The sequence below is a fragment of the Staurois parvus genome, unplaced genomic scaffold, assembly GCF_062004578.1.
Source record: "Staurois parvus isolate SC_StPar_1 unplaced genomic scaffold, SC_StPar_1.0 ptg000143l, whole genome shotgun sequence".
In the NCBI taxonomy this organism is placed as follows: domain Eukaryota; kingdom Metazoa; phylum Chordata; class Amphibia; order Anura; family Ranidae; genus Staurois; species Staurois parvus.
In genome coordinates, this window is record NW_028317939.1 from 1859146 (window position 1) to 2003324 (window position 144179).

Here is a 144179-nt window from a genome sequence, read left to right on the forward strand (position 1 = left end):
GATCACTTACCTGTGTGTACTGATAAACAGTAAGTACCTGGGCCAATGCTTGACTTGTAAAGAACCTGGAGTCACCAATAAAAGCAGCCACTTCCCCATATCTCCAGGAATAATTAGGAGCCTCCATGTGTTCTCCAGGCAGGGCATATCCCAAGGACCTCTTTGGATGTCCACAAGTAATCAATATATGAGAACCCAAAATAATATTTACCAGAAGATCAGGGTCCTTATTAATTTCACTGAGAGCACAGATCAGCGCCAAGATACTTCTATATTCATCAATAATAATACTGCAAATATATATAAAAATAATCACTTCATTACTAAAACTGCATCGTAGATATAACCCGCAGCTTACCCACCGCTAATTCGGGTTTTTTTTCACAGACCTTTTGTTTTAGGACTGACTTGCCATGAGATTGGAATGTCAGCTCTCTTGAAAGCCCCCCCAACTCCCCCCACAAAGTCAGTTCACATACTAATAAAAATTAAAAACCTGTTGCTTAAAAAAAAAAACACCTTTTCTCTTAGCAATATAAATCAACTATTGAACTAAGAACTAAATGTAAATCATCATCTATGGCAAATAACAAATCTATGCCGGACGAGGTGTGTGTCCCTACGCACCATCTGGCCAATCGATGAATCTAAATCGCACCATCTGGCCAATCGATGAATCTAAATCACACCATCTGGCCAATCGATGAATCTAAATCGCACCATCTGGCCAATCGATGAATCTAAATCGCACCATCTGGCCAATCGATGAATCTAAATCGCACCATCTGGCCAATCGATGAATCTAAATCGCACCATCTGGCCAATCGATGAATCTAAATCGCACCATCTGGCCAATCGATGAATCTAAATCGCACCATCTGGCCAATCGATGAATCTAAATATAACCTTTACTCGGATAGATATGTAGGATATAGTAATTGTATTGTAATATATATATAAATATACATCGATATATATTGTGACAGTGTGGCGATCTGTCACAGTGTAGAAAGGATATTTCCCCCGGGATTCTCAACAAGGCAGGTCGAGGGGCTCCAGGGTACGTGTTTAATACAAAGGAAACTGGCTTTTCACTTTCCTCATTTGTTTGTAAAGTCCATTTTGGGACCTGGAGCCGGGAGATTTCAAAGTGATTTGTGAAGGATGAAATCTCCAATCCTCAGACCAGGTTTTGGGAATGGCCAGGAGACTGATTAGTCAGGTGTGTGTGGGCTTCTTCTAGAGTCAGGACCGGGGTTCTGGGCTCCATCCTCCCGAGGAGTCCATGTGGGTGCAAGAGAGCAGCCACAAGTGTGCATGGTGGCCCAGAGAAGTCTGACAGAGCAGACCGAGGGCCCAAGCCTGTGGGCTGGAGAAGCAGGAGTGCTGGGAAAGGGCGCTAAACCAAGTGCAGTGTGTTGCATGTAAATGGTCAAGAGGACTGAGGCATGAAGCCTGAGCAGCGGTGCTGCTAAAGAGAGCCAGGAGGCTGAATCTTTGTTTTCAGTTGCATTGATGGTGGATACCCTTCTGTGGGAAACCAATGTTGTATGGAACTTTCTTTTAAATAAAATTGGGCGAAAACGGCCTTTAAAAAGAAGGAAGTGAGTGACTGTGTGCTGCAAAGGCTCTACCCTTCTCTCACAAAAAAAATAATAATAATATATATATATAGGATAAGTTCACCTTTGGGAACATGTTACAGGTTCTACTTGTTATTTAGGGTGGAACATGTAAAAAAATTCCCGATCCTGCAGCCGCCGCCCGATCCCCCCTCCTAGTGACAGCAGTATGGGGAGAAGTTCTCCATACTAGCTTTCAATTTTTAAAAACAGCACGGCTGTGCGCAGCTCTGCTCACATGGCCGCGTCATTTGTTCACAGAGAATTCTGTGAACGAATGGACTACAAGTGCCTACAGCCTTAGTGGCTGTCAGCTTGTAGTTCTCAATGAACTAGCACAGCACTGCAAGCACCATGGTAGTTCATTGAGTCTTCTTGTCAGAAGTATTGGCTTGCCCGTATGGGATGTATGAGGAAGTAGTCTGACAGTCTGCAGGAGACCTACATGGCATCAGTGATCTGCTGATTGCTGATGCAATGCTTTACAGGCTCCTACTGCAAAAAATAATATATGCACATTTTTTTACCTGCAAAAAAATGTGCATTTAATAATTTTGGTAGAAAGGCGAACGTATCCTTTAAACCAAACTAAATATTGAAGTTAACCTCCCTGGCGGTCTGATTATTTCAGATTTTTGGTGCTGAAAGCGGTACCATTTTTTTTCATGGAAATATGTAGTTTTTTTATTGTAGGCTGTCATTTTTAGGAATAACTCACTGAAATCTGTCCGAACAAGAGTCTAGTAAACATCCCGGGATGATAAAACTTGAAACACGAAATCATAAATTATAATTTAATAAATAATCATAAAAAATAATAATATAATAATAATAAATGTAATTCAATAATATAATCAAACCAAAAACACTGAAATGTGAAATATAGCGCCAAGTTCGCACATCTCTGAGCTCAGTCGCAGAATCGTTTTCAGTGTCTGATGAGGAATTTCCCCCACCAATCATTATCACTCAATTCTGCAAGTGGTTCTGATTTACTATCGCTGTTCTCTAGCCGGTCTAAAACCGCGTCTGACCTAACGGGATGCTTTTTGGACGCCATGGACATTTCTCAGTTTCTAGGCAGAAAGAACAGTAAAAATGCAGGCAGGGCGCCGGACAAAGCACTCGGGACACAATGTATGTGAAATGGGTTGAAACAGGAATGTTTTACTATGTAATAATCATTTTAAAAAAAATAACATTTTTTAAAAACTTCAAATTTGCCACTGTTCTGGCGCCCGTACGTCCCGACGTCACGGGGACCGGAACACAGAAGCCGGATGCTGGCATCCGCCAGAGGAGATGGCCGGGGACGCTGCAGGGGACACATCACGGGAGCGAAGGACAAGGTAAGCACTGCGGTGGATCCCTGAGCAACGCCTCATGGTAAGCCCGAGTGTAGCTCGGGGGGATTACCGCTTTCGGTACTGACAATTTACTCCGAGCTACACTCGGGAATACCGCCAGGGGGGTTAAAGAAAACAATTGCACATAAATTGTAAGTGTTGGCAACATACGGGCTGGCGGATGCTGTCTGTGAAAATTGTACTGTTCTGTAACACCACATACAGACTAAAGGCTTCTTCCAAGCATGTGGGTTTTTTCCTATGTTGCCCTCAAAGTTGCATTAATTTCCTTTTTTTTAACCTTGGTATATAATTCCCCTTTATTTGACAATATTTTGACTATTAGCCCTGTAAATGACCAAATGACCAAATGAAAGTGTCATGAATAGAACTTGGGCACATTCATTCATCCCTAGTCATGAAAGGGTCAGCATTTATTGTAAAAATAATAATAAATATTGTCAGAATTGCAAATGATTTCAGATAAAACCTTCATAAGGTCAAACAAATCTTGCCCGTAAGTGAAAGTGAAGGTAGATGGGTTCCAGCCAGGGGTGTCAAACTAGCGGCCCTCCAGCTGTTGCGAAACTACAAGTCCCATCATGCCTCTGTCTTTCGGAGTCACACTTGTAACTGTTAATATTGCAATGACTCATGGGACTTGTAGTTTGGCAACAGCTGAAGGGCCGCCGGTTTGACACTCGTGGTCTAAACAATAAAATACCAAAAACACAGAAAACTGATTTAATGGATATCTAAAAAAACATTGTTCGATGTTTTATATGGTGTAGGGAAGGCTTAAAACACCGCCAGTTTTATGGCTGTTTGCGCCATCATATGGAACATTTCCCTTCACTTCATCTCAGAGACACAACAGGAAGAGAGAGGAAATCCCTCCAAAGTGGGGCAAAATACCATCTTAGGCAGTACCCAACAGGTGCCCCCATTGCTAGATGTCCTCTTTGTACTTGATCTGCTGTAATGTGTTCCACCTCTCTGACACCCCAAAGGCAGGACAGCACCAAGCTCCAAAGGCGGGGGTGGGGTAACATTTCACCCCAGGGCTGAGTCCATAGCTAAAATAGGGGGGCGGAGAAAGGATATTGAGCGATAGTCACTTTTGTCTTTTTAAAGTTTTATCAAGCAGAATGGGTAAGAAGGTGAGGGTTAATGTTTAGGGGTCCCAGCCACCATAGCAGATCACTTACAGACTCTAGGTCCAGACCAATGTCCAGCTTCACAGTGACAGAACCTTTAAGACGACCTGGTGACACTGAAAGCTCAGATTTCATTGCGTCCTCCAAGTGAGTCACCAGGCCATGCAAGAGACCTCCCCCGGGCCTCCTCCCTGGCCAAGTAGGACAGCTTCAGAATCACTTCAGCACACGTTAGGTCCCAAAACAGGCTATTGGGCCTACCATCCAGGAGCCCTCCCTAGGCCTTAGCACAGAGAAAGGGAGTAAGCACACAAAGTGGGCAAGATGTTTATATCCACCCCCAGCATGCACCAGTGACATAAACCCCTTACTGGATTGGCTGAAGAACATATAAGTATTCATAACTTAGTCTTGTGAAATCTCATAATGTGACTAGTGATACCAGTAACATCTGCTGGCCACAATGGGGAATCACAAGACAACTTAGGCTTAGGGGAAAAAAACAGGTGAAAAACTAGACATTTAGAGCTAATTACAGCCCAGCCAAAAACTAAACTGACATAATAGCCCCTGCTTAGGACAAATGGTTTGGATTGACCATCACTTTCTACTCCAATGACAAAGATAGTCTCCACAGGGTGAAGGGTTAATCTCTAGCAGAGTCACAGACAGCAAAACAAAATCCTTACAGGGGTTCTGATCCTTCCATACTTTATATAAAAATACAAGTTGTTGGCTGTAGATACACTTTTTAGGTGGATTCCAGGTAAGAAGTGAAATACTAGATACAATCAAAAGGCATTTTGAATGTCAAAATATTTGAACAGTTGCTATTCTATTCAAGGCACCAGGGATGACTAAATGCTTGCAAACTGCTATGTGAATTTTGCTCGGAGTCCATGAACCGTGTGGCCCATTGAAATCTGTAGAGGGCACATCTTAATATTGAATCCTGGTCATTGATAAGGATGGAAAAGCAAGTTATCTCCAAACAAAAGGCATGGGAAGCTGGGAACTGCCGTGAGGAACATACACACCATGGGAAAAACACCAACCCTCTAAATGACATGGCTTGGATATGCCTTTGAAGTGGTTGTAAAGATTGCATTCTAAGCATGAAGGTAAAAAACCTTCTGTGTGCAGTGGCCCCCTCTGCCCCTCCACCACCACCACCACCAATACACACCTGAGTCCCCCCTCGATCCAGCGATGTGCATGAGAACACTCAATCACAGCCAGTGAGCCAATGAGAAGAGAGAAGGGGGTGGATGTGAGCCATGCTCTGTGTGTGAATGGCCACACAGAGCAGTGGCTCAGGAGCAAGCCTGCTCAAGTGCCCCCATAGCAAGCTGCTTGCTCTGGGGGTAGGAGGGAGGAGCCAGGAGTGCCGGTGGGGGACCTGAGAAGAGGAGGATTGGGGCAGCTCTGTTCAATACCATTGCACAAAGCAGGTAAGAATAACAAGTTTGTTCTTTTAAAGAAAAAAAAAATAACTGCCTTTCATATCACTTAAAGCTCAACATGGTGTTATGGGACAGTTTGGTTTTGAAGTGACTATATATTCTGGTAGTGCATTTGGCTGTGTATTTTGGCAGGGCATTTTTACAATTAGGAGTCGCTGAGTATTGGGTCCCCCTAAAGCTCTGCACAGCCAGGCAACACGCAATTTGTTCCACACTTTGCTTTCAGAGTCAGTAAACAGACCTTGAGCTTGGTTTTGTGATTTTATTAAGGAATTAATACCCTGGATGGGGTCTAGGGGTATACAGCATGCCCAAAGGAACTTTAAACTTTCGGACGACATTTCTGCCAACTATGTACAAAATGTGGATGGAATCTCTTTAGTGTACCTTCTCAGACCACATATGAATCCTCCTCTTCACCAAGCTGAGGGCAAGTGGGGCCAGAAGCGGACAATTTAGAACAAGCAGTCCCTGATGATAAGCTAGTTGGGTTTTCCACCCGACCGCCCTCTCCCCTTATCCAGCCCAGGTGGTGTAAGAGCACTCATACTGTCCTTCCTGTCAGCTTGGTGGGATCGTAGCTGCCTTCAGGCCTTCCTTGCTGTTCTCCTCCCCAGTACACGGTGACACAGTGGAGGTTCTCTTTTCCAACAACATGCCTGTAGGTAGTCCCCCTCCCTGGGGCCTCTTCCCAGACTCCAAACTCCAGCTCCTTACACCACCTTCCACCTGACACTCACTGACTCTGTTCCCAGTCTCTGTGATTAAGGGTTGCCTTGATCACCATGCCCAGCCTCCTGCCAGGGTATTGGACAAAGTCTCTCAAGCACATCTGAGCCTCCTCCTCTCCTCTGCCCCTCTTCTAAATAGTTCCTCAAGTTTTTGGAATTGTGGAAGGGCTTCAGAAGTTCTGACCTATAGAGCCTCCCTAGCCTGCCTTGAGGTGAACTCCTGCCTCACTTACAGGCTGACCCATCCCAGGCTCTTACCCAGCCTCTGTCTAAAAAAAAAAAAAAAATCAACAAACATCCTAACTAAATCTAGAGGGTGTTACACAATTATCTTGGCTTATATAGCACTATCCCTGCAAGAGCCGCTTATATGTGTCCCAGGGTCCTCACCCACTGTGCAGCAGCAGCCAGGCAAACAGCAACTTTCACTCATCTGGCTCAGAAACTAGGGATTTCCCTTTTGAACATTTTATTTGAAGATCAATTTAATAGGGTTAGGGAACTGTGGGATACTCCAAAACTATAACTGGAAAAAATGAGGACACTCTCCCCCTTTGCAACAGCTTCTCAGCGCAGTCCCTTGAGGGGTCACAGGACATAAAGTGAACAGCACTGGAGCTCTTTCAACAATGTCCTAGGCCAGGCAAGCCTTAGGCTGGCCATACATTATACAATTTTCTTGTACAACTTATTTATTTATTTCAGGTACTTATATAGCGCTGTCAATTTACACAGCACTTTTACATATATATATTGTACATTCACATCAGTCCCTAACCCTCAAGGGGTATACAATCTAAGGTCCCTAACTCACATTCATACATACATGGGCCAATTTAGACAGGATCCAATTAACCTACCAGCATGTCTTTGGAGTGTGGGAGGAAACCAGAGTACCCAGAGGAAACCCACGCAGGCACAGGGATAACATGAAACTCCAAGCAGGTGGTGCCATTGTTGGGATTCAAACCAGTGACCCTAGTACTGCCAGGCAGTAACCATTTAGCCACTGTGCCACCCAAACTTTCCTTTAGATTGACCAAAAACCATATAATATGAGGTCAAACCTAAACATTTTCATTTTGTATGCAACCAGGCAGGCCCTTGCACTACATTGTTGGAGGTAAATCTAAAGGAAATTGAATAGGAAAATTGTATAATGTATGGTCAGATTTAGTTTTGGTGCAGCAGGGGTTAACTACAGCAATAATGACTGAGATCCTTCTCCCTTAGTCCTGTATTCACAGAGTCCACAAGGCTTGGATGTCTCCCTCAGACTTCCTCAGAGTGAGGACCACAGTATACAGAGGAGCCTTGACGTTGGCACTGCGGCCTACTCATATAATGTGTGCAAATAAAACCCTTTGTTGTTACAGTGTGTTGTTAGCCAGGGTCACTTTGGTTGTTTTGCAGACTGGATGGTAAGTTTTCAGGGAAATCTTTTGTTTGTAATATTGGCCTATCCCTTCTTTTTTTGAGGGCTACTTTGCTGGAAGTTACAGGAAGCTAAACTCAAGACCACTTCAAATACATTCCAATTTTTATTTAATAAATCCATAACAATATTCATTTTGAATCTGCCTGGAGTGCAGCCAGTGTTGCCAACTGTCAATATTTTTTTCCAGTGACAGGAAAAGGTTGCCAGTTACAAATATGGCTGTGATGCTCGGCTCAGAACTGCGCAAGTGCAGTCCTTGGTCCAGAGCCAGCCAAACCATCCAAGCCCTTCCAAATCCACACAAAAAGAAAAAAGTGTGAAATACACTCCAACAATCCACCACAGTGCATGCAGATTCCCCCTTACCAAATAGTATGACCACCGGTTAAGGAATGGTCATAAAAGCTTCCAAAGTATCCATGCTGGGATATGTCTGTCTTGAACGGCAGAGCTCCCCTGTACATTACATCTCAGGGACATCCACAAAAATAGATAAAAGGATAAATTGTGTAGATTGGCCAGGAGAGTGCGGGGAGAGACTGAAAAGGAAGGCGTTGTGGTGACAGCTGAAGTGCTGGAGCCAAGTAGGCCATGAAGCCAAGGTTGGAGAGAGAGGAAGAGCGGAAAGAGCCTACTGACCACCAGGTCTGCGATGCTGCCCAGCAGGCTAATATGACAGCAGACCAGACAGGATGCCCGAGAGTCCGTGGACTGACCACGTTTGCAGAGAAAGACAGACAGCTACAATATGCTGGACTACTTAATCGAGTGAGAGAGACCCATGCACCCATATTAACCAAGTGAATACTGACAATTTAACACCTCAGCTATCTACCTACACATAGTTGTGAACATTACATATAGTTGCCTCAGCGTGCAGCCTAGTTCTTGCAGCTGCCATCATTGAGATACAGGAAAAGGAGAAGGAGACCAAGGGAAAGAGATCCCTTGAGCCAAGGGGTCCCAATGAGGACAAACTGCGGCTTGCATGAAAAAACAACAATTCGACCATTTATTGCAGAATGAAAATAGCAGACATATAAAAACCATATGAAATTGAAGTGATCATCCAAAGTGACACCACACGCTGAGAAGTCTTGGCACCTCAGTTAGAATACTATGCCATAGGGGATCATGCACTATGAGGTGCTGGGACTTCTCAGAGTGTGGTGTCACTTTGGATGATCACTTCATCTCCATTCATTTCTCTCTGTTGGTGGTGGTGAGGTTCAATTTTGTATGGTTTTTATATGTCTGCTATTTTCATTCTGCAATAAATGGTCGGATTTTTGTTTTTTTCATGCAAGCCACAGTTTGTCCTCATTGGGACCCCTTGGCTCAAGGGATCTCTTTCCCTTGGTCTCCTTCTCTTTTTCCTATGTCCTAGTTGGTTCCGAGGACACCACAGTGTGATTCACATGTGAGTCGGCAATCAGTATTTTGTAGTATTAGGGGTTATTCTGATGGTATCCCCTTGATAACAATTCACCAAATATACGGGTAAGGGCATCCTGGTTTTTTATTTTTTGTTATTAGCATCATTGAGATACATCTACAAAGGGGAGCCAGTTTCTTGTACAAGCTGACCATAGGACATACAGTTGCCGGCCAGGATACAGCAGTGCCAGCTTAAACAACAAGTTTCCCTCCCTCAACAAAGCAGGATTACTGTTAACTTTTGCCTTTGATGTACAAAGAGAGCTGTCTTTGTCTATAGACATGTATGCCAATTGCTGCTATTCATTACTTCAAGCCTGTACTATGTTTAGTGCTTTAAATGGGACCCTGCCTTAATTCGCTATCATCAAAGGAAAAGTGTTAATTCTCCCTTTGCTACTTCACTATCTCTGTGTCCCCATCACAAGGAACTATATTCCCCACCTCAACTCAACTTCATACCAACTGGGCCCTAACAAGTGCGCAGAAGACATAGTAGTGTTCTTAAAGGTACATTGTTCCATTTCATATGCAAATTATCTCTCCTTCGCATCTAATCCTTGTCATCTAGTTCTGAGGACCCACAGTGACCTTACTTGTTTCTTGATAGCTGTTTTCTACTCACTGGGGATTCAGCAATCCTCTCAGATTGGAGGCAGTGGATTATTTATGAAAGCAGGCTTGCTAACGGTTATTGTTGCTTTATGGTGAATGTTGTTACTTTTGCTCACAATTCCCCTGAGTGGTTATATTTGCTGCATGTATCAATATCATTTTGTTCTTTTTGACCAAGTTACCTTTGATTCCAATATAAACTTCATATTGGTCTATACTATCTTGTGTGTGAGTCCATTTTACAGTTGTGATCAGGGGCGGACTGACAACTCATGGGGCCCCCGGGCAATAGGGGATCATGGGGCCCCTGTGTCCTTGCCCAAACTCATGAAAAAGGTACCAGGGGCATCTCATGGGGCCCCCTACTGACCCCGGGCCCTCGGGCAGTGCCAGAGTTTCCAAATGGTCAGTCCGCCCCTGGTTGTGATCTACTTTGGTCATGAGAGCACGGTGGTGTCAGCAGAGGTTGGGTTTGCCACAAGAGGTTCAGATTGACAGGAAGCCCAAAACAAATTACTGAGCAACCGTTAAGGGGGTAGTGCTACATTAGTCTTTTTTTTTTGATCGAAAAAATAACCTGATTCCCCAATCTATAGACTCAATAGTGGATTTGGAAATCATGAGATATTGCATTCTGACATTGGGAAGACTTCCCCACTGTCAGAATACATCTAATGGTGCTGCCAGCTATAGCTGGAGGCAATGATTGATTGAGAAAAACCTGGTGGTTGTACAGAAGTCCATCTGAATTTCAACTTCTGTACAACCAGCCTGCCCATACATGGACCAAAATTTGTCCGGTCCCCGCTGAACCAGCTGAATATCAATCCATGTATGGCCAGCTTAAATCTAAATAAGATCATAAAATCAGATTAAAAAGTGCTGTCAGCATTACCCGGACAAATGATGAAGACTTACTAGGCACATAAATTAGGTAACAAGTCATCCTCGTTGGCCGATACGATGACATTATGAGCTGAGATGAATCCTCCAATAGTAATATCCCCTTTTTGGTAATATTCATACTCGGACATAAGCTTTAGAGTCTCAAGGCTGCAATGAGAATCTGAGATCCGGCTTACTAGCGTTCCATAAAGAATTATAAGAAGGATTGTCAGCAGGTATAAGGCAGAGTGCAGAGGAGACCAAATCATGTCATACAGCAGATCTTCTCCCACGGTGAGGGCAGCTCCGCTCATCACCAGCTCTTTATAAACATGATCTGAGACTGATCTACATCTACAGACTCAGCTACAGAACAAAGGAATGATGAAATCATTGTAACATCAATCGAAAAATAAAAATCTATATTGGACAACAGGAATAATCTCATCCAGTCAGTTTATTCTTGAATTTTAAAGCACTTCAACTTTAGTTGTCCTTTAGGGGCCTCTTGACTTCCAATAATGAGACCCTTTCCTGCAGTCCTACTCTTCAATGTGTGGCCTTGAGTTGCCCCGAATAGACTTTTTTTTTTTCAGCCACTTCAGTATCAGACATGTTCTTACCCAGGCCAATTTCCAGCTCTCACACTTATAAAGGGGATAATATAAAGGACCATATAAAGGGGGAGCCACAAGTGTGCACCCCCATCTGCCTGAACCTTGCCAGCCCACAAGCCCTCAACATGGGGAGGGTACCTTGCCAAGCGCCTTGTTGATGAGGACAAAGGCCTCTTTCTCACAATCGTGACTTGGTGGTTGTGGGGTCAGTAGAATGGGAATTATCAGAATCTGGAAGCATTCTCTAAAATAAGAGAGCCCCCAAATATTGCCCCTATGTGTATGAGTAAGTTTACATAGTACCTCTGGTTACTCATTCACAAAAAAAAGTGTAAATAGAGGTGTAGCACTACCCCCTCAGGGGCCACTGGATGTGAATTGGGTCCCCTTTAGGTACAGCATGCACAGCCAAGCAACACATTTTTCCACATTTGCACTCTTAAGCAGTAAACAGTCCTTGAGTTTGGTTTTATGGTTTTTATTAGGGGTCAAGAACTTGGACGGGGTCGAGAGGGTATATGGGATGCCAAAGGAACTGTAGAACTTAAGGGAAACTTCAAAATGTGAATCAGCAACAGTCTCTACTAGGAATCACTAATGCCCCTTCGGTGTACCTTCTCAGACCCTGGATGATTCCTCCTCTTCACCCAACTGCATTGATGATATCCCTGGCCAAGGGGGCCCAAGAGCTGTCAATTTGGAATAGTCCTGGATGAGAAGATAGTTGGGTCTTGCACCTGGACACCCTCTCCTCTTATCTTGTAGAAGTACTCACAGTCTTCTCCTGTTAGCTTAGTGCAGGCGTCTCCAAACTTTCTAAGCAAAGGGTCAGTGTACTGTCCTTCAGAGTTTAGGGGGGCCGGAATGTGGCCAGTGGGAGTAGAATATTTCCTTGCATCAATGGGGAGTAAAAAATCCCATCTTTGGAATTAGGGGGAGGAATATTGCCCCATTGTTGGTGTCTGTGAAGTGAATAGTGCCATATCGTTGGTGTCAGTGGCAGGAATAGTGTTCCGAGGGTCAGATAAAGACAAAAAAAGGGCCACATAGAGCCCTGAGCTACAGTTTAGAGACCACTGGCTTAGTGGGTTGGTGGTTGCCTTCAGGCCTTAAGCTGGGCTGGCTCCTTCCCTGCTGTACAAGCTGTCCTTTCTAGGAGATGGGCAGTGGAGATCCTCTTCTCCAGCATCCTGGCTGTCAGTAGGCTCCCCTCCCTGGGGCCCCCTCCCAGGTTCCACACTCCAGTCTTCCTCTGTCCATCTTCCACCTGACACTACACTCTGCTCCCCAGACTCTGTAATATTTGAGGGTTGCCTTGATCACCATACCCGGCCTCCTGCCAGTGGATTGGCCATAGTACCTGAAATATGCAGATCTGGGCCTTCTCCCCTCCTCTTCCCCTGTTGCAGAAAGTTCTCAAGTTTCTGGAAAGGTGGGAGGGCTCCAGAAACCCTGACCTGTAGAACCTCCCAAGCCTGTCCTGAGGTGAACTCCTGCCTCACTCCCAGGCTGACTCAACCCCAGGCTGCTACTCAGCCTCTATCTAACATAAACTCATATCTAACTAACCTGGAGGGCATTACAGAGGCATGGTTTGGCCTCACAGAGAAATGCCTGCTTAGCCTGCTTGCTCTGCTCCTCTATGGGACACAGAAGCAACTCCCAGCACTGATCCCCACTGCTCACCCCTCTGACTCTAGTTACTGCCCCGCTATGTCCCTTAAGAGATCTAAGCTACAGGGACCATGCCGGCTCACAGATTTTTACATGAGACCAGCACACCACAGCACTGAAGATGGCGCTGATCAGGAGAGACACTCGCAGACCCTGCCAGCTGCACAGCCTGATCCTGAACCAGACTGCTCTTCTGACATGGAGGATACTTCCTCACAAGATATAGGAACCGTGTCTCCACAAGGGGATAGAGGTAAGAGGGCAGCAATGTTCTCAGACTACTCTACAAAGCTGCCTCTCACTAAAAAATACAGCATGGGGTTGAATCATGTAGTCCCCCATCTGATGCTATGTTCACTCTGTGGCAGCATTTCTAGCTTTAGATAGCCCAGCATCTGAAAACTCCCTAAAATCAATGCTGCTCTCACTGTAGCTGAATTTCAATGAGAACACTTGGAGGAATGCGCTGACCATATTAGACAATTGAGTGAGGTAGCTAAGGCACACAATGCAGTTGCAGATACACAAGGTGAGCATGCGGAAGCACTCTATCAGATACTCCTTAAAATTTCTGACCTGGAGAATCGCTCCAGATGGAAATTCTGGGGCATCCCTGAATCAGTTACACCCACTGAATTGGTGCCATATCTCCAAAAATTGTTCCATAAATTACTCCCTACTCTATCTACACAAAATGTGATCATTGATCGAGCTCACAGGTTACAAAAACCTAAACACCTACCAGCATCTGTCCCTAGAGACAAACTCGATCAGATACATTTTTTCATGTCACAGAACAATAAATAAGTGCAACGAGATCTATGTGCACACTGCCGGATCCCTATGCTCACATCTCCCTCTATATTGACCTCTTGGTGGCTACCACACAGGCCCCCAAGCAATTTGCACCAGTAACCACAGTACTCAGGAAATGCAAGATACCTTTTAAATGGTTCCCAATGAAACTTCTAGTCACTCACCAGAACCAACTGATTCCGGTCTTGTCCCCCAAATACAGATTTAGGCAGCTCCACAACTGGGGTCTCAATCACTTTACAAGTACTCCAAGACCTAAACCTCCAGCAAAGATCTCTGATTCCTGGTGTAGTGCCCACTAGGTGAGGCTAGTGTAAGGTAAATTTATTTTTTACTCATGGTAGTGAGTGAGCCTGAATTTCTGTGGGTTCAATGTGAGGTCAGGCTGGGTGACTCAGCAGGTTGGGACTCTGTAATGGGAGTGACTTTGGGTGGGGGGGCCCGTGGAACACAACTCACTTTGAAGGGGTGGGGAGACCCCTGTCTCAGCTCCCCATATCCCTCTTATGTGTAAGTCACCCTGTGCCTGTTAGGGGTGCAGGGTGAAATGTCCTGATATTTTGTAGACATGTATAGGTGGGGGTTGTTCATTGTTTAATGCCATGTGGTTGTATCCTATTGTTCTATTCTGTGTCTTGATTGGGAGCAAACTATTATGGGATGTATGTGTTTGTGTATTGGCTTGGTGGTGGGTGTTTCCGGCGGCCCTTCCCCCTGATGGGACTGCCTGCTGATGTGTTTCTTGTTACTGGGTGTGTATTGCCCCGCCCTGTGTATATATCTTGTCTTTGTGTTAAAATAAAGGAGTCTATTTCCTGATTTATTTCAAGACTGGTCTCGTCTAGTCTTGTATGGTCAGCGGTGGGGTCCATGGACGGTGTTCGGACAGGGAAGCGGGAGTCTAGTGCAGTCGGGGTCCGGTTCCATTACAGACTCTATCACCTCCACCTGGTTCTGAAGGTCTATGGAAGCCTCCAGAAGCCAGTGGGTGGAAGGGCGGAGACCTCAGTCTGCATATTCTTTGGAGTCTGACCAATCCCAGACTAAAAGGCCCTGGTATTGTGGTAGATTATCCCATACATATCAGACAGTCATGCTAGCAGGAGAGTTGGGTGGAAGATGGATTGCTGAGAGAAGTTTCAGTATAGCACCAGAGGAGGGGGCTCTGCTTCCAGGGTGGAAGCTGAAGAGAAGTTGAAGCAGGGAGCTCCACTGCCCTACAGTCCATTGGGGAGGGAAGAAGAGAGCTTTGAGAGGAACCATTCCAGCTAGAAGGCCTGAAGGGACAAGGACAGTAACTCTACACCCCCAGGGCCTAGAAGGTAGAAGTCTGCTGGATGCAACTTCTGGCAAGTCTTCAGGGGACAATTCATAGCTTGTGCAATCCCTTGTCCTGGGATCAGATACTGTAGCCAGGTGGGCTGGTATTCTGTGCACTAAGGGGACCAAAACCTCCTACACATTGTCACATTGCTAAAAAAAAAAATCCACTCAGGGTACACCAAGCTTCTAGATGGGGATTTTTCTACTAAGGACTGTGATGGTTCCGGCTGGAACAGTCAAATAATTGTCATTGTTTTCCCTCTAAGTGTGCTAGAGCAGGAAAAGTCCTCATTCTGTTGTTTCTTGAATCAAATTGGGCATCCCCTAACCCCTTAGCTCTATCCAAGTTGTTAACTCCTAATAAAACAACAAAAACCAAGTTCATGGACTGTTTACTGATTGTGACTGTGGATAAATGTGTGGAAACTGTGTTGCTTGGCTGTGAAGAGCTTAGGGGCTGGGATTTGTCGCTCATGTATCCGTATGTTTCTTTTTCTTGCTTTTATGTCCATTCCTGTCTCTTGTATTGTTTCCTCCCCTTCAATTTCACATAGTAATTATACTACTTTATTATGAAGATTATGCATTTCTTTTATGTGTCTCTTGTCCATTACACACATGGTACCATGCATGAGTACGCATAGATGTCTGCATAAAAGGAGGGCTCTACAGCATGGCATGGATCCCAAATGTAGTGGGTGCAATCCATTGTATGCATGTCCCCCTATGCATTTCTTAATGCACACCCCTTTTGATAACGTGCCATTGCACGAAACGCATTAAGGAGGAGCCCATAACGTTGTGACGTCACGACGCAGGAGCAGTACAGAGGGCCGATGGCCATCTTGGATATTGGCTGATACAGCCACATTGATTTTATACTGTTGCACGTGCTTTTATATAATAATTTATTGCTTATACTTCCATGTTTTTGGAGGTACTGTTTTTTTGAACTCCTTGTTAATAAATTCAACTTTTTGAAAAGTACTACACAATACAAATTTTTTATATATGACCTGGCTTTGAGCCAATTACTCTTGGAGACCCCCAGAGGAGGGAGATCTGCATGGGAGATTGGTGTCCGTACCTGAGATCCGTGCTCCTGGTTAGCTGTCTGTATCCATTTAAAGGGGACCTGACGGAGATGTGATGGTGTAATGCACATATTCAGTGTGCTTCTGGTGAGTGCGTATTTCATAACTAGATGCACGGAGTCACATCACAAGGATCATTTATATCCACGCTATTGAAAGTCACCTTTTGAGACTGCTGACCTTCCTAAGTCAGGCCTGCACGTTCCCTCACGAATATTTAGACTGTTCTATTTGGTGCAATACATTAGCACCGTGTACATTTTACTGTTTTACTCATTTATTGATTTATGGATGTCATTTATTTAGCATTGCACTTTTTATATTTATTTTATTCTGACTGGGTCTTAGGATATCCTATGTTGGTGAATTGCTGCTATATTTATAGTTTTTTTTAGTCGGATTGCTTTATTCCTGAACATTCGCTTTATGCTCTTTTATTACCATTTCTTTTATGTGCCTCTTGTCCATTACGTGCATGGTACCATGCATGAGTACACATAGATGTCTGCATTGTATGGAAGCATTCGTATTTGTTATAACGTCCCACCGCATTCTTGACTATGCCATGACAAAGTCCTTTTTTAAACAATCACAACGGTCCATGATGTAAATCCTTTGTCAATTATGCCATCCAGCAATGTACTGTAGATCCACTTTATTCATGATAAACAACCCGCTGAAAATGAACCACGTTGATGTGTTTGTTCCCATAGTCAAAGAATAAGAAAAACAAGGCAGACTTTTGAGGTGCCAATTGCCTGTGGAGTCATGGGTGGCACTATACATACATGGTGGTTTAGGCGGAGTGGCATATGTAACTCCATTGGTTAGTGTGGGTCATCTTCAATCACAATGTCCTTAGCTCAGCTCAGCCTTATTTCCATCATTTGTTGCTAATAAATTCTTGGCTATTGAGAGAACTTTTTAGCTTTTCTACATTGGAACTTGTGGCCATACAAAATACTATGAAGATTGTCAGGTAGCAGCATTGCTAACTATCACCCACGAATGGGAATGTTTTGTCCACCAGCAATATAATTGCTGACCACCCTATACAGTTCTGACTGCCACACCTGCCCCAGGGACAGATAGCAAACACTTTTGACCATACAATTGTGCTCTCCCTTGTTTGGTGCCAGACTTTCCTGCCTTGCTCCCCTCACCCCCTGAAGAAGTGTGGTGCTCCTGTAAAACACGTGAGATAGAGAGAGATTGCCTGTCCATGGAAGACACCTTATTTATTCCATTAATCTAAGACAGCCTTTTTCAACCACGGTGCCTTGAAATTTTTTCAGGGGTGCCTTGGCCCAAAATTGCTTAAAAATTGTATACAAGCCAGCAGGTGGATCGAGCTTGCCTTTTAGTTACACAAAGCCATAGGTTTTCATTGCGACTCCCACACCTGCCCCAGGGACAGATAGCAAACACTTTTGACCATACAATTATGCCCTCACTTGTTTGGTGCCAGACTTTCCTGCCTTGCTCCCCTCACCCCCTGAAGAAGTTGGGTGCTCCTGTGAAACACGCGAGATAGAGAGAGATTGCCTATCTATGGAAGACACCTTATTTATTCCAGTAATCTAAGACAGCCTTTTTCAACCACGGTGCCCAGGCATCTTGGGGTGCCTTGAAGTTTCTTTAGGGGTGCCTTGGCCCAAAATTTCCCAAAATTGTATACAAGCCAGCAGGTGGATCAAGCCTGCCTTTTAGCTACACAAAGCCGTAGGTTTTCATTGTGCACCATTAAAACCTTCTAGCCACCAGCGTCCTAACAACCAATGACGACATCAGTTGATATGGAGGATGTCAGTCACCTACGCGGCATCCTTGTTTGACCCTCCTCTGCCACTCTTTGTCAGTATTGGGGTCAAATTAGCTGAGTGATAGAGAAAAACTGAGATGAAAGAGAAGCATTGGAATACTATTCAGTATGTTTGCTTTGGAAGAATAAATCCCTTGTAACATTGGGTGCCCTACATGTGTGGATGTTGCTGCATTAGGTAAAACTATTAGAATAGTTATTTATATTTTAGAATGGGGTGACTTGAGACTGTCCATAATTGTAAAGGGTGCCTCAAGATTGTTCATTACTTTAAAGGGTGTCTTGACTGTAAAAAGGTTGAGAAACATTGGTCCAAGAGTTGAACCCATCATTGCAATGTTGCTTTAAGAGTTGAATGTATCATTCTTGTGACATGTTTGGTGTCTATAACTCTATGGGGAGTATCTGAGGGAGACCTTCTATATATTTGCTTATGTCTTTTATCCATGTGATCTTGTGCATGTTGAAATAAAACAATTTTAATGATTTTATATTGATTGTGTTTTGTTGGCACCTCAAAAGTCCGCCTTGTTTTTCTTATTCTTTGACCATGTGAACAGGATGTTGGTGCCCTTGGCAAATCTTTGCCTCTGTTAATCCCATGAAGTGTTTGTTCCCAACAATTGCTCATTGAGGATGAAAATTTCCAGGCCCACAGTTGGATGTAAACAAAGAAGTGCATATCCTGGGTGACGTCACTGACTAAATATGGAAATTATCATATTTGGTCAGTGACATCATAGTGTGTTCTGGGTGACATCATTGACCAATTACATTCAGCTAAGGGGCTGTGAGCTTTCATTTGTAACGAGCAGTAATTTGGAATGGACTTGTTGAGCTTGTTTCTTTTTTTCCAGCAGGTTGGTGGCCATCGTTCACCATGACTGACATGGCTCTACATCACTGGACAACATTTTTTGGAAAACAATGAATTTATAATTTGCTTTTTATTGCTTTTTTGCTGCTATGCCTTTTGTTACAACACTGCTACAGGTCCTCTACATTCAGAAAATATATAATGTACAGGGGTTAAAAGTATTCTTCAGGCCAAAATTTCTAGTTTTATCAAGTGTGTAGAGCTACCCTCATGAGGACCGCTGAGTAGTAGTAGTAGGTATCCCTAAGCCTCTCTCCACACAGCCAGGCAACAGGTATTTCTCACACAGACTTGCATCCAAAGACAATGACCAGTCCATCGGTTTGCTTTTATTGTTTTATTAGGGGAAATCAACTTGGATAGGGAAATAGGGATTATGGGATGCCCAATTTGGCTTGAATCAATGGAACTTCCTTCCTATGTACAAAGGCAAATCCTGGAGTATTCTTTTGCTGAAAGCCATCAGTCGTTGCAGATCAGTAGTAGCTGTCCTTTATGGGCGAGGCACAGCTGCTCAAAATCAGCTTTATGTCTTGGAGCTACATGCAATGATGTCTCCTCTCCCCTTGTAGAACTGCTTCCGGCTCCACAGCTTGCTGACACTACCAGCCCTCCTGTCTTCTTGAAAGATCTCCTAGGACAAGGATAAAGGATTGAGCGCTGTCCTTGAAAAGCTCACTACGTATGGCAGTCTTCCCCTTGTCGATCCCAAAGTATGCAGCTGTACTTATACTGTCCTCCTTGCTACCTGCTGCTCCAGGCCTTGATCCCATTCACACCTCATTGCTGAATGTATCCTCCTGAGCCAGCCCGAGTCCAGCCTGGAGGCCACCCCCTCTAGACATAGGGGACCCCTCCCAGGCACTGAGAGTCTCCTCAGCGCTCCATCTTCCACCCGACTCCCATATTTATAGGCCAGTCCACCATTCTACCAGGGCCTTCAAACCTGGGATTGGACGGACTCCCATGAACATGCAGATCAGGTCTCCACCCCTTCCTGCTTACTGACTTCTGGAAGCTTCTATGGTCCTTTAGAGTCAGGAGGAGGTGATAGAGCCACAACCTGTTGAGTCATCCATCTGACCTGCAATAACCCAACCTCAATCACAGACTCACACAGTTAACAGGAGTCATACACAATGATTTTACCTGCGATACACTACACTGTTCTAGTAGCACACTAGAGGGTGCTACATGTGTATGGTTTAAACAAAAACAGGGATAAAATGCAGCAGGGAATTGTGAATGTGTCTCCTCCATGTTCCTTATGACATCACTGCTAAAATTGGTTCAGAGCTCCCCTTTTAGTAAAAGAAATGCAAAGATTTAACAACTCAACCTGACCATTTTTATTTTCAGACTGGCTGGTGAAATGGCAGGTGAAAGTGAAGGGAAGTTAACATTCATCCTTTGGGGTGAATGTTACCACCATAAGGATCTTCTACTAAAGACGAGATGTTACCATGATCATGTACCACCATTACTACCATGTCGGGGAGTGCAAGTCTCACTAGGCCAGGGGTAGGCAACCTGTGGCTCTCCAGCTGTTGCAGGACTACAAGTTCCATCAGGCCTATGCAAGTCAATTTTGCTGTCTGTAACTGTCAATTTTGCAATGTCTCATGGGAAATGTAGTTCCACAAAAGCCAGAGAGCCACTGGTTGCCTACCCCTGCACTAAGCGAATGTTGGTTGGATGTTCATGACTTCTGATTAAAAGGATGGAAGTTATTCAAAAGTATTGGACAAATGTTGGGCTAATGTCAAATCCATTGGCTATCAGATTGCTTGAGGACTCAATATTGTAATTGTAATTGTTTCATTCTAACTGGTCAAACTAGAGAAAAAAACATATATACATGCACATTGTTTGCTTCTTTTGAATTTTAAATATACAGAATTAGATCACTCTTGCAAGACAATATCACCAAGCTAAAGCATTGCCCCCCCCCCCCCCCCCCATAACTAAATGTCTCACTTCTCTATCATAACCAATCAATTTTTTTGTTGGACTGATGGACCCAAAGCTGAAATGTGAAATGGATCTGGAGCATAACTGGTTAATAGTATCAGATTGATCAGAAATGTCATTTTCTGTAGACTTTTTTTATACTCTCATAGGGATGTCAATGGTGTGCCATCTGTATAATCAGATCAGAGACAAGAATTGTATGAGCAGCTGCCAGACTGCGCTCCCCCTCCCGTCATCCTCCCCCTCCCTCCATCCTCACCTGGCTCTGTCTATCAGTATACAGTAGTTGTATCCATACACAGAGGGTGTTGTCACCTGGAGACATAATTACAGAGGGGGACACATTCATAGAAAGACAGATCACAGCTGCTGAACCTCCTCACACCCCTCCCTGCCGAGACGCCCCTACCAGCTAAGTGATGATTATTGATTACAGTGATGGCAATGTGATGGTTTTCATAGCTATACTGAGCTGCAGAAGATTTTATTATAACTTTATCTGTACCTTCCCGGGGGACACCGACACCGAACAGACTCACAACACATGAGAGACACAAGAAAAGTATCTGAAACAAGGGAAACGTTTTACACAAGTTATGTCTGATCAAATCATTCACTAAAATACCGTATTTGGCGGCGTATAAGACGACCCCCTACTTTTCCTGTTAAAATATAGGGTTTGAGCTGTACTCGCCGTATAAGACTACCCCTCTTCCAACGCACACCAAATAAAAATGAAAAAACATCAGATTTGATTTCAATATGGTATGGTATTTCAGTATGGTATTCCAATGATGGGGTGCTATTCCTCCCACTGACACCAATGATGGGGCACTATTCCTCCCACTGACACCAATGATGGGGCACTATTCCTCCCACTGATACCAATGATGGGGCACTATTCCTCCCACTGACACCAATGATGGGGCACTATTCCTCCCACTGACACCAATGATGGGGCACTATTCCTCCCACTGATACCAATGATGGGGCGCTATTCCTCCCACTGACACCAATGATGGGGCACTATTCCTCCCACTGACACCAATGAGGGGGCACTATTCCTCCCACTGACACCAATGATGGGACACTATTCCCCCCACTGATACCAATGATGAGGCACTATTCCTCCCACTGATACCAATGATGGGGCACTATTCCTCCCACTGACACCAATGATGGGGCACTATTCCTCCCACTGATACCAACGATGGGGCACTATTCCTCCCACTGACACCAATGATGGGGCACTATTCCTCCCACTGACACCAATGATGGGGCACTATTCCTCCCACTGATACCAATGATGGGGCGCTATTCCTCCCACTGACACCAATGATGGGGCACTATTCCTCCCACTGATACCAATGATGGGGCACTATTCCTCCCACTGACACCAATGATGGGGCACTATTCCTCCCACTGACACCAATGATGGGGCACTATTCCTCCCACTGATACCAATGATGGGGCGCTATTCCTCCCACTGACACCAATGATGGGGCACTATTCCTCCCACTGACACCAATGATGGGGCACTATTCCTCCCACTGACACCAATGAGGGGGCACTATTCCTCCCACTGACACCAATGATGGGACACTATTCCCCCCACTGATACCAATGATGAGGCACTATTCCTCCCACTGATACCAATGATGGGGCACTATTCCTCCCACTGATACCAATGATGGGGCACTATTCCTCCCACTGACACCAATGATGGGGCACTATTCCTCCCACTGATACCAATGATGGGGCACTATTCCTCCCACTGATACCAATGATGAGGCACTACTCCTCAACTGACACCAATGATGGGGCACTATTCCTCCCACTGACACCAATGATGGGGCACTACTCCTCCCACTGACACCAATGATGGGGCACTATTCCTCCCACTGACACCAATGATGGGGCACTACTCCTCCCACCTACACCGATGATGGGGCACTATTCCTCCCACTGATACCAATGATGGGGCACTACTCCTCCCACTGACACCGATGATGGGGCACTATTCCTCCCACTGACACCAATGATGGGGCACTATTCCTCCCACTGACACCAATGATGGGGCACTATTCCTCCCACTGATACCAATGATGGGGCACTATTCCTCCCACTGACACCAATGATGGGGCACTATTCCTCCCACTGATACCAATGATGGGGCACTATTCCTCCCACTGACACCAATGATGGGACACTATTCCTCCCACTGACACCAATGATGGGGCACTATTCCTCCCACTGATACCAATGATGGGGCACTATTCCTCCCACTGACACCAATGATGGGGCGCTATTCCTCCCACTGATACCAATGATGGGACACTATTCCTCCCACTGATACCAATGATGGGGCGCTATTCCTCCCACTGATACCAATGATGGGGCACTATTCCTCCCACTGACACCAATGATGGGGCACTATTCCTCCCACTGATACCAATGATGGGGCACTATTCCTCCCACTGATACCAATGATGAGGCACTACTCCTCAACTGACACCAATGATGGGGCACTATTCCTCCCACTGACACCAATGATGGGGCACTACTCCTCCCACTGACACCAATGATGGGGCACTATTCCTCCCACTGACACCAATGATGGGGCACTACTCCTCCCACTGACACCGATGATGGGGCACTATTCCTCCCACTGACACCAATGATGGGGCACTACTCCTCCCACTGACACCAATGATGGGGCACTACTCCTCCCACCTACACCGATGATGGGGCACTATTCCTCCCACTGATACCAATGATGGGGCACTACTCCTCCCACTGACACCGATGATGGGGCACTATTCCTCCCACTGACACCAATGATGGGGCACTATTCCTCCCACTGACACCAATGATGGGGCACTATTCCTCCCACTGATACCAATGATGGGGCACTATTCCTCCCACTGACACCAATGATGGGGCACTATTCCTCCCACTGATACCAATGATGGGGCACTATTCCTCCCACTGACACCAATGATGGGACACTATTCCTCCCACTGACACCAATGATGGGGCACTATTCCTCCCACTGATACCAATGATGGGGCACTATTCCTCCCACTGACACCAATGATGGGGCACTATTCCTCCCACTGATACCAATGATGGGACACTATTCCTCCCACTGATACCAATGATGGGGCGCTATTCCTCCCACTGATACCAATGATGGGGCACTATTCCTCCCACTGACACCAATGATGGGGCACTATTCCTCCCACTGATACCAATGATGGGGCACTATTCCTCCCACTGATACCAATGATGAGGCACTACTCCTCAACTGACACCAATGATGGGGCACTATTCCTCCCACTGACACCAATGATGGGGCACTACTCCTCCCACTGACACCAATGATGGGGCACTATTCCTCCCACTGACACCAATGATGGGGCACTACTCCTCCCACTGACACCGATGATGGGGCACTATTCCTCCCACTGACACCAATGATGGGGCACTACTCCTCCCACTGACACCGATGATGGGGCACTATTCCTCCCACTGACACCAATGATGGGGCACTATTCCTCCCACTGACACCAATGATGGGGCACTATTCCTCCCACTGATACCAATGATGGGGCACTATTCCTCCCACTGACACCAATGATGGGGCACTATTCCTCCCACTGATACCAATGATGGGGCACTATTCCTCCCACTGACACCAATGATGGAACACTATTCCTCCCACTGACACCAATGATGGGGCACTATTCCTCCCACTGATACCAATGATGGGGCACTATTCCTCCCACTGACACCAATGATGGGGCACTATTCCTCCCACTGATACCAATGATGGGGCACTATTCCTCCCACTGATACCAATGATGGGGCACTATTCCTCCCACTGATACCAATGATGGGGCACTATTCCTCCCACTGATACCAATGATGGGGCACTATTCCTCCCACTGACACCAATGATGGGGCACTATTCCTCCCACTGATACCAATGATGGGGCACTATTCCTCCCACTGATACCAATGATGGGGCACTATTCCTCCCACTGACACCAATGATGGGGCACTATTCCTCCCACTGACACCAATGATGGGGCACTATTCCTCCCACTGATACCAATGATGGGGCACTATTCCTCCCACTGATACCAATGATGGGGCACTATTCCTCCCACTGACACCAATGATGGTGCCCCATCTTAACTTCCTTCTGCCTTTCCAGACTTTTCATTTCGGCTTCCATTTTATGACGCTGAGCATCCATTTTATGACGCTGAGCTTCCATTTCCTGGCGCTGAGCCTCTATTTCGGCTATCTGTAGACGCTGAGCCTCAATGGCAGATTCCATCTCTACTTCTGCTCTTTTGGCAGCGAGTTGTTCAGCTAATTCCTTTCTTTTGGCTGACGTACTTGAGAAAGTCTGTTATGTGGCTGGCACTTCTGCTAGTGATGGAAGTCACACTTGAGATTGTGGTTCCTCCTAAGGACCTAGCATAGTCTTTCATGAAGAGCTCATTCATTCCCTTTACTTGACTTCATCATACTTTGCTGCAGATGATAGTTCTCTCATAAGCTTCACTAAATCCCTAGTGACTGCTGTACATGTATCCATGTTCCTTACAATATCCTGGGAGGGTGTCAAGGACGACCGCAAGTTGACATATGCTGTCATAAACTCTGACTCAGAATCTTCTACTGTCTCTATCATTTCACTCAAATTCTCCTTTATGCTTTCTTGTTTTAGCTTTCTGCGAATGTCTATGGTGTATACTTTCCATCTCTCATACATTCGGGCAAACATTTTTCCTTTTAGTGCTGCCTCTTGCTCCAAATTTTCTAGCACCTTTTGGGTCGGTTTTCTGTCCCGTGATGAACGTCTTAGTTCACCTGTTTCAGCTATATTTGTTTGGGGCGAGACTACCGTTACATTGCACCTTTCAGATTCAGACAGGTTCTCTTGCTCTTCACCTTCTACCATATCTATCATTGCATCCGCTAACAGTGGGGTGGCAATGCTAGGCTCAGCCATTTCTGAATGCTATAACAATTAATATGAATAATAAGGACCTGTCACTTTAAATGCAATACTAACAAATGCAAGAATAAATGACTTTCACTTTACATGTAATAGCACCAAAACACAGGCAATAAATGACTTTCACTTTACATGTAATAGCACCAAAACGCAGGCATTAAATGACTTTCACTTTAAATACATCAGAGTCATATACTATAACTATCTCTCTTTTATTAAAAGTCTGTATTCTCTTGAGCACAAAAATGTCTCTTGCAGAAACCTATGTGCATAAGTGAGTAATAAAGGAAAGCTCTGACCTTAATTGGAAAGCAGGATACCGTGATCTGAGGGTTGCAGAAACAAACGTCAGTCTTAAAGGAGACTTTTCTTGATGCGATGACTTGCGATGCTCTGCGGTGACTTGTGATGCTCTGCGGTGACTTTGCGATGCTCTGCGGTGACCTTGCGATGCTCTGTGGTGACCTTGCGATACTCTGTGGTGACCTTGCGATACTCTGTGGTGACCTTGCGATGCTCTGCGGTGACTTGCGATGCTCTGCGGTGACTTGCGATGCTCTGCGGTGACTATACGATGCTCTGCGTGAACTCTCTGGATGCAACACGTGGTCTCTTGATGGATAGCGGTGCGGGCACTCTAGCTCTGGACTCTGGCCCTCCCCCCATGCATCTCTTTCTCTCTCTAGGGGTGCAGGAGGTTTGGCGCTCTTTCTCTGACTGTCTTGCCTTTGCAGTTATGCCACTTTAAGAGTCGTCTGCAGTCTGACTAATGCGCACGTGCTATGGCCTGTACTGTTCCGCTGAGGTGTCTCCGCGTGGCGGTATATGCTGGCGCTCTGTTCCTCTAGTGTACTCTTTACTGTGCAAGTTGAGGAGCGCTGTTGCTTGACCTCTGAGGGTAATAGTTCCACTGTGGCAGGCGCAGCACCCTTTGGTGCCTAGTGCGCTGTGGCATTAGAAAAATGATGCAATTGTTGTTTCTTTGTTTGATTAGACTGACTTTACTCTGTAATTCCTCCAATGCCGCTCTATGGATGCAGTAGGTTTATAGAGCACACCGAATACTTTAGTTAACTTCTTTAATAACTTCAATCTTCTTCATATAACTGCTTACAATGGATTGTTTCATTTATCATACAGTAGCTTATTTCTTTCATATTACAGTGGTTTGATTTGATAGCTTATCTCGATAGATTCAATAGATTCAATAAATTTGTTCTGTATATTTCGATAGATTGATAAATTCGTTTGGATTCATAAGTTTGTTAATTACTCTACAGTGACTTGATTCGTAAGTTCGGTGGAACTACAAGTAAACACATACAACAGTTTTACATACAGATCTACCTGCCTTACTAAACAACAGAGGAACACACATGTGCATTAAATACCTATTTGGCCTTCTCTGCTTCCATAAAGCTTTTCTGATTGGAACTGTCTGTTTCCTCCTCTGTCTGGTGAGCATGTGTCTCTAGAAAATCCTAGCAGGGAGTATTACACAGGCACAAATGTGAAACTGGCTGGGATTGGTTAAGGCCCTGTACAGTGTGAGGCTGTCTGTGATTGGCTCACCTTTAACTAACTCTTAAAGGCATATTTTCCTTTTCTGCTTCTGCTAACACAATGAATATATAAATGTCATATAACAATCAAAGACATAAATCACAGCAATGATTCTGCTTTTGGCTTTAACATATACCCATATATACTGTACTGAGGTGATTGGCAGGTTTGGTATACACATATATGTGACCATATTAACAACCGAGGACTGGTCTTAGCTGGCCAGCTACAATTAGAGCCCCCCCTCTACTCTCCCCTAGATGACGTTCCTTGTAGCCATCACCTCTGCCAGGCAAGGATCAGTATTTTTTTGCTGCAGTGATTCCTTTTTCTGGCTCTTGTTTCAGGATGGGGGGGGGGGGATTTTGGTGTTTGCTTTTCTTTTTGGGTACATTGATTATTATTTTGTGCTGATAGGACATCTCTTTTATGCTGGACTGATGTTTTTGCAGCGGGGCTTCTCTATTGAAAAGTGTTTCCTGTGTGGCTGATTTCATTTGTCTCTGTGGATCCGAGTTACCCGGCTGATGTTTTACGTACAACAAGCGCTCTATGACCGACTTATTCATTGAAGAGGTCAGACTTATAAGGTGAGTGGATGATGGATTGGGGGGGGGGTTTGTGGAGAGATTGTTTGAAGAACTCAAAGTAGGGAGCTTCTTCCATGTCACTGAGGAGGGGGATTTATTGCACTTGGCATTGTGGGGGACTTTCATCATTTTGCACATTCTTTATTCATACATTTTTATTGTGGGATGAGTTTTTGTATGTTAAATCCTTGGAGATCTACGTATTCATCATACATTGTTTGGCACTTTTTTTTTTTGCACATTTATTATGTTTTGTTTAAGAGTGATTATATTTATTTGAGGGATATTACTGAATAATAGCTAATATCTGGGGGGGTTATTTATTTTTTTTAATTATTTTTATGCAGCATTGTTCTTAGTGCGTATGATTTGAATACTTATAGGAAGGGACCGGGGGGAGGGGTGGGGGGGGGGGTCTACTTCTTAATCTTTTTAAGTTTTTCTTTGACATGTCTGAATAGAAGATCTTGGAGATGCAGACATCCCTCTTATGGGGTCTTTATGAATGAGAAAAGCTGATGCAAAATACATGAAGCTCCTTGGTTGTTGTAATTCTGATGTTTGATGTCTTCTTCAGAATCAAACCTCTGATTGATCGATGAGCTCCTGGAATAAGTTTTTAGCTTTAGAAGTTTTCCTATCAGGATCTGGGGAGGTCTGGGGTAGGAGTGTTGTCTCTGCAGCATTGTATGGGGAAGCCCAATCCTCCCTTGTGGCCGAAGTTTTCAGAGACATTTATACAAAGAGAAGGATTTTGTATTAGACCCGATAAAAGAAAACATCCTGAAATTATTATCAGCTTATAACTTAAAGTCTGAACTGGGAACGGGATCTCATCAACTTTATCTAACATTAAAAATGATTTTTGAAAATGCCAACAAAATGTATTTATTAATATAGCCGGATACATCTACATACAATATAATTAATGTGATTGTGACGCTAAAACAATGACATCACAGTCAGCATATAAAAGAACATGTTTAATATTCTTTTCACCGGCCTACCCCAGTGCAGGGTCTCCCCACTTCAGACCATCCTGAACTAAGCGGCTAGACTCATCCACCTCACCAACCGCTCCACCTCTGCCACCCCCCTCTGCCTCTCCCTCCACTGGCTCCCGGTTACCCAACGCATCAAATTTAAACTTCTAACCCTGACCTACAAAGCCGTTCACAACACTGCCCCTAACTACCTCTCCAACCTGATTCCCAAATACCACCCTACCCGTACCTTTCGCTCCTCACAGGACCTCCTTCTATCCTGCTCCCTGGTCTCCTCCTCCCACGCACGACTGCAAGACTTCTCCAGGTCCTCCCCCATCCTCTGGAACTCACTGCCCCAATCCATCAGACTGTCGCCTTCCCTCCTCACATTCAGGCGCTCATTCAAAACCCATCTCTTCAGGGAAGCCTACCCCACCCTCACCTAACGGCCATTCTCCCTCACTCCTCCTACCACTTCATTCCCCACAGCCACTTCCTGCTGTACCCCACCCCGGCTGCTGTGATTTCTCTAAATGTAAGATTTTATATCTAACAGTGTTCATTCTCAATTCACTACTAAAATACTAAAATCACCAATAATAGAGATAATTATATAACTACAGGTAGCCCAGTGTTGCTCCATACATATCAGCGGATAACTGTCTTTGTATTCAGGTCAGGTCTGAACAGAATTATGTAACATTTTGGGAAGAATATACAGCCAAGAAGTCCAGAACTTGATGCTATTATAGCAAAGACCTCCACAGCCACCATGTATTTCCCTCTGGTGCTCAGATAGGCCGGGATCATGGCAATCCAGACACTGCAGAACACCAGCATGCTGAAGGTGATGTACTTGGCCTCATTAAAACTGTCCGGTAATGTCCTGGCCATAAAAGCGATAATGAAGCTCACAGCTACCAGAAGCCCCATATATCCCAGGACAGAGTAGAAGCCGATAACTGAACCCTCATTACACTGAATGATGATCTTCCCCTGATAAGAGTGAGTGTCTCGATCCTGGAAGGGGGGAGAAATAGACAACCAAGTGACACAGATTATGACTTGGACCAGTGAGAAGACACAAATGATACAATTGGGCAGTTTGGTTCCCATCCATTTCCTCCAGGAGCTCCCAGGTTTGGTGGCCTTAAAGGCAATACACACCATGATACTTTTGGCAAGTAGAGAAGAGACGGCAACTGAGAAGATGACACCAAAAGAGGTGACACGCAGCATGCAGGTCACATCTACTGGATGGCCGAGGAACAAGAAGACACAGAGGAAGCTCAGCATGATGGAGACCAGGAGAAGGTAGCTCAGGTTCCGGTTATTGGCTTTAACAATGGGGGTGTCCCGGTAATATATAAATATCCCCAATATTAAACCAGTCAGAATGCAACAGAGGATGGAGATGGATGAAAATACGGCAACAATGGTGTCATCAGTGTAGGAGAGAAATTCCACCACTCTTGGAACACACCGATCCTTCTTCTTATTTGGCCATTCTTCATCAGCACATTTTATGCAGTTTTCACTGTCTGCAGGAAGAACAATACAAACACAATGAGCATCGGGGTCAGGGCATTATTATTGGTTTTATAACAAGCTAAAAGCATACTGACAAACATAGTAGTATATGGCGCGTGAAATCAACACTTGTGGCACTGAGGATGTGAAGACCCAAGTGGACCCAACGCCAGAAGATGCGCTGTCCAGGATCCACAACATCTTACGCATTTCGAGAGTACCCCTCTTCATCAGAGATCTTTATACAACCAATAAACCCACAGGAATAATGCACTCGGCTGAGGCGCACTTTCTCTTATATTTGGTTTAGATACTTATTAAGATCAAGCATGTGATCAGTAATGGGCCAGTATAACATTTTCAGGTACTGATTCCATTTCAGTCTTTGCAGATGACACCAAGCTGTGCCGGGGAATAACGTCCTTACAGGATGTCTCCAACTTACAAGCCGACCTCAATGCTCTGTGTAATTGGGGGACTATGGGGCCAATGAGGTTTAATGTTGATAAATGTAAAGATTTCCACTTGGGGGCTAAGAATATGCATCATACTGGGGGGGTACAACTAGGGGGGGGGGGGTCAATGGTGGAGAAGAATCTGGGGGGGGGTCAATGTTGGAGAAGGATCTGGGGGGGGTCAATGTTGGAGAAGGATCTGGGGGTTCTCGTAGATCACAAGTTTAATAATGTCATGCAATGCCAACCTGCGTTTTCTAAAATGAGCAAAATCCTCTCTTGTATTAGGAGAGGTATAGACTCCAGAGAGAGATATCACCCCCCCCCCCCTCCAGGTACAAATCATTAGTAAGACCTCATCGGGAATATGCAATTCAGTTTTGGGCTCCAATTCACAAAAAGAACATTGGGGAACTGGAGAAAATACAGAGAAGGGCAACTAAACTGATACGAGGCATGGAGGAGCTCAGCTATGAGGAGAGATTAGAGGAACTGAATGTATTCTCTACTGAGAAGAGGAGATTAAGGGGGGATATGATCTCCATGTATAATACATAAGGGGGGATATGATCTCCATGTATAATACATAAGGGGGGATATGATCTCCATGTATAATACATAAGAGGGATATGATCTCCATGTATAATACATAAGGGGGGATATGATCTCCATGTATAATACATAAGGGGGGATATGATCTCCGTGTATAATACATAAGGGGGGATATGATCTCCATGTATAATACATAAGGGGGATATGATCTCCATGTATAATACATAAGGGGGGGATATGATCTCCATGTATAATACATAAGGGGGGATATGATCTCCATGTATAATACATAAGGGGGGATATGATGTCCATGTATAATACATAAGGGGGGATATGATCTCCATGTATAATACATAAGGGGGGATATGATCTTCATGTATAATACATAAGGGGGATATGATCTCCATGTATAATACATAAGGGGGATATGATCTCCATGTATAATACATAAGGGGGGATATGATCTCCATGTATAATACATAAGGGGGGATATGATCTCCATGTATAATACATAAGGGGGGGATATGATCTCCATGTATAATACATAAGGGGGGATATGATCTCCATGTATAATACATAAGGGGGGATATGATCTCCATGTATAATACATAAGGGGGGATATGATCTCCATGTATAATACATAAGGGGGATATGATCTCCATGTATAATACATAAGGGGGTATGATCTCCATGTATAATACATAAGGGGGTATGATCTCCATGTATAATACATAAGGGGGGATATGATCTCCATGTATAATACATAAGGGGGGGGAAATGATCTCCATGTATAATACATAAGGAGGGATATGATCTCCATGTATAATACATAAGGGGGGTATGATCTCCATGTATAATACATAAGGGGGGATATGATCTCCATGTATAATACATAAGGGGGGATATGATCTCCATGTATAATACATAAGGGGGTATGATCTCCATGTATAATACATAAGGGGGGATATGATCTCCATGTATAATACATAAGGGGGGATATGATCTCCATGTATAATACATAAGGGGGGGATATGATCTCCATGTATAATACATAAGAGGGGATATGATCTCCATGTATAATACATAAGGGGGGGATATGATCTCCATGTATAATACATAAGGGGGGATATGATCTCCATGTATAATACATAAGTGGGGATATGATCTCCAGAATTGATTCTTGCAGACTTGTGGGAATTTGACAGATTCACTTTACATATACCATGCAAACAAATACTTTTTGATTCTCTCAGAAAAAATGAGAGGGGAGCGATTCAGTAGTTTGGTAGTAGCGGTAGTAGTAGTAGCAAAACACAGTTGGGCAGGGCTGACACCATTTCTTTTGATTTCAGTCAACAAACTCCTGAGTGTTGTCAGCCCACAGCAGGACTTAGACGCTGGCTCCATTTCTGGCAGGATCAACAGGTATCATTCTGTACTGTCAGGGTCTTTAAAGGGATAAAACACGAGGAAACTTGCACACGTTGCAGAGATGGACTTCATGCGTTTTTTTTCCCTGACATACACTTTAATTACAGCGGTAACTTCTGCCGAGTCCAACAATCCCTTACTAACAAAAACAAACTGTACCGGAAATGTTGGATATCTCTCCTTCTGGACACGGGACGCACTCATAGCAGCATTTATGTATGGAAGATCCAATTTTTTTTCTGCTGCCGGGCAAACAGGGATCTGAGCATCGAGATACCGGAACCTGAAATCAGACATTATTATTATTATTATAATTTTGTAAAAGTCCATCTTATCTCATGAGGCGATACAAACTAAATGTTACAAATAGGACTGAGGTTGGGGTTTGTCTCTACCATGGGTTCAAGGTGAATTCTGCAGGTTTGGGCTCCATTCTTTGAAGCCTCTACCTATGCTCTTTGTCTCTAGTAAATTTGCTCCCAGCCTTACAATTGAAAAAGATCCTTTTTATGAAAAAGCGTTGCCCCTCCTCTATTCTATTCTATTTGCTATGGTAACGGAACAATTAGCGTAAGCAATCACAGCTCTATTGATTCTATTGGACATAGAAATAGGGAACATAAAGTACGCTTGTTGGCTGAGGATGTGACCTTCATGCCATCTAAGCAGCTTGGCACCAGAGCAGGAGATGGTAGCAGAGCCAGTATGCAGGCAATGACCAGCGGCAGCCAGGGAACAAGGAACCGAGTCAGCAGGCAGAGCGAGTCCAGGAGGCAGGCCAAGGTCGGTATCAGCTGAGCAGCGCAGCACACAATCAGCGGGCAAAGACAAGTCCAGTAAACAGGCCGAGGTCAGAAGGAGGAGAGGAACAAAGTTAATACAGGAGCAACAGCAAAGTCTAGGAGATAGCCGGGCCATACACAGGTAAGCAGGATCAATGGATCAAGTCTCAGGAATACAGGCACAAGCTGAAGACCATTCAGCAACTGCTGACCACAATGAACTGGAATAGTACATCTAGGATTTAGTGATTGTCTGCTTGGTTGCAGTTGTGACCTGCAGGAGAAGCTTGAATTGTTGGAAGGTGAGGTCAGGGTTTTTTATATTGAGTAGAGTTATTGCTGGATTGACTATTGAGTATCAAAAAGCATGGATAGTGTATGAAAAATTTCAGTACAGAAAGAATGGACTATCGGGCATTATCACCAGATATGATGGTGGCTACCTGGTATGGTGTGGCCATTGAAAAAAGAACTGGCAGGCACTAGGTACCATCTAAAGCGGACTTTACAGTTGATTTCCATGGCGATCTTGATTTGAGATGAGGATTTAGTGGCAGACCAAATTGTGGGCAGGTCTTCTGGCTCCAACTGAAGTCCAAAATCTCTCTTCCATTTGGTGATATATAAAAGGTGTTGGACAAACAACACAGTAGTCAGGCATAAAGGGCAGAGATGAGGCCTCGGGCATGGGGGTCTCGCCTACAGGTATGTTCAAAGCTGGTTAAGTGGGGGGAAGGATGGGTCAGATTGTTAAGAGGGATGAAAAAGTATTAAATCTGGAGGTATCTAAAGATGTCAGTAGTGGGAAGATCAGAAGTTTCGCACAAGGCAGGAAAGGATTTAAAGGAAGTAGGGGTCATGAGGTTGTGGGCATGAATGAAAACAGGCCTCAAAAGAGGTCACGGACCAGGAAGAGGCAGGCAGAGGAACAGACCTGAAAAGAGGTGGGTGAGGTCCAGGCTGGCTAGATGGCAGCGTTGCATAGAAAGGATAGCAATGAATTGTGAGGTGATTGGAGGTTATATTTGAACTTCAATCTATCCCAGAGGGTCATAAAGTGCCGCATAACTTGGTTAGAGAGGTTTCTGTGATCAGAATGGTGGAGCCAGTGTAGGTTGGCAACCGAGAGTGGGTCCCAACCTACAGATTGCCAAACTACCCAGAGTAGAGTTTCAACAGTGGTAGGCATTTGGGCAGTAGGACTAGATGTGCTGCCTGATAGTACTTAGTGAAATAAAAAAGGCCAAGGCCATCCTTAAGTTTAGGAGTGAAAATAATAGTTTTAGGTACATGGGGTCTAGTCTTATTCCACACAAAGATCAGGATTCAACATTGCAGGATCCTGAGGAAATGTGTTGGAACGGGAATAGGAAGAACTTGAAAGAGGTATAAAATCTTTGGAAGAATGGTCATTTTGACAATGATAATACAATCTAGCCATGCTAGAGGAACCGTAGACCAGGAGTTCATGAGGGTTGTGAGGTGAGATAACATAGGAGGATAGTTCAAGGAGTACAGGTCATCTGAGTTAGCAGGAAGCTGTATGCCAAGATAAGGGATAGATTTTGTCAACCAAGTAAATGGCAAGACTTCCTGCATTTGTTGTAAGAGAGAAGGCGGTAGGGTTAGGTTAAGAGCATGAGGATTACGTTTCAGGCCAGAGATTGCTGCAAAATGGTCCAAGAGTTTAAGAAGGTTGGAAGTGGAGATTAAGGGTGAGGTCATAAAGAGAAGGACATCATTAGCAAATAAACACAGTTTGTGATGATGGCCTCCCAATTCCAGACCCTTGATATTAGGATTTTTCGTGAATTAGCTGAGTCAAGGCTCAACAGCCAAAGTGAAATAAGGAGAGGAGATAGTGGACAGCCCTGTCTGGTTCCTCTACAGATATTAAAGATGTCTGACTTACAACCTTCAAATTTTATTAATTATTTAGGGTGCATGTAGAGAGAAAAGGTCCAATTAAGGAAATGGGGACCAAAACACCAATGTTTAAGGACATAGGGCATGGAGGTAAGGCCATGAGACAATATCAAAAGTTTTTTTTTTTACGAAAGTTGTCTCCAGCTTAATGGAGTGGTATAAAATCCATCTGGTCTTTATGGACTATGTGGCTAGCATCTTAGCTAGGAGCTTAACATCAAGATTGAGGAGAGAGAGAGGTCTGAAACTGGCACATGAGGTATCATCAGAATGTGGTTTAGGGATCATGGAAATTAGTGCAGTAAGCGTTTCTGGGCGGAAGGAGTGAGCATCTAAAGGGAAATTAAAAGCCTTCATCAGTAGAGAGCTAATAAGTCAGACATTTTTTATAATGGGTAACTGAGAAGCCATCTGGCCCAGGCATTTGTTAGATTTACAAATTTTAATGGCCTCTAGGAACCTTTAAATCTGTGATTGGTTTCTCCAGTTTCTCACGTTGGGAGAGAAAGAGGGTCGGAAGAGTAATCAAAGGTACCGTTGGAGGCATAGAGAGTGGCTAGTTGGCTATGAAATTCATGCAGAACCTTTGAGGGGTTGCTAGAATAGGAATTTTTAGAGATTTTCTGTATAATAGGTTTAGGCGGGCAGTTAGATTTAAGGAGGGTCAGTGCTAGGAAAGTATCTGGCTTGTTGGCTTGTGGCAAGATCTGTGTAGTGCCTTCTCTGCGGACTCAGTCAAGAAAATATCTAGTTCAAGTCTGGTTTTGTCTAAGGTCTGCCAGTTGAAAGAAGTGTGGTTAAAATGAAAAGCTTCATGGGATTGGGTTGTCAATGTGTAAGGGAGGATCACGGAGGAAAGTGTGATGGGTAGGTTCTGACAGATAATAAGATGTGGTCAATTCAGGAGAATGTTTCGTGTGAGTGAGAGTAATACTGTAGATATATTGGTATCTGGAAGGATTAAACTCATGCCAGGAATCTAGAAGTGAGTGCTGGTTGAGAAGTTGTCAGAATGACAATCTGTTGGAACTATCTGAGACAGGAACCGGGATTTTTTCCAGGAAAGGATAAGGGACCAGATTGGAATCTCAGCATACTAATAGGGTATCTTTCTCATGTGGTTCCACTAGTTGCAGGAGGTGGGAGAGGAAAGAGATCAGACTTTTATTTGGAGCATATTATGAGATTCACAGTAATTTTAGTGTCAAAGAGATGTCCTGGTGAAATAATAAATGATCCTTCAGGGTCTGCAATCTCTGTCGAGGGGGTAAGAGGGGTAATACAATGAAATGCTATTAGGACACCTCTACGCTTGGAGTCAGCAGAGGCAGTAAAAATGTAAGTAGGTAGGAGCTCCTGTAGAGTTTTGAGGTGTGACGTTTTGTGAAACGCATCTCCTGTACGCAGACAACGTAAGGTTTAGATGAAAGATTTGAAGGCCTTTACACATTTACTGGGAGAGTTTAGTCTCTGTGCATTGAGAGTAATCACATTTAATGTGGCCATGGAAAATAGTGAACAGTATGCTCAACTGGGATGGTGCACTCAACCATTGACCTCTCCCCAGGAGGAAAAAAGTGAGAAAAAAGGAGAAAGAGGAAGTGTCATGGGTCCCCCACACGCCACGCCCACAGCGACTAGCTAACCGAGGTGCGCACGTGCGTCCGTGACTTGCGGTAAGAGGGAATAAAGTGGACTTAACTTTGAATATATAAAACCTTTCATAAGATCAGCTGTGATATACTTACACAGCCCGCTCTACCATTTGGCCACCACCAGAGGGAGACTCCACTCCAATCCAGCTGGTCAACCACACACTGGCAGATACAAATCTTACATACAATCTGGTGCACTGATTAGAGTTGAGGACCAGTTTAGCAATTACACACCCTTCTAGAGTCCCTCCAGCTATCCTACAGCTGGGCCTCGTTAGGAGGAAGTAGGTGTGGCTGCTGCACAGACTGCTGGAGGTGCAGAGTTTGTGTCTCTGCAGGCAATTTAGGCCAAACTTGAAGCCTGGGCTTTTATTTTACTGTAAGGCCCAAGGCTGGATGGCCGAGCCCGGCCATGATCTGGGCGGGGGACCTCCCTCAGGGTGAGCCTAGTACCGGTCCCATGGAAGTGGAGGACCTGGGAAGTGCCCCTAAAGAGGGGGAAAGCTACGCTACATATCGTGGGCGAGTGACGGCTCATGTGGCCAGAATCAAGAAGGAAGAGGAGAGGCTGAATAAGATGCGGCTGGATCTGAAAAAGAAAAGATCCGGGTATGAGCGGGTGTGGAGCACCAAGAGGCAGCTGATGAGGCCCAAGATGGACGCCATGGAGCAGGCTGTCCGTCGGCAGGCCAACCTCGTGTCATCCCTGAAGCAAGCCAGCGGGATCCTGATGGAGAAATTCTCCAATGAGGAGCACTTCAGACAAGCCAGGAAACGATCGATGGCAGAGGTGAGACCTATGGAGGAAGTCTCGTCTGCGGACCTATCAGAGCCGGCCAGAGCACCAGTGACGTCGGATGGGCTTTCCCCAGCCAATGGTGGTGGAGGTGGTTCTGGAGGCCGGAGTGGAGCAGATGCCAGGAACTAACCCTGCCCATCAGCAGGCGCAACTGGAGTGGAGGTCACAGGAGACTCCCGGTGATGGTGCGGCGGGGCTAGGCTTCATAACGGAGTTGGAGTCTCCGCTACATGGCCGGCAATTTGCCTTCACATCCGAGGAGTCAGGTGATGAGGGGTGTAGTCAGCAGAAGCCGGTGAAGCAGCGGGGGAGGGAGAAGGCTGTGTATGTGCGGCTGGAACGAATCTCCAGTGAGCTGCTGCCAAAGGGGCGGGGGGATGAAGTGGCAGGGAAGACAGCAGGAAACCTGCAGAGTGGGAGGGTGAGTAATTTTGCAGGGGAGCAGGTTGCTGTGCAGAGTATTGCTTCTGAGGGGGAGGTGTCAGCTGCTGACCAGAGTATTGCTCCAGTGGGGGAGGTGTCAGCTGCTGTGCAGAGTATTGCTCCAGTGGGGGAGGTGTCAGCTGCTGTGCAGAGTATTGCTCCAGTGGGGGAGGTGTCAGCTGCTGTGCAGAGTATTGCTCCCACAGGTAATGTGTCAGCTGCTGTGCAGAGTATTGCTCCCACGGGTAATGTATCAGCTGCTGTGCAGAGTATTGCTCCCACGGGTAATGTGTTATCTTATGTGCAGAGTATTGCTCCAGTGGGGGAGGTGTCAGTTGCTGTGCAGAACATTGCTCCAGTGACGGAGGTGTCAGCTGTTGTGCAGAGTATTGCTCCCATGGGTAATGTATCAGCTGCTGTGCAGAGTATTGCTCCAGTGGGGGAGGTATCTGCTGCTGTGCAGAGTATTGCTCCAGTGGGGGAGGTATCTGCTGCTGTGCAGAGTATTGCTCCCACGGGTAATGTGTCAAGTGCTGTGCAGAGTATTGCTCCCATGGGTAATGCTCCTTCTATGTCAAGTGTTGTGAAGGGGGTGTCTGCCTCCTCTCCCCCCCCTGTACTGGATTATTCTGCTGCCCTAAGAAGGGGGCAGGCTGCGGTGTATCCGCCTGTAGTAAGCATGGGGGGGCCTGCGGCACAAAGAAGGAACGTTGTGCAGATAAGATGGGAAGGGAAAGCCCCGCCCCCAATCAGAAGGGAAGTGGTGGATCGCATCATTGAGATGGGCTTTAGGGCTCATGACATATTTGCCTTCATAGCCCCATTGGGGTCCGGCGAATATGACATTTCTTTTCAGAGGCCGGAAGGTCTAGAAACATTCTGGATAAAGTTTGAGAACCAGTGTAAAGGGACCCCAAGGTGGGAGGGGCTAGTACCTAAAGTGGTGTCGCGTCAGTCGTTAACCAAGAATATAACCATCTTGGTGAGGAATGAAACCATCCCGGCAGCTGACATTACTATCTGGTTGGGGAAATATGGGGATGTTTTGTCCCCCATAAGGAAGATTACAGATGATGGGGGGATATGGACAGGTGGGGGGATATGGACAGGTGGGGGGACATGGACAGGTGGGTGGGCAGCAACAGTTAGACTACATACGGAGGATAATAAGATCAAGCATGTGCCCACTTCAGCATTCCTGGGAAGACAGGCTGACCATTTTTTACGCCGGCCAGCCTAAAGTCTGCCACCGGTGTGGAAACAAGGGGCATTTTGCAGCGACATGTGAAATCCTGAAATGTTCTCTGTGTCAGGGGGTGGGGCATACAGCCAGAGAGTGTCATTTAATAAGGTGTAATCTTTGCCAACAGCTGGGGCACTCATACAGTAAGTGCCCAGAGGCACTCCACAATTTGTCCGGGCTCATGGGGGAGCTGGACCGGATGGATGCTGAGGAGAGGGGTGAGGAGCCACCCCCCCTCCCCCCTTCCTCAGACAAATCTGACACCGAGGGTTCTTTGGTGCTGTCGATGCCTGTTGTGGCCCCTAATGTGTCTGTACTCTCTCCCTCTGGAGAGTCTCCCACTGTCTCTGTGTCCCCCCAAATATCTTTCCCAGTGTTGTCTACCCCTGCCCCCAGTGTTCCTATCCCCCCTGTTAGGAAAAACCGAGGCGTTGGAGCCAAGAAGGCATCTGGAGCGCCTTCGGTGATGCTTCCCCCCGTACTTCTCCCACGGCGCCGCCGAAAATCTGGTGGGGATGTGGTGGCATCTGAGGTGGTTGGCAAGGAGGCAGGATTGGTATCTGTCCCTAAGGAAGGTGGGTTAAGTAAAGTGACCAAGGGAGAGGGGTGGTCTGTGGTTGGGAAGGGATGGAGCAGGGTAGGGTTGTCCCCTGCATCGTCTGTTTCCTCTTTGGAAGTAGAGATTGTATCTGGCAACAAGTTTGAGGTCCTCTCCGGGGAGGAAGGGGATTCTGGAGGTACCCTCTCCCCTATGGATGATGGGGTTGGAAAGGGAACCCAAAAGAAAGTCAGGTCCTCTGCAAAGCAGAGGAAGACAAAGGCTAAGAAACGACCATCTCAATTACCTTGATGGCAGTTCCCGCTCCGATAAATGTGGCAACCATTAATGTTGCCAGCATAAAGTCTGTAGGTGCTAGAAGTGCGGCCTTATTTTTGCTCAGCAGTATTTGTGCTGATGTTTTGTTTTTGCAAGAGACCAGGCTCAGCAGTCTGGCTGATGTCCATCTGGCGAAGAGGGAGTGGAGGTGTGGTCCTTCCTTCTGGTCTCTTGCGGCCGAACCTTACAGCGGAGTTGCAGTACTTTTTTCCGGCATGGTAATGTGTCGGCGGGTCATTGAGGTGGAGATTGGAAGATGTATGGTCTTGGACATCCTTGTGAAGGGGCAAGAGCTAAGGCTCATTAACATCTACGGTCCCCAGTCTACGTGGGGTAGGAAATGCCTCTTTACAAGGCTTAAGCCTTTCCTTTTTACATCCCGGCAAGTTGTCTTTGGAGGAGACTTTAATACTGTCACTAGGCTTAAGGACAGGAAGGGCTCCAATGACAGGCTGGAGTATGACAGCGTTTTTTTAAATGCAATAGTTAGGGAAGCAGGTCTGGAGGATGCCTTAATTAAGCGCAGCCCGGAAAGCACGGGATTCACTTTTAGGCGAGGTAGAAGTGAGAGTAGAATAGATAGTTTTTTTTTAAAGGGGGACTCCGCCTTCTCGGCACCTGTGTGTCAGGTGGTGGAGTTTTCCGACCACCTTTTGCTGACTGTGTCTTTGAATGTTTCAGATACGCCACCAAAGGGGAGGAATTTCTGGAGATTGAATTCAACTCTGCTGGACGATGAGGAGGTGAGACAATCCTTTGAGGATTTTTTTCAAGCTCAGGAGACCATCCTGGATTTCTGCAGCAGTAAGTCGGAGTGGTGGGAGCTTACCAAAGTGTGGATTGGCAGGTTTTTCAAGGCCCTAGGTAAAAAAAAACAATTTGATAAGTATGTTGCCTACCAACAGCTGCGGAGGAGGCTTGATCGCCTTGTCTCTGAGGGTGGAGATTCGGGGGCAATCTCAGAGATTAAGCTTCTCCTGAAGAAGTATCTGTATGACCGGCATGCCTCTTTGGTTCTGGAGAGGGATTATGGGAAATACCATTCGCCTGACCCTTACCAGAACTGCAAGCAAGGTATAGCGATTAAAACGGTCACCGGTCTGAGAGATAGTATGGGATCTCTAACAAAATCCAGGGCAGGGATCTTGGAGGTCTCAAGGGCATTCTTTGAAGATCTCTTGGGGGAGAAGCACCTCAACCAGGCAAGGATGTCAAGCTTTTTGGAGTCTACGCCAGGTCTGGAAAACAACATTCCGCCCACAAGTTTGACAGGTGAGATCACAGTTGAAGAGGTAGTCAAAGCCATAGATAGTCTGGCCATCAAGAAGACGCCTGGGCCAGACGGCTTGACAGCAGAATTCTTTCAGATTTTTAAGTCCAGATTGGCACCTCGCCTTGCGGAGGTCTTTAATAGCTGTCTGGATGAGGGTTCACTCCCTCCCTCCATGAGGAAATCGGCTGTGATATTGCTGTCAAAGGGTAAGGACCCCTCGATAATTGAGAATTGGCGCCCCATCATCCTTCTCAATGTCGATAGGAAGATTCTGGCCAAGATCCTTTTCTGGCACTTGTCGTCAGTGGCAGACGGGTTACTTTTGCAGCGTCAGCACTGCTCGGTTCAGGGCAGAAGTACGTTCACAGCGGTGTTACCTGTCCGGGAGGTTCTGGAGCGATGCAGGGCTGATGGCAGTGGGAAGTATTTGCTGGCACTGGATCAGGCCAAGGCCTTTGATCGAGTAGATCATAAGTACCTCTGGCATCTCCTTGACCGGTATGGCCTGGAAGGGAGGTTTATTGGCTGGTTGAAAACATTGTACAGAGGGGCGGAGAGCTTCAATGCTTGGGCGACCCTTGGAGGTTGGCTCTAGGGTGCGCCAGGGGTGTCCGCTGAGTCCCTTGCTCTATGACTTTGCCATTGACCCCTTCATCAGGAGGCTAGATGGTGGGGCTTTGGGTGGGGTGCCAGTGGGTGCTACTGGTGAGCCGCCTTTGAGAGTCGTGGCCTATGCCGATGATGTGTCTGTTTTCATCTCTGGGACTGAAGAGGCGCAGGAGGTGGTCTCAGAGATGGAAAAGTATGCGGAGGCATCAGGCTTCAAGATCAATCATGAGAAAAGTTTTCTGGATGGGTAGGGAAGGTGAGAACTTCTCGCTTCCGGATACCTTCCCGGAGCCCCAGCGAAAGATCAAAGTGTTAGGCATCACATTTGGCCCTGATGATTATGGTAAATCGAATTGGGAATCCAGGTTGTCTGATGCTGAGGTTAAAGTGAGATGCTGGAAGGGGTGGCGACTCTCCTTAAGGGAAAGGGTCGATCTGATCAGGACTTACCTGATTCCAGTCTTTTTGTACGTCAGTTACGTTTGTCTCTTGTCAGAGTCTCTCTATACTAGGGTCTACAGCTGTTTCTTCCAGCTATTATGGGGAAGCAGACTGAACCTAGTGAAGCGGAATGTGACCTACCGGTTCAGGAGGGAGGGTGGCCTAGGGATGGTAAACCCGATCGTTTTCTTCTCTGTTATGTTTGTAAAACATAATTTTGGTAATATGCTGAAAGAGAAGCCGCCTGCATGGGTAGGTTTGTTTTGGGCTTGGTTTAAACCCTTTCTGAGCTGTTGGGAGAGTGGCGGGCCAGTGAGAAGCCTGAGAGTCAAGCACGGTAAGCTCCCGGCTTATGTTGCCCTGAGCTTGAAAATACTTAGGCGGTGGTGAGTGATGGCGGAGAAGGTCAGATCTGGTCGTGGCCACTGCTTTTCATGCACCGCTGGCCTTGAAGGATTGCCCAGGCCATAGTCTGTGGGAGGGCTTAAGATTGATAAATACGGAAAGGATTCCCTTACAATTTAGGGACCAGGCCTGGCTCGCGTTCCATGGCAGGCTATATGTGAGGGGAAATTGAAGTGCCGTTCTCTGGACAACCGTGGTTGTCCGAGGACGGAGTGTGGGGGTGAAGTGGAGACTATGGACCACTTCTTGCTTCAGTGCCCTTTCAATATAGAGGTGTACAAAGAGGTGGGGAGGGCTCTAGACATCCCCTTCCTGCACTGCATGTCTTATGCAGAGTGGGTATATGGGACATTTGAAAGACACGTGGATTTTAATTTTGACACTCTTTTTCTAGTTTGTCTAGTGGTTCGATATTTCACTTGGAATGCACGGTGTCAGGTTTCCATTCGGCAGAAAATCCTTCCTGTCTCGGTGGTTGTATATGACATTCTTGGTGAGGTTGGGAAAATTCGGGGTCTTGAGAAAGATAGACTGTGGCGAAGGGCCTGGATAGAGTCGTGGAGGAATATCAGGTCTGTAGCCGTGGTCTGTTGATCTCTGGGTGAGGATGCTGTTCTTTTTTTTTTCTCTGAGTGTTCCACTCCCTTAGATTTTGGATGAAGAATTTTTGAAGAGAGGCTACGTACATTTGAAGACCTGCGTTTCTCAGCCTTTGTTCTGCATTTTTTGTTTTGTGTGTTAAATACATTTATGATATTTCCAAAAGGGCCTAAGTATGTGTATAGGTGGATGAGGCATAAAGGCCTCTTTTTTGTCTGACAGGCCGAAAGGCCCTTTGTCAAAGCCTGATAGACTGAATAAGCTGCTGTTAAGATTTTTCCTCCCCGAATCTCAGACAGGCCAAATACCTCGTCATGAGTAATATGGGCCATAATGGCACCGCCCCTACCTTATGGGCCAAAAGGACCTTTGGGATTTTTTTTTTTTCTTGTGAAAACTTATCCACATAGCGGAAGACTCCCATACAGGCCAGTGCTGTGATATAGTCCATAAAGGCCCTGACATTTTTATATTATGCTTTCCTATTTTTTGCCATAAAGGCGTATATCGATTTATGTTATATTTTTTGATTATGCTTTGTGAATTATTACTGTATTTAGTTGATCTTTGTTTAGACCATTCGTATGGTATTTTGTATTTATTTATTTGTATATATCAACTTTATATTTTTGTAAGAAAATGTTTTTTTGTTGCTGGTGGCAAGACCTTTTAATAAAAAAATTTCCAGCTATCCTACAGCTTTAACCCCGGTGTTAATCACTCTTCCACTTTCCACACCCCCCCACACCAGACACACCACAAAAGGAAGCCTGCCACCACCCAACAGTTTATCCGCAGAACGGTCTGCTGGGACACCCCACACACACAGATCTCCGTCTGGCCGATCTGTTACCTTTTACAATCTGCATGCAATCTGCCCACACACAGTGCAATTGCATACAGATTGGCAATGAGCTTGACCGAGCATTTAAAGGCACTAAAATACGATACAATCTAATCCAATCTAATCTCTCCAATCTAATCTCTCCGGAGATACGAGCATGTGCTTAAATACCCAGAAGTCAAAAATTAATTTTAAGATTTAATTTCCCGAAGTGGGCAGTGCATAAAATATGTACAAAATATAAAAAGTTACAGAAATACAAGAAGACACACAAATGACTATTCACTATAAAATAAAAAGGGAATAAAAGACAGAATAAAACTTTACCAGGATTTACCCTGCGACTGGAGCAAGTCAGAAAAGACAGCAATCGATCAACCAGCTCCATACGAATCGCCATGTTCCAATGTCCGGGTACTCCATTTATGGGGATATAGACGTAGGAGGGACATTAGTCTTCGGCCAGTGGACCCTGGGGGTGTTCCTGCACCCACCCACAGGATGTTCTGGGTACTGACTTGCCCAAGTTCAATTGGGCCAAGACTGGCTTGAAACACCAAGTTGGGGATTGGATTTCCGACACCAGCGCATCAGTCTGATCGCGAAAGTACCAAATACTGTTCAACTGTCGCACTCCAGCGCCATCTAACCATTTCCTGCATTTTCCTGACCTTCTACGTAATCCACAAATATGGTTTTCATACATCGGTGTGGCGCACAGCATGCACTAGTGGAAGGAAGCATGCTCTCTGCCTGCTTCACTTGAACTCTTCTTGTGCTGACCTCACACCAAACCCCCTGTTGGATTACTTGCTACATAGACTCTCCCTTGGCTCTCGGTGTTGGACTTTAAGTGTGTTGGTCCTTCCATCTCGCCCTGGACTGGCGTATTCACCCTCCCTGTGAACTTCCCTATTCGGTGACTGTCATCTGTTTGCCTCAATAAAGCTTTGTGCATTTGCCATCTACTCTGTGTGTTCGGTCCTGCCTACGCTCCGTCACAGGGGATATGATCTCCATGTATAATACATAAGGGGGATATGATCTCCATGTATAAATACATAAGGGGGGATATGATCACCATGTATAATACATAAGGGGGATATGATTTCCATGTATAATACATAAGGGGGATATGATCTCCATGTATAATACATAAGGGGGATATGATCTCCATGTATAATACATAAGGGGGATATGATCTCCATGTATAATACATAAGGGGGGATATGATCTCCATGTATAATACATAAGGGGGATATGATCTCCATGTATAATACATAAGGGGGGATATGATCTCCATGTATAATACATAAGGGGGGATATGATCTCCATGTATAATACATAAGGGGGGATATGATCACCATGTATAATACATAAGGGGGGATATGATCTTCATGTATAATACATAAGGGGGATATGATCTCCATGTATAATACATAAGGGGGATATGATCTCCATGTATAATACATAAGGGGGGATATGATCTCCATGTATAATACATAAGGGGGGATATGATCTCCATGTATAATACATAAGGGGGGATATGATCACCATGTATAATACATAAGGGGGGATATGATCTTCATGTATAATACATAAGGGGGATATGATCTCCATGTATAATACATAAGGGGGATATGATCTCCATGTATAATACATAAGGGGGGATATGATCTCCATGTATAATACATAAGGGGGATATGATCTCCATGTATAATACATAAGGGGGGATATGATCTCCATGTATAATACATAAGGGGGGATATGATCTCCATGTATAATACATAAGGGGGATATGATCTCCATGTATAATACATAAGGGGGGGATATGATCTCCATGTATAATACATAAGGGGGGGATATGATCTCCATGTATAATACATAAGGGGGTATATGATCTCCATGTATAATACATAAGGGGGATATGATCTCCATGTATAATACATAAGGGGGGATATGATCTCCATATATAATACATAAGGGGGTATGATCTCCATGTATAATACATAAGGGGGATATGATCTCCATGTATAATACATAAGGGGGGATATGATCTCCATGTATAATACATAAGGGGGATATGATCACCATGTATAATACATAAGGGGGGATATGATCTCCATGTATAATACATAAGGGGGGATATGATCTCCATGTATAATACATAAGGGGGATATGATCTCCATGTATAATACATCAGTGGGGATATGATCTCCATGTATAATACATAAGGGGGGATATGATCACCATGTATAATACATAAGGGGGGATATGATCTCCATGTATAATACATAAGGGGGGATATGATCTCCATATATAATACATAAGGGGGGTATGATCTCCATGTATAATACATAAAGGGGATATGATCCCCATGTATAATACATAAGGGGGGATATGATCTCCATGTATAATACAGAAGGGGGGATATGATCTCCATGTATAATACATAAGGGGGGGATATGATCTCCATGTATAATACATAAGGGGGATATGATCACCATGTATAATACATAAGGGGGGGATGTGATCTCCATGTATAATACATAAGGGGGATATGATCTCCATGTATAATACATAAGGGGGGATATGATCTCCATGTATAATACATAAGGGGGGGATATGATCACCATATATAATACATAAGGGGGGATATGATCACCATGTACAATACATAAAGGGGGATATGATCTCCATGTATAATACATAAGGGGGGATATGAGCTCCATGTATAATACATAAGGGGGGATATGATCTCCATGTATAATACATAAGGGGGGATATGATCACCATGCATAATACATAAGGGGGATATGATCTCCATGTATAATACATTAGGGGGATATGATCTCCATGTATAATACATAAGGGGGATATAATCTCCATGTTTAATACATAAGGCGGGATATGATCACCATGTACAATACATAAAGGGGGTATGATCTCCATGTATAATACATAAGGGGAGATATAATCTCCATGTATAACACATAAGGGGGGGATATGATCTCCATGTATAATACATAAGAGGGATATGATCTCCATGTATAATACATAAGGGGGATATGATCTCCATGTATAATACATAAGGGGGGATATGATCTCCATGTATAATACATAAGGGGAGATATAATCTCCATGTATAACACATAAGGGGGGGATATGATCTCCATGTATAATACATAAGAGGGATATGATCATCATGTATAATACATAAGGGGATATGATCTCCATGTATAATACATAAGGGGGGTATGATCTCCATGTATAATACATAAGGGGAGATATAATCTCCATGTATAACACATAAGGGGGGATATGATCTCCATGTATAATACATAAGGGGATATGATCATCCGGCAGAGACCGAAGGCTGCCTAGGACATCCCTTCTCCCAGAGCTGGGGAAGACTGCCTGCTAGCCACCAGAGATCTGTGAGTACATGCTCACTCCCTGCTTCACTTGAACTGTTCCTGTGCTGAACCCATACCACCCCCCTGTTGGATTACAATTGCTACAGAGACTCACACCACCCCCCTGTTGGATTACTTGCTACAGAGACTCTCCCTTGGCTCTCGGTGTTGGACTTTAAGTGTGTTGGTCCTTCTGTGTCGCCCTGTACTGGCGTATTCACCCTCCCTGCGAACTCCCCCTATTCAGTGACTGTCATCTGTTTGCCTCAATAAAGCTTTGTGCGTTTGCCATCTACTCTGTGTGTTCTGTCCTGCCTACGCTTCCGTCACAGTTACGATTACATATTGCTACTGATCACATCTTATCTACTCAAATCTGTATATTTATGTCACATGCACGTTACATCATGTCACAGGCAGGGGCGGACTGACAACTCATGGGGCCCCTAGGCAATAGGGGATCATGGGGCCCCTGTGTCCTTGCCCAAACTCAAAAAAGCCTATGAAAAAGGTACCAGGGGCATCTCATGCGGCCCCCTACTGACCCTGGGCCCTCGGGCAGTGCCCGAGTTTTTAAATGGTCAGCCTGCCCCTGGTCACAGGTACGTTACAGGGAGAAAGAGTAGCTGCCCAAAAAGAGGGAAAGAAGTGACAGTGTCACATTGTAGGAAGATAAGAACGGAGGAGAAGGGTAGTGCAAAAGAGACAAAAATAAAAATGAGAATATTAGTCTTCATAGGTCAACCAATGAGGAGAATACAAAGATTCACCTGGTGGTCAATTCTGGGCCTGGGAATAACCCACACAGGTATTTGAGAGACTAGAGTAAGGGAACAATGAAGGGGGTCTGCTGTGCTGGTGGAGAGGTTTATGGGAAGGCTGGGGGAGTATTTAAACTAGGATTGAGGGGGAGGGAGAATTAGATTATAATGGGGTAGAAAGATAAGACAGGGGTCAGACCCTATTGGTGGGAGGAATGGGGAAAGATGGGGGGAAGGCTTTGGCAAGTGATAAGAAGGTTCTTATGTTACAAACAACCAGTGGAATTGGTAGCATTTATATGAAAAAAAAATGCAAAATACGTGTACGCAAGGTGTCATTGCATTAAAGTGTTTGTTCCCCAATGCCAGAAGTCTGTCAAGCAAAATAGGTGAGTTGGAAGGTTTGGTGCATGAAGAGAACTATGATTGAATTGGTATTGCTGAATCTTGGCTTCATTCTTCACATGACTGGGCCATTCATATTCCTGGTTATGTTCTCTTTTGGAGAGTGACGAAGTAAATAGGAAAGGTAGTGGTGTCTGTCTCTATGTGAGAAGTGATCTCAGAGTGAGTGTGAAAGAGGACCTAGTTGATGGAGAGTGTGATGAGGCTGAAGTATTATGGGTGTTACTGCACATGGGGGTGCGTACTACAAAGATAACCATTGGAGTTTGTTATAGGCCTCCCAGTGTTAATAAGGAGGTGGAGACTCAGTTCCACCCACAGATGGAAAGGGCTGCAAGGGCTGAGACAGTGATACTAATGGGAGATTTTAACTACCTGGAAATTGACTGGAGTAATGGTACTGCAGGAACAGTTAAAGGGCAAAAATTTATAAACCTTCTACAGGAGAATTTTATGTTACAGTTCATAAAGGCCCCAACTAGGAATGATGCAGACCTTATTACTAATGTTCATTTTAAAGAGCATCTGGGTAGCAGTGACCATAACATGATTTCATTTATTGTTAGCTGTAAACAACAAGCACATACGGGAAAAATAAAAACATTCAACTTTAAGAGAGCACATTTTCCAAGGCCGAGAGCTGCTCTTCTAACTTAGACTGGGGGAGGGGGGAGAATTGGCATTGATAAACACAGCACAGAAATGGGAGTTCTTCAAAGAGACTGTATATGACCACACTGCAAAATATATTCCCATGGGCAAGAAGTATAAAAATCAAACCTATGTGGCTTACGACCAAAGTTACAAAAGCTATAGATAATAAGAAAAGAGCTTTTATTAAATATAAAAATGAAGGAACGTGATCATCGTTTACACATTGCAAAGAATATAAAAGAATATGCAAAAAGGAAATTAAAGCCACAAAAATTGAAAACGAACAATAGATTGCAAAAATCTTCCCCCAAAAATTCTCTAATATATGAATAGTAGAAAGGTCTGGTCCGAGCATGTAGGCCCTTTACAGAACCATCTAGAGGGGGTGACTGGGGACAAAGAGAAGGCCAATATATGAAATCCCTTCTTCAGCTCTGTGTATACAAAGGGGCATGTGGGGCTCCTGTCCATAATGGGTGTGGTACTGACACAGCTCCAGATGATCCACATTGGCTCACAAGTGATATGATCCAGAAATATTTAGACAGAATAAAGGTGAATAAAGCCCCTGGACCGGATGGCATACACCCACGGGGACTTAAGGAATTCAGCTCTGTCATCTCACAGCCATTGTTTCTCATTTTTAGGGACTCTTTAATGACTGGCATAGTACCGCTGGATTGGCGTAAGGCCAATGTGGGGCCAATATTTAAAAAGGGGTCAAAATCTTTCCCAAGTAATTATAGACCTGTTAGTGTAACGTCTATAGTTGGGAAGATACTGGAGAGTTTAATAAAAGACCACATAGATTAGTTCTTGCTGGAAAAAAATATTTTAAGCAACAGACAGCATGGATTCATGAAAGACAGAAGTTGTTCAACAAATCTGATTGCTTTTTATGAGGGGGTGAGCAAAACCTTGGACAGAGGGGTGGCTGTGGACATGGTATACTTGGACAGAGGGGTGGCTGTGGACATGGTATACTTGGACAGAGGGGAGGCGGTGGACATGGTATACTTGGACAGAGTGGGGCTGTGGATGTGGCATACTTGGAGAGAGGGGTGGCTGTGGATGTGGTATACTTGGACAGAGGAGTGGCTGTGGACGTGGTATACTTGGACAGAAGGGTGGCGGTGGACTTGGTATACTTAGACAGAGAAGTGGCTGTGGATGTGGTAAACTTGGACAGAGGGGTGGCGGTGGATCTCGTATACTTGGACAGAGGGGTGGCAGTGGACGTGGTAAACTTGGACAGAGGGGTGGCGGTGGATCTCGTATACTTGGACAGAGGGGTGGCGGTGGATGTGGTATACTTGGACAGAGGGGTGGCAGTGGATGTGGTATACTTGGACAGAGGGTGGCGGTGGACGTGGTATACTTTGACAGAGGGTGGGCGGTGGACGTGGTATACTTGGATTTTGCAAAAGCATTTCTCACAGTTCCCCACACACAGCTAATGTGTAAGGCAAAGTCTACAGGCTGGAAAAATCCATATGTAAATGGATAGAAAACTGGCTAAAAGATCGTATTCAGATATGGTTCAGTGTTATTAGTGGAGTACTCCAAGGTTCAGTGTTGAGACCCTTACTTTGTAATCTATATAATCTATATATCGGGGATTTCAGTCTTTGAAGATGACACCAAGCTGTGCCGGGGAATAACGTCCTTACAGGGTGTCTCCAACTTACAAGCCGACCTCAATGCTCTGTGTAATTGGGGGACTATGGGGCCAATGAGGGTTAATGTTGATAAATGTAATGTTCTGCACTTGGGAGCTAAGAATATGGATCACGGGACACTGGGGCCACACTCACCCTAGTCCAACCCCAACTGGTACCAGACTGGTCCAAGACTGGGCGGTCTGTGGCTGTACGGGTAGCGGGAGGCCATGTCTACCGGATTCCTACTGCAAGGCTTCATCTGGATTGAGGGGCCAGGGCCAGGGACGTTGAAATTGGAGTAATGCAGAACTTGCCAGCTAAGGTTCTCCTTGGAAATGATCTGGGAGTCCTGGTCTCCACTTTTGGCACCGAGACCCCTGCTGAAGCTCATCCAGTCACCACTCGCCACCAAGCTAGAGCGCATGCTGCCGCTCCACCTGCCGAGGTTCCGGTAAGAGTCGAGTACCCACCCCCTGCTGAACTTGTCCCTGCCCTGACCTGGGATTCCACCGCTGATTTCGCTAAAGAAACAGCCAGGGACCGGACCTTAAACCCCTATAGACAGAGGGCTGGAAGTGATCCTGGGGGATTTGGAGATGTGAGGTATGAGTGGGACCAGGGCAAGTTGTACAGGGTCCACGGGGGAGCAGAGGTGGGAGCTGCCCAAATAACTCACCAGCAGATGGTAGTACCGAGGAAGTATTGGCGTGACCTCCTCCAGATTGTGCATGATATTCCCCTTGCTGGGCATTTGGGCAAGCGACAAACCCTGCATCGCTTAACCCAGAGTTTCTTATGGCCAGGAGTATCGGGGGATGTGTGGGACTACTGTAGGTCTTGTGAGGTCTGCCAGAAGGTAGGGAAGCAGGGAGACAGGCCCAGGGCCACTCTGAGGCCCCTACCGTGGACCTAGTGGGGCCCCTGAAATGGCCTAGTCCCACAGGCAAGAAGAATATCTTGACTAATGTCGACTACGCCACCCGGTACCCGGAGGCCGTAGCGCTGAGAGATGTGCAGGCAGAAACAGTTGCTCAAGCCCTGCTGCAGATCTTTACTCGGGTAGGATTTTCTTGGGGGATCCTGACCGACCAAGGCACGTAGTTCACGGCCGAGCTTACCCGACAACTTTGGAAGTTGTGTGAGATCAGACCGCTGTACAGCTCTCCCTACCACCCCCACACCAATGGGCTCTGTGAACGGTTTAACGGTACGCTGAAACAGCTCCTCCGAATGTTCACCATGTCCCATAAGGGCTGGGAGCGGCATGTTCCCCACCTCCTGTTCGCTTACCAAGAGGTAACGCAGGAGTCCACAGGGTTCTCTCCCTTTGAGCTGCTGTACGGCTTGAGGGTTCAGGGACCCCTGGATCTCCTACGCAAACACTGGGAGGGAGCAGTGGCTGAGGAGGGGACCTCAGTGGTGGCCTATGTGCTGGAGCTCAGGGAGAGTCTACAACGGTTGATGACCTTAGTACGAGACAACCTTGAGGCCGCATAGAGCAGACAGAAACGGTGGTACAACCGGTCTGCCCGAGACCGAACGTTTCACTTAGGACAGAAAGTGTTGGCCTTGAAACCAGTCAGGCATGACAAATTACAGGCTACCTGGCAGGGCCCATACCAAGCAACTCTGTGATACCACGTACATTGTAGCTCGCTGATCGGATGGAAGGATCCAGTGAACCTTCCATGTGAATATGCTGAAACCGTTTATCGAGGAGGAGAGTGTAGCTGCTATATGCGCTCCGGCTACAGATGACTCAGAAACACTTCTTCTGCCAGGGCTCCCGGGGGATGGACAGTCCCAGCTGAGTGTAGCGGATGTAGATATTAGCACACGGCTGCCTCCCAAGGCCCAAGAACAGGTCCGTCAACTGCTCCAAGAGCACCAAGGGCTGTTCTCGTCTCTGCCCGGTTACACCACTACAACTGCCCACCGGGTAGACACGCAGGGTCAGGCCCCCCTGAAGCAGGCAGCCTACCGGGTGCCCGAGTCCATCAGAGAAGGGATGAGAAGAGAGATTAAGGAAATGTTAGATTTAGGTGTGATAGTACCCTCTGACAATCCCTGGGCCTCCCCAGTAGTTCTGGAACCAAAGAAGGACGGAACATCCTGTTCTGTGTGGATTACCGCAGGCTCAATGACCGGACTGTGACCGATGCATACCCCATGCCCCGGATAGATGAGCTGCTGGACTGGATGGCCAAAGGTAATTTTCTTACCACTATCAATCTCTGCAAGGGGTACTGGCAGATTCTGCTGGATGCGGACGTGGTACCAGAGTCGGCATTCATCACTCCTTTCAGCTTGTACCAGTCCAGGGTCATGCCGTTTGGGATGAAGAATGTCCCAGCTACCTTTCAGAGAATGGTAGATAAGCTGCTGGATGGACTGCTGGACTTCTCCTGCGCCTATCTAGACGATATAGCTATCTACAGTGATAGTTGGGAGGATCACCTCCGACACCTCAGGGAAGTGCTTGATCGCATTGGGCAAGCAGGGCTGACCATCCGACCTGACAAATGCCGTGTTGGGGTGTCTGAGGTCAAATATCTAGGACATCGGGTAGGATGTGGGAAGCAACGACCGGCACCGGCAAAGGTAGAAGTGGTAGCAAATTGGCCCACTCCCCAAACTAAGACCAAGTCCTTCCTAGGCACTGCAGGGTACTATCGTAAATTTATCCCCAACTACAGCGCCATTGCTAAACCCCTAACGGATCTGACCCGGAATAATCTGCCCCGACAAGTTGTGTGGTCCCCAGAGTGTGAAACGGCTTTCTAAAAGCTCAAACATGATCTGATCCATGCTCCCATTTTGGCTGCTCCAGACCCTTCCAAACGGTTTTGTGTTCACACAGATGCCTCCACCTTTGGATTGGGCGCTGTTCTGAGCAAATCGGGGATGATGGGAACGACCATCCAGTGGCCTACCTAAGTAGAAAGTTGTTACCCCGGGAGGTGGCCTACGCTGCTGTGGAGAAAGAATGCCCTGCCTTGGTATGGGCCCTCAAGAAATTGCAGCCCTACCTGTACCGTACTCACTGATCACAACCCCCTGGTATGGCTAAATCGGGTCTCTGGGGATAATGGTCGTCTGCTGTGGTGGAGCTTGGCACTCCAACCCTATAACTTTACAATCCAGCACCGACCGGGGAAGCAAAATGCCAACGCGGATGGGATTTCTCGGCAAGCCGAGTTGGAGAAGTGACCCTCTGAATCGACCAGCCCCAAGCGGACCCGTTTGAAGGTCTCACCGGGTCTGACGGGTGTTACACAACAGGGGAGCCTTGTAACGAACTGTCCCTGTGTGATAACATTTTGCCCTTTTTGTTCTGGTTTTCTCCCCTTTGTAAAGCTGGACATGTTTCACAGACATTCTACACTGTTTGATTAGGGAAATGTGGCCTTGTAGTCTTTCGCTTCTATAGAGTTCACACTGTATAGCTTGGTTGTAGGGTTTGTTGTGGGTGGGAAAAACCCGGTGCCAGGCTGTCTGGTGGGGGTGGGGGTGAAGCTGTATATACTGAGCTGTGTTTAATAAACAGTCATTCATTTTCACCCTACACAAAGTTCCGACTCGTGGTTTGGGAGGGCAGGGAAGGGAGTGTTTTTAGCTCTAATACCTGCCTTGGGAGAGTGCTGGAAGACTTGCCAAAAAAGGGGACCATTGGGTGAGACGCACTGCTCTGCACGAGGAAGCCCAGTCGTAATGGTGATCTCCATGTAAAATATTTAAGGGGGATATGATCTCCATGTATAATACATAAGGGGGGATATGATCTCCATGTATAATACATAAGGGGGATATGATCTCCATGTATAATACATAAGGGGGGATATGATCTCCATGTATAATACATAAGGGGGATATGATCTCCATATATAATACATAAGGGGAGATATGATCTCCATGTATAATACATAAGGGGGATATGATCTCCATGTATAATACATAAGGGGGGATATGATCACCATGTATAAAACATAAGGGGGGGATATGATCTCCATGTATAATACATAAGGGGAGATATGATCACCATGTATAATACATAAGGGGGATATGATCTCCATGTATAATACATAAGGGGGGATATGATCTCCATGTATAATACATAAAGGGGGGATATGATCACCATGTATAATACATAAGGGGGGGATATGATCACCATGTATAATACATAAGGGGGGATATGATCACCATGTATAATACATAAGGGGGGATATGATATCCATGTATAATACATAAGGGGGATATGATCTCCATGTATAATACATAAGGGGGGATATGATCTCCATGTATAATACATAGGGGGGATATGATCTCCATGTATAATACATAGGGGGGATATGATCTCCATGTATAATACATAAGGGGGATATGATCTCCATGTATAATACATAAGGGGGGATATGATCTCCATGTATAATACATAAGGGGGGATATGATCTCCATGTATAATATATAAGGGAGGATATGATCTCCATGTATAATACATAAGGGGGATATGATCTCCATGTATAATACATAAGGGGGGATATGATCTCCATGTATAATACATAAGGGGGATATGATCTCCATGTATAATACATAAGGGGGGATATGATCTCCATGTATAATATATAAGGGGGGATATGATCACCATGTATAATACATAAGGGGGGGATATTATCTCCATGTATAATACATAAGGGGGATATGATCTCCATGTATAATACATAAGGGGGGATATGATCTCCATGTATAATACATAAGGGGGGGGGGATATGATCTCCATGTATAATACATAAGGGGGGATATGATCTCCATGTATAATACATAAGGGTGATATGATCTCCATGTATAATACATAAGGGGGGGTATGATCTCCATGTATAATACATAAGGGGGATATGATCTCCATGTATAATACATAAGGGGGATATGATCTCCATGTATAATACATAAGGGGGGATATGATCTCCATGTATAATACATAAGGGGGGATATGATCTCCATGTATAATACATAAGGGAGGATATGATCTCCATGCATAATACATAAGGGGGGATATGATCTCCATGTATAATACATAAGGGGGGATATGATCTCCATGTATAATACATAAGGGGGGATATGATCTCCATGTATAATACATAAGGGGGATATGATCACCATGTATAATACATAAGGGGGATATGATCTCCATGAGTAATACATAAGGGGGATATGATGAACATGTATAATACATAAAGGGGATATGATCACCATGTATAATACATAAGGGGGGATATGATCTCCATGTATAATACATAAGGGGGATATGATGAACATGTATAATACATAAAGGGGATATGATCACCATGTATAATACATAAGGGGGGATATGATGAACATGTATAATACATAAGGGGGGATATGATGAACATGTATAATACATAAAGGGGATATGATCTCCATGTATAATACATAAGGGGGGATATGATGAACATGTATAATACATAAGGGGGGATATGATGAACATGTATAATACATAAGGGGGGATATGATCTCCATGTATAATACATAAGGGGGGATATGATCTCCATGTATAATACATACGGGGGGATATGATCTCCATGTATAATACATAAGGGGGGGATATGATCTCCATGTATAATACATAAGGGGGGATATAATCTCCATGTATAATACATAAGGGGGATATGATCACCATGTATAATACATAAGGGGGGATATGATCTCCATGTATAATACATAAGGGGGGATATGATCTCCATGTATAATACATAAGGGGGGATATGATCTCCATGTATAATACATAAGGGGGATATGATCACCATGTATAATACATAAGGGGGGATATGATCTCCATGTATAATACATAAGGGGGGATATGATCTCCATGTATAATACATAAGGGGGGATATGATCTCCATGTGTAATACATAAGGGGGGGTATGATCACCATGTATAATACATAAGGGGTGATATGATCTCCATATATAATACATAAGGGGGGATATGATCTCCATGTATAATACATAAGGGGGATATGATCTCCATGTATAATACATAAGGGGGGATATGATCTCCATGTATAATATATAAGAGGGATATGATCTCCATGTATAATACATAAGGGGGGATATGATCTCCATGTATAATACATAAGGGGTGATATGATCTCCATATATAATACATAAGGGGGGATATGATCTCCATGTATAATACATAAAGGGGGATATGATCTCCATGTATAATACATAAGGGGGGTTATGATCTCCATGTATAATACATAAGGGGGGATATGATCACCATGTATAATACATAAGGGGGGATATGATCTCCATGTGTAATACATAAGGGGGATATGATCTCCATGTATAATACATAAGGGAGGATATGATCTCCATGTATAATACATAAGGGGGATATGATCTCCATGTATAATACATAAGGGGGGATATGATCTCCATGTATAATACATAAGGGGGATATGATCTCCATGTATAATACATAAGGGGGGATATGATCTCCATGTATAATACATAAGGGGGATATGATCTCCATGTATAATACATAAGGGGGGATATGATCTCCATGTATAATACATAAGGGGGATATGATCTCCATGTATAATACATAAGGGGGGATATGATCTCCATGTATAATACATAAGGGGGATATGATCTCCATGTATAATACATAAGGGGGGGATATGATCGCCATATATAATACATAAGGGGGGATATGATCTCCATGTATAATACATAAGGGGGGATATGATCTCCATGTATAATACATAAGGGGGGATATGATCTCCATGTATAATACATAAGGGAGATATGATCTCCATGTATAATACATAAGGGGGGATATGATCTCCATGTATAATACATAAGGGGGGATATGATCTCCATGTATAATACATAAGGGGGGATATGATCTCCATGTATAATACATAATGCGGGATATGATCTCCATGTATAATACATAAGGGGAGGTATGATCTCCATGTATAATACATAAGGGGGGGATATGATCTCCATATATAATACATAAGGGGGGGATATGATCTCCATGTATAATACATAAGGGGGGATATGATCTCCATGTATAATACATAAAGGAGGGATATGATCTCCATGTATAATACATAAGGGGGGGATATGATCTCCATGTATAATACATAAGGGGGATATGATCTCCATGTATAATATATAAGGGGGGCAAATGATCTCCATGTATAATAAATAGGGGGGGGGGGGGGTTGGATGTGTTCTCCATGTATAATACATAAGGGGGATATGATCACCATTCCTACCCAGTGCCATTAGTACAGTGTCATGCCTTTTTCTTTAGTACTGATCACTGTATTGATGTCACTGGAGGTGTCAGTGTCACCATTTCAGTTCAGCTAAGTTTCAGAATGCCTGTCGAAGTCCCGCTATAAGTCGCTGATCGCCATCATTACTAGTAAAAAAAAAAACCCAGTATCTAGACCACCATTTGTAGTCAATATAACTTTCACGTAAATCAATTAATTTACACGTATTGGAATTTTGTTTAGCAAACACCCGGAGCAGATTACATTTTAAGATATTTTTACATATATTTGTAAATGCATTCCAAAAATGTAGATTTGTATTTTTAAAGACATACAGTATAATTGAAATTTATTTTTACATTTTTTTTTCATATCTTTTGTAATAAAAAAATTTCATCATGCAGTATATATATATATTTATTGAAATATATTGCATACGGCCAAAATTGTAGCATTTCAAATATATGTCTATATATTTGGGAAGAATATTTTTCCAATATATATCCAATATTTTTCTTCCATATGGGTGGAATTGGTAGCGGGAAGCCCAAGTAAGCCCCTGAGCCTACTGAATTGGGGTCTGAATTGGCTCCTGCTAAGGAAGCAAAGTGGAGATCCACCACTCAGCGCACTGCAAGGGATTTGGTGATCGATGTATTTTATTGGTGGATTGTTCATTATTCATAGATATCAAGCTGTGGCCGACACAAATAATAAAGTATCATCGCAGTTAGAAGTCTCTCTGTGGTCAGTGTGGTTATTGGAGTCAATCTCAGGGTGAAGTGAACGATGTGCCAGTCATGACGGATGTCTCTGAATACAATGTGTTACCAACTGCCAACCTTGTCATAGATTTTACAACGTCAGGCGCCATTCATCCAGGAGACGCCTCTAGGAGCTCGGAAGGTTCTTATGGGATTTATTTCCATCAAAACATGGAGAACACAAAGAGGCGCCCAGTTATATTTCTTTTCTTTCTATTTCTTTCATACTTTTTATGGAATGCTAAGGACATGTTATAAAGACATCCTGAACTACTTAACCACTTCCAGTCCGGACACTTTCACCCCCCTTCCAGTCCGGACACTTTCCCCCCCTTCCAGTCCAGACACTTTCCCCCCCCTTCCAGTCCGGACACTTTCCCCCCCTTCCAGTCCGGACACTTTCACCCCCCTTCCAGTCCGGACACTTTTACCCCCTTCCTGACCAGGGCAATTTTCAGCTTTCAGCGCTATCACACTTTGAATGACAATTGCGCGGTCATGCAACACTGTACCCAAATGAATTTTTTAGCATTTTTTTGAGACAGATAAAGCTTTATTTTGGTGGTATTTATTCACCGCTGGGATTTTTATTTTTTTTGCTATGTAAATGAAAAAGTCCAAACATTTTGAAAAAAGTGCTTTTTTTATAAAATTTTGCAAATAAATAATATTTCATCATAAATCTTTGCCAATAATTATTTCGTTATCTTTTTAGTAAAAAAAAAAAATCCAAATTAGTTTATAACCAAAAATTATAATTTTTAAACATTTTTTTTTACATTTTTATTTTATTTTTTTATATTATTATTTTTTATTATTTTTTTTTTTTTTTACATACTGTCACTCTAGCAGTACAGTGTCACCATGGTGACACTGTACTACTTGTGGGGGGTGATGAAGATTTTTTTTTTTTTTTACACATTGCTTTTACACCCATATAGGATGTAAAAGCAATCATTTTTCTTTCTGTCTGTCTGCATTCCTGCACTCATTGAGAAGTACTGAGTGAGCTGTGATTGGTCACAGGTTGTCACATGGTACAAGGCTGTTGTGAATAGGCTTGTACCATGTGACCTCTGTGATCATTCACAGATTTCACACGTAGTAAGCAATGCTGTCACAAGTGACATCTTGCTTACTACTTTGTATGTGATCACTGATTGGCCAATCAGTGATCACATGATCGGGACCTCGTACAGAGGTCCCGTCCGACGATCGGTGTTTCACTGTGTCCGGAGGACACAGCGGGCACCGGATTGCGGTGCTGCGCGCTCCCAGGGAGCGTGCACAAGCAGGGTGCGGGAAGGCCGTTTATAAACGGCCATCTGACCCTGCACTGCCACCATCTGGCCGTTTATATGCAACGGCCGGTCGGGAAGTGGTTAAGGTCTTTGTTGGATATATTATTGATTCTCTCCTGATTTCAGTATTGCTGTTTCCTTTAATAGGTAAATCCCACGTCATATATGTCCAGAGTTTTACACACACCCCCTCCCCCCCGATATGTTCAATGCCAACTTTACTCATAACACATACATACATACAATAGAAGGTTATCTTATAGGAAACTTTCCACATGCACAACATTCTCACAATCGACAACCTTCATGGACTCCAGGAATTCAATCCTTTTCATGAACTGTATATCTTAAAGATGTCCCTATAAATCCTAATCATGAACCTTCTCAGCAAATGATAGAAATGAAAAACTATTAAAAAACGACTTGCTTTGCCTCTTTTCCAGAAGTTGGGATCACTCATATCAGCAAATCTTCCCGGCTCGTAGTTTGGGGCTCGTGAAATGCTAATTAATTCATAAGAATACGAAGAATTGTGATCCTTAGCCGAGCTCCATAAAATGAGTTTGGTTGGAACTTCTCTTCTCTCATTGAAGTAGATCTCGCCTTCTTCTGGGTCGGTGTAATGAACATTTCTCACATATTTGTGCAGCTTTTCATGGAAGACAGAAATACTCACATTACTATATACAGGTAGAGGAGTTCCGGAATTATATTCTGCTTAACCAGTTGCTGACCGTAGATAGCCAAATGACGGCTACACTGCAGCCGGCCAGTTCTGGGAGGGCACCCAGCGATCTCTATGATTGCTGTGTCCTACGGACACAGCTGATCACGTGATGTGTTAAAAGGCCAATCACAGCGGCTTTTTACCACGTGATCAGCCGTGTCCAATGACACGCTGATCACAGGGAAATGCAATTGCCGGTTCTCGGCTGCACTTTCTTCATGCTGTCAGAACGTGGGGAAAGTACTGCCGAGAACCAGCAGTTGTCAGAGCGGAGATCGGCACCGATTATCAGGGCACTGATGATCAGTACCCTGATGATCGGTGCCCACAAGTGCCACCCACCAGTTCCACCCACCTGTGCCCAGCAGTGCCGCCCACCAGTGCCCAGCGGTACCACCCACCAGTGCTCAGCAGTGCCACCCACCTGTGTCACCCACCTGTGCCCATCAGTGCCATCCACCTGTGTCACTCAACTCTGCCCATCAGCGCCACCCACCTGTGCCCATCAGTGCCACCCACCTCTGCCCATCAGTGCCACCCACCTGTGCCCATCAGTGCCACCCACCAGTGCCTTTCAGTGCAGCCCAGCAGTGTTGACTGTCAGTGCCCAGCAGTTGCGCCAGTCAGTGCTCAGCAGTGCCGTCAGTCAGTGCCCAGAAGTGGCGCCAGTCAGTGCCGCCTATCAGTGCTGACTATCAGTGCCCATCATCAGTGCCGCCTATCAGTTCCACCTATCAGTGCCGCCTATCCGTGCCACCTCATTAGTGCTGCCTATCAGTGCCTATCAGTGCTGCCTATAAGTGTCCATCAGTGCTGCCTATCAGTGCCCATCAGTGCTGCCTATCAGTGCCCATCAATGCTGCCTATCAGTGCTGCCTATAAGTGCCCATCAGTGCTGCCTATCATTGACCATCATTGCTGCCTATAAGTGCCCATCATGCTGCCTATCAGTGCAGCCTCATCAACACACATCAGTAAAGGAGAAAAATTACCTGTTTGCAAAATTTTATAATAGAAACAAAGAAACCTTTTTTTCAAATTTTTTGCTCTTTTTTTGTTTATAGTGCAAAAAATAAAAACCCCCAGCGGCAAGTAAATACCACCAAAAGAAAGCTCTATTTGTGAGAAAAAAATGATAAAAATGTCATATGGGTACAGTGTTGCATGACCGCGCAATCGTCATTCAAAGTGCAACAGCGCTGAAAGCTGAAAGTTGGCCTGGTGAGGAAGGGGGTATAAGTGACTGGTAGGCAAGGGGTTAAAGAAAGACAAAAAGTGACAGTTAGATCCAAGTTACTAGGCGGTCTCTCTATAAAAGCCAGGTCTGGAGTGAAGGAAGGAGAAGCCTAGATGCAGGGCCGACATGACTGTGGTGAAAGTTTCATGAGGCTGAAGTATTATGGGTGGAACTGCACATGGGGGGGCGTACTACAAAGGTAATCATTGGAGTTTGTTATAGGCCTCCCAGTGTTAATGAGGAGGTGGAGACTCAGCTCCTTGCACAAATCGCAAGGGCTGCAAGGGCTGGGACAGTGAAAATAATGGGGGATGGTAACTACCCAGAAATTGACTGGAGTAATGGTACTGCAGGAACAGTTAAAGGGCAAAAATCTATAAACCTACTACAGGAGAATTTTATGGTACAGTTCATAGAAGCCCCAACTAGGAATGATGCTCTGCTGGACCTGGTCATCTCCAACCATACAGAGCTTATTACGAATGTCCATATAAAAGAACATCTGGGTAGCAGTGACCATAACATGATTTCATTTATTGTTAGTTGTAAACAGCGAGCACATACAGGAAAAATAAAAATGCTCAATTTCAAGAGAGCTAATCTTCCAAGGCTGACAGCTGCTCTCCAAGACTTAGACTGGGAGGGAATATTGGCATCGATGAACACTACACAGAAATGGGAGTTATTCAAAAAGCCTTTATGTGACCACACTGCACAATATATTCCCATGGGCAACAAGTATAAAAGGCTAAAAATCAAACCTATGTGGCTTACGGACAAAGTTAAAAAGGCTATAGATAATAAGAAAAGAGCTTTTATTAAATATGAAAATGAAGGAACGCGATCATCGTTTACACATTACAAAGAATAGAACAGAATGTGCAAAAAGGAAATAAAGGGACAAAAATTGAAAAAGAACAACAGATTGCAAAAGATATCAGGAGCGACCCCAAAACATTCCTCCAATCTATGAATAGTAGAAAGGTCCGGTCCGGGCATGTAGGCCCTTTACAGAACCATCTAGAGGGGGTGACTGGGGACAAAGAGAAGGACAATGTATGAAATCCCTTCTTCAGCTCTGTCTATACAAAGGAGCATGGGGGGGCTCTTGTCCATAATGGGTGTGGTACTGACACCCCCCAGATGATCCACATTGGATCACAACTGATATGATCCAGAAATATTTAGACAGAATAAAGGTGAATAAAGCCCCTGGACCGGATGGCAGACACCCACGGGGCCTTACAGAATTGAGCTCTGTCATTTCACAGCCATTGCTTCTCATTTTTGGGGACTCCTTAATGACTGGCATAGTACCACTGGATTGGTGTAAGGCCAATGTGGGGCCAATATTTAAAAAGGGGTCAAAATCTTTCCCAAGTAATTACAGACCTGTTAGTGTAACTTCTATAGTTGGGAAGATACTGGAGATTTTAATGGAGTTTAATAAAAGACCACAGGGGTGGTGGTGGACATGGTATACTTGGACAGAGGGGTGGCTGTTGATGTGGTATACTTGGACAGAGGGGTGGCTGTTGACGTGGTATACTTGGACAGAGGGGTGGCAGTGGATGTGGTATTCTTGGACAGAGGGGTGGCGATGGACGTGGTATACTTGGACAGAGGGGTGGTGGTGGACGTGGCATACTTGGACAGAGGGGAGGCTGTGCACGTGGTATACTTGGACAGAGGGGTGGCAGTGGACGTGGCATACTTGGACAGAGGGGAGGTTGTGCACGTGGTATACTTGGACAGAGGGGTGGTGTTGGACGTGGTATACTTGGACAGAGGGGTGGTGGTGGATATGGTATACTTGGACAGAAGGGTGGCTGAGGACGTGGTATACATGGACAGAGGGGTGGCTGTGGACGTGGTATACATGGACAGAGCGGTGGCAGTGGACATGGTATACTTGGACAGAGGGGTGGCAGTGGACGTGCTATACTTGGACAGAGCGGTGGCGGTGGATGTGGTATACTTGGACAGAGGGGTGGCGGTAGACTTGGTATACTTGGACAGAAGGTTGGCGGTGGATGTGGTATACTTGGACAGAGGGGTGGCTGTGGACGTGGTATACATGGACAGAGCGGTGACAGTGGACATGGTATACTTGGACAGAGGGGTGGCAGTGGACGTGGTATACTTGGACAGAGCGGTGGCGGTGGACGTGGTATACTTGGACAGAGCGGTGGCGGTGGATGTGGTATACTTGGACAGAGGGGTGGCGGTAGACTTGGTATACTTGGACAGAGGGGTGGCGGTGGACGTGGTATACTTGGATTTTGCAAAAGCGATGACACAGTTCCCCACACACGGCTAATGTGTAAGGTAAAGTCTACGGGCTGGAGAAAATCTGAATGTAAATGGATAGAAAACTGGCTAAAAGATCGTATTCAGAGAGTAGTGGGTAATGATTCATACTCTGAATGGTCTAGAGGTGTCAGTGGTGTACCCCAAGGTTCAGTGTGATTAGTGGTGTACCCCAAGGTTCAGTGTTATTAGTGGTGTACCCCAAGGTTCAGTGTGATTAGTGGTGTACCCCAAGGTTCAGTGTAATTAGTGGTGTACCCCAAGGTTCAGTGTGATTAGTGGTGTACTCCAAGGTTCAGTGTGATTAGTGGTGTACCCCAAGGTTCAGTGTGATTAGTGGTGTACCCCAAGGTTCAGTGTGATTAGTGGTGTACCCCAAGGTTCAGTGTTATTTGTGGGGTACCCCAAGGTTCAGTGTGATTAGTGGGGTACCCCAAGGTTCAGTGTTATTTGTGGTGTACCCCAAGGTTCAGTGTGATTAGTGGTGTACCCCAAGGTTCAGTGTTGGGACCATTTTTTAATATATTTATAAACAATATAGGGTCTGAGAATAAAAATCCCATTTCAGTCTATGATGGGAGTCCCTTTGAGTGGGGGGCCCATGGAACACAGCTCATTTTGGATAGGTCGGGGGACCCCTGTCTCAGCTCCCCATATCCCTCTTATGTGTAAGGCACCCTGTGCCTGTTAGGGGTACAGGGTGATCTGTCCTAATATTGGGGTGGGGGTTGTTGATTGTTTAATGCCATGTGGTTGCATCCCAATGTTCTATATTGTGTCATGCTTGGGAGCAAACTATTATGAGATGTATGTGTTTATGGGTATTGGCTTGGTGGGGGGTGTCTCCAGCAGACCTCCCTCCTGATGGGACTGTCTGCTGGTGTGTCTCTTGTTACTAAATGTAGATAGCCCCGCCCTGTGTCATTATGCAGGGAGGGGGATTGCCCCGCCCTGTGACATTATGCAGGGAGGAGGGGTTGTCCGGCCCTGTGTCATTATGCAGGGAGGGGGGATTGTGCCCTGGAGTGTATATATCTTGTATCTGTGTTAAAATAAACTAGTCTCCTTCCTGGTTTATTTCAAGACTGGTGTCGTCTAGTCTTGTATGGTCAGTGGTGGTGTCTGTTGTCGGTGTTCGGTCGGGGAAGCGGGAGTACCCAAGCGCAGACTGGGTCGGTTCCGGTACAGTGCTGCATAGTACTAAGTCCATTGTTGGATCACATCAGCTGACATGTCTCAGGTGAAGGTTTCCGTGGCAGAAGCCCCCTATCCATGTCACTTTTATAAAGGGAAGTGTAACTGTTAAGATGAAGCTTCTTTAATTGATGAATATGGACGCACAGGTACAGATCAGGACACACATGACTGCATGCATGGAAGCTACCAAGGTGCGTATTATAGATCGGACGTATTCTGGACAGTGAAGTGTCTATCATTGATAATGACGTATCTTAAATGGGACTCTGAGGGCTGTTTGTTGTAATATTTTCACATATTCGGCTGGATCTTGTCATCTGTTGCGAGTGTCTTTATCCGAATACATTCATCTCTCTCTGGGAAAGAACCGTTGAACTGGCTGCTTCAGGAACAATAATTATAATGCTCCTCATCCTCCACAATATGAGATATGACAACATTACTGAGAGCCCAAAGTGAGGAAGCCGCTCTACTTGTTAGTATTTGGGGAAGAAACGTCTCCGGACTGGGCCATCGTTCTGAATCTCCGGACATCTAGAACTGACTGAGATTGCGCTGTGTTGTGATCTAGGAGTGGAAGCTGGTATTTCATGCACATACTGTTCTGTTGTGGTACTGAGCTGACATTGGACCTCAGTACATCCAAGGTATCAGTTCACTCTAAGCACGGAGGCTAAAGGGTTAGCTCGTTCACCTGGCAGTACTCAGGTCGCTGGTTTGAATCCCAACCACGGCACCTGGAGTTTTCATGTTCTCCCTGTGCCTGTGTGGGTTTCCTCCGGGTACTCCGGTTTCCTCCCACACTCCAAAGACATGCTGATCGGTTAATTGGATCCTATCTAAATTGGTCCTAGTATGTGTACCTTTGAATGTAGGTTAGGGACTTTAGATTGTATGCCCCTTGAGGGTTAGGAACTGATGTGAATGTACAATATTTATTTATTTTTTTCCAAAAAAGTTTTATTGAAGTATGAAAGGCAAAACAAGTCATAGACAGATATGGATCGCAGTCCGTGCACCTCCTCTTACATGTTCTCCCGTAACGCAGACGGGATCAGGACATTATATTAGATTGTAGATCATCATGAAACGAGGTCCCACAGTAATGCAGGCCATAGATGGGTCGAAAATCGGCCGATTTTTCGGCCGAAAATAAAATCGGCCGATTTTCGGATTGTTAGTGGGCTATTTGGTCGGCCGTTTTTCGGGATTTTGTCCGTTTTTTGTTTTCGGTAAAGTTGGAAAAAAATCGGCCGATTTTGCCGATCGGCCGATTTTCGCAGCAATTAGTGGGCAAATCGGTCGATTTTGTACCGATAAAAAATCTGCGCATGAGCAGTGACCTGCAAGAGGAAGACAAAAAGAAGAAAAAGAAGAAGAGGAAGAGGATGAAGATGAAGAAGAAGAAGAGGATGAAGAAGAGGATGAGGATGAAGAAGAAGAAGAAGATGAGGATGAGGAAGAAGAAGAGGATGAGGAAGAAGAAGAAGAAGAGGATGAGGATGAAGAAGAGGATGAGGAAGAAGAAGAAGAGGATGAGGATGAAGAAGAAGAAGAAGAGGATGAGGATGATGAAGAAGAAGAGGATGAAGAAGAAGAAGAAGAGGATGAGGATGAAGAAGAAGAGGATGCGGATGAAGAAGAAGAAGAAGAAGAAGAAGAGGATGAGGATGAAGATGAAGAAGAAGAAGAAGAAGAGGATGAGGATGAAGAAGAAGAGGATGAGGATGATGAAGAAGAAGAGGATGCGGATGAAGAAGAAGAGGATGAGGATGAAGAAGAAGAAGAAGAAGAAGAAGAAGAGGATGAGGATGAGGAAGAAAAGAAGAAGAAGAAGAGGATGAGGAAGAAGAAGAAGAAGAAGATGAGGATGAGGATGATGAAGAAGAAGAGGATGAGGATGAAGAAGAAGAAGAAGAGGGTGAGGATGATGAAGAAGAAGAGGATGCGGATGAAGAAGAAGAGGATGAGGATGAAGAAGAAGAAGAAGAAGAGGATGAGGATGAAGATGAAAAAGAGGATGAGGATGATGAAGAAGAAGAGGATGAGGATGAAGATGAGGATGAAGAAGAAGAAGAGGATGAAGAAGAAGAAGAGGATGAGGATGAGGATGAAGAAGAAGAAGAAGAAGCAGAAGAAGTAGGATGAAAATAAGAGGAATTCCAGTCCAGCAAAAAGTGTATCTGCAGAGAGCTCCGCTATTTCTGACAGTTCTCTGACAGTTCCTTCACATTTACAGCGGTTGAAACATTGTATCTATTTGTTTCTGTATAAAAACATCTGTATCCTAAATGGAAACAAATAGATACAATGTTTCAACCGCTGTACATGTGAAGGAACTGTCAGAGAACTGTCAGAAATAGCGGAGCTCTCTGCAGGGACACTTTTTGCCGGCTGTAGAAGGGATGAAAATCGGCCGATTTTTTTTACCATTGATGGTAACGTCGGCCGCTTGAACAACTGAATTTTCGTTTTTTAAAAGAAAAATCTGCCGTTTTTCTCCCCGTCTATGGCCTGCATAAGGCAGATGCAAAAGATATAACCATAGCAGTACTGAAAACGATATGTCATTTAGATAAATACGGTATACACAAGTCTCTATGTAGGGAGAGCTCAAATAACAGGACTATGAAGTGCAAGACAAAAGTATCATCTCAAGGCATATATGTCCTATGTTTCCATATCCGAAAAGTGTGGGTTAGTTTTGTGGATTATTGTTACACCTGTACATCTGTGAGTGTTCCGTACCGTATGAAAAATATAGCTAGTTAGAGTATGAGAAAAGGGGGTGCAAAAGAGAGAAATAAAAGAAAAGAAAGAGATGAGCGTGGGAATGGAGGAAGAATATGAAAGGTAATATCATAATGAGGTGGGCGGAACATAGAGGACAAATAGATAGGGAATATGGGGGAAAAAAAAAAAAGAAAAAGAAAGAAAAGAAAAAAAAAAAGGGGGGGGGGAGGGGGAGGATGAGGTTTAGAATTAAATAGGCATAACCAAACCAATCACATCAATTGGCATTGGCCTGGCTGTAACAGATCCTATCTTTAATTAGGGATACAATTCAGTTAAAGTCCATTAATAGAGTCAATCCTGAGGTGAGAGTTCTAGAGGCTTTCCGTGTCTCCAGATCTTTCTCGCTCATTCCTTCATTAAGTATCAGTAGATTGGAAATGAGTCCAACAAGCCCAAGTCTTCCTGAATCGCTCGGGGTGTTCTTTTGCCACTGAGATCAACTCCTCCATTTCCGCGATCCTATTGATCCTAAGAATCCACTCTCGCACGGTGGGAGTATAGTCTGATCGCCAATGAACAGGAATACACTGCCTTGCCGCATTTATCACGTGTAATGCAAGCGACTTACGATAAGTCCTCACAGGAAGTGAGGAGTGATGGAGTAGACATTGTGCTGGGTTAAAGTCTAGGGTGTATGTAGTTACTTGTGTGATTATTAGAGATGAGCGAAGTATTCAAAAATTCGATTCGGCAGATTCGGCGAATTTCAGGAAGAAATTCGATTCGATGCAAATTTTTTTCGCTACGAAGATGACTTATAAAAAGGGTGTTTCTAGGCTTCAGAGAGCCTTTAAATTAGTGCAGAACACTGTACCTTTAATTTAAATGCCCTTGGAGATGAGGAAGGAGAAGGAGAAGGAGAAGGATGAGAAGAAGGAGAAGGAGAAGGATGAGAAGAAGGAGAAGGATGAGAAGAAGGAGAAGGATGAGAAGAAGGAGAAGGATGAGAAGAAGGAGAAGGATGAGAAGAAGGAGAAGGAGAAGGATGAGAAGAAGGAGAAGGATGAGAAGAAGGAGAAGGAGAAGGATGAGAAGGAGAAGGAGAAGGATGAGAATAAGGAGAAGGATGAGAAGAAGGAGAAGGATGAGAAGAAGGAGAAGGAGAAGGATGAGAAGAAGGAGAAGGATGAGAAGAAGGATGAGAAGAAGGATGAGAAGAAGGAGAAGGATGAGAAGAAGGATGAGAAGAAGGAGAAGGATGAGAAGAAGAAGGATGAGAAGAAGGAGAAGGATGAGAAGAAGGAGAAGGAGAAGGATGAGAAGAAGGAGAAGGATGAGAAGAAGGAGAAGGATGAGAAGAAGGAGAAGGATGAGAAGAAGGAGAAGGAGAAGGATGAGAAGAAGGAGAAGGATGAGAAGAAGGAGAAGGATGAGAAGAAGGAGAAGGATGAGAAGAAGGATGAGAAGAAGGATGAGAAGAAGGAGAAGGATGAGAAGAAGGATGAGAAGAAGGAGAAGGATGAGAAGAAGAAGGATGAGAAGAAGGAGAAGGATGAGAAGAAGGAGAAGGATGAGAAGAAGGAGAAGGATGAGAAGAAGGAGAAGGATGAGAAGAAGGATGAGAAGAAGGAGAAGGATGAGAAGAAGGATGAGAAGAAGGAGAAGGATGAGAAGAAGAAGGATGAGAAGAAGGAGAAGGATGAGAAGAAGGAGAAGGAGAAGGATGAGAAGAAGGAGAAGGATGAGAAGAAGGAGAAGGATGAGAAGAAGGAGAAGGATGAGAAGAAGGAGAAGGAGAAGGATGAGAAGAAGGAGAAGGATGAGAAGAAGGAGAAGGAGAAGGATGAGAAGAAGGAGAAGGATGAGAAGAAGGAGAAGGATGAGAAGAAGGATGAGAAGAAGGAGAAGGATGAGAAGAAGGATGAGAAGAAGGAGAAGGATGAGAAGAAGAAGGATGAGAAGAAGGAGAAGGATGAGAAGAAGAAGAAGGATGAGAAGAAGGATGAGAAAAAGGAGAAGGATGAGAAGAAGAAGGATGAGAAGAAGGAGAAGGATGAGAAGAAGGAGAAGGATGAGAAGAAGAAGAAGGATGAGAAGAAGAAGAAGGATGAGAAGAAGGAGAATTCCAAGCCGGCAAAAAGTGTATCTGCAGAGCTCCGCTATTTCTTAGCGGAGCTCTGCAGATACACTTAGCGGAGCTCTGCAGATACACTTTTTGCCGGCTTGGAATTCTTCTTATTTTCATCCTACTTCTTCTTCTTCTTCATCCTCATCCTCTTCTTCTTCTTCTGAGGATGAGGATGAGGATGAAGAAGAAGAAGTAGGATGAAAATAAGAAGAATTCCAAGCCGGCAAAAATTGTATCTGCAGAGCTCCGCTACGTGTATCTGCAGAACTCCGCTATTTCTGACAGTTCTGTAACATTCCCTCCATACAGCGGTTTCAACCGCTGTATGGAGGGAATGTCACAGAACTGTCAGAAATAGCCTATTTCTGACAGTTCTGGGACATTCCTTCAATACAGCGGTTGAAACATTGTATCTATTTGTTTCCATAAATGAATCCATTTATGGAAACAAATAGATACAATGTTTCAACCGCTGTATTGAAGGAATGTCCCAGAACTGTCAGAAATAGGCTATTTCTGACAGTTCTGGGACATTCCTTCAATACAGCGGTTGAAACATTGTATCTATTTGTTTCCATAAATGGATCCATTTATGGAAACAAATAGATACAATGTTTCAACCGCTGTATGGAAGGACAGTCCCAGAACTGTCATTAATAGTCTATTTCTGACAGTTCTATGACATTCCCTCCATACAGCGGTTGAAACAGCTGTATGGAGTGAATGTCCCAGAACTGTCAGAAATAGACTATTTATGACAGTTCTGGGACATTCACTCCATACAGCGGTTGAAACATTGTATCTATTTATTTCCATAAATGACATTCTGCAGATACACTTAGAGGAGCGCTGCAGATACACTTTTTGCCGGCTTGGAATTATTCTTATTTTCATCCTACTTCTTCTTCTTCTTCTTCATCCTCATCCTCTTCTTCTTCTTCTGAGGATGAGGATGAGGATGAAGAAGAAGAAGAAGAAGTAGGATGAAAATAAGATTAATTCCAAGCCGGCAAAAAGTGTATGTGCAGAGCTCCTCTAAGTGTATCTGCAGAGCTCCTCTAAGTGTATCTGCAGAATAGAGGAACTCTGCACATACACTTTTTGCCGGCTTGCAATTATTCTTCTTTTCATCCTACTTCTTCTTCTTCTTCTTCATCCTCATCCTCAGAAGAAGAGGATGAGGATGAAGAAGAAGAAGAAGAAGAAGAAGAAGAAGTAGGATGAAAAGAAGAATAATTCCAAGCCGGCAAAAAGTGTATGTGCAGAGTTCCTCTATTTCTGACAGTTCTCTCACAGCTTCTTCACATGTACAGCGGTTGAAACATCTGTATCCTAAATGTAAACTAATAGATACAATGTTTCAACCGCTAAACATGTGTTCCTTCTGTCAGAGAACTGTCAGAAATAGCGGAGCTCTCTGCAGGGACACTTTTGCCGGCTGAGCGGGAAAATTTCGATTTGTAATATCCTCTCTAGATAAGAGCTTAGAATCTTTGAGGAATTGACGTACTGTTAGGTTATCTTCTCGGTTATACCCAGCGAGAAAGGTCGGAGACATCCCTGGAATAAAGTCCGGATTCATTTTGATCGGAGTAAGAGGGCTCGGAGAGGAAGAAAGTTCTTTTTTCTGGAACAATTGCGAGCTACAGCATAAAGTGGGACCTATAAGTGGGTGTTTCTGAAACTTAGAAGGGATGTTGGAGGTTTTCAGCCATGGGGAGGTGGAAAGTGGTATCTTTGAGAAATCAGCCTCCAAACCAACCCAGACCTTACGAATGTGGTTCATGGTCCAGTCTACTAATCTGGCTAGGCGGCAAGACCTGTAGTAACGGTTAATATCCGGTAATCCAATACCTCCACTCTTCTTGGGCATAGTGAGTTGGGTGAAGCTAATTCTTGGGTGTTTATTATACCAAGGAAAGGAGGTACAGAGCGTTTTATAAGATTGAAAGAATGAGTTTGGTAATTGAATTGGTATCGTCTGTAGTAGATATAATATTCTGGGGAGCATGTTCATCTTAAGTATAGCTGCTCTACCAAACCAAGAGAACCAAGGTTTATTCCACGACTGAAGGTCTTTGGAGATGTTACGTAAGAGGGGTAGAACATTTTTTGCATATAGTTCTGTAAGATGGGTTGGTAATTGGATTCCTAAATAAGTGATAGCCTCGCGTTGCCAGGTAAAGGGAAAATTTGATGTCGCTTGTCTAATCACATCCGGAGTTAATGATACATTAAGCGCTTGGGATTTAGAAAAGTTGATTTTAAAGTTAGCCAAATACTGAAATAACTTGAAATCTTGTAACAAATTAGGTATCGTGATATGTGGGTCTGTCAGGAAAAGTAGTACGTCATCAGCAAAGGCTGCCACTTTATGTATTTTGCCATTGATCAAAATCCCCTTGATGTTATCATTATCTTTTATGCAATTCAATAAAGGTTCCAGTGTAAGAATGAATAAGAGGGGTGACAGTGGGCATCCCTGTCTGGTCCCATTGCCGATCAAAAAAGAATCCGAAAGGCGTCCATTAACTCGCACTCGTGCTGTGGGGTCTTTATATAGAGACATAATAAAGGTCAAAAAGCGCAAAGGCAGTCCCATGCCAATCAAAACTGCCTCTAGGTAATCCCATGCTAGTCTGTCAAACGCCTTTTCGGCATCTAAATAGAGAAAGAATCCAGACTGTTGATTTTGGGTTAACCAATGATGTATATTTATGGCCCTTATTGTGTTATCTCTGGCCTCTCTTCCCGGAACAAAGCCCACCTGGTCCGGTGATATGATGGATTCTATAACAGGTAGTAGACGGTTAGCCAGAATCTTGGCAAAGATCTTTAGATCAACATCCAATAGGGAGATCGGTCGGTAATTCGCTGGGGACGTGTGGTCTTTATTCTCTTTGGGTATAACCGTAATGTGAGCCTCAGAAAGATGGCGCATGGACTGCCCTGGCGTGTCTAATGAATTGAAGGCCTGTGGAAATGGAAGCGCTAAGACGTCAAGAAAAGACTTGAAATAAGAATTGATAAAACCTTCAGGTCCTGGACTTTTACCAGGTTTCAATTGCGTAATAGCCTGTTGTAGTTCCCGTGACGTCAGAGCTCCCTCTAAATCTTTTGCTTGTGATCTTGAGATCGATTTAGGAAGATATTGTGTGAGGAATGCCTGGTGTATCCAGGAATTGCAAAGTTATCATAATCGGGTGATGATCCGAAAGGATCTTTGGTTCGATCGAGGCAGACTTCAAGGTATATAAATCTTTTTGCGAGAGGAAGAAATAGTCGATTCTAGAATGGCGTTTGTGAGGAGCAGAGTAAAAGGTGTAATCTTTTTTCCGAGGGGTGAAGAGTACGCCATGTATCATGTAGGAGAAGGTCTTTCAATTCAATTTTAATTTGTTTAAGTGCTTGGAACGGTATGGATGAAAACCCCGAGGAGGTATCTTCCAATGGGTTCAGAGCTACATTAAAATTGCCTCCAAGAATCAAAATACCCAATTTGAAATGTAGCAAGTAACTTGGCGATTTTACGAAAAAAGCCTACTTGTGCTGTATTGGGACTATAAATGTTGACTAAGGTAAGTGGTTTATTAAAGAGGGTGCCTTTGAGAAAAAGGAACCTTCCCTCAGGATCCTCGAGCGACTCAGTAAGTTCAAACGGGAGCGTTTTAGAGAGTAAAATGGATACCCCCTTGGCTTTCACCTCCGCATTAACTGAATGATATGCCGTGGGATAGTGAACATTTGAGAATGTAGGGACTTGGTCTGCTCGAAAATGAGTTTCTTGGATAAAGAGCACATCTGCATGAAGGCTTTTCATATAAGTGAGAAGTTGCGAACGTTTTTCAGGTACATTTAGGCCCCTCGCGTTAAGAGAGGCCACGGAGAGTGTGCGAATTGACCGTTTAGATGTGTGGTTGGTAGCCATTATGTAATCTACCAGAAAGGGTTGCTTAAGGGCTATAAGTGTACCAGATGAGTATCACGTAGGCAGGGAGAGAAAGGGGAAGGATAAAGAGAGAAAAAAAAAAAAGGAAAAGAGGGGGGGGGGGTCTAGAGGGGGGCAGGGGTGGTGATGGGGGGGGGGAAAGACTAGTATAAAGACTAGAAAAAAACTAGTATAAAGTTTCAGAAATGTTGGAATAGAAACAGAATTATAGAGGAAAAGGTTCAAGGAATTTGGCAAAGAAGAAAAGAAGTATCAGGTGTATTTCATATACAGCCATATGTATGTATTGATCTATGTTCCTTCAACTTCCTTTAAAGACTAGACTCCAGAGGCAGAATAGTCCAGCTACTCTATCTCATAGTACAGCTCCTGTGAAATGGTTGTTTGCAAGACGTTGTCTGGGAGTCTGAAATTACAGTTGGAGAGCTGTCAAACCCAGAGACGGCCATATTGGGAATTTACAGTATAATCTGAAAGAGGCCTAACTCTCCTGAATAAAAGGTGTAGAGGGGAAATAATCCAACATGAGGTGTCCTTGACACATATACGTAGGTGGGAAGTGGCCAACTTGTATCGAGAGATAGGTGGTGTGTAGCAGGGGAGGGATGCAGGCTAGAAGTATTACATGCAAAAGCATATTAAACAAAATGTTGTAGGTAATCACTTGGACCATATCAAGGCTCCTAAACATTGATGAGTAACAATAGGTGTGAAAGTGAATGTGTGCCAAAGGATAAGACCTATCAGTTATGAATGTACAACATATTAATTTGGCCAAACACTGAAAATGCGTTATTCAATTGCGCGTAACATATTTTAACTTTGAATATATTATGTTATCACAAGTTAAACATAATGCAATCTGTAATCTGTCATTTCCTGAAAGGTACTTTAAACCGTGCTAAGTAAACAATCGAGTCACTTGAAAAGGGTCTTCATAGGCCATATCAATTTTGAATAAAGATATCTACTTTACATGAAACAGTGCATGGCAGTAGCAACAATATCACTTATGACTAATCTGGGATGTAGGCCACGGGCCAAACATCTCCATAAACCGTTTTCCAAAGACAATGTAAATATTAGTCCCAACCGGGGGATCTTGTATATTGCTTACGCTTACGGAACAGAGATAGGATGTTGGGGGGAAAGCGTCCAAAATCCGTGGCCCAATATGAGACTGTTTCAAATCAGAGCAACTAAATGTTTAGGGCCAAACTGGACCCGACCACGGAGTGAACTATAAACGTGAATATCAAATAGGACGATCCCAAATTCCATGTCTGAGTTACCACCATATTCATATCTAGGTAGAGGGTATGTGACATGACAAAAACCGAATTGCATATTGAGGTATTCCAATTGTTATGTAGGAAGCAAATAATTTAGGGAGAGCGAAGGGATAGTGCGAGTAAAATATTAATATATTGTCTACATTGACCCAACTATAAGACAAGGATCAGTGATAGGTATGTATAATGGTACACGAAGATGGTACGGAGTCTCATGAATCCATATTACGGCATAATTTCCTAGGATACAGTAGAAGCGAAATACACCTCCCAGTACGATATTGATCTGTATAAGCCGCTATCCCTTGCCACATTAAAGATAGTAAATACTAGTGCAAAGGCTAGTCCCGAAGCAATTCAAAGCTTATAGAGAATTTGTCCTCAAGATCATGACAAAGAACTTTTCAAAACCATGTTATTAAGACACAAAAAGTAGGATCATAGAGATTTCCCATCCAACTGTACCATGTTCTCAGTACATTGGGATTCAGAGAAGCAGGCAACAGTCCAGAAAAGGGCTTAACCTGTGTCCCTGGATCCCAACCATATCTCCGCTCCTGTATCTGGCAGGGTTCGTAATGTGATATGTTAGGCCTTTACTGACCAAGCAAATAAGCTTCAATACCAGCAGGGACACAACCAAGGGTTCCAGTAGACTTATCCCACCCTCGCTCTTCCATACCACGAACGAGGATACCTCAGCAATTATATGCCAGCAAAACAAATATATATACAACTGATAAATAGTATACATAAGAATTTTGACAATTTGATGCGATACACATACCCTTAAGTCCAGACTTCATGAGTACCGGAGATGTTAGATATATCATATAAAGGAACCGTGGATAAAAAAAAAAAAAAAAACACATACTCGATCCACTAGAAGAGCAGCCTCAGATTGCGGGGGTGTTTATACTCATGAGCATTGATAAGTGAAAAGGGGGAGAAGTCATTCATGACGCGCCTTGCGGTGTGCAGGTGATGCTGGTAGACTGTCACCAGTAATGAGCCTTCTACGTACCGGGGAAGTTGGGGCTTGGTGTGCTGACTTGCGTCGTCTTTCCCCGACAGAGAGGCCAGTAGATTGTGCTTCCATGGGGCCTTCATCTGGCTGCAATTGTAGAAGAGATTCACTGGACCAATTAGGTATATCCGGTAATGGGATATTCAAGGTTTCACAGAATGGTGCAAGATCTTCCGGAAATCTCATGAGAGCTGATCTCCCCATATGTGTTGCAGAGAGACCAAACGGGAACTTCCAACGGTAGGCAATACCTTTAGAGCGAAGTAGATCTAGTAAAGGACGCAGGTCTTTCCTGCGTTGCAGGGTGAGATGGGAGAGATCTTGAAATAGTTTAATTTCCGTTTCCTGGTATAACAAGCTTTGTTTGTCTCGAACTCTGCGAAGTATTTCCTCTTTAAGTCGGAAGTTGACTAGACAGCAAACTATATCTCTCGGTCGGTCAGTATCTCTGCCATTAGGACACAAGGCCCTGTGGAGGCGTTCGATCTCAATTGGAGATTCATGCGGTCTTTCTAAAAGCTCATTAAAGATAGATAAGAGAGCTTGGGCTAGTTGGCCAGGCTCTATTGCTTCTGGTACACAGCGCACCCTTAAATTATGTCGTCTTCCCCTATTATCCAAGTCTTCGATGTGATGATCGAGCTCTCTTAGGTGCATGGTGTGCGTGTCAACCTGCTTGAGCATATCATGAATAGCAAGACCTTGCATATTAACTTTATCTTCTACTGCGTCCAGCCTATGAGCCACTGCCTGCATGTCGATATGTAACTCAGCTATTGCCGCAGAAAGAGTCCCTTTAATATCGGATGCAACCGCTTTCAAATCCCCTATGGTGAGAGGGGGAGGGTCGGAACGTCCAGTTGTGGTAGCTGTTGTCAAACTCAGAGACTGTGAAGAAATCTCCTTCGCAGGCGAATGTAGTGGGGATGCAAGGGCGGAAGATTCTGCGTGATCCGGAGTGTGTGAGATCAGAATAATTCCGGAATGCTGCGATTGGCCGGACCACCTGTACGGCGAGGGGATCTGGAGCGAGGAGTGGCAGCTTTCCTATCTGCTTTCTCCATGTCAGCGGCGACTCTTGGTTCTGATTGCGTAGCCCCACCTACGTGTGTCAAGGCTCAAGGTATTATATTGCCATTTTCTTTGGGGTCAAACTGGGTCCCCCAAAACTGGAAAGTGAAAATGGGGATAGGTAGTGGAAAACAAGCCCAAAATTGCACTGTATGTCTCCGCGTGCTTGAGAGGATAGATAAAACAGGGGAGACACTGAATTTTTGCTGTGTAGATTATCACTGCCTTCCCCTTATATGAATCTGTAGGGGATGTATCTTCCGTAGGCCTAACCTCAGCACAGCTCCCTGCTGTATGGACTATAGCAAGGTCTCCACAATATGCCGGTGTTCCCTGGGTTTGTGTGGGGGATGTCCTGATGGGTCATGGAATGCTGGTAGTTGTCTGTGGGAGGAGGTATATGTGCTTGGGTAGTGATCCTCCCTTGAATGGGATCGCTCCCAGCCTGTGCTATGATGGGAGAGGTCCTGGGCTCACTAGGCCGCACTAAGCCTCACCACCCCTGTATCACATATGGGGGGGAGGGAAGGTGACACTGATGCTCCTCCGGAGCGTCCCAACAGGCACGGAGGGACAACAAGCCGGCTGTCCACAGAACGAGTGGAAGGGGGGGCGACCAGTCCTCCCCCTTCCCACTCCTGCACTGCCCGTCACACCACCACCAGCTGGCCCATCATGCACCGGAGGACTCCGCGGCTCCACTCGGCCGCAACAGGCCGCACCGGATCGCCTCCTCAGAACGGCGCCAAAAGCGCCCGAAGCTGCCCAGCCGTGATGCAGCAGGGACGGGTGAGTATCCCACTCGCCCCTGCCCTCCTATACGACCTGGATGCCGGTGGATGGTGAGATGTGCCGCCAGAGCTCCAGGTCATGCGACTCGTCCGGTTGCCATCTTGGACACGCCCCCCAGTGAATGTACAATATTTAAAGCGCTGAGTAAATTATCGACGCTATATAAGTACCTGAAATAAATAAATAAAATGGCTGTGTGTTTGGTTTTTTTTTTGCAGCCAGAGAGTTCCTTTGACCAGAGGATTAAGGTGGTGTCAGCAGGATTTGGGCTTCCAGGGCGGGGTCAAGAGAGACAGGGAAACCCGAAAATTACTCAGCGGCCCCTGAGGGGGTAGAGCTACATCTATATACAAAACATACTTAGGATGCAAAATATCTATAAAGAGACACACTCTGGATAAACACTTTGATCTTTTTACACAAATAAATATATTACATAAATATATTGAATATAAATTCATCTAAACATATATATTGCATAAAAAAGATTATTTTGTTTAAAAAAATATATTTATTTTTAAATTATTTTTAAAAAATTATATAGAGAAACCAGAAATTTGGGTGATTGCAATTTTCCTGATTACCCAGGCAGTGAGAGGGAGGGTGGAGATAACTGACCTTTCACATACAGGTGAAACTTGAAAAATTAGAAAATGGTGCAAAAGTTCATTTATTTCAGTGCAGCAATTTAAAAGATGAAACTAATATATGAGATAGACTCATTCCATGCAAAGCAAGATAGTTCAAGCCGTGATTTGTCATCATTGTGATGATTATGGCTTACAGCTCATGAAAACCCCAAATCCACAATCTCAGAAAATGAGAATATTCCATGCAATCAATAAAACACGGATTGTACATAGAACAATATCGCACCTCTGAAAAGTAGAAGCTGCATATGTACTCAGTACTTGGTTGGGGCCCCTTTTGCAGCAATTACTGCCTCAATGCGGCGTGGCATGGAAGCTATCAGCCTGTGGCACTGCTGAGGTGTTATGGAAGACCAGGATGCTTCCATAGCGGTCTTCAGCTCTTCTGCATTGTTCGGTCTCATGTCTCTTATCTTTCTCTTGGCAATGTCCCATAGATTCTCTATGGGGTTCAGGTCAGGCGAGTTTGCTGGCCAATCAAACACAGTAATCCCACGGTCATTGAACCAGGTTTTGGTGCTTTTGGCAGTGTGGGCGGTGCCAAGTCCTGCTGGAAAATGAAGTCAGCGTCCCCATAAAGCTCGTCTGAGGAAGGAAGCATGAACTGCTCCAAAATCTCCTGGTAGACGGCTGTGTTGTCCCTGGACTTAATGAAGCACAGTGGACCAACGCCAGCAGATGACATGGCTCCCCAAATCAACACAGACTGTGGAAACTTCACACTGGACTTCAAGCATCTTGCAGTGTGTGCCTCTCCATTCTTCCTCCATACTCGGGGTCCTTGGGCCTCTCCATTCTTCCTCCATACTCGGGGTCCTTGTGCCTCTCCATTCTTCCTCCATACTCGGGGTCCTTGGGCCTCTCCATTCTTCCTCCATACTCGGGGTCCTTTGGCCTCTCCATTCTTCCTCCAAACTCGGGGTCCTTGTGCCTCTCCATTCTTCCTCCATACTCTGGGTCCTTGTGCCTCTCCATTCTTCCTCCATACTCGGGGTCCTTGGGCCTCTCTATTCTTCCTCCATACTCGGGGTCCTTGGGCCTCTCCATTCTTCCTCCATACTCGGGGTCCTTGGGCCTCTCTATTCTTCCTCCATACTCGGGGTCCTTGGGCCTCTCCATTCTTTCTCCATACTCGGGGTCCTTGTGCCTCTCCATTCTTCCTCCATACTCGGGGTCCTTGGGCCTCTCCATTCTTCCTCCATACTCGGGGTCCTTGGGCCTCTCCATTCTTCCTCCATACTCGGGGTCCTTGGGCCTCTCCATTCTTCCTCCATACTCGGGGTCCTTGGGCCTCTCCATTCTTCCTCCATACTCGGGGTCCTTGGGCCTCTCCATTCTTTCTCCATACTCGGGGTCCTTGTGCCTCTCCATTCTTCCTCCATACTCGGGGTCCTTGTGCCTCTCCATTCTTCCTCCATACTCGGGGTCCTTGGGCCTCTCCATTCTTCCTCCATACTCGGGGTCCTTGGGCCTCTCCATTCTTCCTCCATACTCGGGGTCCTTGGTTTCCAAATGAGATGCAAAAGTTGTTCTCATCAAAAAAGAGGACTTTGGACCACTGAGCAGCAGACCAGGTCTGTTTTTCTTTAGCCCAGGTAAGACGCTTCTGATATTGTTATTGTTCAGGAGCGGCTTGACAAGAGGAATACGACATTTGAAGCCCATGTCCAGGATCCGTCTGTGTGTGGTGGCTCTTGATGCACTGACTCCAGCCTCAGTCCACTCCTTGTGAAAGTCCCCAACACTTTTGAATGGCCTTTTCCTGACAATCCTCTCCAGGCTGCGGTCATCCCTGCTGCTTGTGCACCTTTTTCTTCCACAGTTTTCCCTTCCACATAACTTTCTATTAATGTGCTTTGATACAGCACTTTGGGAACATCCAACTTCTTTTGCAATGACCTTTTGAGGCTTTCCCTCCTTATGGAGGGTGTCAGTGATGGTGTCAGGTCAGCAGTCTGTCCCATGATTGTGATTCCTACTGAACCAGACTGAGAGACCATTTAAAGGCTCAGGAACCCTTTGCAGGTGTTATGGCTGAATGAGCTGATTAGAGTGGGACACTTTGAGCCGAGATTATTCCACCTTTTCACAATATTCTCATTTTCTGAGATTGTGGATTTGGGGTTTTCATGAGCTGTAAGCCATAATCATCACAATGATGACAAATCACGGCTTGAACTATCTTGCTTTGCATGGAATGAGTCTCATATATTAGTTTCACCTTTTAAGTTGCTGCACTGAAATAAATCAACTTTTGCACCATATTCTAATTTTTCGAGTTTCACCTGTAATTTATTTATAATCTAGGATATTATGATAGTAATATAAACATTTTATTATTATCCGACTTACTCTGTGCTGGAATCCATTTTGTTCAGATTTATTTTTCTTCATGTACATCCCATGTAGAGCGTGGGCCAGAACATATATAGCCGTGTACGTGTAGAAGGACAGATCTGAATGTTCAAACAATATGAATGAAACATCTTTGACATCTGTACAAGGCTTTGCGGAAATATCATTGAGAATTTGAAAAAAGACATTTTTGTACCGGTTTGGACTAAGGCAGTGAAAGAAATGAATCCAAATATCTTCCAGTATGGGGTCACTGAAGCAGCTGGAGAAGTTGACACCATGAGTATAAATATCGATGTCTATGTGCCTTTTCTGTAACCATTGAAACATGAAGACGTGGTTGATTCGTTCGATCATGGTAAATATCTCTCTTACATAAAACCATGCAGGTGGGTAAATAAATGTGATATTCTCCATAAGAGAGGGTAGACTACGCACTAAATGACTAAAGCTTACTTTGGAACTTCCACAAACGATGATAACCTTAGCTGATGATTCCCTAATAATTCTCAATGTATGACTCTCCCCCGATCCTTCACTGAGTTTAAAGATGTATTCTGTGCAGATCCCATGTTCCATCAACATCTTACTCAGTTCTCTGGCCTCCTCATCACCGCTGCCATCATATGTTGTTAATATCCCAACCCAGCTCCACCCAAAATGCTGCAACAATTTAACAATCACTGTAAAACGGATCCGATCAGCTGGTGTCAAACGGAATAAAGTTGGATATGATTTTCCATCACTGAGGGGAGGCTCAATGACTCGATAATTGATCTGGATGATATGTTGGGAAATATTTGAATAGGATGTTATCATTCAAACATTGAAAATATGATTAATGCAAAATATAAATGGCAGACAAAGATCCCTTTATCATATTTGTTTTTTTTCTGTTCTAATAAAAAGAAGTCATTGTCAGAATGTAGAGATTTATGTATATGACAGCACACAATGCCTACGTACCTTCTCCACCAGCTCTTAACTCACCTACAACAACTGCTCACTCTGGGGCTACTGCAAAACAATGAGACTCCTGTGATGGGAGACACTTTGGGTGGGGGGCCCATGGAACACAGCTCACTTTGAGGGGTGGGGAGACCCCTGTCTCAGCTCCCCATATCCCTATTATGTGTAAGTCACCCTGTGCCTGTTAGGGGTACAGGCTGATCCGTCCTAATATTGGGGTGTGGAGTTGTGGATTGTTTAATGCCATGTGGTTGCATCCCATTGTTCTATTGTGTGTCTTGCTTGGGAGCAAACTATTATGGGATGTATGTGTCTATGTGTATTGGCTTGGTGGGGGGCGTTTCCGGCAACCCTCCCCTCTGATGGGATTGTCTGCTGGTGTGTCTCTTGTTGCTAGATGTGGTTTGCCCCGCCCTGTGTCATTATGCAGGGAGGGGAGATTGTTCCCTTGAATGTATATTTCTTGTATATGTGTTAAAATAAAGTAGTCTATTTCCTGGTTTCCTTCCAAGACTGGTGTCGTCTAGTCTTGTGTGGTCAGCGGTGGTGTCTGTGGTCGGCGTTCGGACAGGGAAGCGGTATTATAACAGAAGTACCCAAGTGCAGTCGGGGTCCGGTTCCATTACAACCCCCCCAATTTATACTGTATTTCATTTGGTCACATAGAACATACAATAGATCCAATCTGCTTTTCTATTGATCCAGTTGTCCATAAATCCTCCTCATCTGCGCAAAATAATTCTAGTTATATGGCACAAGAAATGCATGTAGGCCTAAAAAAAGGCACATAGATGAGGCGCATAGATCTAGTGCGATAAAAGAATTTATTAGTAAAACATTCAAGCTTAGTATGCACTCAGATGTGAGCAGGTAGAGGCCTCTGTGTCTAGGAGTGGAGGCCAACAATGGTGATAGATCTCTGCACAGTCCTCCTCTGCCTCTTACTGTCATGCCAGGCAAAGCCAATGTCTCCTCTGTCATGGCTCCCCCCACATAGTACCTGCAATCTTGGCCAGCTAGTGTAACGCCCACTTCTTGGTTTCCTGGCCAATCTAGGACCCAGGGGTGCTTAAAGGGTAAGAATATACAGACAAGGACCCTTGTAGGTTCCAACACACTGTGAAGTTTTTACAGTGAATCAGTTGTAAAGCATATCCTGTAGGAGCTGCTTCTGGCTATTAAATCCCACACTGGTAACGCCCATATCCGCGGGTGCAGTCACGGGAGAAGAGCCGGTCCTAGCTCAGCATGCTGATATCAGAGAGGAATAAATCCATACGCCGCACACCGGCTCACCCGGGATAGAGAATGAAGTCAGCATCTGTCTTAGCACTCCCCCTACATGCTTTCCCCCACTCACAAGACTTAATCATGGAGATGACTGCATGTAGTACAGGGATCAAGGGGTTAAAGCAGGCAGAGAGGGGTGATAGAACACCTCCTCATCACCTGTCCAATGCTTTCTGAAGAGCAATCTGAATGTGGTTTGCTCTTGAGAAAGCAAAGCTAGTGTGAATGAGCCCTGAGGATGAAAGGTGAAGCAGGCAAAGGGAAGGAGGCAAGGACAGAGCACACAGACATCCGGCATTCTTTTCTCCTAGTCAGAGATTCTCTGTAAGAAACGTGACTTCTGCTGGTAGAAAGGAATGCAAGTGTGTGTTGTGTCCCTCTGATGCTGAGCCTGGTGTCAGGGTAAATACATCATGAACATGCGTTTGTAGGAGCAATGTTCTCCTCGGCTCCTGGTCCTCTGAGTGTCACGTGCTCAGCATCATATCCAGAGGTTGTCTTTGGGAAATAGACGTATGAGTGCTGTGAGATACTGCAATTCCAGCCTGTCTAGATGCCATTTTGCAAGAGCTTTACTCCACCCATCAATCAGCAGCCATTTGTGGTTTACCTGATACTTGGAAGGTAATTATAATATATATTCTGGTAATTCTGCTTGACAAGATTAACCTCTTCATGCCGAGCGCACACAAATGGGCATCTGATGCCAAGCGGCTGCACATTTGCGTGCAATTAAAAAAAACACATGTGCTGAGTGTGCGCGCCCTGCGCTCCCAGCACACATGTACGGTACTCACGGAAAGGTCCCGATTTCCTTTTGTGATCAGGACCTTTCCCGATGATGTGACCGCCGAGACAGCGAATCACGGCGGTCACATGACTCTAAAACCCCGTCTCTCGACTTCTGAAACCCGGGAGGTGCCGGCACCAAGGATTTAATTTTTTTTTTTTGGTGGTAACCTAATTGTTCTCCTCATGATAACATAGCCACCCACATTTTTATATTTTAGTTTTATTGTTAATGTTATTATTATTATTTTGTTCTTGGGCCATATTGGCATACAGTTTGGCGTAGTTTAGTTAGTTATCATTGGTTATTTTGTCTACAGGAAGAATTTATTTATCAAATGTATATATATAAATATATATATATATATATATATATATAAATAAATCTTGGTACTTTTATGTGAATTATGTGGGTGTCTATGTGCATCACAATGGGCTATTATATTATGTGTTGTAAGTCACTTCTGTAAATAAATATTAATTTATTTCATAATCGAGTAATTATTCACATAGATCTGATCTGCGTTCCTAAAGGATTTTGTTTGATTCAAAGTTAACTGAGAATTATTAATTCAATCAGTTAAATTATTTTTATCATTTATTGTTCTATTTGGAAGCACATTTAACTGACTAAATTAATTGTCCAGGCATTTCCTGGCATAACACCTCTCTGAAACTGCTATATAAATCCTGTATAATAATAATTGCTATCTTGAATCATGTTTGCCATAGCCCATCTCCAAGTTTCTACAATAGACAAACATAGGATGCAGCGCTGAGAGATGACATTAAACAATCATTGCCCCAAGTCAAACAGCTTATATGATAAAAGCAAAGAGGCTACCCTGATCAGGGGCGGACTGACAACTCATGGGGCCCCCGGGCAATAGGGGATCATGGAGCCCCTGTGTCCTTGCCCGAACTCAAAAAAGCCTATGAAAGGGTACCAGGGGCATCTCATGGGGCCCCCTAGTGACCCCGGGCCCTCGGACAGTGCCTGAGTTTCCAAATGGTCAGTCCGCCCCTGACCCTGATATGCTTTTATTATATAAGCTGTTTGACTTGGGGCAATGATTGTTTAATGTCATGCGTTTATCACCAAGTTTTATGTGGGGGATAATTTTATACCTACGTTTGGCTCCATTTTATACATTTGTCTTGTATATGCATAATTTATTTGCACATTATTATGGGCTTTTAATTTTTTACCAATTCTCTCTGTTTTATACTTCAAATTATGACCCTGATGTTTTCATCACACACATTTATTATACATCTCTACTATTATGGGCTTTTAATTTTAAGCTTCATTTTAATTATAATGCATTGGTTCGATACATACACTTTAAGGTTCGGGCCCGAGTGTTTTTTATTCTTGCTTTTTATTCTTGCTTTTTTATATTTACTCTATGATTAAAAAGTGGAGTAGCGGGTTTAATGGCACGCATATTTTATATGAATGTTTTATCTTTTATACCTTTGTATTTATTGTAATGCTCATGTCAGAATTTCCTGCATGTTTTATTGTTTATTGTCTACATAATTCATTGTCTATATTCTTGTTATTATTTGAATGAAGCGATGTATCTAATCAACTTTACCAACTTAGACCCATAGGGGGCGTTTGAAGTTTATTTTTCATAGTATTTCATAGCATGATTTATGAATAGAACGCCAGATCATAATCACCATACTACTCAACCTTCTCACCCAGTCGTGGGTTGTAACACGTGTCTTAATCTACACCCTTAAAGCCTTTTTCATTCCTAGCTGCAACGACACCCCATTCCTGTAATCAGGACGCGGTCTTCAGTATTTGACATTACCTTTGCCCACTAAAATATGGCCGTCGCCAGCGCCTACTGCGCATGCGCGAGTATAGATTGGGCTCTATTACCCACAGCCGGCAAAAAGTTGCCCCTAATCACCATTCACCCACCGCATGGCCCTATTCATGCTTTGGCAGCCATATTGGAATTTTGTCATGTTAGTGTATGTTTTCTCATCATTTTTTGCTGTAATTACCTCATTTTGATTATTAAAGTATTACACTATTGGAGCGTTTTCTCTTTTGGGCTCATTTTTGGCACTTTTGAGCCCCCTTCCCCTAAGGTGCTCTGTTGCATTGGATCCATGCTTAAATGTGGGATCCCCCTGGTGGCCAAGATTGACACTGCTGGATATTGCTATACCTGATCTGCCTGATGTGGTGATATTGGAGAGGGGTAACCTGTCCTGGATGGATGACACCTGGTGGCTAATCCCTACCTGACGACTTCATCCCTATACAGAGTTCCCAAATCCCAAGCACCGTGGAGTAGGTCTTATTTACTCCAACGCACAATTATTTGTGCTATCTGGTTAGTGTAATGTACATTCATTTTCCATAAGCCATGACAGCCACGAAAGTCACTATCTTCATGCTTTATTCCTCACCACTGTCACGTTGCACCGTATGGGTTTTACTAAGGACTTATTCTCCTGATACTAGACTTATTTAGCATTAATTTATGTGACATCTCTCAGCGCTGCATCCTATGTTTGTCTATTGTTTTTCACATTGGAGGTATTTGAGGTTTTCCTCTGGATGCTGGCTGCTTTCTATCTTTTTATTACCCAGCGCTCATATATCATCAACATTCCAAGTTTCTACTGTCCTTGCTAAACGGGACCTGTGGCTTCCTAAGTCCTGAAGCCTCTGAAGTTATGTCATTCCCCTCTGTGCTGATATTCATCTATCATTATAAAGTGAGGAACTCCTTCTATTTGACATGTTGCCAAGGTCACGCTTCCATCCTGTTGGTGCCCATCAGTCCGCTCATATTTCTTTTTGTTTCTTTGAGTTGTCTATTACTGACAATGCTGCTCACTGTATGACATCATCTGTATCTGTTGCTTCGTATGTTTGTAACACTGAAAAAAGGATTCTTCCCAGCCAGTTTCTGAGAACATAATGTCTGTATTTTGGTGGGTCTTTTTTTTTTTTTTTATTTATTTACAAAAAAAAGGAAGCATGTAGAGAATGAAAATGACTGTCACTGTAAATTTAAATGCCTTTTTTTTCTTTGTAAATGCCACTAAATCCTAGAAATGCTCCACCACACAGGACAGATTAGGGGACCTCCCAAAAAGGTTTTTGAAAGGAATAATACAATTGTAATGTTTCACGTTAAGCAATATTAAAATCACTGCTCTGCCTAAAACAGCATTTTGTAAAACCTTTTGCGCATTTGTACATGTCCCCCAGGGCAATGCCCAGCCCCCTCCATGACCTTTTTTTACCAATGCCTTGCCTATGACCTTGAAAATGGGAATAATTGACCTCACAGATTCGGCTCCTATTGCCCTCAAAGGGGACTTGGCATCCAAACTTGTAATATTTTTGCCGAACATCCAGGATGCATTGGGCTCGTCCTTTCCTAAGGTACAGACAGACCTGATAGAGGGGTATCTGCCTCCCAAACACATTGCCTAGAAAAGTGGGCAGTTCAAAGACCTAACAACACGTCTGGCCCCAGTATTTACATAGACATAGAGCCGTGTACAAAGCACCTCTCTACCTGGTCACATCTGAGTCCATACTGAGCCTATGGTTACATTATTCATAAACTCTTCTATTGAGGTAGATCTCTGCTCTTCATCCCTTCTGCTTTTGTTTGAATCTGATGACATCAGATCATCTATCACATCACAAACACTAACTGAAAAAGAGGTAAGAGCAGAATATACTAATATACAATAATTGGTCTCCAGATGAACGTATCACAGCACATATGTATTAAGATGCTGACTGTTCTGTGGTATGTATACAAAGCAACTTGAAGTACTTATAAATCCACAGAACAACAAACAATTAGGACTTTTAGAACAAGTATATTCAACACCCTATCCTCCCATAGTATATAAAGGGGTAGGCTTAGTGAATCTGGTGCAGATGTGCATGGTACCCAATCAGCTTCTAACTTCAGCTTGTTCAATGAAGATTTTGCACTTCCAGTTTTAGTAAAAACCCTCCATTTTGTAAAGTCAGGTGTGGTGAGAACCCATCCTGCCCTACAAGATGACTTCAGGTGAGCCTATGCTTTGGGGTCAGGAGCCAGGGGTTTCCACAAGGACTGTGACTGTTCTTACTGAGTCTCAGGTGGACTCGCTGTCCCCTCTACCTTCAGCAACATTTAAGGATGCCACTGATGAGTTTATCCTTCAGAATCTGTCCTCCTGTACCAGCTGGAATTTTTGGATGATTGTGGGGGGCAATCAAACCCCATATTGGTCATACCTACAAATGTGTAATAATTTTATCAACCACAAACAGAGAAAACATTTCTTTAGACTACTTTTGGGTTTGGAATCAATTTGTCTTGAAGGAGTTGACCTTGGAAAAAGTCATTTTTGGTGCACTCCCGGGTGCAGCAAAAGAAACATAACGTGATTGATAGATTTAAGGATCTTTGGCAGATTACTCTCCAAACAAATATTTTGGATGGTCAGTGGAAAACAAACCTGTATTCTGTCATTCAAATGCTCCATCAGTACACATATCCAGGAAAGTTCATGTAGGTATGCCACACCCACCAAAATACAAATAATTGTTCCTCCAATCACCTGACATATGCTGGAGATGTGGACAGGCTAAAGGAACAATGCTTCATATATGGTGGCAATGCTCTTCAATAGCTCGCTCCAAACTGATGTGTGATGTCATTGTCCGCATCCCAGGTACAAAAATGAAACTCACTCTGGCATGTTGCCTGTTACACATCTCCACTTATTATCTTAGTAAATACAAACATTCCTTAACAAAAACATTTACTAAACTTAACTAAACCATTAATTCCCCAGTATTGGAAGTTCCATCGTTTAGGGACTGGTTACATAACGTGAACTCTATCTATGCTATGGAGAAAACTTGGCTATCGCCAAGGACACAACCTTTCGATTTCAGAAAATTTGGAGAGCCTGGTTCATATTTATATGTGCTGATGATAACAAGGCCTTGTTGAGCAGTTAAGGTGGGATTGGTACCTGCCTTGGTTACTCAGGAACCTGCAGGTGACTCTTTGTTCCCCTCTGAACCCCCTAGTTCTCACTTATTTTCACTACTGGCTATGACATGTGGAAACTGATGTTTCCAATCTTCTTCTCTTTCTAATCTTTTCTACTTTTTTCTTTAAATATACTACCATTCCCTCATATAGTGGTATATACACTATATTGTATATAAAGAATATGGCCACCGGCCGTTACACACATATGAACTTTAATGGCCCCCCAGTCTTAGTCCGTAGGGTTCAATATTGAGTTAGCCCCGCCCTTTCCACACACATGACCTTTAATGGCCCCCCAGTCTTAGTCCGTAGGGTTCAATATTGAGTTGGCCCCGCCCTTTGCAGCTATAACAGCTTCAACTCTTCTGGGAAGGCCGTCCACAAGGTTTAGGAGGGTGTCTATGGGAAGGTTGGACCATTCTTCCAGAAGCACATTTGTCAGGTCAGGCACTGATGTCGGGGGAGGAGGCCTGGCTCGCAGTCTCCGCTCTAATTCATCCCAAAGGTGTTCTATGGGGTTGAGGTCAGGACTCTGTGCAGGACAGTCAAGTTCCTCCACCCCAAACTGGCTCCTCCATGTCTTTATGCACCTTGCTTTGGGCACTGGTGGGCAGTCATGTTGGAACAGGAAGGGGCCATCCCCAAACTCTTCCCACAAAGTTGGGAGCATGAAATTGTCCAAAATGTCTTGGTATGCTGACACCTAACACCGCACAAGGCTGCCCCTATAACACAACACAAGGCTGCCCCTATAACACCGCACAAGGCCGCCCCTATAACACAACACAAGGCTGCCCCTATAACACAACACAAGGCTGCCCCTATAACACAACACAAGGCTGCCCCTATAACACCGCACAAGGCTGCCCCTATAACACAACACAAGGCTGCCCCTATAACACCGCACAAGGCTGCCCCTATAACACAACACAAGGCTGCCCCTATAACACAACACAAGGCTGCCCCTATAACACCGCACAAGGCTGCCCCTATAACACAACACAAGGCTGCCCCTATAACACAACACAAGGCTGCCCCTATAACACAACACAAGGCTGCCCCTATAACACAACACAAGGCTGCCCCTATAACACAACACAAGGCTGCCCCTATAACACAACACAAGGCTGCCCCTATAACACAACACAAGGCTGCCCCTATAACACCGCACAAGGCTGCCCCTATAACACCGCACAAGGCTGCCCCTATAACACCGCACAAGGCTGCCCCTATAACACAACACAAGGCTGCCCCTATAACACAACACAAGGCTGCCCCTATAACACAACACAAGGCTGCCCCTATAATACAACACAAGCCTGCCCCTATAACACAACACAAGGCTGCCCCTATAACACCGCACAAGGCTGCCCCTATAACACCGCACAAGGCTGCCCCTATAACACAACACAAGGCTGCCCCTATAACACAACACAAGGCTGCCCCTATAACACCGCACAAGGCTGCCCCTATAACACCGCACAAGGCTGCCCCTATAACACCGCACAAGGCTGCCCCTATAACACAACACAAGGCTGCCCCATAACACAACACAAGGCTGCCCCTATAACACAACACAAGGCTGCCCCATAACACAACACAAGGCTGCCCCTATAACACAACACAAGGCTGCCCCTATAACACCGCACAAGGCCGCCCCTATAACACAACACAAGGCTGCCCCTATAACACCGCACAAGGCTGCCCCTATAACACCGCAGCCTTGTGTACAGTATGTGGAGTGTGGACTTAGCCCCTGAGCCATCATTGTCTTGATCACTTTCGCCAATCATGGCTCTTCCTGTGAAATCAAGCTGTGATTGGCCAAAGCATTGCACCTGACCTGTGGTCAGGTGCAATGCTTTGGCCAATCACAATGAACCCTAGCAAATTGCATTATGGGGCCCGAACCAGCCACCAAACACCCCATACATTTGAGTGTACAGTGAATGGGATGTATCCCATCCCTATTCATAGGCTGTTTATAGGGGGGACATGACATCCTTGTACCCCACCTTAGTATCTGTAACCTCCCTGGCGGTCTGATGATGTCAGTATTTCTGTGCTCAGAGCGGTACCATTTTTTTGCATGGAAATATGTATTTTTTTTATTGTAGGCCTGTAATTCTCAGGAATAACTCACTGAAATCTGTCCGAACAAGAGTCTAGTAAACATCCCGGGGAGGATAAAACTTGAAACACGAAATCATAAATTATAATTTAATAAATAATCATAAAAAATAATAATATAATAATAATAAATGTAATTCAATAATATAATCAAACCAAAAACACTGAAATGTGAAATAGAGCGCCAAGTTGGCCCATCGCTGAGCTCAGTCGCAGAATCGTTTTCAGTGTCTGATGAGGAATTTCCCCCACCAATCATTATCACTCAATTCTGCAAGTGGTTCTGATTTACTATCGCTGTTCTCTAGCTGGTCTAAAACCGCGTCTGACCTAAAGGGACGCTTTTTGGACGCCATGGACGTTTCTCAGTTTCCAGGCAGAAAGAACAGTAAAAATGCAGGCAGGGCGCCGGACAAAGCACTCGGGACACAATGTATGTGAAATGGTTTGATACAGGAATGTTATACTATGTGATTTTAGTGGATTTAGTGAATGTCACTTTTTGACATTTTTAAATTTCCCGCCAGTTCCGTCCCCCGTACGTCCCGACGTCGCAGGGAACGGAACCTGGAAGACGGATGCCGGCATTGGCCGGGGATGCTTCAGGAGGGACATCGCGGGAGCGCAGGACAAGGTAAGTGATCGAGGGAATCCCAGAGCAACGCTGCAGTGTATTCCAGAGTGTAGCTGGGGGGGGGGTTACCGCTTGTGGTGCTGAAACTTTACCCCGAGCTACACTCGGGAATACCTCCAGGGAGGTTAATAACATTGTTTTTACACTGCTGAATGACATTGAGAATGTATGGTACTGTGAAAAGATGCCATGCATTGCTGTAGTTTCTTCCCTCCTTCCTCCATCTTTTTGTATTTTCTTTTCCATTTGAAAACTTAAATAAAACGTTTTAAAAATAAATAAATAAATAAATACTAATAATAATAAATACAAGGAGTTCCTGTACAGATCCTGCACACACAATGCAGTCATGTTGACAGATGTCCAGATAAATTAAGTTCTGACCAGTATAACAGCAACTACTTAAAGCAGATTTAAAGACAATGTAAAGCCAACATTTCATATTGCCGATGTGTGGCTGCTGTGCCGTGTATTTGTATGAAGACATCTCCTGGTCTCTTTGTATTGATTCCTCTGTGTGGAATCTCTGGTGTTCCTGACAGTCCTTTTGCTTTTTTTTTTAGCTGTGCTGGGAACTCAGCCTGCTCTCCTCCAATGATTAGGCATCTGCTGACATGTCCCACCCCCCCCCCCTCCACACACACACACACACACACACACACACTCACTGGGAAGACCAGTGTTCTTCTGTTTCTCCTCTCCCACCTCTCTATGCAGCTAACGGAAGATATGTGAGGGGAAGAATGTATTTATAATTTTAACTTCTTGCCTGCCAGCCGCAGTGTTTATACTGCGGCAAGGCGGCATTGCTGTGCTAGAGCACGTAAAAAAACGGCGTCTAGCAAAACAGGTAGGAGGTGCACGCGCCCTACCTGCGCCGCCGATCATGGCAGCAGGTGTCCGTCACCGGATCCCAGCGGGTCATTACCCGCCGGCTCCTGGCGATTAGCGGCACGGACTGACAAAGAGCACGGCTGCAGTGTTTACACTGCACCCCTGCTCCCTGTCAGCTCCTAAAACACTGTCAGGGAGAGCAGAGATTAGCTTTCCGGGACAGTGTACACACTAGTAAAACACTCCCCTCACACAGTTAACCCTTTCATTCAATAAAAAAAGTTAACCCCTTCCTCCCCAGTGCCATTAGTACAGTGTCAGTGTTTTCTTTTTTTTTCACTGATCACTGTATTGGTGTCACTGGGGAAGTCAGTGACCCCCAAGTCAGTTCCCCCCAACAGTATCAAAATGTCCACCGCAGTCCCGCCATAAGTCGCTAATCACTGTCATAAATCGCTGATCACCGCCATAAGTCGCTGATCGCCGCAATTATTATTGTAAAAAAAAAATCCCAGTATCTTTCCCGCCATTTGTAAACGCTATAACTTTCACGTAAACCAATTAATTTACACGTATTGGGATTTTTTTAGCAAAGACATGTCGCAGAATACATTTTGGCCAAAATGTATGATAACATTTTATTTTTAATTTTTTTTACTGGACATGTTTTATAGCAAAAAGTCCAAAATATTGTTTTTTTTTCTCAAAATTGGCAGCCTTTTTTTTTATAGCGCAAACAATAAAAACCGCACAGGCGATCAAATACCATCGAAAGAAAGCTCAATTTGTGGGAAAAAAAGGATGTAAATTTAACCTCCCTGGCGGTATGATTATTTCAGATTTTTGGTGCTGAAAGCTGTACATTATTTTTCATGGAAATATGTATTTTTTTTATTGTAGGCTGTAATTCTCAGGAATAACTCACTGAAATCTGTCCGAACAAGAGTCTAGTAAACATCCCGGGGAGGGTAAAATTTGAAACACAAAATCATAAATTATAATTTAATAAATAATCATAAAAATAATAATATAATAATAATAAATGTAATTCAATAATATAATCAAACCAAAAACCCTGAAATGTGAAATATAGCGCCAAGTTGGCCCATCGCTGAGCTCAGTCGCAGAATCGTTTTCAGTGTCTGATGAGGAATTTCCCCCACCAATCATTATCACTCATTTCTGCAAGTGGTTCTGATTTACTATCGCTGTTCTCTAGCCGGTCTAAAACCGCGTCTGACCTAAAGGGACGCTTTTTGGACGCCATGGACGTTTCTCAGTTTCCAGGCAGAAAGAACAGTAAAAATGCAGGCAGGGCGCCGGACAAAGCACTCGGGACACAATGTATGTGAAATGGTTGGATACAGGAATGTTATACGATGTGATTTTAGTGTATTTAGTGAATGTCACTTTTTGTAATTTTTGAATTTCCTGCCAGTTCCGTCCCCCGTATGTCCCGATGTTCGCAGGGACCGGAACCTGGAAGACGGATGCCGGCATCGGCCGGATTACATTGCCGGGGACGCTGCAGGAGGGACATCACGGGAGCGCAGGACAAGGTAAGTGATGGAGGGATCGCGGAGCAGAGCCGCATGGTATTCCTGAGTGTAGCTCGCGGTTACCGCTTGTGGTACTGAAACTTTACCCCGAGCTACACTCAGGAATACCGCCAGGGTGGTTAATTTGTGTCCAGTGTTGCATGACCGCGCAATTGTCAATTAAAGTAACGCAGCGACGTAACACAAACCGCTTCTGTAACCGCTTCCTCACCGCCCTATAGCAGAAATACTGCTACAGGGCGGCACGGGTGCGCAAAATCACATATATATATATATACTGTATTTTTCGCTCCATAAGACGCACCTAGGTTTTAGAGGCGAAAAACAGGGGGAAAAAAAATTCTGAACCAATGGACTGCAGACATAGTACAGGAGATGACCAGAGACTGCGGACATAGTACAGGAGATGACCAGAGACTGCGGACACAGTACAGGAGATGACCAGAGACTGCGGACACAGTACAGGAGATGACCAGAGACTGCGGACACAGTACAGGAGATGACCAGAGACTGCGGACATAGTACAGGAGATGACCAGAGACTGCAGACATAGTACAGGGGATGACCAGAGACTGCAGACATAGTACAGGGGATGACCAGAGACTGCGGACACAGTACAGGAGATGACCTGAGACTGCGGACACAGTACAGGAGATGACCGGAGACTGCGGACACAGTACAGGAGATGACCAGAGACTGCGGACACAGTACAGGAGATGACCAGAGACTGCGGACATAGTACAGGAGATGACCAGAGACTGCGGACACAGTACAGGGGATGAGCAGAGACTGCGGACACAGTACAGGAGATGACCAGAGACTGCGGACACAGTACAGGAGATGACCAGAGACTGCAGACACAGTACAGGAGATGACCAGAGACTGCAGACATAGTACAGATGACCAGAGACTGCAGACATAGTACAGGGGATGACCAGAGACTGCAGACACAGTACAGGAGATGACCAGAGACTGCGGACATAGTACAGGGGATGACCAGAGACTGCGGACACAGTACAGGAGATGACCAGAGACTGCGGACATAGTACAGGGATGACCAGAGACTGCGGACATAGTACAGGAGAGGACCAGAGACTGCAGACACAGTACAGGGGATGACCAGAGACTGCGGACATAGTACAGGAGAGGACCAGAGACTGCGGACACAGTACAGGAGATGACCAGAGACTGCGGACACAGTACAGGAGATGACCAGAGACTGCGGACATAGTACAGGAGATGGTCAGAGACTGCAGACATAGTACAGGAGATGACCAGAGACTGCAGACACAGTACAGGAGATGACCAGAGACTGCGGACACAGTACAGGAGATGACCAGAGACTGCGGACACAGTACAGGAGATGACCAGAGACTGCGGACACAGTACAGGAGATGACCAGAGACTGCGGACATAGTACAGGGGATGACCAGAGACTGCAGACATAGTACAGGAGATGACCAGAGACTGCAGACACAGTACAGGAGATGACCAGAGACTGCAGACATAGTACAGGGGATGACCAGAGACTGCAGACACAGTACAGGAGATGACCAGAGACTGCGGACACAGTACAGGAGATGACCATAGACTGCAGACACAGTACAGGAGATGACCAGAGACTGCAGACATAGTACAGGAGATGACCAGAGACTGCAGACATAGTACAGGGGATGACCAGAGACTGCAGACATAGTACAGGAGATGACCAGAGACTGCAGACAGTGCAGGGGATGACCAGAGACTGCAGACAGTGCAGGGGATGAACAGAGACTGCAGACAGTAAAGGAGATGACCAGAGACTGCTGACCTTTGAGGAGGGAGGGGGAGCGGGTTCCTGAATTTGACAGGTACCCACTCCCACTTCTGCGGAGTTGTCCTCTCTTCTCCCACTGCGCATGTGCGAAAAGCGCTGCGCTTTGTGAATGGCCCGGCGCCTTCTGGGACCTGTCATGTGTCCCAGAAGATACCAGATCATTCACAAAGCGAAGCGCATGCGCAGTGGGCACCCGGCTGTCACAGAGGCCAGCGCGGGAAGACTGTGCAGCGCTGGAGCGAGGAACTGGTAAGGCCCTGCAGGAGAGAACAGCTGAGCGGCCGGCCCGGTATTCTGACATGGTGGCGGCAGAAATACCGGACCGGCCGCTTAATATTTGCTCCATAAGACGCACTGACATTTTCCCCCCTTTTTTTTGGGGAAAAAAGTGCGTCTTATGGAGCGAAAAATACGGTATATATATATATATACATATATATGTGATTTGTGCTCTCGTGGTTTTCACGGCCCTCCCACATGGCGTCAGATTGCCCGTCAGTACACCAGTCATCACATTTAACCCCTTGATTGCCAGGAGCACGGTCATGTACAATAAACCTCCATTGCTAGTATAGTGTCTTAACGGATCAATATCTTTGATCAGATCAGCAATATACCAGCATTCACATTAGTATAGTGTCCCCAAAAATGCAGCATTAGTGAGATCAGCCCCGGCACCTGCCAGCACCTGTGTTTAGCCCCTACGATTACCCCCCCCCCTTCTCCCCCAGCAAGTGCAGTGTCAGTAGGTCACTGTCACTGATACATTGTACACAAAACTGCAGTGTTGGCAGAATCAGTCCTGATCTCTGTTAGCACTTGTCGGTAAATTTTGATGACTCTCATATGCAGCCTCTTAGATTGTAAGCTCCCAGGATCAGGCCCCCCTATCCCTCTTGTATTGAACTGTATTGTTGCTGTACTGTCTCCCGTTATACTGTAAAGCGCTGAGCACACTGTTGGCTCCATAAATCCTGTATAATAATAATAATACCAGCCCTGCAGTATGACTTGGTGACGTGACGAGTCCCATAAGTCCAGTACAAGCCGGTCCGGTGGCGAGCACAAGTACTGTCCCACAGCCACCAAGAATTTGCACACAGGCCTGTAGAGCTCCTATTATCCTTCCAGATGTGCTTGCAAATCCCGATTGACAGCCCACAAATTCTGCACCACCCGTACTTCCCCCATTCACTGCCCAACCTGGAATTCAGGTGGAAATAGAAAATTTAAATACTCCCCTTGATTTTTGGAGCTGTTTTTCACAGAATATCTGTATGCGTTGATTGTGGATCAAACATTTTATATGCACAACAATTTATCACCACCAACCCAAATTCAAACCTTGCCAGACCATTCGCATGGAAACTCGTTACGGTTTCCGAATTTACTTTTTTGGGGGCCTAACCCTCAACATGGGCATTACTAAGAAGAATGAATTGCGTTTGTATTGGTCCGCAGACCCGATTCATCATATGCCGTGTTCTCTGCTGCCATGGCCAGGCATAGATATGAGAGTATAATGTGTTTTATGCATTTCAATGACAATACACTCTGTCATCCTCGGGGTGACCCTGAATTTGACCGGCTCCACAAAATTCAGCCCCTCGCAAATCACCTTAACCAAAAATCTGCAGATGTCTATACTCCCCAGCAAAACATCTGCGTTGATGAGTCCCTCATTAATTTTTCTGGCCGCCTTGCATTCAAAAATTTCTCCCCAGCAAGCGTGCCAGATATGGGGTCAAGATGTAGAAGACCTGTGAGAGGACAACAGGCTATACTTATAAGTTTGGGATTTATGAGAGAAAAGATAGTCACGTGGAGCCCCCTGGATGCCCAGACTACATGGGGAGCAATGACAAGATAGTTTGGGACTTGGTGTCATCATTTCTCCATATGGGGTACCACTTATACGTGGACAAGTTTTATTCAAGCGTGCCACTATTTAGACATTTGTACAATCTTGGAACTGGCGCATGTGGCACCGTGTGACCTAATGTGTGCCCACCATTAGAAGTGGGTGGATGCAGGGCGGTATATTCTAATGGTGGGCATACCACACACTTTTTTTTTTTTTTGGCAGAGATTTCTTCTCTCTTTTTCATTCAGTCCACAGGCTGCATACAAAAAAAACCCAAAAGAACGCAGCATATACACCCAACAAGGACCAGCAACGTACTGGTACATCACCTACAGCTGCAGGCATCATCCTGGAATCATTTTTTTCAGCTGGCGATCAGCTTTCATGTAAAAGCAATCCTAGTGGCTAATTAACTGCAGGATTGCTTTCAGGGGCCGAAATATGACCAGAGACGTGTGGACTGACATAGGGAACACCAGGCTTCAAGAGTAATGAAAACAATACAATTTATTCGAGAGGCACCAATATACAATGCACAGTGAAACACAACTAGATAACAAACCCTTCACCCAATATAAACATGAACAGCAAAAAGAGTAGTCAGGCTAGCCGGGGTCATGCACAGGAGATCAACCATGGGATGCAGAGGAAGACGGGACACAAAGCAGGGTAACAGGTAGCAGGGCAACGGGTTAGCAGGTAGTAGGTAACGGCTAACAGGTTAGCAGGTAACAGAGGCTCAAGAAAACAACACCAAGACCCTGCTTGCAGGCCTGGTTGCTGTTTAAATACACCTCCTGCAATCAGCCTCAGGTGATGACTTGATTGCAGGAGGTAAGATCCTGGCTGCTGAAAAGGCACCTGCTGGTACGTCCCGGTACTGCAACCAGCGGTGAGTCCATTCCTGACAATTGCTTTTACAAGCAGTGGGAGACAATACCCCCCCCCCCCCCTCCCCCGCTGCCTTCCACGGCCTTCTCGGGCAGTCTCGTGCCATTGGGGGAACCTGAGAACGCAGCCGGTTTTTCTGCCAGCTGACCATAGAGCTGATTGGAGACCAGAGTGGTGCCAATCATCTCTATAGTCTAAGAATTCGGAAGCTACAAGCATTTCATCACTTCAGTCTCGCAGGATATAAACAGCGCCATTTGTAAATTGGGAAAGCATCTGATCACCGATCTTGGTGACATGAGATAATGTAAGGGCAGAGGAGAGATCCTGATAGACCCCAGATTTCTTAAAAAAGAATATATGACAATGCCCATTGAAGTTATAGGGGATATTTACATTCCCTGTTATAGCATTAAAAGTGATAAAAAAAAAAAAATTAAAAGTGACAGTGTAAAAATAATAAAAAAATCAAAATAACTTTAAATAAAAGTACCCTCACCTCCCGCGCATGCGCGCACCTGCGTTCATGAGCGTTGACCCTTTGTCAGTATGGAAACAGCGGTTGCGCCATGCATGTGAGGTATCACCACGAACTTCAGATGAAGGGCAGTAATTCTAACACTAGACCTCCTCTGTAAATCTAAAATGGTGGCTTGTAAAGGCTTTTAAACATTGCCTATGGATATTAAAAACGTATGCAGTTTGTCGCCATTGCACGAGGCATGCGCAGTTTTAAACCATGTCATGTTTGGTATCTATTTACTCGGCATACCATCATCTTTTATATTTTACAAAATAATTGGCCAATATATTGTGTTTTTGTGCATTAAAAGTAAAAAAGTGTATTTTTAAAAAAATTGCTTTTGAAAAATCGCTGCGCAAGTACTATGTGCCATAAAAAATTGCAGCACCCACCATTTTATTCACTATGGATTCTGCTTTAAAAAAATATATAATGTTTGGGGGTTTAAATGAATTTCCTAGCAAAAAATACAGATTTTTTTCATGCGAACAAAAAGTGTCAGAAAAGGCTTGGTCTTCAGGTGGTTAGAAGAGTGAATGATGTGTGGCATAAACTTCTAATGCTGGGCATAAAACGGCCCCACCCCCCAAAACGACCCCTTTTTGGAAAGTAGACACCCCAAACTATTTGCTGAGAGGCATGTTGAATAAATAGAAGAATTTATTTTTTTACCACAAGTTTTTGGAAAATGGCAAACAAAAAAATTATTTTTTTTACACAGAATTGTCACTTAAATGATTTACTGCTCACACAAGCCATGGATATATGTGGAATTACACCCCAAAATACATTCTGCTACTTCTCCTGAGTATGGGGGCACCACATGTGAGAGACGTTTTGGCAGTCTAGCCAAGTACAGGACCCCAAAATCCAATAAGAACCTTCAGGCTTTTAAAGGGCTTTATTTCCTCATTACACTTCCAGACTACCTATCACAGTTTCGGAGGCTCTGAAATGCCAGGATAGTACCTAACCCCCCCCCCAATGACCCCTTTTTGGAAAGTAGACACCCCAAGAAATTTGATAAAAAGCACAGTAAGTATTTTGCAGATCTCATTTGTTGCCACAAGTTTTTGGAAAATGAAGAAAAAAAAAAAACAAAAACATTTTTTCTATTCTTTTTTTATATTTCAAAACCTTGTGAGAAAAATGAGATCTGCAAAATACTCACCATGCCTCTTTTTAAATTCCTTGGGGTGTCTACTTTCCAGAAAGGGGTCATTTGGGGGGGTTTGGTACTATCCTGGCATGTCAGGACCTCCGAAACTGTGATAGGTAGTGAGGAAGTGAAATGAGGAAGTTACGCACCTTCAGGCTTTCAAAGTGGTCATTGGATTTCAGGCTCCTGTATGTGGCTAGGCTCCCAAAAAGTCTCACACATGTGGTACCCCCATACTCAGGAGAAGTAGCAGGATGTATTTTGGGGTGTAATTCCACATATACTCATGGCTTGTGCGAGAAATAAATCATTTAAATGACAACTTTGTGTAAAAAAAATTAAAAAAAAGTTTTAGTCATTCTCTAGAAACTTGTGGAAAAAAAATAAATCTTCCATGGACTCAATATGCCTTTCAGCAGATAGCTTAAGGTGTCTACTTTACGAAAAGGGGTCATTTTTGGGTGTTTGTACTATTCTGCTATTTTAGCACCTCAAGAAATGTGATGAGCAGTCAGAAAGTAAAAGCTGTGTAAATTCTCTTATCTATACCATAGTTTGTAGACGCTATAACTTCACACAAAGTAATAAATATACACTTATTGGGATTTTTTTAACCAAAAACATGGAGCAGAATACATTTTGGCCTAAATTTATGAAAAAATTTTAGGTTTTTTGGATAATTTTTATGACCGAAATGAGAAAATATTGTTTTTTTCAAAAAAAAGTTTTTTTCTTCAAAAATGTTTTTGTTTATAGCGCCAAAAATAAAAAGTGCACAGGTGATCAAACACCACCAAAAGAAAGCTCTATTTGTGTGAAAAAAAGGACATAAATTTCATTTATGTACCGCATTGCATGACCGCAGAATTGTCCATTAACCTCCTTAGTGGTATTCCTGAGTGTAGCTCGGGGTAAAATTTGAGTACCAAGAGCGGTAACCCCCCCCCGAGCTACATTTGGGCTTACCATGAGGCGTTGCTCAGGGAGTCCCTGCAGCACTTACCTTGTCCTTCGCTCCCGTGATGTGTCCCCTGCAGCATCCCCAGCCATCTCCTCCGGCCGATGCCGGCATCCGGCTTCCGTGTTCCGGTCCCTGTGACGTCGGGACAAACTGGCGCCGGAACCGACGGCAAATTTGAAATTTTTAAAAAATGTCATTTTTTAAAAAATGATTATTACATAGTAAAACATTGCTGTTTCAATGCATTTCACATACATTTTGTCCCGAGTGCTTTGTCCGGCGCCCTGCCTGCATTTTTACTGTTCTTTCTGCCTGGAAACTGAGAAACGTCCATGGCGTCCAAAAAGCGCCCCTTTAGGTCAGACGCGGTTTTAGACCGGCTAGAGAACAGCGATAGTAAATCAGAACCACTTGCAGAATTGAGTGATAATGATTCTTGGGGGAAATTCCTCATCAGACACTGAAAATGATTTTGCGACTGAGCTCAGCGATGTGCGAATTTGCCTCTGTATTTCACATTTCAGTGTTTTTGGTTTGATTATATTATTGAATTACATTTATTATTATTATATTATTATTTTTTATGATTATTTATTAAATTATAATTTATGATTTTGTGTTTCAAGTTTTATCCTCCCCGGGATGTTTACTAGACTCTTGTTCGGACAGATTTCAGGGAGTTATTCCTAAAAATTACAGCCTACAATAAAAAACTACATATTTCCATGCAAAATAATGTACTGCTTTCAGCACAAAAAAACGGAAATAATCATACCGCCGAGGTTAAACTAGCGCAACGCTGTATAGCAAAAAAATGGCGTACATTGGAGTATCTATACCATAGTTTGTAGACGCTATAACTGTCACACAAAGTAATCAATATACACTCATTGGGATTTTTTTACCAAAAACATGGAGCAGAATACATTTTGGCCTAAATTTATAACCAACTTTGAGTTTACTATATATTCTTTATAGCTGAAAGTAAAAAATATTGTTTTTCTTCAACATTTTTGGTCTTTTTTTGTTTATAGTGTGAAAAATAAAAAGCGCACAGGTGATCAAACACCACTGAAAGAAAGCTCTATTTGTGTGAAAAAAAGGACTTAAATTTTGTTTGGGTGCAGCGTTGCATGACCGCGCAATTATCAGTTGAATTAGTGCAGTGCGGAGTAGCAAAAAGAAGCAAAAAGAGGCGTGGTCAGGAAGGGGGGCAAATCCTCTGGATGGCGAGGGGTTAAACTGCATGGATTGTTTACAAATACTTTAAACAAACAGCACTACTTTTTTCTTACAGCTACTAATTGTTGAGCGAATAGTAAAGGCCCTAGATCCAAAAAACACCAGAAGACAAATCTTGGAACCTACCAAAGGAACCTGGTGGGATTAAGCCAGCTGGATTGCCCAAGAAATGAAACTTTAAGCAAAGTGTGGGGCCCAGTAGGGATTTGTACATAATGATCACTTAACATTCCCCAAGTTACAATGTTCTGTGTCTGAAATACTCACATTTCTGGTAGTTCTGATCGGCACACATTGTAGAAAGGTGAGGCCACAGAAATTCCACCTAGACTGTAGTGGGTCATCTACTGAACACACCATATTACATACAATATATATTGCAGTGATCACTTACCTGTGTATACCGATACATATTGAGGAGCTGGGCCATCGCATGATTTGAATGGAAAGTACTGTCACCAATAAAACCGGCCACTTCTCCATGTTCCTTACAGTGATAGTTTGGGATTTCCTTGTCTTCGGACAATATATTCATGACAGATCCCAAAATTCTCTTTGGATCAGAACAAGTACTAAATATATGATAGCCCAGGGTGACATTGGGCAGAAGATTTGGATTCTTGTTAATCTCCTTGACAGCAGTGATGATCGCCAAGATGCTTTTGTACTCTAAAAGGTCTGCGCTGCAGGATATTGAGAGTGTTTCAAACTTCACAAAAAGGTAACTTTTTTAGCACCCCACTCCACACAGGTTACATTTCGGTTTTGGCGCCGGCATATTTAGATGAGCAGTAATTTATTTTCAAGTCTGCTCAGATCTGTACCTAAGCCTGGTGGATCATTGCTAGTGCCTGCTTCTGGAAGAAGCTTCCACAAATAAAGCAGGAGGGTCAGCCACTGGGTTATGCATATTTTTTCTTTCTTCAGCCAATCCCTGGAAGGGGGTACCCAGAAGGTGGCTGGGGAGAAGATAAATGTTATACATTAAATTATACATGGAGATCATATCTCCGCCTTATGTATTATACAGCTGATCATGGAGATAATGGTGATCATATCCCCCCTTATGTATTATACATGGAGTTCATATCCCCCCCTTATGTATTATACATGGAGATCATATCCCCCCTTATGTATTATACATGGAGATCATATCCCCCTTATGTATTGTACAGGGAGATCATATCCCCCTTATGTATTATACATGGAGCTCATATCCCCCTTATGTATTATACATGGAGTTCATATCCCCCTTATGTATTATACATGGAGATCATATCCCCCTTATGTATTGTACAGGGAGATCATATCCCCCTTATGTATTATACATGGAGATCATATCCCCCTTATGTATTACACATGGAGATCATATCCCCCTTATGTATTATACATGGAGATCATATCACCCTTATGTATTATACATGGAGATCATATCCCCCCTTATGTATTATACATGGAGATCATATCCCCCCTTATGTATTATACATGGAGATCATATCCCCCCTTATGTATTATACAGGGAGATCATATCCCCCCCCTTATGTATTATACATGGAGATCATATCCCTCCTTATGTATTATACATGGAGATCATATCCCCCCTTATGTATTATATATGGAGATCATATCCCCCTTATGTATTATACATGGAGATCATATCCCCCCTTATGTATTATACATGGAGATCATATCCCCCTTATGTATTATACATGGAGATCATATCCCCCCTTATGTATTATACATGGAGATCATATCCCCCCTTAGGTATTATACATGGTGAACATATCCCCCCTTATGTATTATACATGGAGATCATATCCCCCTTATGTATTATACATGGAGATCATATCCCCCTTATGTATTATACATGGAGATCATATCCCCCCCCTTATGTATTATACATGGAGATCATATCCCTCCTTATGTATTATACATGGAGATCATATCCCCCCTTATGTATTATATATGGAGATCATATCCCCCTTATGTATTATACATGGAGATCATATCCCCCCTTATGTATTATACATGGAGATCATATCCCTCTTATGTATTATACATGGAGATCATATCCCCCCTTATATATTATACATGGAGATCATATCCCCCCTTATGTATTATACATGGAGATCATATCCCCCCTTATGTATTATACATGGAGATCATATCCCCCCTTATGTATTATACAGGGAGATCATATCCCCCCCCCCCTTATGTATTATACATGGAGATCATATCCCTCCTTATGTATTATACATGGAGATCATATCCCCCCTTATGTATTATATATGGAGATCATATCCCCCTTATGTATTATACATGGAGATCATATCCCCCCTTATGTATTATACATGGAGATCATATCCCCCTTATGTATTGTACATGGAGATCATATCCCCCTTATGTATTATACATGGAGATCACATCCCCCTTATGTATTATACATGGAGATCATATCCCCCTTATGTATTATACATGGAGATCATATCCCCCCTTATGTATTATACATGGAGATAATATCCCCCCTTATGTATTATACATGGTGAACATATCCCCCCTTATGTATTATACATGGAGATCATATCCCCCTTATGTATTATACATGAAGATCATATCCCCCCTTATGTATTTTACATGGAGTTCATATCCCCCCTTATGTATTATACATGGAGATCATATCCCCCCTTATGTATTTTACATGGAGTTCATATCCCCCCTTATGTATTATACATGGAGATCATATCCCCCTTATGTATTATACATGGAGATCATATCCCCCTTATGTATTATACATGGAGATCATATCCCCCTTATGTATTATACATGGAGATCATATCCCCCCTTATGTATTATACAGGGAGATCATATCCCCCCCCCTTATGTATTATACATGGAGATCATATCCCTCCTTATGTATTATACATGGAGATCATATCCCCCTTATGTATTATACATGGAGATCATATCCCCCCTTATGTATTATACATGGAGATCATATCCCCCCTTATGTATTATACATGGAGATCATATCCCCCTTATGTATTATACATGGAGATCATATCCCCCTTATGTATTATACATGGAGATCATATCCCCCCTTATGTATTATACATGGAGATCATATCCCCCTTATGTATTATACATGGAGATCATATCCCCCCCTAATGTATTATACATGGTGATCATATCCCCCCTTATGTATTATACATGGAGATCATATCCCCCTTATGTATTATACATGGAGATCATATCCCCCTTATATATTATACATGGAGATCATATCCCCCCCTAATGTATTATACATGGTGATCATATCCCCCCTTATGTATTATACATGGAGATCATATCCCCCCTTATGTATTATACATGGAGATCATATCCCCCTTATGTATTATACATGGAGATCATATCCCCCCCTTATGTATTATACATGGTGATCATATCCCCCCCTTATGTATTATACATGGAGATCATATCCCCCCTTATGTATTATACATGGAGATCATATCCCCCCTTATGTATTATACATGGAGATCATATCCCCCCTTATGTATTATACATGGAGATCATATCCCCCCTTATGCATTATACATGGAGATCATATCCCCCTTATGTATTATACATGGAGATCATATCCCCCCCTTATGTATTATACATGGAGATCATATCCCCCCTTATACATTATACATGGAGATCATATCCCCCTTATGTATTATACATGGAGATCACATCCCCCCCCTTATGTATTATACATGGAGATCATATCCCCCCTTATGTATTATACATGGATATCATATCCCCCCTTATGTATTACACATGGAGATCATATCCCCCCTTATGTATTATACATGGAGATCATATCCCCCCTTATGTATTATACATGGAGATCATATCCCCCCTTATGTATTATACATGGAGATCATATCCCCCTTATGTATTATACATGGAGATCATATCCCCCTTATGTATTATACATGGAGATCATATCCCCCTTATGTATTATACATGGAGATCATATCCCCCCTTATGTATTATACATGGAGATAATATCCCCCCTTATGTATTATACATGGTGAACATATCCCCCCTTATGTATTATACATGGAGATCATATCCCCCTTATGTATTATACATGGAGATCATATCCCCCTTATGTATTATACATGGAGATCATATCCCCCCTTATGTATTTTACATGGAGATCATATCCCCCCTTATGTATTATACATGGAGATCATATCCCCCTTATGTATTATACATGGAGATCATATCACCCTTATGTATTATACATGGAGATCATATCCCCCCTTATGTATTATACATGGAGATCATATCCCCCCTTATGTATTATACATGGAGATCATATCCCCCCTTATGTATTATACAGGGAGATCATATCCCCCCCTTATGTATTATACATGGAGATCATATCCCTCCTTATGTATTATACATGGAGATCATATCCCCCCTTATGTATTATATATGGAGATCATATCCCCCTTATGTATTATACATGGAGATCATATCCCCCTTATGTATTATACATGGAGATCATATCCCCCCTTATGTATTATACATGGAGATCATATCCCCCTTATGTATTATACATGGAGATCATATCCCCCCTAATGTATTATACATGGTGATCATATCCCCCCTTATGTATTATACATGGAGATCATATCCCCCCTTATGTATTATACATGGAGATCATATCCCCCTTATGTATTATACATGGAGATCATATCCCCCCCTTATGTATTATACATGGTGATCATATCCCCCCCTTATGTATTATACATGGAGATCATATCCCCCTTATGTATTATACATGGAGATCATATCCCCCCTTATGTATTATACATGGAGATCATAGCTCCCCATTATGTATTATACATGGAGATCATATCCCCCCTTATGTATTATACATGGAGATCATATCCCCCCTTATGTATTATACATGGAGATCATATCCCCCCTTATGTTTTATACGTGGAGATCATATCCCCCTTATGTATTATACATGGTGATCATATCCCCCCTTATGTATTATACATGGAGATCATATCCCCCCTTATGTATTATACATGGAGATCATATCCCCCTTATGTATTATACATGGAGATCATATCCCCCCTTATGTATTTATACATGGAGATCATATCCCCCTTATGTATTATACATGGAGATCATAGCTCCCCATTATGTATTATACATGGAGATCATATCCCCCCTTATGTATTATACATGGAGATCATATCCCCCCTTATGTATTATACATGGAGATCATATCCCCCCTTATGTTTTATACGTGGAGATCATATCCCCCTTATGTATTATACATGGTGATCATATCCCCCCTTATGTATTATACATGGAGATCATATCCCCCCTTATGTATTATACATGGAGATCATATCCCCCTTATGTATTATACATGGAGATCATATCCCCCCTTATGTATTTATACATGGAGATCATATCCCCCCTTATGTATTATACATGGAGATCATATCCCCCCCCCCTTATGTATTATACATGGAGATCATATCCCCCTTATGTATTATACATGGAGATCATATCCCCCTTATGTATTATACATGGAGATCATATCCCCCCTTTTGTATTATACATGGAGATCATATTCCCCCTTATGTATTATACATGGAGATCATATCCCCATTATTTATTATACATGGAGATCATATCCCCCTTTATGTATTATACATGGAGATCATATCCCCCTTATGTATTATACATGGAGATCATATCCCCCCTTATGTATTATACATGGAGATCATATCCCCCCTTATGTATTATACATGGAGATCATATCCCCCTTATGTATTATACATGGAGATCATATCCCCATTATTTATTATACATGGAGATCATATCCCCCTTATGTATTATACATGGAGATCATATCCCCCCCTTATGTATTATACATGGTGATCATATCCCCCTTATGTATTATACATGGAGGTAATATCCCCCTTATGTATTATACATGGAGATCATATCCCCCCTTATGTATTATACATGGTGATCATATCCCCCTTATGCATTTTACATGGAGATCATATCCCCCCTTATGTATTATGCATGGAGATCATATCCCCCCCTTATGTATTATACATGGTGATCATATCCCCCTTATGTATTATACATTGAGATCAAATCCCCCCTATGTATTATACATGGAGATCATATCCCCCTTATATATTATACATGTAGATCATATCCCCCTAATGTATTATACATGGAGTTCATATCCCCCCCTAATGTATTATACATGGAGATCAAATCCCCCCTTATGTATTATACATGGAGATCACATGCACCCCTTATGTATTATAAATGGAGATCATATCCCCCCTTATGTATTATAAATGGATATCATATCCCCACTTATGTATTATACATGGAGATCATATCCCCACTTATGTATTATATATGGAGATCATATCCCCCCTTATGTATTATACATGGAGATCATATCCCCCCTTATGTATTATACATGGAGATCATATCCCCCCTTATGTATTATACATGGAGATCATATCCCCCCTTATGTATTATACGTGGAGATCATATCCCCCCTTATGTATTATACATGGAGATCATATCCCCCTTATGTATTATACTTGGAGATCATATCCCCCTTATGTATTATACATGGAGATCATATCCCCCCTTATGTATTATACATGGAGATCATATCCCCCCTTATGTATTATACATGGAGATCATATCCCCCCTTATGTATTATACATGGAGATCATATCCCCCTTATGTATTATACATGGAGATCATATCCCCCCTTATGTATTTTACATGGAGTTCATATCCCCCCTTATGTATTATACATGGAGATCATATCCCCCCTTATGTATTATACATGGAGATCATATCCCCCTTATGTATTATAAATGGAGATCATATCCCCCCTTATGTATTATACATGGAGATCATATCCCCCTTATGTATTATACTTGGAGATCATATCCCCCTTATGTATTATACATGGAGATCATATCCCCCCTTATGTATTATACATGGAGATCATATCCCCCCTTATGTATTATACATGGAGATCATATCCCCCCTTATGTATTATACATGGAGATCATATCCCCCTTATGTATTATACATGGAGATCATATCCCCCCTTATGTATTTTACATGGAGTTCATATCCCCCCTTATGTATTATACATGGAGATCATATCCCCCTTATGTATTATACATGGAGATCATATCACCCTTATGTATTATACATGGAGATCATATCCCCCCTTATGTATTATACATGGAGATCATATCCCCCCTTATGTATTATACATGGAGATCATATCCCCCCTTATGTATTATACAGGGAGATCATATCCCCCCCCTTATGTATTATACATGGAGATCATATCCCTCCTTATGTATTATACATGGAGATCATATCCCCCCTTATGTATTATATATGGAGATCATATCCCCCTTATGTATTATACATGGAGATCATATCCCCCCTTATGTATTATACATGGAGATCATATCCCCCTTATGTATTATACATGGAGATCATATCCCCCCTTATGTATTATACATGGAGATAATATCCCCCCTTAGGTATTATACATGGTGAACATATCCCCCCTTATGTATTATACATGGAGATCATATCCCCCTTATGTATTATACATGGAGATCATATCCCCCTTATGTATTATACATGGAGATCATATCCCCCTTATGTATTATACATGGAGATCATATCCCCCTTATGTATTATACATGGAGATCATATCCCCCCTTATGTATTATACAGGGAGATCATATCCCCCCCCTTATGTATTATACATGGAGATCATATCCCTCCTTATGTATTATACATGGAGATCATATCCCTCCTTATGTATTATACATGGTGATCATATCCCCCCCTTATGTATTATATATGGAGATCATATCCCCCTTATGTATTATACATGGAGATCATATCCCCCCTTATGTATTATACATGGAGATCATATCCCCCTTATGTATTGTACATGGAGATCATATCCCCCTTATGTATTATACATGGAGATCACATCCCCCTTATGTATTATACATGGAGATCATATCCCCCTTATGTATTATACATGGAGATCATATCCCCCCTTATGTATTATACATGGAGATAATATCCCCCCTTATGTATTATACATGGTGAACATATCCCCCCTTATGTATTATACATGGAGATCATATCCCCCTTATGTATTATACATGAAGATCATATCCCCCCTTATGTATTTTACATGGAGTTCATATCCCCCCTTATGTATTATACATGGAGATCATATCCCCCCTTATGTATTTTACATGGAGTTCATATCCCCCCTTATGTATTATACATGGAGATCATATCCCCCTTATGTATTATACATGGAGATCATATCCCCCTTATGTATTATACATGGAGATCATATCCCCCCTTATGTATTATACATGGAGATCATATCCCCCTTATGTATTATACATGGAGATCATATCCCCCTTATGTATTATACATGGAGATCATATCCCCCTTATGTATTATACATGGAGATCATATCCCCCCTTATGTATTATACAGGGAGATCATATCCCCCCCCCTTATGTATTATACATGGAGATCATATCCCTCCTTATGTATTATACATGGAGATCATATCCCCCCTTATGTATTATATATGGAGATCATATCCCCCCTTATGTATTATACATGGAGATCATATCCCCCTTATGTATTATACATGGAGATCATATCCCCCCTTATGTATTATACATGGAGATCATATCCCCCCTTATGTATTATACATGGAGATCATATCCCCCTTATGTATTATACATGGAGATCATATCCCCCTTATGTATTACACATGGAGATCATATCACCCCTTATGTATTATACATGGAGATCATATCCCCCCTTATGTATTATACATGGAGATCATATCCCCCCTTATGTATTATACATGGAGATCATATCCCCCTTATGTATTATACATGGAGATCATATCCCCCCCTAATGTATTATACATGGTGATCATATCCCCCCTTATGTATTATACATGGAGATCATATCCCCCTTATGTATTATACATGGAGATCATATCCCCCTTATATATTATACATGGAGATCATATCCCCCCCTAATGTATTATACATGGTGATCATATCCCCCCTTATGTATTATACATGGAGATCATATCCCCCCTTATGTATTATACATGGAGATCATATCCCCCTTATGTATTATACATGGAGATCATATCCCCCCCTTATGTATTATACATGGTGATCATATCCCACCCTTATGTATTATACATGGAGATCATATCCCCCCTTATGTATTATACATGGAGATCATATCCCCCCTTATGTATTATACATGGAGATCATATCCCCCCTTATGCATTATACATGGAGATCATATCCCCCTTATGTATTATACATGGTGATCATATCCCCCCCTTATGTATTATACATGGTGATCATATCCCCCCTTATGTATTATACATGGAGATCATATCCCCCTTATGTATTATAAATGGAGATCATATCCCCCCTTATGTATTATACATGGAGATCATATCCCCCTTATGTATTATACTTGGAGATCATATCCCCCTTATGTATTATACATGGAGATCATATCCCCCCTTATGTATTATACATGGAGATCATATCCCCCCTTATGTATTATACATGGAGATCATATCCCCCCTTATGTATTATACATGGAGATCATATCCCCCTTATGTATTATACATGGAGATCATATCCCCCCTTATGTTTTTTACATGGAGTTCATATCCCCCCTTATGTATTATACATGGAGATCATATCACCCTTATGTATTATACATGGAGATCATATCCCCCCTTATGTATTATACATGGAGATCATATCCCCCCTTATGTATTATACATGGAGATCATATCCCCCCTTATGTATTATACAGGGAGATCATATCCCCCCCCTTATGTATTATACATGGAGATCATATCCCTCCTTATGTATTATACATGGAGATCATATCCCCCCTTATGTATTATATATGGAGATCATATCCCCCTTATGTATTATACATGGAGATCATATCCCCCCTTATGTATTATACATGGAGATCATATCCCCCTTATGTATTATACATGGAGATCATATCCCCCCTTATGTATTATACATGGAGATAATATCCCCCCTTAGGTATTATACATGGTGAACATATCCCCCCTTATGTATTATACATGGAGATCATATCCCCCTTATGTATTATACATGGAGATCATATCCCCCTTATGTATTATACATGGAGATCATATCCCCCTTATGTATTATACATGGAGATCATATCCTCCTTATGTATTATACATGGAGATCATATCCCCCCTTATGTATTATACAGGGAGATCATATCCCCCCCCTTATGTATTATACATGGAGATCATATCCCTCCTTATGTATTATACATGGAGATCATATCCCCCCTCATGTATTATATATGGAGATCATATCCCCCTTATGTATTATACATGGAGATCATATCCCCCCTTATGTATTATACATGGAGATCATATCCCTCTTATGTATTATACATTGAGATCATATCCCCCTTATGTATTACACATGGAGATCATATCACACCTTATGTATTATACATGGAGATCATATCCCCCCTTATGTATTATACATGGAGATCATATCCCCCCTTATGTATTATACATGGAGATCATATCCCCCCTTATGTATTATACAGGGAGATCATATCCCCCCCCCCCTTATGTATTATACATGGAGATCATATCCCTCCTTATGTATTATACATGGAGATCATATCCCCCCTTATGTATTATATATGGAGATCATATCCCCCTTATGTATTATACATGGAGATCATATCCCCCCTTATGTATTATACATGGAGATCATATCCCCCTTATGTATTGTACATGGAGATCATATCCCCCTTATGTATTATACATGGAGATCACATCCCCCTTATGTATTATACATGGAGATCATATCCCCCCTTATGTATTATACATGGAGATAATATCCCCCCTTATGTATTATACATGGTGAACATATCCCCCCTTATGTATTATACATGGAGATCATATCCCCCTTATGTATTATACATGAAGATCATATCCCCCCTTATGTATTTTACATGGAGTTCATATCCCCCCTTATGTATTATACATGGAGATCATATCCCCCCTTATGTATTTTACATGGAGTTCATATCCCCCCTTATGTATTATACATGGAGATCATATCCCCCTTATGTATTATACATGGAGATCATATCCCCCTTATGTATTATACATGGAGATCATATCCCCCTTATGTATTATACATGGAGATCATATCCCCCCTTATGTATTATACAGGGAGATCATATCCCCCCCCCTTATGTATTATACATGGAGATCATATCCCTCCTTATGTATTATACATGGAGATCATATCCCCCCTTATGTATTATATATGGAGATCATATCCCCCTTATGTATTATACATGGAGATCATATCCCCCCTTATGTATTATACATGGAGATCATATCCCCCCTTATGTATTATACATGGAGATCATATCCCCCTTATGTATTACACATGGAGATCATATCCCCCTTATGTATTACACATGGAGATCATATCACCCCTTATGTATTATACATGGAGATCATATCCCCCCTTATGTATTATACATGGAGATCATATCCCCCCTTATGTATTATACATGGAGATCATATCCCCCTTATGTATTATACATGGAGATCATATCCCCCCTAATGTATTATACATGGTGATCATATCCCCCCTTATGTATTATACATGGAGATCATATCCCCCTTATGTATTATACATGGAGATCATATCCCCCTTATATATTATACATGGAGATCATATCCCCCCCTAATGTATTATACATGGTGATCATATCCCCCCTTATGTATTATACATGGAGATCATATCCCCCCTTATGTATTATACATGGAGATCATATCCCCCTTATGTATTATACATGGAGATCATATCCCCCCCTTATGTATTATACATGGTGATCATATCCCCCCCTTATGTATTATACATGGAGATCATATCCCCCCTTATGTATTATACATGGAGATCATATCCCCCCTTATGTATTATACATGGAGATCATATCCCCCCTTATGTATTATACATGGAGATCATATCCCCCCTTATGCATTATACATGGAGATCATATCCCCCTTATGTATTATACATGGAGATCATATCCCCCCCTTATGTATTATACATGGAGATCATATCCCCCCTTATACATTATACATGGAGATCATATCCCCCTTATGTATTATACATGGAGATCACATCCCCCCCCTTATGTATTATACATGGAGATCATATCCCCCCTTATGTATTATACATGGATATCATATCCCCCCTTATGTATTACACATGGAGATCATATCCCCCCTTATGTATTATACATGGAGATCATATCCCCCCTTATGTATTATACATGGAGATCATATCCCCCCTTATGTATTATACATGGAGATCATATCCCCCTTATGTATTGTACATGGAGATCATATCCCCCTTATGTATTATACATGGAGATCATATCCCCCCTTATGTATTATACATGGAGATCATATCCCCCTTATCTATTATACATGGAGATCATATCCCCCCTTATGTATTATACATGGAGATAATATCCCCCCTTATGTATTATACATGGTGAACATATCCCCCCTTATGTATTATACATGGAGATCATATCCCCCTTATGTATTATACATGGAGATCATATCCCCCTTATGTATTATACATGGAGATCATATCCCCCCTTATGTATTTTACATGGAGTTCATATCCCCCCTTATGTATTATACATGGAGAACATATCCCCCTTATGTATTATACATGGAGATCATATCACCCTTATGTATTATACATGGAGATCATATCCCCCCTTATGTATTATACATGGAGATCATATCCCCCCTTATGTATTATACATGGAGATCATATCCCCCCTTATGTTTTATACATGGAGATCATATCCCCCCCTTATGTATTATACATGGAGATCATATCCCCCTTATGTATTATACATGGAGATAATATCCCCCCCTTATTTTTTATACATGGAGATCATATCCCCCCCTTATGTATTATACATGGAGATCATATCCCCCTTATGTATTATACATGGAGATCATATCCCCCTTATGTATTATACATGGAGATCATATCCCCACTTATGTATTAAAAATGGAGATCATATCCCCCCTTATGTATTATACATGGAGAACATATCCCCCTTATGTATTATACATGGAGATCATATCCCCCCCTTATGTATTATACATGGAGATCATATCCCCCCCTTATGTTTTATACATGGAGATCATATCCCCCCCTTATGTATTATACATGGAGATCATATCCCCCCTTATGTATTATACATGGAGATCATATCCCCCTTATGTAATATACATGGAGATCATATCCCCCCTTATGTTTTATACATGGAGATCATATCCCCCCCTTATGTATTATACATGGAGATCATATCCCCCTTATGTATTATACATGGAGATCATATCCCCCTTATGTATTATACATGGAGTTCATATCCCCCTTATGTATTATACATGGAGATCATATCCCCCCTTATGTATTATACATGGACATCATATCCCCCCTTATGTATTATACATTGAGATCATATCCCCCTTATGTATTATACATGGAGATCATATCCCCCCTTATGTATTATACATTGAGATCATATCCCCCTTATGTATTATACATGGAGATCATATCCCCATTATTTATTATACATGGAGATCATATCCCCCTTTATGTATTATACATGGAGATCATATCCCCCTTATGTATTATACATGGAGATCATATACCCCCTTATGTAATATACATGGAGATCATATCCCCCCTTATGTATTATACATGGAGATCATATCCCCCTTATGTATTATACATGGAGATCATATCCCCCCTTATGTATTATACATGGAGTTCATATCCCCCCTTATGTATTATGCATGGAGATCATATCCCCCTTATGTATTATACATGGATATCATATCCCCCTTATTAATTATACATGGAGATCATATCCCCCCTTATGTATTATACATGGAGATCATATCCCCCCTTATGTATTATACATGGAGATCATATCCCCCTTATGTAATATACATGGAGATCATATCCCCCCTTATGTATTATACATGGAGATCATATCCCCCCTTATGTATTATACATGGTGATCATATCCCCCTTATGTATTATACATGGAGATCATATCCCCCTTATGTATTATACATGGAGATCATATCCCCCCTTATGTATTATACATGGAGATCATATCCCCCCTTATGTATTATACATGGACATCATATCCCCCCTTATGTATTATACATTGAGATCATATCCCCCTTATGTATTATACATGGAGATCATATCCCCCCTTATTTATTATACATGGAGATCATATCCCCCCTTATGTATTATACATGGAGATCATATCCCCCCCTTATGTATTATACATGGAGATCATATCCCCCTTATGTATTATACATGGAGATCATATCCCCCCCGCTTTATGTATTATACATGGAGATCATATCCCCCCCCCTTTATGTATTATACATGGAGATCATATCCCCCCTTATGTATTATATATGGAGATATTATCCCCCCTTATGTATTATACATGGAGATCATATCCCCTTATGTATTATACATGGAGATCATATCCCCCCTTATGTATTATACATGGACATCATATCCCCCCTTATGTATTATACATGGAGATCATATCCCCCTTATGTATTATACATGGAGATCATATTCCCCTTATGTAGTATACATGGAGATCATATCCCCCTTATGTATTATACATGGAGATCATATCCCCCTTATGTATTATACATGGAGATCATATCCCACCCCTTATGTATTATACATGGTGATCATATCCCCCCTTATGTATTATACATGGAGATCATATCCCCCCCTTATGTATTATACATGGAGATTATATCCCCCCCTTATGTATTATACATGGAGATCATATAACCCCTTATGTATTATACATGGAGATCATATCCCCCCTTATGTATTATATACGAGATCATATCCCCCCTTATGTATTATACATGGAGATCACATACCCCCTTATGTATTATACATGGAGATCATATCCCCCTTATGTATTATACATGGTGATCATATCCCCCTTATGTATGATACCTGGAGATCATACCCCCCTTATGTTTAACACATGGAGACCATATCCCCCCTTATGTATTAAACATGGAGATCATATCCCCCCTTATATATTATACATGGAGATCATATCCCCCCCTTATGTAATATACATGGAGATATTATCCCCCCTTATGTATTATACATGGAGATCATATCCCCCTTATGTATTATACATGTTGATCATATCCCCCCCGCTTTATGTATTATACATGGAGATCATATCCCCCCCTTTATGTATTATACATGGAGATCATATACCCCCTTATGTAATATACATGGAGATCATATCCCCCCCTTTATGTATTATACATGGAGATCATATACCCCCTTATGTATTATACATGGAGATCATATCCCCCCCGCTTTATGTATTATACATGGAGATCATATCCCCCCCTTTATGTATTATACATGGAGATCATATACCCCCTTATGTAATATACATGGAGATCATATCCCCCCTTATGTATTATACATGGAGATCATATCCCCCTTATGTATTATACATGGAGATCATATCCCCCCTTATGTATTATACATGGAGTTCATATCCCCCCTTATGTATTATGCATGGAGATCATATCCCCCTTATGTATTATACATGGATATCATATCCCCCTTATTAATTATACATGGTAATCCTATCCCCCCTTATGTATTATACATGGAGATCATATCCCCCCTTATGTATTATACATGGAGATCATATCCCCCTTATGTAATATACATGGAGATCATATCCCCCCTTATGTATTATACATGGAGATCATATCCCCCCTTATGTATTATACATGGTGATCATATCCCCCCTTATGTATTATACATTGAGATCATATCCCCCTTATGTATTATACATGGAGATCATATCCCCCCTTATGTATTATACATGGAGATCATATCCCCCCTTATGTATTATACATGGACATCATATCCCCCCTTATGTATTATACATTGAGATCATATCCCCCTTATGTATTATACATGGAGATCATATCCCCCCTTATTTATTATACATGGAGATCATATCCCCCCTTATGTATTATACATGGAGATCATATCCCCCTTTATGTATTATACATGAACATCATATTCCCCCTTATGTATTATACATGGAGATCATATCCCCCCCGCTTTATGTATTATACATGGAGATCATATCCCCCCCCCTTTATGTATTATACATGGAGATCATATCCCCCCTTATGTATTATATATGGAGATATTATCCCCCCTTATGTATTATACATGGAGATCATATCCCCTTATGTATTATACATGGAGATCATATCCCCCCTTATGTATTATACATGGAGATCATATCCCCCCTTATGTATTATACATGGAGATCATATCCCCCTTATGTATTATACATGGAGATCATATTCCCCTTATGTATTATACATGGAGATCATATCCCCCTTATGTATTATACATGGAGATCATATCCCCCTTATGTATTATACATGGAGATCATATCCCACCCCTTATGTATTATACATGGTGATCATATCCCCCCTTATGTATTATACATGGAGATCATATCCCCCCCTTATGTATTATACATGGAGATCATATTCCCCTTATGTATTATACATGGAGATCATATCCCCCTTATGTATTATACATGGAGATCATATCCCCCTTATGTATTATACATGGAGATCATATCCCACCCCTTATGTATTATACATGGTGATCATATCCCCCCTTATGTATTATACATGGAGATCATATCCCCCCCTTATGTATTATACATGGAGATTATATCCCCCCCTTATATATTATACATGGAGATCATATAACCCCTTATGTATTATACATGGAGATCATATCCCCCCTTATGTATTATATACGAGATCATATCCCCCCTTATTTATTATACATGGAGATCATATCCCCCCCTTATGTATTATACATGGAGATCATATCCCCCTTATGTATTATACATGGAGATCATATCCCCCCTTATGTATTATACATGGTGATCATATCCCCCTTATGTATGATACATGGAGATCATATCCCCCCTTATGTTTAACACATGGAGACCATATCCCCCCTTATGTATTATACATGGTGAACATATCACCCCATATGTATTAAACATGGAGATCATATCCCCCCTTATATATTATACATGGAGATCATATCCCCCCTTATGTAATATACATGGAGATATTATCCCCCTTTATGTATTATACATGGAGATCATATCCCCCTTATGTATTATACATGTTGATCATATCCCCCCTTATTTATTATACATGAAGATCATATCCCCCCTTATGTATTATACATGGAGATCATATCCCCCCTTATGTATTATACATGGAGATCATATCCCCCCTTATATATTATACATGGAGATCATATCCCCCTTTATGTATTATACATGAACATCATATTCCCCCTTATGTATTATACATGGAGATCATATCCCCCCCCGCTTTATGTATTATACATGAAGATCATATCCCCCCCCCTTTATGTATTATACATGGAGATCATATCCCCCCTTATGTATTATACATGGAGATCATATCCCCCCTTATGTATTATACATGGAGATCATATCCCCTTATGTATTATACATGGAGATCATATCCCCCCTTATGTATTATACATGGAGATCATATCCCCCCTTAAGTATTATATATGGAGATCATATCCCCCTTATGTATTATACATGGAGATCATATCCCCCCTTATGTATTATACATGGAGATCATATTCCCCTTATGTATTATACATGGAGATCATATCCCCCCTTATGTATTATACATGGAGATCATATCCCCCTTATGTATTATACATGGAGATCATATCCCCATTATTTATTATACATGGAGATCATATCCCCCTTTATGTATTATACATGGAGATCATATCCCCCTTATGTTTTATACATGGAGATCATATCCCCCCTTATGTATTATACATGGAGATCATATCCCCCCTTATGTATTATACATGGAGATCATATCCCCCTTATGTATTATATATGGAGATCATATCCCCCCTTATGTATTATACATGGAGATCATATCCCCCTTATGTATTATACATGGAGATCATATCCCCCCTTATGTTTTATACATGGAGATCATATCCCCCCCTTATGTATTATACATGGAGATCATATCCCCCCTTATGTATTATACATGGAGATCATATCCCCCCTTATGTATTATACATGGAGATCATATCCCCCTTATGTATTATACATGGAGATCATATCCCCCCTTATGTATTATACATGGACATCATATCCCCCCTTATGTATTATACATTGAGATCATATCCCCCTTATGTATTATACATGGAGATCATATCCCCCCTTATGTATTATACATGGAGATCATATCCCCCCTTATGTATTATACATGGAGATCATATCCCCATTATTTATTATACATGGAGATCATATCCCCCCTTATGTATTATACATGGAGATCATATCCCCCTTATGTTTTATACATGGAGATCATATCCCCCTTTATGTTTTATACATGGAGATCATATCCCCCTTATGTATTATACATGGAGATCATACCCCCCCCTTATGTTTTATACTTGGTGATCATATCCCCCCTTATGTATTATACATGGAGATCATATCCCCCCCTTATTTATTATACATGTTGATCATATCCATCTTATGTATTATACACGGAGATCATATCCCCCTTATGTATTATACATGGAGATCATATCCCCCCTTATGTATTATACATGGAGATCATATCCCCCCTTATGTATTATACATGGAGATCATATCCCCCTTATGTATTATACATGGAGATCATATCCCCCCTTAAGTATTATATATGGAGATCATATCCCCCTTATGTATTATACATGGAGATCATATCCCCCCTTATGTATTATACATGGAGATCATATTCCCCTTATGTATTATACATGGAGATCATATCCCCCCTTATGTATTATACATGGAGATCATATCCCCCTTATGTATTATACATGGAGATCATATCCCCATTATTTATTATACATGGAGATCATATCCCCCTTTATGTATTATACATGGAGATCATATCCCCCTTATGTTTTATACATGGAGATCATATCCCCCCTTATGTATTATACATGGAGATCATATCCCCCCTTATGTATTATACATGGAGATCATATCCCCCTTATGTATTATATATGGAGATCATATCCCCCCTTATGTATTATACATGGAGATCATATCCCCCTTATGTATTATACATGGAGATCATATCCCCCCTTATGTTTTATACATGGAGATCATATCCCCCCCTTATGTATTATACATGGAGATCATATCCCCCCTTATGTATTATACATGGAGATCATATCCCCCCTTATGTATTATACATGGAGATCATATCCCCCTTATGTATTATACATGGAGATCATATCCCCCCTTATGTATTATACATGGACATCATATCCCCCCTTATGTATTATACATTGAGATCATATCCCCCTTATGTATTATACATGGAGATCATATCCCCCTTATGTATTATACATGGAGATCATATCCCCATTATTTATTATACATGGAGATCATATCCCCCCTTATGTATTATACATGGAGATCATATCCCCCTTATGTTTTATACATGGAGATCATATCCCCATTATTTATTATACATGGAGATCATATCCCCCCTTATGTATTATACATGGAGATCATATCCCCCTTATGTTTTATACATGGAGATCATATCCCCCTTTATGTTTTATACATGGAGATCATATCCCCCTTATTTATTATACATGGAGATCATACCCCCCCCTTATGTTTTATACTTGGTGATCATATCCCCCCTTATGTATTATACATGGAGATCATATCCCCCCCTTATTTATTATACATGTTGATCATATCCATCTTATGTATTATACACGGAGATCATATCCCCCTTATGTATTATACATGGAGATCATATCCCCCCTTATGTATTATACATGGAGATCATATCCCCCCTTATGTATTATACATGGAGATCATATCCCCCTTATGTATTATACATGGAGATCATATCCCCCCTTAAGTATTATATATGGAGATCATATCCCCCTTATGTATTATACATGGAGATCATATCCCCCCCTTATGTATTATACATGGAGATCATATCCCCCCCTTATGTATTATACATGGAGATCATATTCCCCTTATGTATTATACATGGAGATCATATCCCCCTTATGTATTATACATGGAGATCATATCCCCATTATTTATTATACATGGAGATCATATCCCCCTTTATGTATTATACATGGAGATCATATCCCCCTTATGTTTTATACATGGAGATCATATCCCCCTTTATGTATTATACATGGAGATCATATCCCCCTTATGTTTTATACATGGAGATCATATCCCCCCTTATGTATTATACATGGAGATCATATCCCCCCTTATGTATTATACATGGAGATCATATCCCCCTTATGTATTATATATGGAGATCATATCCCCCCTTATGTATTATACATGGAGATCATATCCCCCTTATGTATTATACATGGAGATCATATCCCCCCTTATGTTTTATACATGGAGATCATATCCCCCCCTTATGTATTATACATGGAGATCATATCCCCCCTTATGTATTATACATGGAGATCATATCCCCCCTTATGTATTATACATGGAGATCATATCCCCCTTATGTATTATACATGGAGATCATATCCCCCCTTATGTATTATACATGGACATCATATCCCCCCTTATGTATTATACATTGAGATCATATCCCCCTTATGTATTATACATGGAGATCATATCCCCCTTATGTATTATACATGGAGATCATATCCCCATTATTTATTATACATGGAGATCATATCCCCCCTTATGTATTATACATGGAGATCATATCCCCCTTATGTTTTATACATGGAGATCATATCCCCCTTTATGTTTTATACATGGAGATCATATCCCCCTTATGTATTATACATGGAGATCATACCCCCCCCTTATGTTTTATACTTGGTGATCATATCCCCCCTTATGTATTATACATGGAGATCATATCCCCCCCTTATTTATTATACATGTTGATCATATCCATCTTATGTATTATACACGGAGATCATATCCCCCTTATGTATTATACATGGAGATCATATCCCCCCTTATGTATTATACATGGAGATCATATCCCCCCTTATGTATTATACATGGAGATCATATCCCCCTTATGTATTATACATGGAGATCATATCCCCCCTTATGTACTATACATGGAGATCATATCCCCCCTTATGTATTATACATGGAGATCATATCCCCCCTTATGTATTATACATGGATATCATATCCCCCCTTATGTATTATACATGGAGATCATATCCCCCCCCTTATGTATTATACATGGTGATCATATCCCCCTTATGTATTATACATGGAGATCATATCACCCTTATTTATTATACATGGATATCATATCCCCCTTCTGTATTATACATGGAGATCATACCCCCCCTTATGTATTATACATGGAGATCATATCCCCCCCTTATGTATTATACATGGAGATCATATCCCCCTTATGTATTATACATGGAGATCATATCACCCTTATTTATTATACATGGATATCATATCCCCCTTCTGTATTATACATGGAGATCATACCCCCCCTTATGTATTATACATGGAGATCATATCCCCCCCTTATGTATTATACATGGAGATCATATCCCCCCCTTATGTATTATACATGGAGATCATATCCCCCCCTTATGTATTATACATGGAGATCATATCCCCCCTTATGTATTATACATGTTGATCATATCCCCCTTCTGTATTATACATGGAGATCATATCCCCCCCCTTATGTATTTTACATGTTGATCATATCCCCCTTCTGTATTATACATGGAGATCATAGCCCCCCTTTTGTATTATACATGGAGATCATATCTCCCCCTTATGTATTTTACATGTTGATCATATCCCCCCCTTATGTATTATACATGGAGATCATATCCCCCCTTATGTATTATACATGGAGATCATATCCCCCCTTATGTATTATACATGGAGATCATATCCCCCTTATGTATTATACATGGAGATCATATCCCCCTTATGTATTATACATGGAGATCATATCCCCCTTATGTATTATACTTGGAGATCATATCCTCCCTTATGTATTATACATTGAGATCATATCCCCCCTTATGTATTATACATGGAGATCATATCCCCCCTTATGTATTATACATGGAGATCATATCCCCCCTTATGTATTATACATGGAGATCATATCCCCCCTTATGTATTATACATGGAGATCATATCCCCTCCTTATGTATTATACATGGTGATCATATCCCCCCTTATGTATTATACATGGAGATCATATCCCCCTTATGTATTATACATGGATATCATATCCCCCTTCTGTATTATACATGGAGATCATATCCCCCCTTATGTATTATACATGTTGATCATATCCCCCTTCTGTATTATACATGGAGATCATATCCCCCCCTTATGTATTTTACATGTTGATCATATCCCCCTTCTGTATTATACATGGAGATCATAGCCCCCCTTTTGTATTATACATGGAGATCATATCTCCCCCTTATGTATTTTACATGTTGATCATATCCCCCCCTTATGTATTATACATGGAGATCATATCCCCCCTTATGTATTATACATGGAGATCATATCCCCCTTATGTATTATACTTGGAGATCATATCCTCCCCTTATGTATTATACATGGTGATAATATCCCCCCTTATGTATTATACATTGAGATCAAATCCCCCCTATGTATTATACATGGAGATCATATCCCCCCTTATGTATTATACATGGAGATCATATCCCCCTTATGTATTATAAATGGAGATTCTATCCCCCTTATGTATTCTACATGGAGATCATATCCCCCTGATGTATTATACATGGTTATCATATCCCCCCTTATGTATTATATATGGAGATCATACCCCCCCCCCTTATGTATTATACATGAAGATCATATCCCCCCCTTATGTATTATACATGGAGATCATATCACCCCTTATGTATTATACATGGAGATCATATCCCCCCTTATGTATTATACATGGAGATCATATCCCCCTTATGTATTATACATGGAGATCATATCCCCCTTATGTATTATAAATGGAGATTCTATCCCCCTTATGTATTCTACATGGAGATCATATCCCCCCTTATGTATTATACATGGAGATCATATCCCCCCTTATGTATTATACATGGAGATCATATCCCCCTTATGTATTATACATGGAGATCATATCCCCCCTTATGTATTATACATGGAGATCATATCCCCCCTTTTATATTATACATGGAGATCATATCCCCCCTTTTGTATTATACATGGAGATCATATCCCCCCCCCTATGTATTATACATGGAGATCATATCCCCCCCTTATGTATTATACATGGAGATCATATCCCCCCCTTTGTATTATACATGGAGATCATATCCCCCCCTTTGTATTATACATGGAGATCATATCCCCCCTTATGTATTATACATGGAGATCATATCCCTCCCTTGTGTATTATACATTGAGATCATATCCCCCCCTTATGTATTTTACATGGAGATCATATAACCCTTATGTATTATACATGGAGATCATATCCCCCCTTATGTATTATACATGGAGATCATATCCCCCCTTATGTATTATACATGGAGATCATATCCCCCCCCCTTATGTATTATACATGGAGATCATATCCCCCCCTTATGTATTATACATGGAGATCATATCCCCCTTATGTATTATACATGGAGATCATATCCCCCCTTATGTATTATACATTGAGATCATACCCCCCCCCCTTATGTATTATACATGGAGATCATATCCCCCTTATGTATTATACATGGAGATCATATCCCCCCCTTATATATTATACATGGAGATCATATCCCCCCCTTATGTATTATACATGGAGATCATATCCCCCTTATGTATTATACATGGAGATCATATCCCCCCTTATATATTATACATGGAGATCATATCCCCCCCTTATGTATTATACATGGAGATCATATCCCCCCTTATGTATTATACATGGAGATCATATCCCCCTTATGTATTATACATGGAGATCATATCCCCCCTTAATCTCCTCTTCTCAGTAGAGAATACATTCAGTTCCTCTAATCTTTCCTCATAGCTGATCTCCTCCATGGCTCGTATCAGTTTGGTTGCCCTTCTCTGTACTTTCTCCAGTTCCCCAATGTTCTTTTTTTAATTGTTTGCCAAAACTGAACTGCATATTCCAGATGAGGTTTTACTAATGATTTGTACCGGGGGGGGGGGGGTGATATCTCTCTGGAGTCTATACCTCCCCTAATACAAGAGATGATTTTGCTCGCGTTAGAACACGCAGCTTGGCATCGCTGCCATTATTAAGCTTGTGATCTACCAGAACCCCGAGATCCTTCTCCACCACTGACCCCCCCAGATCCTTCTCTGCCATTGACCCCCCATAACCCTCTCCACCATTAACCCCCCAGATCCTTCTCCACCATTGACCCTCCAGATCCTTCTCTACCATTGACCCCCCCCCCAGATCCTTCTCCACCATTTACCCCCCCGCAGATCGTTCTCCAGCATTGACTACTCTCAGATACTTCTCCACCATTGACCCCCCAAGATCCTTCTCCACCATTGACTCCCCCAGATCCTTCTCCACCATTGACCCCTCCAGATCCTTCTCCACCATTGACCCCCCCAGATCCTTCTCCACCATTACTGTTTAACTTTGTGGAAACATAACTTAAAGTGGCTTTAAAGGCTCAAGGTTTTTTTTACCTTCCTGCATTCTATGTGCAGCATCCCCCTGCAGCCCCTTCTAAATACTTACCTGAGCCCACTCTCAAACCAGCTCTCCCGGGTGTCTCCCTCATCATTGGTTTAGACATCAGTGGTAGCCATTGGCTCCTGCTACTGTCAATGACAGCCAGTGAGCCAATAAGGAGAGAGGAAGGAGGGGCAGAGTCAAGCCATGCTCCATGTGTGAGCAATGGCTCTGGAGTGAGCCTGCTTGGGTGCCCCATAGCATGCTGCTTGCTATGGGGACACTAGTCAAGAGGGAGGGGCCAGAAATGCCAGCGAGGAACCCAAGAAGAGGAGGATTGGTGCTGCTTTGTGCAAAACCACTGCACAGAGCAGGTAAGTATGACATGTTTGTTATTTTTAACAAATGTAAATATGCCTTCAATATCACTTTAACAGACTGCTATTTAATATTTTTCTCCCCAGGACCCCCTTGCATTCCTCTTCCTATGTTTATAATGACTTACCCTGTGGTGCAGAGACTACATTGTCCTTTTTTTCAGGTGTGACTTCCTATTACTTCCTTCCTATTACTGTGTTATTCTTCTTACATTGTTTTTACCTGCTGAATCCCCTCCCCCCCTCCCCTCTTCTCTCTTCCCTTAAACATGTTTTTGCCAGCTCAAGTTCATTGATTACATATTATACCTTTTCTCTTTTATGTTTGTCTGTGTTATTTAGAGAAAAACTCAATTACAATCGATATGAATATCTATATACAGTATGTTACTTATACATTGAAATAAAAAAGTATGGGGGGTGTGGTGGGCAGCCAGGAAGATGGCTGCTTAGAGAGGAGGGTCTGGGAGCACATACTCGACCGCCAGACTTCACAGCAAAAAGTGGCCACTGAACCAAGCACCGGGAGTGCTATTAGAACCCCCCGACCTTTTTGATCACCATGGAGAACAGGAAATTCAAGGAAGGGCCTTGGAAACTAACTGAATTCCTCCTAGTGGTGGGCATATCTCCTCTCCAAGATGGTGCCACCTCTCACAGATCTATGGTCTCATCCAATGGTGTGTCTCCTGGCAGCGCTGGACATAGGAATCTCTTCCCTGCTGGTAACAATGGCAGGCACTCCTCACCTCAGGACTCTCCATTTACCTGTACATGTTAAGGCTGATTAACCTACCAGCATGTTTTTGGAGTGGAGTACCCAGAGGAAACCCACACAAGCATTGGGAGAACATGCAAACCCCATGCAAGTAGCTTCCTAGTTGGGAATAAAACCATGGATTTTAGTGCGTCAAGGCAGGAGCACTGGCTATATGTCCCTTATCTCCCCTAGACAAGTGGAATTGAGCCTGTAATAATGGCAGGCATGTTTTTAATATTGGCTGAATATAAAACGATTCTGTGTATGTAAAGGGTTATACCACAATATACAATGTGTAGATGGTTGTTATAACAGTCTGTGTGCAGAGCTATAGATTACTCCTCTGTGTCTGTTAGTTCATGAAACACTTTGAAAATCTATCATTATCATCGGTGATTTAATACGTATACTGTATGTATCTCAGAAAGTATACTAAAAGTTCTGTGAACATGAGAACATACAGTGAGGAACAGAAGTATTTGAACCCCCTGCGATTTTGCAAGTTCTCCCACTTAGAAATCATGGAGGGTCTGACATTCACATTGTAGGTGCATTCCCACTCTGAGAGACGGAATTTAAAAAAAAAAAACTCAGGAAATCACATTGTATGATTTGTAAAGAATGTATTTGTCTCGCACGGCTGAACAGAAGTATTTGAACCCCTGAGAAGATCCGTGTTAATATTTGGTACAGAAGCCTTTGTCTGCAATTACAGAGGTCAGACGTTTCCTGTAGTTCCTGACCAGGTTTGCACACACAACAGGGATTTTGGCCCCCTCCTCCACACAGATCTCCTCTAGATCTGTCAGGTTTCGGGGCTGTCGCTGAGCAACACGGAGTTTCAGCTCCCTCCAAAGATGTTCTATTGGATTTAGGTCTGGAGACTGGCTAGGCCACTCCAGAACCTTGATATGCTTCTTACGGAGCCACTCCTTGGTTCTCCTGGCTGTGTGCTTCGGGTCGTTGTCATGTTGGAAGACCCAGCCATGACCCATCTTCAATGCTCTGACTGAGGAAAGGGGGTTGTTGCTGAAAATCTCACAATAAATGGCCCCATTCATCCTCTCCTTAATACAGTGCAGTCGTCCTGTCCCCTTCGCAGAAAAGCACCCCCAAAGCATGATGTTACCACCCCCATGCTTCACAATAGGGATGGTGTTCTTGGGATGCAACTCTTCCTTCTTTTTCCTCCAAACACGAAGAGTGAAGTTTAGACCAAAATGTTCTACTTTGGTCTCATCTGACCACATGACTTTCTCCCATGCCTCCTCTGGATCATCCAGATGGTCATTGACAAACTTCAGACGGGCCTGGACGTGTGAAGACTTGAGCAGGGGAACCTTCAGATGGGCCTGGACATGTGATGACTTGAGCAGGGGAACCTTCCGTGCAATGCATGATTTGAACCATGACTGGGTAGTGTTCTACCGACAGTGACCTGTGAAACTGTGGTCCCAGCTCTCTTCATGTCATTGACCAGCTCCTCCCTTGTAGTTCTGGGCTGATTCCTCACCTTTCTTATCATCAGTGATGTCCCACGAGGTGACATCTTGCATGGAGCCCCAGTCCGAGGGAGACTGACAGCCGTCTTTAGCCTCTTCCATTTTCTAACAATTGCTCCAACAGTTGATCTATTTTCACCAAGCTGCTTGGCAATTGCCCCGTAGCCCTTTCCAGGCTTGTGGAGGTCCACAATTTTGTCTCTGGTGTCTTTTGACAGCTCTTTGGTCTTGCCCATGGTAGTAGTTGTCGTCTGACTGTGGGGTGACAGGTGTCTTTAAAGAGCTCAGGCAGGTGCTACTACTTTTTTAAATTCTGTCTCTCAGAGTGGGAATGCACCTACAATGTGAATGTCAGACCCCTCCATGATTTCTAAGTGGGAGAACTTGCAAAATCGCAGGGTGTTCAAATACTTCTGTTCCTCACTGTACACAGGACCAAAATGCTCACTAATTGTGTGCGATGTCTAGATGGGGTCATGGTATCACAGGAGCAGAATCTTGTAGGAGACAGCCCTAATGTCGTGCTACATTTCCTGAACATTAGAAAACGTTATTTGTTTCATGAAAAATATGAATGACTGAATATGACCGTGTTATATATACTAGCTGTGACCAGAAAGGATGAGACCAACTGGCTTGGGTTTGGTTTGAGCATTGTTCGTCCAAACTTCAAATAAGTTCTGATGTTGAATCCCAACCACATCAACATCAATGGGATCCAAATCGGTAAAATTAAAAATGCCCATTTTATGGGCTAATAGACAAGGGTGTGTAAAAGGTTTACGGGGTGAGCACTGCCGCGGGGAACATGTGCCAATACAAAAAAAAAGGAAAAATTCCATTCGACTGGGAGCTGTAATTGAGTAAAACATTAAAAATCTCCAATTCCTTTAAATAATATGCCTGGGGGTGTCCTAATCCTTCCTCTGAATGGGCATCTCTTTGATATATTTTGGGGGACTTTTGACAATGAAATTCTGTTTTACCACAATTTAAAGCAAAGATGAAATTGTGTTTAATTATTCTTTGGGTCTGGTGAGGATTGTAAGGGGGGGGGGGCCACATATAAACATAAATAGAGTCCCCCCCTTAATATCCTTACTAGATCTTAATCTGCAGTCTGCATGCAGACTGGTGTGCCAGGAAAGGAGGAGGGCCCATCTCCTGAACCATAGCATAATAGGGAACCCCTAGTATCATGTCCCCATGTTGATGAGGATAGGGCCTCTTCCCCAGGAACCCTTGCCCAGTAATTGCGGGGGTCTCATCAGAATCTGGAAACCCCTTTAAAAGCAACATGAGAGCAGGAATAAGGCCCCCAGTTGCTGCCCCAAGTGAACGGGTAAGGGTTACATAGCACCCCTAGTCATTAAAAAGGGGAGATATAACCTAGAAATAAAGACACACAAACATTCTTTCAAGTACTTTATTAAAAAATAAAAATCCCCAGAAAATGTCCCTTGTTGTAAATCCATCATCAATCATCATAGCCACTGATTCATCGAAAAGAAAACCCAACGTGTCTGGAGCACAAGATGGATCCCAATGGAACTCCTCCCTATATTACCGCTCCCCTAGCTATCATCAGGTATATAAGGGATGAGGGGGGACAGTGGTTACATCATTGGCCAAATATGGCCGTAGACATGTAGCTCAATGTTGAGGTGTTCCTTAGGAACCAATGACAGAGGGAAGCTGTCATATATACAGGCAGTATCAATGCCGCTTCTATTTATGATGCTTGGCTTCAGGTGAGCTGACCGGGGAATAGTTCAGGCTAAACCTAGGTTTGGATCAAACAGCTCATCCTTAGTGACAGCAATTGGTGAGCATTAGGAGACACCGAGGACCCCATTTTAAAGCAATAAATGTGACTTTCACAAACCTTTACTGCCGGCGAATCCATCACTGTCATTTAAAACACATTTAGCTGGGAGAATCACCAGCAGTGAATCTTTGTTGAATGTCATATTCACTGTTTTATACATGAACCCCGAAGTTCTCATCAGGCTGAATTTTTGCTATACTGTGAATAGTCTTTCTTGTGAACATCTCTGAATATTAGGAGATCATACATACAAGATATTACATGACATCACCCCTCTCTCCTGCCAGAGATGGGACCATCTAGATGTTCAGTCCTCAGGAGCCGTCTATAAGGACGTGACGTGACTATTTATCAGAGAGCACAGCATGGCCTGAAGACAAAATCGGATGGAAATCCCATGAATTATTTGTATATTGGTGAAACACAGACTGGAATCTAATCATGAGAAAATATATAAATCAGCGGTAGAAACATTTGTACATTTTCATAAAAATAATAAAGTGAAATTGAAGACCTAAACATTATATTTATACAGAGAAACAAAGATGGTAAAAAGAGACTTACTTTATACAATAAGAAATGCTTGTAGGCAAACCATCCAAATCCATACTTCCAAAATCCATTTCATTATATTGTCTGATAATGTGAGCAGAGACTAATCCTCCGACAATGACGTCTCCCTCCTGGTAATATTCATAATTAAACAATGGCATGTTCATAGCAAGTCTACAAGGAGATGCTGATCTCCGGGTCCATACTTCTCCATAGGATGTGATGGGAAGGATGAGGATCAGCAGGTAACAGACACAGAAGAGTGGAGACCATCTCATGGCACACAGCAGATCCTCTCAGTCACCGGCAGATCTGCCCAGGAGGAGACACAATCACCAGAACTTTATACACATCGACTGAGACCGATTTACACTACAGAACAAAGAACCAAAGAATAGAAACATCGACTGAGACCGATTTACACTACAGAACAAAGAAGGGAAGAATAGAAACATCGACTGAGACCGATTTACACTACAGAACAAAGAACGGAAGAATAGAAACATCGACTGACACCGATTTACACTACAGAGCAAAGAACGGAAGAATAGAAACATCGACTGAGACCGATTTACACTACAGAACAAAGAAGGGAAGAATAGAAACATCGACTGAGACCGATTTACACTACAGAACAAAGAACGGAAGAATAGAAACATCGACTGACACCGATTTACACTACAGAACAAAGAACGGAAGAATAGAAACATCGACTGACACCGATTTACACTACAGAACAAAGAAGGGAAGAATAGAAACATCGACTGAGACCGATTTACACTACAGAACAAAGAAGGGAAGAATAGAAACATCGACTGAGACCGATTTACACTACAGAGCAAAGAACGGAAGAATAGAAACATCGACTGAGACCGATTTACACTACAGAACAAAGAACGGAAGAATAGAAACATCGACTGACACCGATTTACACTACAGAACAAAGAAGGGAAGAATAGAAACATCGACTGAGACCGATTTACACTACAGAACAAAGAACGGAAGAATAGAAACATCGACTGACACCGATTTACACTACAGAGCAAAGAACGGAAGAATAGAAACATCGACTGAGACCGATTTACACTACAGAACAAAGAATTAAATATCAGTAACTTCAGTGTGAAAAATATCAAATCTATATGAGGCAATGTAGCTGATCTAATAAAGATGGTTTATTCTTTTATCTCATATTCAGTACACTTTCAGTAATTCAGAATTTTTATTGTTCATTTTCAAGATATACTTCTCTAAAGATCATATATTTTTCTCTGGTAAAATCAAATTTTTACATCACAGGATGGAAAGTGAATGTCAATTAGGGATTAATGTGTAGGCACTTCACTGTAGGAGGCACTCAATCAGATTGGTACCACAGTCTGGAGAGGAAGTCCAAGGGAAACACCATTTCTCTATGCTTTCCTGCATCAGTGAAGTAACATTCCTGTTGGCTACACCCTCGGTGGCCATCTTGGGTCAGCAGGGTCTATTTAAGTCCCTTGCCCCATGTTTTGGCATGCTTCTTGCATGTGACTAGTGTGAGGAGAGAGACCTGCTTGTTAGGGAAAGTAAAAATTGGTAGGGAAAGGTTCCTGACGAGGAGGGGCAGGCTAGGGACTCGCTATCCTGGAAAAGAGCTTTCCTTATTGGGACTGGAGTGGCCAGGCTGCACTTCACCTTCTGACTGCATTGAACTGTGGGTTATTTCCTTAGTGGCACCCTCCCGCCAAGGGGTTTGTAATGTTGGAATTCAGTTCAATACAAGTTCAAAGATTTATTTCTACTGGACTCTGAGTATTTATTGTCCAAACCAAGCTACACCTTCCCACACTTGGTGGCAGCTGGCAGGATATGTCTCTTGCACCGGGTGCAGAAGGAGGACTGGGCTACAGTATGGCTCCACTAGGGTCGGCCTTGACCTTGATACTTAAGTTTAATGGCTTTAATATCCCATTAACAAAATGGGAGAAGAGACTGGAGAGTGCCTATATTAGGTCCCGGCCACGTCAGTGGTGGAGCTGGCTATTATAGCTTTAGAGAAGAATTCACATGAGGTGGTGATGTTTCTGCCAGAGGAGGAATAGGCCACTGTGGAACATATTTTGTCACATCTAGAGGACCTCTTTGGGGAGAAGACACCATTGCCTGAGGTAAGATGGAGGTTTTCAGCAAGAGACAACAGGAGGATGAGAACATCACCTATTGCACAGTGGCTATGCAGAACATCTGGAGGTGCCTAGAGAAGTGGGACATGCATGGCCGCACTGACATAACTTACTCTGATTACATGCTGATGGATCAATTCATCAAAGACCTGAAGCTTGGTCCAGGCCAGAAAGCATTACACAAGAAGGTCAAAGCACAGCCTACAACAACTTCCTGTCAGGCAGTGGAGGATGCCGTTGCCTGAGAGCAAGAAGAAGCAAATGTAACTGTAGCAGTGACCAAAAAGCCAGCCTTAGCTCCCTCACTGCAATCTGAGAGAATTTGCTCAAGATGTAGCCACTTTAAAGTAAGACAGAGCTTCTTCCAGAAAAAAACTCTCCCCAACCCCAGAGGATCGAGAACCTGCTGCACAGGGACTCCGAGGAGGACTTTATAGTAGTATCTCCAAGGGCAGAGGGACAAGCCCATGGATGCCTTGTCAAAGTCCCAGACCAGTGGTGTCCACCCTGGTCAACGGACAGGAAGTCCCATGCTTGACTGACACAGGATCAGAGTTCACCGTTATGGAATATGACTTGTACATACAAAGATTTGTACACAGGAACAGCTAGATCCATGCTGGCTTTCCATCAGAGGAGCCAATAGCCTGCCTATTCTGGTGGAAGGCATCACCCGGCTGAAGATCCAAATTGAAGATCAGGTAATGGAATATGTGGGAGTGGTGGTGACCCATGGCCCTGTAAACCCAGCAGTGTCTGTTGCACTGGGCATGAATGTATTGAAAGACCTAGACGTACCCCACCTGCTGACCAAGAATGAGTGCTCAGGTAGACAAGCCCATAGCTGTGGTTTGTGAACAGTGTGGTTCTGAGTGCTGCAGGCATTTGAATGGAAGGCAATAAAAAAACAACTGAAACAGGTAGGGGTGATACGCAAGTAGTTTGGTCCCTCCCCATCAGAGATCACCCCGGGAACTATGGGAAGCCAGTGTCAGGTCAAACCCCGCAAGGATACAGCAACACCAGGGCAGTAGCTGGTGGGCCGAACCTTATCCAAGGTCCACTGGGGACGAGTGAAGTTCATCAACTTGGTTTATACACCAATTGCACTACCCAGGCATGCCATTCTCGCTGACTTCTATGCAATCCCCCACCACTGCATTTCTGAGGCCCAACCAGGGGTGGAAGCGGGGTGTGCTCACCTGCAGGCAGCTTTGGCATCCTGGGATGAAGCCCAATACAAGTGACTTCCAGAACAACTGGACATCCCGTTTACAGATTTTCTCCTATCCCAACAGAGATTACTCCACCAACTACTGGAGAAACATCTCCAAGTGTTCACTACTAGTTTACAAGAATTTGTTAACATGTAGCCAGGTGCAGTCTGTTTTCTCCACTGTAGGAGGCACTCAATCAGATTGGCACCACAGTCTGGAGAGGCAGTCCAAGGGAAACACCATTTCTCTATGCTTTCCTGCATCAGTGAAGTAACATTCCTGTTGGCTACACCCTCGGTGGCCATCTTGGGTCAGCAGGGTCTATTTAATTCCCTGGCCCCGGGTTTTGGCATGCTTCTTCCATGTGGCTAGTGTGGGGAGAGAGACCCTGCTTGTTACAGAAAGTAACTAGCAGTAGGGTTCCTGACAAGGAGGGACAGGCTAGGGACTATCCTAGAAAAGAGCTATCCCACTTGGGACTGGAATGGCCAGGTCGATCGTAACGTTGGCATTCTGTTCAATGCAAGTTCTAAGTTTTATGGCTACTGGACTCCGAGTATTTACTGCCTGCACCAAGCTGCCCCTCCCCACAAACATTTCATTTACAATTCAAAATGTTGTTTTTTAGGCCACAAACTTACTCTGCTAGGAAAAAAACCACCATCATAACATAGGTAAATCATGAAATGAGTTACTATGGTGTTATGGAGTTAGAGGGACATCTGTATTTGTACTGATTTATTGAACCCCATAGCACTCCATTGTACGGGATTGGTAGATCATTTCTTGCAGACTTTCCAGCTGTTTAAAAATGTCACAGCCAATGCACTTACATTACAAAACCAAATTCATTAGCCAGTAATGGTTATTGGATGTGCGGGAAACTCTCCAAAAGGGAGAAAGCACTCAAATATTTATCTATTGTCTGCACTGTAAAGAAGTGGGTTTTTATCACTATTGCCTTTGGGAGTGATTACCTTTCTCTTCATTTCCCAGTCAGCATTTAGGCTCGGTTCACATATGTGTGGGTGGTACGGCTGCGGATCCACACAAAAATCCATGCAGGCGCACCACCCACACAGGGGAATGCGGACCCGCGGGCGAGTGCCATTACTTCTAATGGTAGGCCGCCCGCACTGGAAATCGCAACCATACTGGGATCCAAGGTTTCCGTGCAGGCTGCATTTTCAGGAGAAGTGCAGGGACTTCTTCCCTGTGTGTCCCGGGGCACGAGAGTCCATTCAAATGAATGGGCTCTCGTTCCCCCGCAACCAGGGGTAACACCAAGACAGAAAATCAAGGAACATTTCCCCAACTGGCACTTCAACAGAATTAACCCCTCGCCTACCTACTAGAGACAAACTCGCTCAGATAAATTTTTTCATGTCACAGAACAATTAATGAGTGCAACGAGATCTATGTGCACACTGCCGGATCCCTATGCTCACATCTCCCCCTATATCTCCCTCTATATTGACCTCTTGGTGGCTACCACACAGGCCCGCAAGTAATTTTCACCAGTAACCACAGTACTCAGGAACTGCAAGATACCTTTAAATGGTTCCCAATGAAACTTCTAGTCACTCACCAGAACCAACTGTTTCTGGTCTTGTCCCCCAAATACAGATTTAAGCAGCTCCACAACTGGGGTCTCATTCACTTTACACCCCCAAGTACTCCAAGACCTAAACCTCCAGCAAAGATCTCTGATTCCTGGTGTAGTGCCCACTAGGCGAAGCTAGTATACGGGAAATGTATCTTTTACTCATGGTAGTGAGTGAGCCTGAATTTCTGTGGGTTCAATGTGAGGTTAGGCTGGGTGACTCAGCAGGTTGGTATCCCTGAAGAAGTCATGTGATCACCGTGAAGTAACGTGTTGGTACGCCGTGACAGGACTTCCAGTGCGCGGTGACGTCACTTCCGGCACGGGTGGCATATTGGGGCACCAGGAAATCATGCAGTACACCCATTACATGAGGTGAAAGGCTGAATGGAATTCATTATTATGTGAGTGGGCATTCTCTGGCATTTTTACTTTAATAAATTACTAATTTACACTATGGAGGATCTTTTTTGTTTCTATAATGACCCTCTGATGTGAGCAGCATTGCAAGATTATCCAGTGGTTGGAGAGAGTCCAGGAGGAATATTGGCACTACCTGATGTTATCCAATTCTGTCATCTTTCTAATAATGTGGTAGTTCCTGTGAGGAACGTGGTTTATCCATTAACCTCCCTAGCGGTCTGATTATGTCCATATTTCTGTGCTCAAAGCGGTACATTTTTTTGCATGGAAATATGTTTTTTTTTTAATTGTAGGCCTGTAATTTTTAGGAATAACTCACTGAAATCTGTCCGAACAAGAGTCTAGTAAACATCCCGGGGAGGATAAAACTTGAAACCCGAAATCATAAATTATAATTTAATAAATAATCATAAAAAATAATAATATAATAATAATACATTTAATTCAATAATATAATCAAACCAAAAACACTGAAATGTGAATGTCGCGGTATGGGAGCCTGCCAATTATTAATCCCCTTATTAATGCCTTGTATCACATGCCCTCAGAGTCCTGCTCTGTATTGTTCCAATTGTCCCCTGTGTCACTGGGCCAAATGGCCTAATTAAATTACTCTGGACCCCTCCTCCCTTCCCCCTCATGCCAAATTCCTGAACTCTCTGTACAGGACCCATTGCCATGGTAACCCGACAGGAAGTATCCGGTTACCAGCTCAATACTTAAGAGAGATCAAGGAAACCTCCCCCCCCCCCCCCCCCCCCCCCCGTGTGTTCTCCTGGCTGTGTGTGTGAGGGAAGGCTGTGCGCCAGCTCCTCTCATCCCCCGTCCTCCTCCTCATCTCCTGGACTGTCTGAGCTGCCTGGAATCCCTGCACTGTGGAGGGATCTTCTGCTGTGCCCGTGAATCTGCCTGGATCTATCCCCTGCCTGGACTGAACCCCTTGTTCTCCGTGAATACCTGCTTCCCCACTGTTACCTGAACTGTTACGGTGGTGACCCCTCGCACCCCTCTCCTGTGTCAGACTACCCCTGTTACAGGGACACCCCCTTGGCTCTCCTAGTGGACTATAAGTGGGTGGGGACCCTCGTTACCATTTAGTGGCAAATCCACCCTCTTTGCCACCCCCCGTATTGAAGGACTGCCATCTGTTGTCTCAATAAAGCTTTGTGCGTCTGTCATCCACTCTGTGTGTCCTGTCCTGCCTTTCCTCCGTCACATACTGGTGGCAGCGGTGGGATCAGGACACTGAGGAGATGACAGACAGCGAAAGCCAGCGGATGCGGGAACAGGCCCGGCCCAGCGAATACAGGAAGTGGACTGTGGCATGTCTGCAGGAGAGGGCTGAGGAGCTGGCCCTTTCCTGGAGGGGCTTAGCCAAAGAGGATCTGATCACCGCCATTGAGGAGGCGGACCCCCAAGACGCCCCAGGAAAAAGCAGATCAACCCCAGCCTCCCCAGCACGCAAGGATCCAGAGCCCAAGAGCCCCTGGCTTACTCGGGAGGAAGAGATGGCCCTCCTGGGGTCAGACGCCACAGCAGAGGACAAGCAAGAGGCTATCCGGAGGGCGCATGAAAGAGAGAGCCAAGGGAGCCACCGTGATCTAAGCTGCCCGTCCAGCCCCAAGGCCGCGGGATACCCCCCTCCCCGGGTCAGCCGTAAGGACTTTAAACCCTTCAACGAAGCCGCCGGGGATGTGGAGGGGTTCTTTCAGGACTTTGAGCAGCAGTGCCAGCTCATGGAGGTGCCAAGCATGGATTGGATACGGCACCTCGTGGGTCTGTTAGAAGGGGGTGCAGCTGCGGCCTACCGCAGTCTGGACTATGTGGATGGCCGGGATTATGCCCGGGTCAAACAGACTGTGTTGGAATATTATGCGGTGACCCCAGAAGTGCACCGGGCGCGCTTCCGTGACCTTCCCTGCCATGCGGAACCGTCCTATCGGATGTATGCACACAAGATGTCGCAGTCCTGTCGGAGGTGGCTAGAGGGGGAACAGGCCCGCACCGCAGAAGAAATCATTCAAGCATTTTTAAAGGAGCAATTCTACAACCAATGCCCGGTGGAGGTGCGCGGATGGGTAAGAGAGAAAGCCCCTACCACCCTTGCAAAGGCCGCTGCCCTGGCTGATGAGATCCTGGCCATCAAGCCACACTGGAAACGGCGGGCCCCTGAGCCGTCAAGGGCCCCGCCCCCCGCCACCTCTGCCAAAACGGGCCCCCCACCTACCACTGCCAATCCCGCAGGGCCACCCCCCAGAGCCCGGTTCACAGGGCCCCCCATGGAGCGCCGCTGCTACGGATGCAACCAGCCAGGGCACCTCCAAGCTAACTGCCCCACCTCTCGAAGCCGGGGTTTTACCCGTCCGGTTCACTACCTGGAACTTCATCCCGCAGAAGAACCACTGCCCCCGCCTCCCAGCGAATGGATGAGCCCCCCAGACGCCAACCAACCCTGGGGGGTTTACAGTGTCCACCCCCCGGGGGCTACATACTCCACCCAGAAACAACGCCACCTGCAGGCTGTGCGGGTAGACGGGCAACCCGCCACTGGTTTTCGGGATACAGGGGCCTTCCTGACCATCGCTGATCCCCGAGTGATCCGGCCGGAAGCCATCCAACCCAGCCCTGGATTCGCCATCGAGCTAGCGGGAGGAGCCAGACATCACATCCCCAGGGCATCCGTGCGCCTCGACTATGGGTTCGGGGAGCAACAGTGGCAGATCGGCGTCATGGGCGGCCTCCCGGCGGATGTCCTACTCGGCAATGACTTAGGGGAGCTACGATGCCAGTACGTCGGGGCGGTGACCCGGCACCAAGCAGGTCGAGGTCCTCCTACAGACGAAGCCACCACAGGACCTTTCCTCAGCATGGATTTGGTGAGTGAACCCCTACCTGACTCAGACCTTCCCCTGACCTGGGATCGGGAGACCTTTAAGCGGGAGGTAGCCACAGACCCCACCTTGGCTAAGTTTAGGACCCAGGCCGCCGCAGGGCGGCAGGAGGGGGATGGGGGCCAGCTTTGGTGGGAGCAGGGGTTGTTGTACCGCACAGCAGGCCCAAGCCGCCCGGGTCAACCCTCTGCTAGCCCCACACAACTGATAGTGCCCAGACGGTTCCGGTTCCCGCTACTCCAGATAGCCCACGACATTCCAGTAGCTGGCCACCTGGGTAAGAGGAAAACGGGGCTGCGGCTGACCCAAGCCTTCTACTGGCCGGGTATCACCAAGGACGTAGCCCACTTCTGTCAGACCTGTTACATCTGTCAGAGGAGGGGACGCCCAGGGGACCACCCCAAGGCGCCACTCCGCCCCTTACCCATCATTGATGAGCCCTTTCAGCGGGTAGCTGTAGACATCCTGGGGCCCCTGGCCAGGCCCAGTAAGGCCGGCAAGCGGTACATCCTCACGGTAGTGGATTACGCTACCCGCTACCCCGAGGCTGTCCCCCTGTCCAGCATCTCCACCCCCAAAGTAGCCGAGGCCCTAGTCACCGTTTTCTCCCGGGTGGGTTTTCCAGCGAGATCCTGACGGACCAGGGTACCCAGTTCATGTCCGAGGTGGTCCAATCCCTCTGGAGCACGTGCGGGGTAAGGGCGATCCGGACCACTCCCTATCACCCCCAAACCAATGGCCTCTGCGAGCGCTTCAATGGCACACTGAAGAGCATGCTGAGGTCCTTCATTGATGGGGAGGCGGACTGGGAGAAGCTCCTTCCACACCTGCTGTTTGCATATCGGGAGGTACCGCAAGAGTCCACGGGGTTCTCCCCCTTCGAACTCCTGTACGGGCGGAAGGTCCGCGGTCCCCTATCCCTGCTCCAGGAACATTGCGAAGGGCAGATAGAGGACACGGGTACCCCCATCGTTCCCTACGTTCTCGAGCTACGGGAAAGGCTGACCCGTCTGGCCACCATGGCCCACGGCCACCTTCAGGCAGCCCAGACACGTCAGAAGGTCTGGTACGACCGCAAGGCACGCGGCCGTGAGTTCACTGAAGGGCAGCAGGTGCTCAAGATCGTCCCCAACCCCCAGAATAAGCTCCAGCACATCTAGGAAGGACCCTACAATGTCCTCCGCAAGATAGACGAGACTAGTTACGTCATTGGTCTCGACGCCCGCAACCGCCAACAGCGCACGGTCCACATCAACATGTTGAAGGAGTACCATGACCGGGCTCTGCCCGTGCTCGCTGTCTGCCCCGCCTCCACGGGCGGAGCAGACGAGGGAG

The 144179-nt window shown here is 43.6% G+C and overlaps 1 protein-coding gene across 1 annotated transcript; it reads right to left on the bottom strand.

Annotated features, from left to right (window-relative positions):
• Positions 1-29707: 29707 nt before the first annotated feature.
• Positions 29708-83465, bottom strand: LOC149465135 (vomeronasal type-2 receptor 116-like). The gene is made up of 5 exons (XM_089673611.1): positions 82644-83465; positions 78030-78528; positions 74278-74501; positions 33187-33310; positions 29708-30600 (listed from the first exon to the last, which is right to left on the bottom strand). Exons 1-5 carry the CDS (start codon positions 83463-83465, stop codon positions 29708-29710), a joined length of 2562 nt encoding a protein of 853 aa, XP_089529737.1.
• Positions 83466-144179: the final 60714 nt, after the last annotated feature.

Bases quoted from the DNA above. Each gene is read 5' to 3' on its own strand.
- LOC149465135 (XM_089673611.1), bottom strand. From the start codon at position 83,465: ATGATAACATCCTATTCAAATATTTCCCAACATATCATCCAGATCAAT. The intron at 78,529-82,643 runs GTAAGTCGGATA...ATCGACATGCAG, and splicing joins AAAATGGATTCCAGCACAGA to GCAGTGGCTCATAGGCTGGA. The intron at 30,601-33,186 runs GTACAGTTTGTT...TTCTTCCTGCAG, and splicing joins AGAGATATCCAACATTTCCG to ACAGTGAAAACTGCATAAAA.